Source organism: Falco rusticolus, chromosome 7 (genome assembly GCF_015220075.1).
Source record: "Falco rusticolus isolate bFalRus1 chromosome 7, bFalRus1.pri, whole genome shotgun sequence".
Classification (NCBI taxonomy): Eukaryota; Metazoa; Chordata; class Aves; order Falconiformes; family Falconidae; genus Falco; species Falco rusticolus.
Window position 1 is genome coordinate 68,990,375 of NC_051193.1, and position 144,179 is coordinate 69,134,553.

Genomic DNA, 144,179 nt, shown 5'->3' on the forward strand with positions numbered 1-144,179 from the left:
TAAAATGCCCCCTCGGACATGTGAAGACCAGGGTAATATTAATAGAGCTTAAGGAAAAGATTTTCACCAAAAAGTTACTTTCATCAAAAGCCGGGCTTTGGCTCTACAGAGTCCTTGGCTGAGTATTATTTGTTTCAAACTTTCCTTAAGAAACAGGCTACGGTGCGTGGAGACGTTCACGGATGTACCGTCTGGTCTGCAACCTGAAGGAACCTGCATCCAAGTATTTCTATAGAGACTGGTAAGTATGAAAATGCTGTCCTGATTTGAGACTTAAAAGCAGAGGTAGGATTCCTCCCACCCACATGTGATGTCTACAGGGTTAGCCATCTACTTCTGACATGGGATAGTGGATTTCCATTCCAGTAAATGGAAGCCAACACAGGCAGTGGAGTCTAAAGTATATAGCCACCTGCTTTAGGATAAGATGAACTCCTCTTTCAACTCCATTAACTGTATTGACCCGATCTCTTCTGGTTCAAATGTGAATTTAGATAGCTGCTCAAAGGTAACCAGTGCTCTCTAAAGACCAGTTCAGCACAGACTACTTTGGAGTGAGCTGAGGAGCGTTCTGAGCATCCCTGGCTGCACCGACTTGCGCCCCATGGACCATTGTGCAAGCTGCTGACCTGGTTCCATACAAACACCTAAATGTAAGTACCTTCACTTCAAAACGAATCCCTCTTTATGGATGTGATTAATTGCCACCACATTCATGCATAATAGTGTTTGATGTGCCCCAAAACATCCAAACCCCCAAACGCACACACAATTGGCGCAAGTGACAAAAGATCGAGGGGAGCCCTTTGTCACTGTGGAACAACAGCCGGGGGTCAGCAGCAGGTATTCCAAACGGCACTACACATCCACGTGTGGGCATCTCCATCGAATCCCACACGTCTCGCTTTGGAGATGAAGATTGTCTTTGGATGGAGACAAAAGTTTGTCTTTGAACTCAGACAAACTGAATCCCACAGTACATTTCATATTTCCTAGATTAGTATCCTTTAGTAATGAAACTACATGAACTGCCACCTCACAAGCTGCTTTTTTTTTTTTTTTACAAGTGAATGATAGGCATGACGTTTGTTTGAATGAAATATCAAAGCAATTTTTGAAACATCAAAAGTTGTCTTGAAATAGGTTTTTCTTTTTCTGCTGTGTTCTAGCTAGAAGGAGGATTCAGGCACAGCAAGCACAGAAGGTGGCTTTGTGCGAAGGAGAATAAAAACAAGGTCTTTGAGGCCAGCGTTGGGCTGCTGCTATGATTTATTTTAGTGCTGAAAGTTTCTAAACAATGGAGCTGCCAACTTTTTCTGCGAGCATTTATTTAACACTCTGACTATCAGAAATTTTGTCCTTGTTATTTACTCTATTGCAGGTGAAGAATTTGGATGTGGAAACCGTGGGCAAAAAATATATGAAAATGTTGGTGATTTGTGTTCCTTAAACTCTCCACTCAAGTAACTCTTTCAGTCTTTCCCAAAGTGGTATCTTTTCCAGAGTTCTGGTGACAGAAATTGTTCTTTTTTAAAAAATTATTTTATTTTTTATTTGGATTTTTAGACACTCTTGTGTTACAGTGATTTTTTTTCCACATTTGCTCAGAAGTTTAAAATTTGCAATCATACCATAGTGAATCAGAGTATTTGATTTTCTGCTGCTAAAAATAGGGAAATCAATACCAGACCCAAAATCCTATCAAGGATCTTCAGTTTATTTTTCAGTAACTGAATGATTTAAAATCCAATTATTTAATATCTCTATTTATCCTTTAGCTGCTTCTTAAAAGGCAAGCTTGGCTGGAAAAGAACCTGTTTTTGTTGAACAGCTACAATCGGGTTTTGTACTTTCAGGTTTCAGGTGGTATTGATTAGAAGCTTTGATATGTATTTTTGTTTGTTATTTCTGTTTCAAATATTGTGGCTGCTTTAGAAAAGTGTAGAATAAGAATATTTACGAACATAGATTTCGCTAGCATTTGCTGGGTTGGTAGTGACCAAACAAGGAAGAACTCTGGACTGTGGAGATTTGTTCTTTAATATTTTGTGTTTGGTTTTAGTTTGTGGGGTTTTTTGTTTGTTTGTTTTTTGTTTTTTTTCTTTTTTCTTTTATTTGATCTCCATCACAGGGGGGTAAAAAAAAGAAAAAACCTGTGAAAATTATTAACACCAGGCCTGATTTTGATCTAATTTAGAAAAATATTTACCCAAAAACAAGATGTCTTCAAGAATGTGAATGAAAACAGAGTATTCTACTCTATCTGAAGGTAGGTCAGAGCGTACAGATTTCCACCTGCGATGTTTGATTACTGCAGTATGAGTTAAAGTTCTTTGAAATCCTAACGCCACTGACCTTTGGAGAGTTATTGCTGGGGGTAAATATGAAAAAAAACTCATCCAAGTTTACCATCTATAAATGCAACAGTCTTAAAAACAACATCAGAATAACCAGTTCAGTTTGTATTTGAGGTGAAGGTCTGTGCTTGGACTGTAGGTTCAATTAGCTGTTAAAATACAAGGTACATCTTCCCGTGTCGCCACATTTCATATCTGTATATGCTAGACAGCAAAGCAAAGTCACACTTCACTTGCTGCTTTTGGTTTTGAATGGCAGAATTACTTAGCCAGGTTTGTCAGGCGATTTCCAGCAGAGTGATTTGGGACTGTTGTTTCATTCCCTAACCAGCCACACAGCCATTTATCATCTCCCTGCAGCCCCCTCTTCCCTTCAAGGGTTTGTCCTTTGCTTCATTTTCTTTCTTAGCAGGGATTTCTACACACCTTCACTCTCTCTGCTCTTGGCATAGGCCACAGTAGCCATCGCTGGCCATAGATATTGTGTTCTATCCCCATTTGCTGTCTAGACAGGCTCTTACTTGCAGGGGACTGTAAGTGTTCCACAGTCTCGAGGATGAATATGATACGGGGGGATTTTATATTCTTTGAGTATTTAGTGTTATGCTTTCACAACTTGAAAAAACACGGCAGTTTCCTCTCTGAAGGATATATATTTTCACTTTCGACTTGGAGAAGTTGCTATTTAATATATAATACTATTTAATACAGTAACCTGTTGAGAGAGCAACAGGTGCTACGTGAGAAAGGGATAAAAAAACCCATGATGAACCTGAATATGCCATTTCATATTGTTAGACAAATATCTTTTAGATCCCGGGTGGTCATCCACTTGGTTTTAGAAAGTTTAAAACTGATACCCCCCTGCTATTTTGTTATAGCAATGGCTACTGCCGCACATGAACTCAAAGCTGCCTCAACTTCTCCTGTAAAGAAACCTGTAATTAGTCTCAAATTAGATTCTGCAGCAATGAATATTGGGGGTCGCCAATGTTTAGATATAACCTTGAAATGTTATGACAAACAGAACTGAGCCCTAAGGAAAGCACAGAATACCACAGAAAATGAAAAAGTCAACTGTCCTGGCCAAGAATGCATCAGTGGTACCACTGGCCATTCTCAACACGGTACTAGCCTATCCTTAACAACTTCCAAAGCTGGATGTTCTATAGTCTCCATAGGTTAAATTTTCACAGTTGAAATTTTTATTTTAATAATTACTCTAGATTCCTACTGCTACAACTAAGGCTTTTTGTCGCATTCTTTAGGGAGACAGAAAACATATTACCTGTTTCTTCTTTGCAGTAGGCTTACACTTGCCTGAAGGGCATTCCAAAATAGCCCTCGGTCTTTTTGCTGCCTTTTATAGAAACCCTTAACCTGTTCCCATAAGTTCCTAAATTTTCAAGGGCAGGCTGGAAGAAGCTTTGAGCAACCTGGTCTAGTAGAAGGTGCCCCTGCCCGTGGCAGGGGGCTGGAACGAGATGACCTTTAAGGTCCCTTCCAACCCAAACTGTTCTGTGATTCTGACATATTATGCTTCCCTGATTTCTGACCAGTGTCTCTGCTTTCCTGCAGAATCTCTGCAAATGTCTGACAAAACTCTTGCAAAGCTCTTAATTCCCCATCCAGGATTTTTTCAGCCAATTATGCCTATTAGAAGGAAAAACCTTCCACATCTCTATGGCAGGGTGCTCTTTGTCGTGGTGTTTGTTTGGGGTTTTATTTTGGTTTGTTTTTTTTAATCAATTTGTCAGGGTCATTTACATTGGAGTCCTTCCCTCTAGTGTGCTTGAACACATACATGTTGATCTTCAGACAGTGAATGTCCCCCAGGAACCTCTTTGGATGACTTATCCCCCATCAGTTATCAAAGTAATGAAGCTGGGATAGAAGGTGGCGCTGACTCCATACGTTCCCCCTCATTAATAGCTGTGTTGGACTGGTGGAGCAGCCTCAGTAGCGATGGTGGACTGTGGCATGAAACATTAGCTCCCTTCCAAACTACACATTTCTCCCTTTTCAGATTTGGTAAATGCTTTGGGGAGATTTTCAATAGAATGTTATCTTTACTGTACAATCTAAGTATTATATGGGAACAATTTCAATTTTGCTGCGTAACTTTTCTACTAAAAGAAGAAATGGAAAAAAATTCAAATTAGCTTCTAAAGGATCAAACCATGTCATTTTCCTAATTAATCCAATAAGGTTGGGGATTTTTATGTCTATTTGCTTTGCATTTTATTTTTTATGGTACACTCATCTGTGACTATAAATACTGGTTTTGTTAAATCTCTTGTTCTGAAGCAGGATATACCAGTTATTAAAAACAAAATGTGCTTAATGTACCTGATGCAGTCTAAGGTATATTTGTCTCCTAAAGAGTGACTCCTGTCACCTGTGTGGGTGTTCAGAAACTGTGTTGCAGATGCATTTCATTGTCTTTTTATCCCTTCTTTTTCTGTGTAAACAGGTTGTTCAGCTGGGTTCATTTGGGAGATACTGAACTCTCCAAGTAAATATTTGTAGGTATTCGGGCAAGCCAGAGCGTTACAATTCCAGGCTTCAGAACCGTGAACTATACAGTCACAAATAATCACCTGCCTGCCAAAATAACATAAAGGTGCTTTTTTGTCTTAAATGCCTCTTCACTATACTGTTCAATAAAAGCAATTTGTGCTGTCCACGGTGACCTTTATGTGGTATTACATGGTTTGCAGAGGAAGTGTGTCTGATCAATAGGTAGTTCTTAGGGATGAGAGCGCCTTAACTCTTGGATTCTTCTTGCTGGAATATAATTATAAGAATACCAGGCGTGTTAAGACTGTGTCTGTGCTGTGGGAATGGTTTACTCCAAATTAATTGGTGATTTGTTTAGAAATCTGTCCTTATCACTCTGAATACATTGTTAATCAGAACAATTTCTAAATAAACCAATTTTAGCCTATGTGTTTGTTGTTTATTAACTAACGGTATTGATGATTAATTACCAAAACCATATCACCACTTTGAGAGAATTATTGACTCCGAGAAAAACAAATGAAAGATGCAGGTGTGTGTTCACAAATATTTCTTCACTCTCCCATGCATTTCTGTCAAGTTTCAAGATTTTATATTGTAGAAATATGGCTGCTTGTAATAAATCAGTTCATTTTCATCTACTGGTTCTGATGAAGTAAGGACTCAGACGGAATACTGGAATGTCAGTGATATAAAGCCTATCTTCAAGTCAACCCTTTAACCTCACAGACCTTTTATAAAAGATCTCCCAATTTCCCTAAAATTACCACATAGAACTTTTTCACATAATGAGTTTACTAATGTCAGATCCTAAAAATGGGACCTGAACACTGACACTGAGAAAAGTTCTCGTTCTTCTATATCGTAATCATAATCCCAACCTCTATGCCGTTCACTGAAGAACAAATCCACAGTCATCTAAAGCCATGTTAACTCTCCTTTACTAAGTTATTTGGCTTTATTCACTGGAATGATGTAAGAGGTAAAACAGAAATTTAATTTCATATAATAAGAAATATTTCAGAGTTAGAACAAATGTTAAAACATTGTTGTCAGTAGTATTCATGTAGTAATCTCTCCAATTCCACTATGTGACAACTGGATTTCCTCACATGTGAGGGTATGGATCAACTTATATATGCATACACTGTTGCCCTACTGAATATTTTATGTTTTCACTTTCTGGGCTAAGAAGAAAATGTTCCCATATCAACCCTCCTGGCATGTTGCAATTTTCCGTGCCTTCCTGTTTGCTTCCAATACCAGTGAGACTCGAGCCATGCTTTCATTTCACCATGCATTAGAAATCTAGTCATTATATATCATCGAATCAGTCTCCAGCTATGTTCTTATGTTTTTTTGCAATAAAAGTAACTCCCTGATCTGATGCAGCTAACAAAAACTAAGAGAAAATGCACAACAGCAGGTAATAAATGGTTGGAGTGTGGTCAATACAGCTGTGGAATTATTAGAAATTATAGTTATTAAAATTAAATCAATTTTACTCTTACAATACTTGGAGAAATTTTTGTTTTAATACTGTATAAACTGTTAATTTACATCTGGCTATAGAAGAAATCCTAGGGAGCACCTTTGTGAAAAAATCCCTTTAGAGAAACAAAAAGAAGGCAGACCTTTTCATAAAAAAACCTCACAACACCACCACCACAAAACAAAATAAAACCAAGCATGCAAAACCCCAACACCACCAACAAAAACCAACCACCACTACTACCACTAAACTCCAACATAAAGAATGAAAGTATTAAACTAAAAAAATAAACTTTGTGTGTAATTGTACTGTAAGCTTTATGGTGGTATTGCTAGCAGGGTGGAGAGGGGAAAAGGATAGAAAAAAAGAACTATCAAAAGAATTATCAAATAAATACTTGATCATTTCAGGGAGAACAAAGGTTACTACTATCATGGCTAACAGCAAAGATTTGATCTCAGAAACTTCAAAAATCCTATTTTACTAGAAGTATGTGGGGTTTTATACTGTATTATGCCTTTGGGCAAACTTTCAGTGAGGATAGAAAAGAATGCACAGGAACAAAAGAAAGGTAAAATATATGTTCATATTGTTTTCAGCCTTTTTACTTTCTCCCTCGTTTAAGCATTAAAGGAAGAGCATATATCAAAATGCACTTACCTGTAGCAGCCAAGTGGGTAGCAGTGCGTGCATTGGCCATGGCATCCTTCCCACGCCCTGCTTCTGGTGGCTAAGCTGATCAGGATGAGCCATTAAAAGCATAGCTGCAGATTTTATGCACAGAATTTTTCAGGCATTTAAAGCCATTTCAACTAACTTTCTACAAGCATTTAAGATACCTGTTGTATTTCAGAAGTCCTCACTGAAGCAAAGCAGAACGGATGATCCTGTTTGGTGATATGGTAACAAGACAATTATTCTGACAAGACGGGAACTCCAGGCTCTGAGTCAGAATTACTCAGCCTTCACCTACCAGCTTTCTCATCAATTTTTATCCACTTCGTGTTTTCAGCTGCATGTCTAATAGCAGATCAATTCATTCCTATATTTTGGTTTTTTCCTTTCAAACATTATTCAGATAAGAGCAAAAGTCTGAGAGTAAGCAGGAAGGTTAAACTACTGTTTACCACAAGAACTTCATATAACATTCACCTGTGTTTTAAATCCAGAAGGAAGTGGAGGTTGGGTCTGAAGTGGCACATATATCTTCACTGGTTAATAAATATATAAAATGTTGAGATGAAGTCTTGACTTTTCATATTCAGCAAAGTATTTGACCTTCCATGTCTCCACTTTCTCATCTGAAAAATAAGAAAATGACCCTTTTTTTTTTTTTTTTTGGTGCACTACTTTGAAATCTACTGGAGAAAACTATCATTCTAAATGCTGCAGAGCATCTCATGTTATATTACAAAATACACAGTAAAAAGCAGAAGGTTGGCTGAGGTGTTTTCTCGCTGATACTTAAGATATGTATCTGTGCTAAACAATTTCAAGCACTTGAGCACAGCTCTATGCCTTAGGGAACCCTGCTGCTTCACTTCTTATGGTTACTGATCCTGTTACAGAAAAGATGATGCCAAATATATCCAGATTCTCCAAAATCTCTTATCTTTTTTATATGGCCTGATCTTCAGTTAAGCTATCTTTTGTCACGACTGGCTCTTTGTTTCTTTCACAGATTATCTGCTGTATGTTAAGAATGTACACCAAAGACTGAAAATGATGTATGGCTGCTTCACTTCAGAAGTAAGAGATATAGTTATTTCAAATGGCTGAAATTTTTAAATACTTCAGCTAACGAGATATCTTGGTTGCTACATTATTTATATTATCACTAAGTGACCTTTCACTTCCTTGGCTTTTCAGAACTTTACATTTCCCAGGTTTTGAGCTGTCCTAGAACCTATAACAGGTTTGCAATGGGGAAGGCTCTTGAATGATGAGCAGAATCTCAGCCCCTCCAAAACTCAGCAATATTGAATTTCACTGCTGTCTTTGGAAACAGTGCTGATTTCCAGACATAAACATTTGATATACACAGATGGTAATGTACTTGCTTTTCAATGAATAACAAAACACAGAACTCCTGGTAGGGACATTCCCTTTGTCTTTTAGTAATTGTTAAAAAATATGGTTTAGTTTGTTTGCTGGTTCTTTAAGGGCAGGTTGACATTTTTGACTCAGCCATGTGCAGGGGGCAATGCCAAGAGGTTCCCAAGGGCTATGAATTTACTGTTAGCTGCAGAAAGGACAGAGTTTATTTCTTTTCTGCAGACTCTTGGTGAGAACTCAAGCACATTAATGGAACATAGCCAAAAAATTGTCTCCTTTACGTCCTTCCTCTCATTCCCATACCCAACTGCTTTGCTTTGGAAAGGGAGGAAGAGGAGGAACAGAAGGGGAGGCACTGCTGTCTCCCTTCATGCTTCTGAACTCAAAAGCAAACAGCTTTTCAGGCACTGATATAGGTATAGAGATGTATTTCAACACTGTCGTCAGATAAGGAACATTCCAGGGTTGGTTTGGGGGTTTTTTTAAGCAGAAATGGAGGTTTTTGTGAACCGGTAATTTGCTAGCAGTATGTCCTCTGCACCAGGCTATGCTAATGGGGACAGATGCACTTCATTACTCTCCGATTACTCATGCCCAGAGGCTTAAGAAGAAAACCCCAGTGGTGGAGGTTCTCACAAAATCTCCTTCACGGATACATAATTCAAATATTCCCACACGACTTCAGAGTATCATGTCTTTATCAGAAATACTGTACTTAAAGGTCTGTTAGCAGAGGCCACAGCAGTGGGGATGGACAGAGCTGAGTTAAATTATTGAAAGCTGAAGCTTGGATGATAGTTTTCCAAGCCAGTTGCAATTTATTTTACATTCTTTTAACTGTATATACATATTATTTAAACACATTTATTTCCGCTGGAGGTACCTGACATTGCTGGTGATGGAAATGCCCACAGTTAGGAAGAGACACAGCCTGCACTGGTGGCTCACTTTGCTGTGCTTCTGCCAATGTGACTCAGCAACTCCTGAGCTGGGGAGATGTTCTGATGTCTATATCAGTCTGCTCACATCCTCATCAACAAGAAAAGAGGGTAAGAGCGTCTACTGAATGCTTGCCTGAGCTCAGCAACAGATTCCACATGTGGTTCAGAATTAATTATTTTGAGAAGAACGTTCATCCCTGTCTAGAGTCATCAGAAATATCAGACTTTCCTGTTATAGCCCATCACCAGCCACTCATTGAAGTGTCTGTATCACAGTGTTGGGCTCCCAGATAAAGCTGAAAGCCATGGTAGAGAAACATAGTAAGATACCAATTTTCCAGTAATATCATCCATTTTAAGAAAAAAAATACGCAAATGATAGGATTAAGGAAAAAAAAACAAACCACCAAACAAAACCCACAATGTTGTATATTACAGATGTGGAACTGAGGCAAAGCAATGGCAGCTAAGGACTGACCCCACAATTACTTGACTCTTGCTATGATGCTCTCTCAGAAAACTAAGATTTCAGCTGTCTAGTTTGAGCTTTGAAAATACAGAAATACAGGTCCAAAAGACAGAGAAACTTCAAGCATCCCTATTAATCAAAGTAAACAGGCGAACAGAAGTTAGCCCAGTGGACTCAGGCTGAATTTGAATATCTGAATATTTGAATCGGCTTTCCAGATGGGAAAAAAAATCCCCAAACAAAAAGAGATGCACAGAACTATATATGAAATTAACAGGAACTTCCCACCTCTATGTAAAAGTGAAGGTAGAATGTTATGGAAAAAAGGGATTTATTCAGACTGGATTTTAGTCAAATCTCTGAAATGAAATGATACCAGATTTCAGTTTGGATACAGAACTATTTATAAAACATCAATGTAGTCTTTAGTATTTCTTGTTGTCCTTTATTTTATTTTAACCTAAAAAAAAAAAAAAGACCCTGATGTTTTATGGTCCGATATAAAAATTTCTAAAGGTTTTTGGGGAGAATATAGTTATGCTGGAGTAACCGTTACGTGTATACTTGATTATTCAAGCTTATTACTTTCAAAGTTAACATCAGGGAACTGAAAGCTGGGATTACTCTTTATATTATCCTTTTATTGGCAGTGTGGAATTTCAAGAGGATCCTTTAATTATTTGCCTGGATTAGAACATCTTTTTTGTTTGGGTGCATTGTTTGTACTTCTGTGACAGCTCTTTTACCGGCTTCATTTACACTTCTGCATCACAATTCTGGCCTTACCTGGGAAGCAGCCATACATCATTTTCAGTCTTTGGTGTACATTCTTAACATACAGCAGATAATCTGTGAAAGAAACAAAGAGCCAGTCGTGACAAAAGATAAATTTCTACCAGTCCTAGTAAACTCAGTGTTAGCCGTTATTCTTCTTAATAGGCTCCAATGTGCCTATAATGCCCCAACAAGGCGAGGAGTTTGCCACTGCAGAGGCTTTACATACCCTGTGGTGTAATTCCCTGATCTCTCCAAGCCACTTTACATTCTCAGGGTGAAATGAAATGTGTCTTACATAGTATTCTAAGCAGAGATATTATAAATCTGTTAATTTTTACACCAATTGTGGAAGTAAGAGAGGTTTCTTCTACTGGGGCAGACACTGTGGAAGAATCACAGATTCCACATATTCACACTTCTTTAGGTTTTCAGTTTTTTGGAGGAAGCTGTCATCAGCACAGATGAAGTATCAGCAAGGTACAGCTCTACCCACGAGAAGGCAGTGGCATTAAGCAACCTCCTGAATATTAAATAGCAGCTTCTGGAAACAGAACTCTGAGGCATTTCTCCAAAATTTGTTACACCTACCCAGAACAGAATAAAAATAAATAAACTAGTCCTAAATGTAAATGAGATTGCAGTATAGCATTTGACGTTTTTTTACCCTCTCTTCTCTGCAATAACAAAGCCTGTATCCATGCTTAAAATTGATCTTATTAGTACCAGCCAGGACATGCTACCCAGCAGAACTTGTAACGTGACTGTGATTCCCATGCAGAGGGAACCTCACATACTTGGACTTCATAAAAAAAATGCCAGCAGTTCCCTACACCCACAATTGGAAGTGTATTTATTCTGTTTGGATTGCAGCAACCATTGGATGCAGCCCTTCAAAACTCATCCTCCCAGTGTGTCACATCACACAGACTTCACACAGTCAGTCATGGAACCAAAGGTGACGCTCTCAACCAGCCCAGTTTGAGAGAAAAGTCAGACTTATTCCAGCTTAAGGCACTTAATACTACAAGTATTCTAATCATATTAATAGAGATCAGGTGATAAATGAGATTTGCTTCAGAAGTTAATGAAAGCAGGATAACTCTTCATGAGAAATAACCTTCTTTTTTTATTGAAATTATATTTTTCAGGTTTTGTTCCGCTTTTTACCCAAATTAAGTTTTACCTTAGAAATTAACTTAATTCTCATATTTCTCTAAAACAGTGTCATTAAATAAAGTAGTTCTATAATCATTTTGCTATGACTGTGATAAAAGATTTAATTTGAAAAGCCAATAAAAAATCCAACATATTTATATTAAACATACTAATTGAAAATAACTTTTTTTTCTCACAAAACTATTTTCAATATGTACAGAAAGTACATCTATTCCTTAATTACACAGGGGAACTTAAATGCTATTCAAGATTTTACAAAAGCTTCTGAAAAATTTAAGGTTGGAATATTTTTTCCATGGAAATCACTGATGAAATGCTGCTTTAATATTCGGCCATCCAGTCAGTGGGTTTTGATTCAAAGTGCCAGCCAGCAACAGGCAGTGGCTGGGTAAGTCTCAGTGAACAACTTCCTAATGTGTGGAGGCAGCAAAAAGAAGAAATACGAGTGATGTACAAATTTTTAAAAAAATATTTTTCTGTTTCAATACATGCATAGTATTCTTCACTGCTGCTATTTTATTTTTGCTCTGGTTTGGTTTTATTTCCTTTCTATTTGTAAACCATATCCCTTATGATGAGTTAGAAAACATCCACTAGATTTTTTTAACGATGTTTGCTACGGGTCTGGGTTGGGAATAAACCAGCAGCTGGAGCAGAATGGTCCTGTGTTTTACTGCTAAATGCTCAAGGATGTAACTCATCCATTTTGCATATATAATTCAGTTAATTTCATAATACTCCTGCTATTGACAGAATTTTTAGTCAAACTAAACATTTAAATCAAAAGCAGGTTGGGATTTGTTTTGGTGGTTGTTTTTTTGGTGAACAATGGACGGGATGTTTTGATCTCCCAGCCTAGCCTCAGGTTTGTTAAAGAAATGCAAACAGAAAGAATGAAGAAAGAAAACTTAATTGGTAGAAACAGATCTTGTAAACTTGCAAGCATAAACCCACAAGTCAATGAACAGTAAAAACATAGTTCCTCAGACTTCAAAACACCAATTGCTTTGGCCTGGGAAAACAGGCATAAAAACCTGAGAAATTTGACTTCAGCAATTGAACGGAACGACTGCTGGAGCTCACCACGAAAGGGTACCAGGAGCTATAAGGAACTAGCAACAGGACAGTTAGAGCTCAAAGTTCAAATACACACCTATATATATTGATTTATTGTAATACTAGAGTGGGAAAAGTTATTTAGAAAAAAATGGAATATTAGATCCACATAGCTCATCCTTCTGACTTCAGTAAAGCAGCTTCTTGAATAAGGTTTACTTTGTTTGCTTTATGGAAAGAATAAGGAAAAAAAAAAAAAAGAAAATCTGTCACAAATGTTCAGAAATTAAGATACAGTCTATCCAAATGGCAGTTGCAGGGCTGTGATGTTACTTGAGCCGCCGAGGTTAATGCAGCAGGATTGCATTAATGTGAGATCAGGCTGTACGTGGAACAGCCTGGAAACTCACGTGAAACTGCGTCATGCCAGACTGTTGGCTGGAGCTCCAAAAGACTCAATGAACATTCTTCAAGGACAAATTATTCCACAGATGTTTCTGAACTGATTAAAGCTTCAGAAAAGCTGAAAAGGAGGATTTTTTTTTTAACAGCAATTAGCTACGTTTTCTCTTTCCCACTACAAACAGAGCGCAAAAAAGCCTGAAATTTAGACATCAACAACTTCCTGTGAAGTAAAAGCTTGTCTCCAATGATGAAGGTTGATAAGCAGTAGATAGTAAGAGATGGATAGGAAGATGTAAGATAAAAGATAGGAACAAAAACCGAGATGGAACATAAGGAAACAAGTGTTGAAGAAACAGGATCAAGTCCATAAATGTATTCTGCAAATATAATATCAATATATTTTAGTAATAGAATGTTGAATGAGAGTACAAAATACAAATTTTGCTTTGTTACAGCATGGATGAATCTGATCTTCTCCTACCTTTATGTTCACTCACCCCGTAGAGAATGTATTGCTTTTCTGGAGAGAATAGTAAATTTTTCCCACTGGAGTAAAACATTGTTCTCTGGCTGTTAAAGTTACCCAAGAAGAGCTGTTTGCTTTTCAGAAGACAAACCTATGAGATTCAAAACATTATCCTCTGTGAGAGGAGTTATACACCCCCAAAGCATCCTTCTGCCAAGGACAGTGTAGTTCCTTTATAGATACAGCTTTGGTAGGCAGTGCTGCGTTTGCCACTGTAACCGACTGAACAATCCATCCAGGTTCCAACCACACACGGAAGAATCAGCAACCTGTACTGGAAGAACAGGAAAGAAATATTATTTGTTTTCCAATCCTTCTATCTGTCTTAACTGTCTGATAAGAATAAGACAACAGATATTGAAATAAAATTGCAACAGTTGTGGATTTAACTTCCCCCCCCCTCACCAAACTGTAATTTTCCACTTACCTATGAAAATCCTCATTGAAGTCTGTCTCTAACTTCACTTGTCTTTAAGTTTAGTACTGAGCAGAAATTAGACCTTTCTAGAACATTATAACAGACATTAAGTGTCAGCACTGTTGAGCTATTTAAAAGCATTCCAGCACCGCACTTTTTCTTACACACTTAGATGCCTTGTTACCCAGTAAGAGGATCACTTCCTGGAAAGAAAAAAATAAAGAGGTTACTTAGACACATTATATTTCTTACAGGTCCACAGGCTTTGTAGTGCATCATTATACTTGGGATTGTGATCATCCTAGGAGGTGCAAAGCAAATGGGAACCGGAATTTCATTTAACAGTGAATTTTCTAAATATGCCTCTGCTGCAGAAGCAGCTGCAGCTAAATAACCTCAGTGACAACCTGCTGTGCAAACACTCTTCAGGAGGCCTGATTCTCATTTACACTAAGGCCCTTTTCTCTGGCAGCAATACTGATTAGGAGCCTTTAAGACATAGTAAACGTAATTTTAAAGCCACTTTACACAGCCAGAGCAAATCAAGGGGACTGAGGATAAGTGAAAATTAAGGTCCAAGTGTTCTATGACTCTCTTCATTTCTCACAGCATCACTGATAGAGTAAGCAATTGCTTCTTAAATAAAAATACATCAAAAATGTGTCGCTTATAGAGCTTACTGCAGCAATGAAAAGCTAAAAAGGAAAATGAAAGCAATGTAGGAAAGTTACACCAGTTTTCTTTAGGCCAGCTGCCCCAACTATAAAACAAGCAGAGGCTTTTTGGCACAGGAACTTCATCACACCTCTCTCTGGTCCAATGAGTAGGCTTCTAAGGTCAATTTATACCCATTAACACCTAATACAAAACACCTTCCTTCACCTTGATAAAAAGCATGCAAAAAAGGCATTCAGGAGGATAAAAAAAAAAAAATAGTAGTTCAAACCAGCCCTTTCTCAGCCTCTGTTTCTTTCTTTCTTTTTCTCATCCTGTTCTTTTAGTCACACATCTTCTTTCATACAAACAGAATTTACTTTATCTGTGAGCAAGTCATGTGCTTTCTTCTCTGCTGGAATTTTTAGATTTCCTACTTTTTTTTTTTTTTTTTTTTTTTGTGGGGTTTGTTAGTTTGTTTATTGGCTTTGTTTGTGGGCTTTGAGGGTTTTTTTTTGGTTGGGAGTTATTAATCTCCATTGAAGAATGTTAACTAGTTCTTTTAAGTAAGCTTGGACAACCGATTAGATGACAACCAGAAAGTTCACATCTATTTCATTTGCTATGGAATTACGAGTAAGTAGTAATAACTCTATTACTCATAATCTCCTGTTACTTTTTCATGATGAAATAAGAATGTTTGCATTCAAACTGGAAAAAAAATAATTTATTCAATTCTGTCATGAGGGTACAAGTACATGTTTCAAGATTTTAGAGGAAAACTTTCCTAAGAAAACTGAGAAAATGAACACTTTGATGGAATTAATGGTCTCTAAGTTAATAATGAATTTTAACAAAACAAAGCAGAACAGAAAAGACCAGAGATGTGGAAAGCAGAATGAGCTAGAAGATAAGATTGCATTGGTTCAAGAATGAAATAATTTTCCTTTGCCTCTTTCCAGCAGGAAGCTCACAGGATGAGTAATCAGTATAACCCCACTGCCAGCTGCTTAACTGCGCGAGGAGCACTAAGGCCGTTACAGTACAGGCGTTTATTCATACCATAAACGTTTTGTTCAGGTCAGTTTGCATGAAACTGTATTGTTGTCTAGTATGGTCTTTTCTGAGAGACAAATATTCCCATGCCAAGACCCCCTTGCATATGTCCAAAGCTATTTATAAGTTAAAACGAGGAGAAAAGGGGGGAAAGCTAGGATTGACTAAGGCACATCTGAACAGAAAGTGTTGAACTAAATGTGTTAATATTTTGCAAATACCACAGCTTAGACCTCTATGTGCAACTGAGCAGCCTAAATATATGAAGTTTAAATAAATTTAGACCAAAAAAAAAATCTTTGAACTATAGACTGTCATAATGAGAGAAATAAAATAGATTTAGTAGTAATATGAAGAGACAACAAAGAATGCTTGTCAGAAAAACTATTATTTATGCCTTTTCTTAATGCAACTCATGAAAATGTTATGATGTTAATACATGTTTAAAAATAAGAGCCAAATTCACATCATTGACTTCTTGTGTATTTTTAACAAGAAATACATTACAGACAATATCCTATAATAATAGAATATCTATATCATATACAATAACATGTGTAGCATATGTACATTATACACAATATGGAGACATGACTAGTTTTTATAATAAACAGGTCAGGAATAATTTTGAATAAAAGAAATGTGTTTGAGTGTGAGAAAAACTGTAGATTGTGAAAAAAAATTACTTAAAATGAAGATAAAGGGTCACCCTAGGGAAAAAAATTTTAGGAAAATAATTAATTTGCTTGGCAGTGACCACAGCCCAAGCCACCTCTCTCTGAGCCATTCCATCTTGGCTTTCTTGACCAGTAATTTACCATACAAGTGGTCTGGATCATCTCGTTGTTAACTATCCCAACTTCACAAGTCTTTATAACCAACATGAGGTGGCACAAGGAATTGTAAGGAACACACAATTTCTACTAACATTCTCAAAATGTTTTCAGACCTATTTAGCTTTTTAAATTATTTTTCCCCTTTATTTATTGTCAAGTCATTTAAAATGAATTTTACGCAAATGTCATGGTTTTTGTTCAATAACTGTCACCTCACAGAGGAGCATAATGAAAAATATTAATCAACTTAACTCCTGATGTATTTTTTCATCCATTTTGACAGGGCATGTTTTCTCCTTTCAATATTTAAACCTAAGAGTCAACGTGTATATCCCAGCAGTTTTTCAGTTCACGGTTAGGACAATTAAAATTCAAAAGTTTGGAAACTTATCTGAACTGGGCTCGGCATTTTTCGCCTGCAGCTTTCAGCTAACGAACCTTGTCGCAGCCCCAGGCTGAAGGTGCTGTGCAAATTGGAGCAGCTCTGGGCACGGGGATGCTGAAAACCAGCTGTTTTATCCTGGTTCCTTCTTGGTCCCAGGAGACAGCCACTTACTGTCGGTCTGTGAGAGAAACTGGAAGTTGCTAGTAGCTACTTATGTACACTGTATGTTTTGCAAGTTGTTGGGACGCTTGGATCACTACATATTGGTTTATTTCAAATGGAAGCTGTATGATTAAGGACCTCAGGAGGGAAGGAATAACCCAGAAGAAGCAGCTGCTCTGGTAATGCAGTTAAACCAAAGAACAGCTTGTTAAAGCTCTAAAATAATTGAACCCAACCTGAGGAAAACAGATAGGTTTGTTAACATATGACTTAAAAAGTTCAGGCTGCTCACATTACCATGAGACTGAGATGCTTGTAGACTTACCCAGTTTTTTTTCTCTGCATTTTCCTAGCTATTTCAAATAAATATTATTTTTGCTTAAAAAAAAGTCTCATTTCTACTTTGTGATCTCACATTCTGTAAGAGGAAGACAACAGATGCCTGTGGTCACTCAGTATTTAATGCACAAGATGCAGTAACTGATGGCTAAGACAACTGTGGAATTCTACCCTGGATTATTTAAAGACAAAAGACACAGGGCCATAAAAGCGATGTAAAGGGAAAAGGGGAGGACAGGGGTGCAGGGAAGTGCAGCAAGTCCTATAAACATGGCAATCTGAAATACAGAGAATTACCTTTCTTTTTTGCCTTCTTGTGTAAAGCAGCTCTTGTGATGAGTGAATTTTCAATCCAGCAGAGGCTTGTGAGATACTTAGGTGGTAATTGATGAAAAGCATCTATGGAAACATATAAAGAAGCTACCTAGTGCCTTCTGCAAAGCAGTGTTGTTAAGTAGTTCCTGTTTATCCTTTCTAATCAAGCAGGAGATCATAGCTAAAATCCCAGTGTTGGAATTATTTGGGGTGATTGTGGAAATGCAGGATGGGGTTGCTAGTATCAGATGTTAGCTAAAACAAAAATATTCTGAAAACAAACTCTGAAAGGAGCTCTGTACTTATCCCAATTTTTCTGAGCTCGTATTTTTAAGGAAAAGCAAGGCAATTCTGGATCATGTTGACCATTGCAAAACCCAAAAAAACCGAAACAAAACTCCAAAAGAGTCTTCTGAAATAAAGTTTTAAACTCTTGAGCACAGAATCAAAGAAAAATTTAGCTTGGAAGAGACCACTGGAAGTCATCTGCTCCAAACTTTTCTCAGAGCAAGACTAGCTTAGCCCAGACACCATAAAGCCTTGCCCAGCTGAACGTTCAAAGTCTTCAGGAATGGTTTTCTTGCAGCTGCTCTAGGCAACCTGTCCCAACATTTAACCACTGACAAAGGGAAGAACTTTTTCCTTCTGCCCAGCTGTATTTCTTGCGATCACTGTACTTTGCCCTCTCATTACACACGCAGAATGAGCCTGGTTTCGTGCATTCTGTAACTCCTCTTTCATGTAGCTGATGACTGCTATTAGCATTATAGAATTATAACTATTACCTGTACTCTTTAGCCTTTTCTCATCCAACCCAAACAAATTTGGTCAAATATTTCTCTTCTCAGGTTGTGTGCTGCAGCTCCTCAACCATCTTGGAGGCCTGTCACTAAGCTCTCTCCAGTTTGTTGACCTTTTTTGGTGCAGAGGTCTCACAACTAGACAAACTTCAGAATGCAAGATGAGAAGTGGGGAGGAGGAAGCTGAGGAGAGGAAACACAACCCACAGCTTGCAGGCTATGCTCCAGCTGATGCAACCCAGGGGGTATGATTGGTCTTTATTCCCTGCAAGAATGCACTAGTGAGCCACCCCAACGTGTCCACCTAGGCTCCTAGGACTGTGCCTGCAGGATGGCTGTCTGCCTGTGCAGACATGTGGGGTTCTTCTCTGCATGTCTCCTTGCTGAACTTCATGGGCATCATCTTGGCCTGTTCCTCCAATGTCTAACACTGTTCATGTCACACAGTTTATCCCATAATGGCTGGGGCAGCGTGCTAATTGCTTCTTATTAGTCATAGATATATCCTTTAAAAATAAATAAATAAATAAATCTGCACTTCAAAGTCAGCTGTGCTGACTGAAAGAGGCAGCATTTTTCATTTAACGTTCAAATGTTAACTACATGACTAAAAGTACCTTTTTTTTTTTTTCCTCTCTCTAATGACCTCTGCTCATGTAGAGGTTTGTGGAAAATGAAGTGTTACCTGGCTTAATAGATCTCAATCTCCTGCATCGCCTGCTTGAGTGATATTTTGGAGTCTATTAAAAGGGATTTGAGATTGCACAGCAGGAAGACAGAAGAGCAGAGCACTACAGGTTTCCTTTCAGCTCTGTTTTCTGGATTACACAATGAGATGTGTTATTGTTATTTCCTTGATTGTGATGATGTGTTGATACAGTGTGTCCCATCCCTGACATGCAGATTCCACAGCTTAGTGTGTATTTTCACTTAAACAGTAAAAGCAAACAAATAAGGAAAACAAAAAAGACAGAAATGTGAAACAAAGCATGAAAACAAAGTGCCAAAGACAACTACTGTGCAGTCTGCGACAGGTGCCTCATTCTGCCAGGTGCTGCCTTCACTGACAGGTACATCTCTTTTTCCTCAAAGACCTCCTGCTATCTAGACAGTGAAAGAATGTTCCATTATTATTATTATTAATAATAATAATAATAATAATATTGGTATTTAAATGCTTTAAAATAAATTTTTAAAAAGTCAGTGAGTCCTTTAAAAAATTAACATAATTTTAGGTGTTAATAGATACTAAGTAGGACATGAAAGGTTGTGTTTCACTTACTCTTTTTCCGTAGGTGGAATGTACATGTACCTGCTTCATTACAGCTGGTATTAATGTTTTATGACACAATACACGATTTATACAGTCTCTTCTTTATTAAAACATGAATGATCTATTAGGAGAAGCAGGCTTTTTTTTGTTGTTGTTGTTGGTTTGTCAGAAATACAATTTAAAATATGACAGACTGGCTACCAACACAGAAAGTAAATATTTTTGCATTTTCACAAATGTTGTTTAGAATGTTGATAAGCTTTATGCCTCTCTAACAGCATTGCCACTGACGCAAAAACACCAATTAAAGAAATCTGTTACTAAGACCTCTGTTCTTCTTCCATAGCACAGTGGGCATACAGGTATTCCCAGGTCGAGCCTGTTGCTCTGTCCTGGGAGATACATCACACAGAGTCAGTACCCTGCCATGCATGCCGCCTTCGACATTTGAGGGAGGATGTGAAAACATTTCCATTTATGTGGTGAAGTAAAAAAGATTTCCAGCAGAGAAAAGGAAACTTACTTAAGTTACAGATATTCTGCACTTGGATGTAAACAAATTAATATGGAAGATAACGATGTGTATTAAAGTATAGTTGGCAGCTTGATGTTATTATTTCTGCAAGCTACTATCTAACAGCAAAAGCATTTTCTTCTTATTTATTCCCATTCTGATAACATTTGTGAACATTAATTAGAACATCACAAAAAAAAAAGAAGTAGTATATCACTGGGAGAAGAAAAAAAAAAAAAAAGACTTGGGAACAGTCATCTAATTCATCTAATGAACAACAGAGTCACTAAAGCTCGGATTTCAAAGCCAGTGCTCCCCAGATACTCTGGGGGTGTATGCACTGAACAGTTTTGATCTTGAACACTGGTCTCCAGATTGTCTACCTCCTGGGCTGGGGCTTGGGACTGAGAAAACAGCTTCTGCTAAATCAGCATCTGGGGGAGGTGCCGAGGCTATTCCCTGTAAGTAATGAGGACTGACAAATTGCCGAGTTTGGCTTCTCCTGCCTTAAAATACCTTTCAAAACTGTTCCAACAGTCCTGGTGCCTTCAGACACCAGGTACAGTCCAAGCATCACGCTGCAAGAGCTCCGCTGCGGTCAGGGGTGGCCAGCCCTGCCTGCGGGCACTTGAGGGACCTAGACCTGGAGCCCTCATGTGTACACATACACACATATATACATATTGGCTTTATGGGTACATATGTACACATACACATATATGGATATATATGCACATACATATGTACACTTATAGACAATTTGTGTGTATACATACTGTATATACCCATAATATATATATATACACATATTGCCTCTATTTGTACGTATGTACACATACACATATATATGGATATGTGAGCACATACATATGTACACATATAGACAATAAGTGTGCATATATACCCATAATATATATACACGTTGGCTCTATTTGTACATATGTACACATACATATATATGGATATATGTGCACATACATATGTACATGTAGAGACAATTTGTGTGTATACATACTGTATATACCCATAATATATGTACACATGTTGGCTCTAGCTGTACATATGTATGCATACACATATATATAGTTATGTGTACCTACATATATTCAAGTATAGACAATTTGTGTATATATATTATGAGTATATGCAGTATGTATGTGTGTTTATATATATACATACCTTTATATTTATATATATATTTCTATACTCATACTAAATTATCATTGCCATAGGAAGATTACTTGGGTTTCAGAGGACACTGAGCACAAGAGATCTACATTAAACAAACAACCCTCATGGAATGTCTTGTTTCTGTCTGAACATCAGGAAACGCTTTTTCCATTGTGAGGGTGACTGGCACCGCTTAACCCAGAGAAGTTGTGGCATCTCCATCCTTGGAGACAGTCCCAAGCTGTCTGGACACCACCCGGGGCATTCTGCTCTAGGTGACCCTGCCTGGACAGGCGTTGGGACAAGCCATTCTCCAGAGGTTCCTTCCAGCCTCAGCCAGTCTGTGATTCTGCAAATGACTGGAAATGACGTTACCAGCCTGGTGCCGACAGATATCCGTCTGACAGTGCAGGCAGGAGCTCTGTGTCAGCCCACGGGGGGGAACTTCAGTGTTTTTTTCCCTAGTGGGGTCCCCATCATGGCATTGTGACACAGACAAATCTTATCAAACGCCTGGTACCTGTGATAGCTCAGTTTCATTTGTCCTTTTAGCTCATGTCGGCTATTGGATTTACAAGTCTCCCTGTGAGACAAGCCCCACCGGCACACAGACAGCACCGAACCACCAGTCGTACTGCTCGTGAAAGCACACTGACTGCAACAAGGGGTAACTTACTGCCAGTCCCATGGCAGCACGACGATGGAGGGACAAATCCCTCCCTGCCCAGCCTTGAGGTACATCCCTCCTGTTCTCAGAAACTGGGTTTCTCTCTTCCTTCATGGGTTCTTCTTTTATCACGCTGAAGTCATCTGAACATTTTACAGTGGACTAATCTTACACAGTCTACACAGTTTTATATTAGCGTGAGTTACACACCTAAAGGTTGCTATACTTTTGACTGCAGAATTACACTGCTGCAGTCTTCACCGAACAGCCAGGCCAGTGCAAATGGTTTAATACAGGTGTAGGCAGAGATCATACTTACACTTGCTGAGCTGCTTCTATGGAAAAGGTTTGATTTAATTGGAATGGGGAAAGATACATTCTGTTTTAATGAAGAGGAGTTCCCAGTTGTTCAAAGAAAAGTAACAGAACAGAACCATCAAAAGCATCGATGAAAAAGATGCTACTTACACAGACCAGGGAAGGTATGTAAAGAATCTTGGAGGGGGGGGTTGGTTTTGTTTTTCTTTTCCTTAGGAATAAAATGTTAGAGGTGGGAATTAAACCAAATGTTTCAAATTATTTTTTCCAAGGTAAGTAAGATATGCAATATCACAACAAGCAAAACCAACCAAACAAACAAAACAAAAAGAAACAAACAAAAACACATCTGCAATGCATGCTTCTCAAGTGAGAAGCATAAACAATATTTCTAGCACCTGTCAAGTTCACATGCAGAAATCTCCATTCAAGAAGGAACAGGGCAAAACAATTTATACAAAGAACAATTGCTTTTCAATCAGAAACAAAGGCAATATCGAAAAATCTTCAGTGGTGTACCTGTAAGCAAGATTTTAAAAAGCTAAGAAAAAGGACAGAGTATTTATTTTCTGCTATAGAAACATTTTTAGAGTTGACAGGCTTGTCTAAAATGGTCTATAATTGATTTAGCCATCTTGTATATAGAGAAAATAAAATGTATAAATCTAAATTTCATCAGCGTTACTTACCAGTTTGTTACCAGTTTGTCATGTTAGAACAAACATCACTTAGGTCTCAAATCCAGAATATTTATCCAATGCATAACATCACAGAAGTATTTATTCAGTATTTGACATAGGTTGTGGAGTTATTTTACACAATCATGATGACATAAGAGATGTCTGTGAAAACTTGGTTTCCCAAAATATTTTCAAATTCTCTAGACATCTGAAACTTTGGATGGTGCAACAGTTTTTGAACATATGGGCCTTGGCTGCTTAAGCCAGTATTTCACCTACCTCTACACATCTCAGTGTTGGTCATCTTATCCCTGCTACATTGTAGGCTCTCTTTAGAGTCAATATCACCAAAAATTTCCCCAGAAATCAGTTCTTCCCTCTTTTCTTAGGATGTGTTCCTCTTTCTGTACCAGCCATAAAAGTAACTTATATTGCAAACCTTAACTATTTAATCTCACTTTTTTCCAGTTAAGAGGGCTTCATGGAGACTGCTAACACAACAAAATGGTATCTAATGGAAGACTCATAAAACCTGATTCTATGTACCATGGAGCTAAAGTATAATTTGGTCAAGTTGACGTTAGTTTTCCCCATCTTCCAATTGAGGTTCTCTTCTGAATGACACCAGTCCCTATTCCGCCACCACAGGTTGGCTGCACTCTGTCCCTTCCGTTCCATCTTATCACCTGTATCAGGTGGTAAATTAGAATGATTCCTGTAGATACCGGAATGAAGTATCAAGTAGGTACAGATGGATCTCTTACTTTCTTTCGTTTTCAGTATTAATGGGTCCTTTGAGTGAGAGTTCCAATTATAATTTCTACCACATTTGACAAACAAAGCTTACATACCTCGTTAGATCTGTTAAATGGGAAGGGGTGCTGGAAGCCAGTCGATCAGCTGTCTGAAGAACGCATTTCTGCAGTGTCCATTATGAACAGTAATCCAGTTCTCGAAAGGGTAAAGGATAAAATAACATGGAAAGCCTTTTCTCCCACCACGCATCTATGAAAACTTTGCAAGTTGGCACAAGTAGATGAGGAACCACAATACCTGCTATTGTAGAGCAAGAAATGCAGTTTCCTGGAAATGGAAGTGAAAGCCTGAATCAGAAGAACCATAATGATTATGTGACTAAACTGAGCTCAAATTAAATTCTGGAAGCCTTTTTAATTCTTTTTTATTCTACGTTAATGGAGGACTAAACATTGGCTCTGGCGTTTGTCCTATAAATTACAAAGTTTTCTCTACGAACAAGCGCTAGATTTTTCTTTATTGCGCTTGCTCAACATTTATGAGAGGAGAGAATGGCACTAACTCACTGGCAACTTCAGAGAGCTATCACAGAGGGATATGACATCATTGCTCAAGGTGGGTGACATGGTTTAAATTAAACCTCAGCATGCAGGAAAGAAACCCAAACTTGAAATTTCCAAATGACAACTTAGATACACAGGGCCAAATACTTCTTGCTTTCATGCTGTGCCTAACAGAGCCAAGAAAAACTAAAATACAACAAAGACACTTTTCATGCTATCTTTAGCGACTTTGTTTAAGCAAGATTCAGGCTAAGAGACATTCAGAAATACTGTAGGTAGCATACTAAAAGTGTACAATAAATGTAATGGAAGTGGAAATAGACTATTACTACATTCACAGATGAGGTGACCTAATTTTTCCTAAACACTTATTTGTGCTTTTGTTATGTTTTTATAGGCCGGGTTAATTCATTAAATTTATTAGGTTCATAAAATTCAAAGCATGTTTATGTTGAAGTATAAGGCATACATGAAAAACATCTGAAATATATTGAGCCGTACAGTACAAGGCCAGATGTGACAGCTGTGATGGATCACTGCTGATTACCTCTGCAGTGGGACCCGGTAGAGCTCCACTAACTGGGAAGTACCCCGATGAGGTTTTGCACAAGAAAAGAAACAAACAAAAAACCTCATCCCTCTGATGTCAGATGGTCTGTCAGGTTGGCCATGAGGAAGAGGGATGTAGAAGCCGGAACACGACATAATGTCTCAGCCTCTCCTTTAGTGTTACCACTTCCCTAAATTAATGGCATTCCTGATGAAAATGAATTTTTTGTTCGAATACGATAGCATGCAGCTGACTGAAAATTTTTAACACTTTGAGTAATAGCTGTTTGAGGTTTGACTGCACTGTGTAACCAACCGCTGGCTCCTCCTCACCCCCTTCTTTCATTTGCTATTCCTCCTGCTGCGCTGTTCGCTGATGTAGAGTGGCTGACAAAGTGGCAACATACTTTTGCACTTTAAAGTTTTAAATGTTCCCACTGACTTAAAGATCTATTTTAAGTACACTCAACTGTTACAATATGTATTTTAAACATACTTGAATGTATTGTACTTCATGCAGTATTATTTAAATCTTTTAGGTACACTAAATGAGTCACTTTTTCATAATAGATCAATTAAGTGTGCAGCCAGTATTTAAATAGAAAATGGTTGTCCATTCTTCAAACCCATTCTCTTTATAACTTACATATATGTATTTGTTCAAGATGAAGTTTTTCAGCATGAAGTAGACTATTACATTAATGCATGAACAGGGAGGAAGGACATTAAACCCCTTTGCCTTTCAAATGGTAGCAAAAAAACATTGATATCACAGTATAACACTGCATTGCAGAAGGTGTTTTATCAAAACTCCACTTTCTGTTATATTCCTCCTTACATATGTTATAACTCTAATTCCAGATACATCTCTTTTTTTACTTCCCTCTTTGCTACTCAATTTAATTAGCTACTATGGTACTTACGGGCTAGTATCTTCAATTCAAAACTAGTAATCGCATCATCCATAAAATAATATGGCATGTTTTCAGAATAATCAATTGATGTAACATGAATGTATTGGTATATAAATATGTAGGAGTAAACCTATGAAACCATAAGGTGGCTTTCCCCCTTGGGTTTTGTTCCTCTTTGTTCCTCTTCTTTTCCCCCACCACAATATTTCTTAACAATTGGGCTTATTTTCCTTATGGAAAGCGGCACCTCTGCAAAATAACTCATGCTTCTACTAGGAGACTTAATTTACTTTCTAGGTAGATCATAGCTAGGCACAAACAAAACCAATGTAAACACAATTTTTATGAAAGCAAATCATATGAAGTCAAATGAGCATATTCAAGATATAATCAATCTACTTGGCGACATTTTCTAAATTATTGTTTTCTTAGCATAACATTTCATTGCTTTTTACAAATTTTAGACAGGTAAAAGACATTATTACTGATTGCAATTTCTCTCCAGCTTGGACAATTACTCTAATTTTCAGAGTGGATTTATATCCAGACAGCCTACATTTCCGTAGGTATCATGAGAAGCAAGGTATCAATGACTCTTTAAATATTTGTCTTTACAAAAACTTCTTAATAGGCATGTATTAATATTATTATAAAAAATGAAGGATAACTGCTGTTAATGAGCAAGCTCTTAAGGTAGGGTAAATCAACAGAGTTCTGTGGGAAAGAATGGAACCATGCCAACTTATATTAACTACGCACACATTAAAGTTAAAAAGGATGTACAAAATTGCATATTTTAAATACAGTCAAACTTTCAGTAATTCAGTTTAAATTGATTTATGTATGCTAGTGATAACAAGAGCTACAGTGTCATCTTTTAGAGTAATACTCTTCCCATGGAAGATTGTTTAGCCTTTGCCTCCACTGCTAATGACCCATCATTTAATAAATCAATGTCTCTTTGAACCTTATTAATGTATGTGAACAAACAATTATTTATTTCCATGGGGCTCTGCTCCGAGGGTAACCTATTCCTGAATGTTTTCTCTGTTGTTCCAAAGGTTACAGAAATACATTAGAGCTTTCGCTTTCTACCCTCCCAATTAAAAACTCTTTTTTCCCTCCTGAAACTGAATTAACAGTTCTGATAAGACATAAACCACACTTCACACTAAGCATTCATTTCACTGTCAGTTGCCAAATAATAGAAGATATTTTCTACCTGAGAATGAAAGCAATGATGATCCAATTGCCTCTCTCTGGCAGTTCACATTTGTTTTCCAGACTTTAATATAGGTGTGAATATTACTTTATGTGCAGGTCATGAGTCCATTACCTGAAGTCTTGACAGATTTGCAAGCAGAAGGAATGTGGTCTGATGAAAACACAAAAACTTGAGCCGGGCTGTTGGTCGCTCATTTTTGAGCCCCGGGTGAAGAAGATGATGACTAAGAAGTGGGCGCTTCATCATGTTAAGGACAATGCGGTCAAAGATACACTGAGAGAAAAAGTAATCACTGGAAAACACTTATATGAAAACAAATGGGGGGAAAAATATCAGGTCAGGTTTAGTAAGCAGCTAAATAAGTCAAGTAATATGAAAAACAGTTTTTAAAGAAATGGACATTTTGATTTTTTTTCCCTTTTCCCACAACTGATGAAAAGAGGACATGATTAATTGAAAGATGGCAAAACCCCAAAAGAACATAGTTTTTCTCTGTGTAATGCATAAATGGTAGACTTCACTATGTCACCAAATAGTCTGAGCTTCAAATTTAGAAAAATTTAATAAATGTGTACCTATTTTCCACATAAAACAATAGCCTGAATTAACAAAAAGAGATAAGATCAAATTTTAAATGTGTGAGAGGGAGAAAAAGAGGAAGATGATGATGAGAGAAGATTTACATCAGCTTGATTCCACTGACAAAAATTTCCCTGCAGGATGACTCAAATTGTGTAGGCTGGGCTGTTTCTCCAGCCATCGTGAGGCACCACTGAAGTTCATCTCAGGATTCTTAATCAGCACAGACTTGCTGATAATGTGAAAAAAGCATAAACTAGTTCTTCCTGTTTGATTTTTATTTTAATGCCAGAAGAAAGAACCTGCCAGTGAAATTAAGCAAGACATTAGTGTATATTTGACATAGTATATAAATCACCCAAGGAACTCAGTGCTATGGTACTCAGTAATGGCAATATTCACTAGAGGAGGTGCAGAGTTCATGGGCAAAGAAGCTGAGACAAATCTTGCATTTGGAGTGACGTCATGTAGTAAGCAACGTTATTTTTTTCTGTTATTGTTGAGAATATATACGTGCCTGTAATTTCAATCAAGAGTTTCTACTTTTTGTTTGCACATTTGTTTCTCACCGGGATCCTTGTTTCTTAATCGAACAGAAACAGCAGTGGGAGACAGAGAGTCTGGAGGTTTCTGCCAGGCGTGATCCACCTTCATCAAAAGGTGAGTAAAATGTTAAAGGTGAGGTATATTTTTAAAATGCCACACTCATGCCCTGGTATGTAGAGTAATCACTAAGAGACAACTTCAGGGAGGAGCTTCTGATAGATAATTCATGATTCCTGTCTAGGGAAGCAGTTCCCAAAATGGTTATGTATGGGCAGGGGACATACCAAGTCTTTGCATAGTACTAGCCCCTCCTAGGAAATGAAAAGAAGGCTTGGACTCCTGAAGTGCAGCTATTTTTTGTGTGCAGTTCAAATGCTACAAAACACTTGAGAACCATTTAATAAGATGAGTTTTTTTCACCTTTCTCTGACAGATATAATAATGTCCATGGCTGCAGACAGGATTTGGAACTAGGTAGCTAGGTACTTATTCATGAAGGAATTTCTGAAGTGCATCTCTCCCTGGGGCAGAGGGCAGGAATTTTCTAACACAGATTAACTGTGAAAAACAAGAGGTAGGAAATATCACATAGGAAATACGTGTTGTGTCACTGAAACCACAAGTGCTGCTTAGATAGTTACTCTGTACTTGACATGTTCCATGGCTGGAATAGTTGTCTGCACTACAATGAAACTGAGACGATAGAGTGAATATTTCTGCATAATAGACATAATATCTTACATTTCCTATACCAAATCTGCTAATGCAATTGCCTGGTCCCTCTTCCTCTGATGTCCCCATTTCCTCAGCAGTATATTTTTTAACATTCCACAGCGAGCAAGATGTGCCCATGTTTCTTAAATGAAACATGCCTGATATGGAAGGGCTGTCATCTACATATCAGGAGCTTGTTCCCTATAAAACTTGTATTATTTCTACAATTCTCAGTCACAATTACCCATACAGGGCAAAATTAATGTAAATTTAGTAGACCAGCCCAAGTTAATGTCAGCCTTCTCTAGTTGCAACTTCATTTCTGGAGACAAAGCTGACTCCTTCTAGGATCACATTTCTGCAGATGAGCACAAATGCTTGATTTTCTTTTGTGCCTGTGATCTCAGAAGTAAATTCCTGTGAGCCACCTTGAAATTTGATTCTTGGCACTTCTATTGCAAGCGCTACCTATTTCTCACTTGAATACTATTTGCAGGAGTAAGAAACATACTTGTCCAGAGCTGACCTTCAATGAAAGAATAAATTTCATCCCTCCCTACTCAACCTGTCCAAACAACCTTTCTTTAGTTAACATACTTTATAAATTAAGTTCAAAAATTGGATGTAATCCCAAATGCCACCTTTTAGCAATTTCTTAACAGGCGCCCAGTATTCAAGGTAATTTTTGCTTATATGTTACAAATCTGCTCATATGGGTCAGACTCTCACTTTACCAGAGTTAACTCTTTAAAATGAAGCTAGACTTCTTTAAACAAGTGTGCCCTCACCCAGTGAAACTCTGAAGACTTAATTTTCCAGCTTTCTATTATTATACAGTTTCTATTTTGTTGAAAAGGAGCAGGATTTATTTTGGGGCATTATTAAGAACAACTGTGCTCAGAGAAGGCTAACAACAATTACCCTATTTTATCCTACTGCTCACTGGGCAAGCCATCAGGGACATAGGCACCTTGACATTTGCATGAAACATTTTAATCTTCTGCCAGACCTTTCAGCAATGGATCAAGGACAGTACATGGTCTGTATTAGGCTGCACAGCATTAATGACTAAAGGAGATTCTTTTATTACACTCAGTAAAGGACATATATGCAGTAAATCAGAAAGCTAACTTTTTTACATGACTCTCTGCAATGCATTGGAATCCTGAATGTTGGCAAGAGATATTTTTGTCTCCTTCTGATTATATATTCTGAAGGTTTATAGTCCATTTCTATATACTTCTGTTAATTGTATTTTTCACGCTTTGTTCACTTTTAGCTATCCTAAACAATCAGAAAAAAATCAGAGGGAGTCAGGAATAGAGCAACAAGAATAAGTAAGATGATGGAAAATCAGGCTTATGAAAAAAAAAAAAAAAACCAACCAAAAAACCAAAAGAACAAAAAGAACTAGAAGAGAACCAAAGTTGGGCTTGTGTAATCTAAACAAACAGCCATGGGTATGTGATTACCTTGTGTAAGCATATGAAGGGTAGAAACACAAAAGGAAAAGAACAATTGGTTATTCTGTTAAGCCTGATCTGATGAAAAATACTCAATTTTATCAGAAAAAGTCACCAGAGTTCTTGGAATTTATATTTTAAATACCATATGGATTCTATTTACTCAAAAACACACTGGATTTAGTGTATTCATTCATAACGTCGGACAATCATGAATGGACTTTTATAAGACAGGATATCAATATTTATTTGGATAAAACAAACTACCGTGTTAAATGGCATACTCCTTTTATAGATTCACCCTACCACCTCTAGTTTATGCAAAGACAACAAAACCTTGCAGAGAAAACTTCGTTAGCAAAAGGATGTAGAAAAAAAGAAATGTTAACGCTGTGTGAAATGTGTTTGATACATAATTCAAAGATTAATTTTGCAGCCATATGGGTAAAGAACTTCCATGTTTTGAAATGACAATGCAGGTTCTGGAGTGTGAAGGTTTTGTGCAGCATGTAGCATAAACGTGTATTTGGTTAAACCCAGGAAATTCAAATGTGTAACAGAAAAAACTTGTTTAACAGTGATGTCATTTAGACTGGCAACAGTCAACTATGAGGACATTTCTTAACAACAGCCAAAATTCTTACTCAAAAGCAACCATCCAAGATTTCAACCCTTGAAGAGGTGCCTATAAACAGTCTTCTGCATTCATATTACACAGTCTGATGGGGTGTGACATGACGGTTGTCCAAGCAAGACAAAAATTCTGCAGAAACTAGAGACTACTGTGGAAATCACAGCAGAGGCACCTAGAATAACAGATGAATACTCGCCCACAAAATTGAATATGCAGAAAAGGATTGCCAGTCTTGCTGTATAGAATTATTATGGGAATCAGCAAGTTAAAAATGCAGATTTTTTAGGTCCAAAGCCCTCAGGTTTTACTGGTATGTTATAAATACAAATAATAACCTATTGTATTTGCAGCTGTTCAGACTAATGTTGGTGCTGTAGGTCTCAGCTGTGATGAAGGCCCACTTGTGAAATGTGTACCCTGGGAGTCCTCTCAAGGAGAATTTACAACCTGAAATCTCTGTCCTTTTCATATTTACATTCTGTCAAGTCTTGACTTTTCAGAAGGCAGAAGACCCTAGAGTCAGAAAAAATAGGATTGGATCCCCACATTTTGAGTTGAAGTCTTCTGTTTTCCAGGAAAGCAGGGAAGGAAAGGAAAAAAACATTTATATTCTACTTCTTTTCAACACCTTGACTTATCATCCTTAGCCAAGTTTCACTGTCAGGAGAAAATATAATATGTAGCCAACTCCCAAATGTGTCTAATAGAATCAGAATGTGCTGTAAGTACACTCTGTTGTAAATACATACCTCAACAAATGTGTTATTTTGCATGGGGTGTTGCTGCAGGAGCTGACTCAGAAACATGGTTTGTTTCACAGTTGATGACAAGAAAATCAATGTAATCAATCAATAATTAAAACTACAATACCACTAGATAAATTGTTCTTTGTTTTCCAGTCTCAAACACTTTTTGATCTATTCTGTGTATGCATTTCCATGAATGAAATCTCTGGATGTGAGATCATGTGAGACCTCAGCCTATTTCTCTGCTTCTAAAAAAATTGTCTCAAGCATTCTTCAAGATCTGCTCAGAATCAAAATCTGATTGAAAACTTGTGAGACACCAAAGGGTCACACTGTAAGTAACCTCTGAAAAAGTTTTCCTTCCCACGTAAAAACAAGAAATTAGTTCTAAGACTATATGCAGTTCCTACTGCTTCTTTTCAGTGAGCTGAATAACAGATATTTCCATGCCACTTGTACATACCTTTCTTCCAAAGCTCTCTAGAAAGAAAACCAGAAAATAAGAGAGAAAAATGAATCACTGACACTTATACTAAAAAGGAAATCCAGTTCTTGAAAATATAGCTGTAAATATTCAAAAAAATTTCCACCATTGCACTCTCTCCCTGGCTTAGCTTCTGATGTTTCATAATCTCTTTTGTAGAAACGAAATTACTAAAAAATATTTCATAAATGTGATGATGAATTGAAAGATTTTAATAACAACAAACACTAAGGATCCATCTTTCCATTTCAATTAAGGTAAGTACTTTATCCAATACTAATGATGGAAAAGAATAAGCGTAGAGTCTGCTCACCTGAGCTACTCTACTTAAGCTAAAATATAATTAAAGGGAAAATCTTGCTCCTATTTTGCTGTGTTTTCCCCTTTTCTGAGACCATACTCCCACTGAAGTAAAAGACATGTGCAGTAGAGGAATTTGTACTATTAAACTCAATAAACATTGTCCCTTCAAAGTAAGAAAGAATCAGTCTAGTAGCAGAATAGTTGTTTAGATGACTTATTTCTCTCTATTCTTACCAATATGTAACTTGCAGCGGGGGCCTCTCAATGGCAGAAGGAGCCAAATGCAATGAATTTTTTTCTTTTTTCTTTAATGATCCATAATCTCTCCATATTTAATCAAACCCAGACTGAAGTATGATATCCATTCTAAACTCAGGCGTCAGTGAGCATTAAACATCCATACCATGTGGAAGGAACAGAGTCACATATGGATAAACATGTGGACTTCGATGATACAGAGACTAACCAAAGTCCTGTAGCTTCTGCAGAGGGTTCAGAGAAGCGGTTGCCGGGTAGTATCACATAGGATCCTTAGTCCACTTGCCTGGACGGGCTGGAGCTCTGAGCTGCTGAACACCTGGAGGGAGGTTTGCCCATTTCCAGAGCCAGCCAGAGTCCTCTAGGATTGGAATCTGCATGACAACCCTATTCGTTACCACTGTAACAAAAACTACACAAAGCAGCCCTAAATCAGTCCTCTACTAGTCCTTCTTTGCCACACAGTGCGACAAAACCAGGATACTGGGAAGCGATGGAAATTTGGCCAGTAGATTTAGCTGAAGTTCAAACTGCTCTACAAGGCTCTTCCAGCTTTTCTTCTGTCACCTTTGATTACCGACATGCTTTTGCTTTCAGCTTGTCCTAATATCACTGCAGCTTCAGTACTGCCCATTACACAAGCATCTCGGTATACTTTACCACCAGGTTTTGAAAACCACGATGTTCTGCAGCTTGCAGTTAAGAAATCTCACCGTCTTTGGAGTGCTGATATATTTAAAGATATACAAGATTTTGCAGAATAACTTTGCAATACTTGAAAATGCTGAAGAAGCTACAAAGCACTGTATATTTTTAAACTGGAAAGGCATAATTTAGTCTGTTTTGCAGACAGAGGGAAGAGTTCAAAATTACCTCATGACATTAAATGTTCAGCGGGGTCTTTATTTCGTTTCCAGTAGGAAGCAGTGTATAAACATTCTCCTGGAGCCTTCTTATATTAGTTTACTATATTTGTGTTGCCAGGAAGAAAACATAATTATGTTCAGAAGTAATCAAATGAATCTGATCCCTTTCATATCTTCAGAATAGAGAAAAAAGCCACCATTTCAAACAAGTAAATATCTAAACAAGCACATCAAATTTACCCTATTCTAGCCAGAGCTCAGCTTTGCAAGAAAGTCTGATATCCTAAGATGAACTATTTCATTTTTTATTAAATTAAGTATTGATAGGATAACAGTTACCAAAACAACAACAAACAGAACAACAAAAAGCAAAAAAAAAAACCCAAACCCCACCAACATTTAGAGAACTTTTTAGATACATTAAAACTATATAAGAATTATAGTAAATTATTTTCATTCTGTTTCACCTGCTGGCCTCAACACTGAGTGTGATGTATACCTTCCAAAACCAATGGCATGACATGCTATGAGGGTCCACAAAAGTAAAGTGTAAAGAAGATGCCTGACAAATAAAAATGAAATAAATGCGCAATAAAAAAGCAAATATCAAAAAAAGAAGGAAAAAATGTTTCACCTTATTTTTATTAAAGCTGACAATAAGAAAAGGTCTAACCAATCTGCTCAAGCAGCTCTCTTCTAAGCTTTCAGGAATTTCATCTTTTTTGGTCTGGTGATCTGGTTTGGTTTGGTGATTTTTAGAAGGCTACCTTAGATTCCCAGCTTTTTAGGGGAGATGTTTGTTTGCTACAAATAAGTCATCAAAATGGACAAGACAAATTAATCATGAAGATTATAAGATGATAGATGAGAAGAAGATGACAAAGCGAGAAGGGCACATGCTTAACTGAACAGACCAACTGCAAGAACAGTTCTAACAACTGAAAAATTTTGTGAACATTTGTTTAAAAGCAGGGGGTAGAGAATTAGTCTTAGAAGCAAGCAAACACAGGAAATTCTAGATGAACCTTTTACAGAAGGAATACTTTTCTTCTAAATATGTCCACTATTTCTTTTAAAAGGGATTATTTTGCAATGTGGTTAACATGGGACATCATAAACAGTTCCTCTTTTCTATATTACCGTGACAGCCTGCTGTTAAACACAGTAAGTGGGACAATCCGCCAAGGTTTTTAAAAGGTATGATCTATAACTGAGGTGAATCCAATATTTTTCTAGATCTATATTTCTAATCCTGTCTTCATCAGAGTGTCTTTGTTTGGAATCAAACGGCACTCATAACAGGGGATGTTTATAATTAAATTTGATATTTTCAGGAGATCACCTAAGAAGTCTGCAAGTAGGATAATAAGAAAGTATAGTGTAATTCTCTTCAAGATCAATACATTAAACCTATCTTCTTTCTGAGGAAGTTTTTCATAATATTCTGTATAGCTCTTGCTTCTGACAAGCTTGAGAATCTCAGCCTCTTCTGCGTTAATACATTTATCCTTCTTCATCCACCTTCCTCCTTGAAGAAAATTTCCTTATTTTCATCTACTCTATTAAGAAGAAAGGATCTCCTACCCTAATTAATACCACTGGACATGCCTACGCTGGTGTACTGACATGATCTCAGTCCACTCTCCATCTCCAAACTCCTCTTGTACTAGAAGTCATGCAATTACTGTAGTTACTATGGTGCTGAAGTGAGGTAGCAGTGCTGGAGATGAGCTGACACAAATATTATCCTGGTCTTGAGATGAGCTACCCCTGCTTATCTGACCTCCCGCTGACTGCGGGCAGGGGCAGACTGGACTCCCATCAGCTGGCAAAATATCAGGTAGATACACTGTAAATGCCATCTTAACACAATGGAATCCTGCCCCAGGTATCATCAGCAAAGACTACTTAAAAATACAGCAAAGTCTGGCTTGTGAATAAAAGGCTACTCCATTTCAGATTGGCAAAACAAATTTGAAATTTAAAATATTCTTGCTAGTCTTACTGTACCTTAGTGAGTACATGATCCAAATCCAGCCCTTCTAATTTACAGCCACACTCCGTAGTTCATTTCCAGTCTTGCTGCAGCCCAAATCCTGATGATTTTTAGAAGAAATTTTGACTTAGCAAAGTCGGTAATGTTTAGATCTCAGAGGACAGACTTGTATCTGTTGTGACAGCCTGGAACTGTGTGTCTCTCTCATAAGAAAGAGGGCAGCATCCAAACCAAATTAATATTAATTAATAAAATCATCTCAAATAAATTGAGAATCACTGATATTATGTTTTACCATGCAATATACCCCCTTGCCTGCACAGTCAAAAGGGCAAAACCAGAGAAGAGAAAGACACATTAAGTGTCATTTAATTCCTATCCCCTTCTCAACACAGATCCTTATGGTGTGCTTTTTTCTCTCCCCTTTCTTTGCTAAAATTTGCTATTGCCTGTCTATAGGAAGCACAACACAGAACTTGCAGTGCAAAACCAGGGCAGGCAGCCACGTCTGTATGTCACTGTTCCCTGATACTGGTTTACTCTCCCCAGTTCACATTTCACTGGTAAATCTTACATATGTTAACGCCCCGGCTGTGAATGACAGGATACAACACTGTGTGAAAGCTCATTATTATCCATATAACACAGTGCTAGAGAAAAAAATTTTAAGCCTTCTTCTGTGGTTTGCCCATAACTTACCTGAAGACACCAACCTCACAGAAGCGCAATAAGTAGATCCTACACAGACACTATTGATAAAGGAATTACGAGAAGAAGGCATGTATTCCTCCTGTATGAAAACCATGGAAGAAGGTCTGATTCTGATTCTGCTTCTAAATTCTCTACTTCTAACTCTTCTAACTAATGCTTCCAGTCATGGCAAAGCACTTAAGAATAGCTTGGAAAAGAGCTGCAAAACATCAGATCAAGTCACTGGAATCCTTACAAAGAACATGCCGAGATTCGGCAGCTATTACTCCAGCCTATAAGGTTAAATGAAAGCCACAACCCCCTGAAGTTTGGCCACATCACATCACGGCCTTGTATTGAGGCTGGATTTCATCTTTCCCAATCCTCTCGTAAGTGCAGCTGCATAAAGTGTGAATAAGCAGGCTTTATGTGTTGCTCATTAATTTCACCCCCAAGGAACATATTTTATAAAGTTGAACACAGTATCAGAAATGATTGCAGTACAAAATTTGCTTTTATTGCTATGCTAGCCAGTTCTAAGAAGCAATTTCAATCAGTGAGAGCCAGGAAATCATGAGTTCATCTCAGTTCTGACAATGACTCCTTGTGTGAATTCTAGGATGTCATTCAAAAGCTGGTTTTCCAAAGGGGCCTCTTAGTTTGGGCACTTTTCATCTTGGGTACCAACTTTCTGAGATTTAGCATGAAATCCTGGTTTCACTAACGCCCCTTGAGGTTTTATGTTCACAGGGGTCAAAATTTTGCCCCTATGATTTTTGTTCGAGACCGCTGAATTCCCAGTCCCATTGATTTCATCTGATCTGCAGTTCAGCATTTCTACAACCGGGCCCTTTCTCCAGGTCAGCGTTTTATTAACATTTCCACCATGGGATAAGCAGTTAAAAATAAAAACAACTTTTGTTTTCAGTTGCAGTACTGAAGACTAACATTAAGCCCAGTAGCTGGGGAAACACAACAAAGTTGTGAGCCAAAATTACACTCAAGGCAGGGTTTTGATTCTTTCTTCAGGAGGATTCCATCCTTCTAAACAAATTATCTTGGGTGCTTCATAAACAGTTTTCGCAATTAGCAACAATAGCTGAGCTATCGTCACGGATCACAGCAGAACTGTGGAATATTATTTTTAGATTCTACCCACAGCTAAGACCCAAGTTGACAAATCCAGGATTTTTTTAACCCATCCACCTACGCCTTTAACTGCCAGGCACTAACTATGATTGTATCATACTACGGCACATTTTAATGCAATGGCCCAGGAAAAGGGATGCGTAACACGGTTTCTTTTTCTTATGCTTGGATAGAGAGCTGCAGCTTCAGATCTCTGTCTGTGTGCTTCTGACTTCATAGCTCATCCAGAAAATTCACAGAGACCCCACTACAAATGACAATACAGCCTGTCCCAAGTGATTTGCTAAATAATTAAGACCTCTGCACAAAAAAAAAAAAAAAAACAAAACCAAAAAAACCCAAACCCTACTCAGTTCAAATTTTTAGCCGGTCTTTTTCAAACCAAATGCTGAATGTTCAATTTTGAACCCAAAGCATATTTGTTCTGGTATATGCTTGTAAACTTTTCACCTGTTCTAACTTAAGAAAGGGCATTAAATATGCACTGACCGAATGTACTGACTTTTCAGTTTCTCAGTGTGGGATACAGGACAGAGATGAAAATTCATTTGGCGCTTCCAGGCAATAATGACCATGCCTGTCTGCCAGCTGCCAATCATTCTGACATAATTCAGAGGGGTTTTTTGCTGTCTGCTTAAAGAACACAGCCTTGGAATCGGTGCAAGGTAGATTAAGGGGTATTGGTGGTGATGTGTGGTCTTGCACAACACTCTCCTGCACTGTGTCTGCTTTCACTGCTGACACCAGACCCTTATTAGGCAAGGAAATGTTAGATTTAAGAAAGAAATCAGGCACCAAAATTCCATAGGTGAGGTTCTTGCACCCTCTATTCTAAGCACCTTGAATGTCTATTTACCCCCTTAAAGCTCCCAGGCTATCAAGTTCTTGAATAAGAATCACTCAAGATGAACATAAGTGTTTAAGTATTTTTTTCAATAAAACTGTCCCAACTGCCTCAAGATTCAACCCATAAAGATGTAACACAAATAAAGTGGTGCCACTAAGTTACTTATATGGTGTCTTTGCATTGAGCATAAATATCAGGGGAATTATTTGATTATTCTGGTTCTGTTGATGTCCTGATATAGTAATTAGAACACGCCAGCAATCATCATGTCTTGAAATGGCTTTATTCAAATTCACTAGCTTCATTCTTATCTGATCTTTTCATGCTTAATTTTGCATTCTGCATTTTCTTCAGATTCCAGTATGTACAAGCAACTTTGCATTTCTCATCTCTCCTTTAGCAAATTGTGCTTTGGATCCAAATTAAGCAATCAAGCAAAGAAAACAACAAGTCAGCCTCACATAATATTGGTTTGATTTATGTTGGTCATAAAATATCAATCATAATTTTAAAGCAATTTCTTAAAAATACCATTATAATCACCTCTTAGCAAAGATTACTTCACAATGATAGAATAATGCATGAAAAGAAAATAAAACTGTTCTGTATTTGCTTGAAAAAAATGATAGAAAATTGTGAGGCACGCTCTGTAATTTTTATTATTATTTTATTTTGTATAAAGAACAGCAGAGTAAAAAAAATGCATAAATACAAAGACGATAATGGGAACTTAAAAAAACCAAGGGACCTATAGGACAAGATCATTCCCTCCCCTCCCTGAATTACTTCCCACACAAATGAAACAGCCTGGAAGACACGTCTAATGGGTGTCCAGCAGGACCAGATTTGCTACCCAAAATTCCCATGTTGCTTTAGCCTTGCCCCATTAAAATCTATGGCGAATCCTTCTCCTGAATGTTTTTTGGTTTTGTTTTGTTTTTTCTTTTTTTTGATCAAGTTTTGAAGAATCACTTAACACGCTAGAAATCAGCTTCTTTTGCTTTATGTATAAGATACAAAGTCCATGAAAAAGACATGCAGTGAGCACCACCTGCACCACCTTACCCAAAATAAGTTTCAAAATGAGTCTTTAAAAACCTGCCTTATGTCTGCATTTCTCAGTGCTTGTGCTCTCCGTTCTGATCCATTTTTAAGAAAAAAGATTCAGAGATGATGATCTCACTTCTGAGCTACGGTCCAGTTAAAGGATAAAGAATTAAAAAGCTGCTTCTTGTCCCCTTATACCTCTTTTCTATATCCATATTTTTTATGTTCTTTTTAAGTACTGCATGATATTTGTTAGAATAATAATGTCACTATCTGTAGCAAGAAAAAGTGGGTTGAAAAAAAAAAATTCCGAAAACTATTAGGCATTGTATTTCTTCACTGTTTAGCCTAGTCTCCTGTGTGGCAATAATTAGGTACTAAAAAGTAGCCAGATTATTGCTGAGAACTTTTTTTTATATATATACCATTTAACACCTAACTAGGTGTTAAATCCATAAATTAGGTAATACTCAATAGGTTTCAGAACCCAATATATTTTAACACTTCAAAATTTTTCATTTGATTCATAATCATTCTATCCTATTTAGCTGCATCCCAGACTCAAATCTGCTGAAAGAATCACCCAGGACAGATTCAAAATTCATAGGACACAAATGATCCCCTAATGATGAGCTGAGTGTACAAGAAAATCTGCCAAAATGTGTATGCTTAGGAGACTTTTTGGTTTAGAAGTGTAATAACTAATGCATGAATGTCTGTTGCCTTTGGCTCTAGTGGAAGTAGCAATAATAAGTACAGTGTGAAAGAAAAATAAGAAAAAAAAGGCCACAGCAGAATAAAGAGAAGCTATAACAAAAAAGAAAGACCCAAAGCATATTTATTCATCCTATATATTCACCAAGTGAAACAGTAAATGTGTTTCAAGCTAGATTTTCTGAATAATCTATTTTTATCAGAAGAGAGACAAGTACCTGTCTGAAGTTACTCTATTTATTCTCTTTCAGGCTCTGCCAGTTCAATTAAGCTAACCTATTTTCTCTTTTTTTTTTTTTTTAGTGTCACAGTCTCAGACTTCGACTAAAATATTTCTTGATTCCTTCTGTGTCTCAGGTCACAGTCAAACCTAAATGTTCTGCAGCTGGCATTTACTCTTAATTTGAATTTTTTAGAAATTGGAATAAATAGTGTTTTATTTTGTCAAAACAATGTATATAGATTATCTAATTATTATTATATGGAGCAGATTAGAACCTGGCTGATATTACCAGGCATATACTGTGGCTGCCAGAATAAAAGCAAAAAGCTTGCTTTGTGTTAGTGCATTGAGCATGAATACACAAATGTATGATGGTAACAAAACCATGATGGTAACATTTTGGCTTGAACATGAGGCTAGAACATAAAAACTCTTATAAGCAAGAAAGCAAGCAACATATGTGCAGTACTGTTTTTATAGCCATTATCTTTAGACATCAACAAAATATTGACTTTGCATTAATGATAGTATTCATATTACTGCTATTTTTCTGCAAAAGAACTGTTCCACAGATGCCTTGGGAAGAAAAATAACAGAACACAAACAAGGTTTTCCAGTTTTGCCTGCAGTGCCATGAATTAAAATAGGATTGCTTGTGGAAAATATCCAGAATGAATCAAAGAAATAATGCCTGAACCCCATTATTTTTTTTCCCAATAAGTAGGAAGAAGTATTCTTTATCCTGCAAGATACAGGAAAGATGCAGATTGCATATGTATAATGATCTCCGTTATGACATTTGGGGGTTTACCCACCTCCTTGTATGCTTCTAGAGAGACCAGTGGCAAATGTTTGGTTCTTGTTTGAGACCCGTTGGGGCCCCTAACTGGCTGTTGCGGGCAAACAGCAGACAGTATAGGTTTAAATTCTGTCCCTTCATTCTCTTGAGTTCAAAGAAAGTGCTGTTCTATTTTAAAGTGGAGAAGAATAAGAAGTCATAGCAACATCTACATTTAAAACAACCAGCATAACAGACCTAACATGATCACAGAACAGTATTTTGGAAAGAACAAGACTTACTAAATCATGCATGTTTTCCAGATATGTTGGTTTATGCCCAATTTATTTAGGTCCTAGACAGCTGGCAATGACAGCTGGGGATACTGGTGGCAATAATCATTCCCAGTCCTGGTTTATGTGATAGCTTAACTGGAGGTGAAGCAGGAAATGTGCTGTTCATCCTCTTTTCTCCCCTATTTGGGTTGTGCTACCGCACTATCAACACAGTACCTAATGTCATCTCCCCCACCAACCTCCCTTATTCCTATAAGTCAGAAGTCCAGTCTGTCTGCATTTTTATTGTGTCCTACTCCCTTCAGATGGCTGGTAGAAATGATTCGTGAAGCTGCTTACTTATGGCTTAAGAGACTCCGCAAAGAAAAGCAGGAGATCATAGCAAGCACCAAGCTCAAAGTGGTGCACATGCTGGCAACAGTTTGTATGCTAGTTCGACATCTTCTCCCACATGGAAGAGCAGAAGGAATTGCAGGCATTTTGCAGTGCAAGTTCACAATGACTTGTCAAGTGTAGTCAAGGCTGTGCCTCAAAGATCTGGACATACTCTGCAGTTCCAGGTTTGAACGTTGCCCAAAGAATATGTAACAATCTTCTATTCCCTTATCACTGCAAAAGATAGCGTAGCCACTGTAGTGATATCTGTCTTCATATCTATGTTCAGCAGACTTGTGCGTAAGGTTTAATTATAGCTTTCAAGCAAAAATATCGTGAGATACCAAACCCAGCATGTTGCACTTCTTCAGTTTTTATACTGTCTGTAGAAAGGACACATGTAACTACACACAGAGAATCATTTTTTCAAGACAAGCAAGCTCAGTAGCAACATCTCTCCTGTATGTAGTTATGATTAATATTTCTATGAAAGGTTGGATTATTTTCCAATTATATATTGAGAAGATTTTTTAGATTTTGCAGAATAAGAGAACTGGAGTAGTTGAGGTGCAAGGGACCTCTGGAAATTGTCTTTTCCAGCCCCTCCTGCTCAAAGTAATGTCAGCTTCAGCAGGTTGCTCAGGACCATGCCCAGTTGGGTTTTCAATAACTCCAAGGATGGAGACTTCATAATGCCACCAGGTAATCTGCTCAATCACCCTTAATTATTTTTTTTTCATATGCTTAAATGGAATTTCCTATATTTCATGCTGTGACTATCACCTCTTAGCCTGCCACTGGACACCACTGAAAAGAGCCTGACTCAATCTTACGTTCCTCCCTCTCTCCAAGTATTATTGACATTGGTAAGATCATCCCCTGAGGTTCATTTCTCCAGGCTGAACAATCTCAACTCTCTCAACCTGTCCTTGTATGACAGATATTTCCATTCCTTACTGACCCTTGAAGCCCTTTGATGTACAAGCTCTGGTATATCCATGTCTCTCCTGTACTGGGGAACAGCACTCCAGATGGGAGTTCACCACTGCTGAGTGAAGGGGAAGGAACACCTCCCTCGACCTGCTGGGAATGCTTTTCTTAAAGCACCCCAAGATGCTGTTGACCTTCTTTGCCTCAAGGGCATATCACTGGCTCATGGCCAGCTTCTTGTCCACCAGGAGCCCTGGATCACTCTCTGTCAAGCTGCTTCCCAGTCGGTTGGCCCCAGTCTATCCCGGGGCATGGGATTAATCCTCCCCAAGTGCAGGTCTTTGCATTTTCTTCTGTTGAATTTCATGAAGTTCAACTCCAGATGAGCTTTGACTTTCCTGATGTCATTCCTGCACAATCAGACAGCCTCTCAACAATCCTCCTCAGCCACTGCTTCTCTGTCTTGTGTATATATATATATATTTTTCTTTTTTTTGATGTATGAGTTTAGTTAGGAGCTCCTTGATCATCCATGTATTTGTCCTGCCACCTTTGCTTGACTTCTGGCATGTTGGAATGCACAGTTCTTGAGCTTAGAGGAGGCAATCCTTGAAAGTCAGCAAAGATTTATGATTTTCCTTCAGGAATTCAGTAAAACATCAATCTGGGCTACACTGCTTCTTCAAGAGAGAGGAAGACAGACTGCTCTGTTAGTGACACCTCATAAGATGGTTCATAAGATACATGTTCTTTCCCTCCCATCTGTTCACAGGGTGACAACAGACCTTACCACTTTCATAACTATAAAACAGTTCAGCATCTATGCTTTAGATACCAAACCCAAAGAAAATTACCAGTTAGAAATTATCAACAAGACTTCCAGTGTGATGGACTAGATGTGTTCCTGTAGTTTATAGGTCAAATTATCTGTCTGTAGTGGTTTCAGTAGAAAAAAGCTTGGCTGAAATGAGAAAAGAGGTCCAGGTTGATTATGAGGTAGGCAAGGGGTGCATTGAAAAAGTGGCTGTGTGGCCAAGCCCAAAGTGATGGTGGAGTTGTTAAATCCAGCTGGATTAGCAGTGACCCCAGGGCTCCGTGCTGGGGCCAGTTCTGTCATCTCTATCGATGATCTGGGCGAGGGGCTCAAGTGCACCCTCAGCCAGTTTGCAGATGACACCAAGCTGGGTGAGAACATTGATCTGCTTGAGGTAGAAGGGTTCTTCAGAGGTCAAATTACCCCATAAGATGGGTCATAAGATACATGTGGTTGAGTCCCCGTCCCTGGAGATATTTAAAAGACACAGTTTAGCGGTGGGACTAGCAGTGTTAGGGAAATGTTTGGACTTGATTGTCTTTAAGGTCTTTTCCAGCCCAAATGATTCTATGATTAGTAAAGGTGTCTTGCCAAACAGGTTTGAGAATGAGCTTCCAATATAGTGATATTCTGCTGATATGCTTTGTCTGAGACTTACGTACCAATGTCTCCTTAGTAAGGTCACCTTCAGCCAGCATAGAGAATTAAATGATCTTGTTACCGTTTTGAAGTGCCAATCAGTATATTTCATGTGTGAAAGAAAACCTAAAGCCATTTACCTATAGTTACTAAATAACGGTTGCTAAAGCCTTGGATAAACTTTGGATGGCAGGAGCTCAGTGGTACCTATGATCTACATTTTTCCAGCTAAATTTTTGCTCCCTCTATACAGCATAGTAGCAGTAGGTACCAATGAACACCGACCCTGCAAAAGTCTATAAAAGTTTTATATGTCTTTATGAAGTTTTCCAAGATCTAAAACTTATTAAATATGTTTGACAATTTTCTTCTAAAAATACTTCTATTATAAATACAGCTACCTTCAGGCAGGGCAAAAGTCTGACAGCAATCTTCCCTGATGTGTTAACACTTTTCCTACAGTAAAGAACAATTTCTGGGATTTATTTCACTTCATTCTCTGCAAGAGCAGGAAACTGGATTCAGTAATTCAAGAGATCTTTTCCAATCCAATGTTTCTTGCAATCAGAACTTGGAGGTACAGGTTTTTCTTTAAAAAAAAAAACAAACAAGTTATCAAATGACAGGGAAGCTTAAAAAGATGCAATAGGTCACCTGCTCCATTTGCCTATTCGCGTAGCATTGCTCATTTCAATATCTTCCTTTGCATTTTGTTCAGTACAGTTTTAAATATCTCAAGTGTCAGAGGTTCCATCACAGCTCTTAGAAGATGGGCTTGCAGGAAAATAGCTCTTATGATAGGCAGTCTGGCTACATTCATGCCTTTTATCAGTGTAGCAGTCACTGGTAACCCCTGTCTAGGTTGGGGAAACTACTCAGAATAAAAGCAACCCTTTGCTGAACATTAGTGGCAGAGAGACACAAAAAACTAGTCACACAGCCATGAGGGTCTCAAGTGAGGTGTCTGAGCTTCAGGAATTCAAAGTTCTCTAGACTTACCCAAACTAAACATTTTTACTGATTGTGGGAGACCGAGCTCCGTGACCTCACTGGTTTCTTCTAGTCCTAACATCTTTGTGTGATGTCAGAACACCTAACTTCAGCACTGACGGTGCCTTGTCTTCTTGATTGATGCCGATACATAACACCTCAGTGCCTGACAAATCCCACGTTCCTGAGCAGTCCGGGATTGCCACCTCTCCCGCTGGTTGATCAGTCTCAGTCACACCCCAGTCTGAAGCCACGTGAGTATTCACTCACAGGTGTCACTTCATGTGCTCTGTTCCCTGCACTCCTGTGTGGTTTTCCAGTCTGCTTTGGCTTTTTGCACAGTGAACATTAACAAGGCCCCAAAGACATCACTCGGTTGTAAGTTGCAAGTGGGTCTTCTCGCCTTCTGCGACAAAGCTCTCCTGAAATGTCACGTCACTGGTGCTCTTTCCGTCCTCTTTCAGAGCTCACCAAGCCACCCTCTTCCCATAAGTGTGGAGTCACTTCCCCACAGGAATGCTGAGACTTCCATGCAGAAGATGCTGAATCATGATACATTGTAATTACCACAAATATCCAAACTACCATGAAAATAGAGATAGTAAATCAAAACAGGAGGAGACATCCAAATGGATTAAATATTACCTTGAACATTACAACTGCCATTTGTAATTCAGGTAGAAGTGAGAGCTCCCCAACTATCAAAACATGGATGCTCTCAAATTATTTATTGAAAAAGTTATCATAATAATATTAAAGCAATTTCCTTATTTATGCCCATCTTTGTTTCTCTCACTTTTCTTACAATTGTTAATCTATTTTCCTTGGAATTACTAGGTAATTATATAGCAGTCTCAGCTACACTTCTTAAGGTGTTTTACAGTTCAGTGATTTAGGTCCCCCAATCACTTTTGAGTCATATATAAATATCACTATCACAATTTAAACAGATGGAGAAACTGAGATGTTAAAAAAAAAAAATAATAAAAAATCACTTAAACATCTTATCCAGACTCAGTTCACAATCTGACTAAATCATATAGAGGTGTCCTGGGATACCTCTATCTCTCAAGTAAGTGAGGTCTGCAAATGGAAATAATATATTTGTGTCTATTATGCTTCTGGGATTTGAGCTGTGATCTCTGTGTGGCTTTGCACTGTGTTATGGCCACATCTTCATCAGGCGCCTGTAATGCTGCTCTGCACTGCACCAGCGTAGCTGGGCCCTTAGGTTGGCTCTTAAGCATATTTATTTTTTTTCTAAGTTCTTCTGAGGGCATGAAGGACTGAATGTCATTGTGAAAGGACGTTCTTATCCAAGTACCTACAACTTCTTTTTCACAATAAGCCAATGAAATAATTTTTTCCAGTTATCTTCTATTCTGATGTATTTGGATATAACGCCTTGTATTGATATCTTTATCATACTGAATTTTAAAGTTTTTTTTTTCTTCTTTTGTTTCCTTCTGTCATTTCTTACACAAAATGAGATTGGCAACCCCTTTGCTATAAAATAATTTTATTAAGAACTAACTGAGGGCCTCCTAAAGGCACCTCTCTGAAAGCAAAATTAATTTGCAGCAATATAGACACAAAGTCTGTCAGTAAAGGGATAAACATGCTTCATACTGCACATCTTCCTGAGCACAGTCTTCATAACATCATACATATATGGCTGTGGAGGTATTGCAGTGGTTTTACTCAAGTCAGCATAGAATTTTTAAGTGCTGCTGCCCTTGTTTTATAATATTATATTCTTCATTTCATAGCAAGAGAATGATAAGTTTCAGAAATGTTTTTGTGTGAACTTGAAAAATCAATATAATAAAGATGAAAGCATACACATACACAAAGTAATAAAGTTACTAAGAGACTTTATAGAAAATATATAGCTCAAATAATACTTTAATTAGAAGGCTGAAGGTTATCACAAACAAAGGGTGAGATTCAGCTCCAGGTTAAGACACGTATATAATCCAAAATTTCTCTTTGGAACTTACATGTAAAGTAGATTTCTAAGCTTATTCTACGCTCCTTGGAAATTTAGGACTTAATTCATAGCTTCCTGGTGCCGTCTCAGATACCTGGGCTTCCAGAAACTCTTAAAAAGTGGGTGACAGGAGGTTCAGCTGGTGCAGAAAATCAGTGTATTTTACAATATATATGTTTGCGTGGAACCATCACAATATCTTCCTATGCTACAACAGAGTCTTAAGTAAGTGATTTGGTTTTTTACAATAGGAAGGAAAAGTATTTCCAACTTTGGAAGACTTATTCCTTTGTGGAATTATGAGATAAAAAGAAAAAAAGAATTGAAATCTCCCACAGTCAAGCTGGATAGTTCCCCCAATTCATATCCATTTAGAAAAAAGTGAATTAGTTAATAATTATACCACACATTTCAACCAGAAGATAAAAGTCAAGGTGCTACCTATTAACATCAAGCAAACAAGCATCCATAACACATAAACAGGAGGCAGTAAGAAAGGATTCCTATTTATGCCCTTAGCTGATGTTTCTTTTATTGAAGGGGACTTCACATTGCTGTACCTTCCTTAATGAGATTAAAGAACACTTTAACAAGTTTATATTCTGATTATATTTTTTTTTATGAAACACATATGAAAAGAATTGTGTAGTGATATTGTTCTCCTTATCACTTGAGAAATAATTGTTTAATATTTTTCTTTAAATGAGAGGGTCTCACATAGGATCTTGTCTCAGTCATGTTTACTTCCTCCCTTTATTTAAGTCTCTCCTTCATTTTTCTTTTAATCAGACTTGCCACTCCCAGTCAAAACTATTATTTCTGTAGTATGCTTGGTCAGTCCTCCACAGCTGAAAATGCTAAATGCTTCATAAGAAAGTGTGAAGGCCTTGCAAAAGACAGATCATCTTCCGCAGTGATATCTTCGTCCGATCTGAGTTAAGAGATTTTTATTTCCCTTGCAAATTTTGCTCTCCAGCACTTTCTAATTATAACCCTTTTTATCTGTATATATGCATATTGACTTGCTGGATATAGCACAGATCCTGGCTTCAACATTAAACAGTAATGCATGCCATAGCCTAATTTGGTAGCATGTGGAAAATATACTTTATTATGGCAGGTTGGGACAGTCTTGAGGTACTACATTCCTTCCTTTAATATAGGAACACTAGAAATTAGTAATCTACCAAATACTATTTTGTGGTTTTCTTGTATCAAAGAAGTAAGCAGAGCTTTCCCTGCAGCCTTTCTGTACATTGAGTTGCCGACTGAAGTGGGGAACTAGCACCTATGATTGTAAGCACCTCAACACAGCTGATACACTAGACTTCAGGAGCTATCGGCCCCTATAACAAATTTTTCAAAAATTACTTGTAGAAGTCATCTAGTTTCTAGTATTGAGTGACAAGAGCCACAGACTTCCCAAATCCTGAACTTCATCAACCAGTATCAACCACCAGAGACAAAACTGGAATGACAGTAGTGGGAGCTGTCACAGGGAGAAATTGCTCAAAAATCAAATCAGGATCAAAAGGCTTTGTTAACGTATCGGCGATGCAGAACAAACCGGCAATCAGCAAGCCAGACATTTTGGATATGTGTCAGTAACACTGCAGATAAATGACAATACTGAACACTCACGAAATGTTAATAAACTACTAAAAATACCCAAACAGCCTTCTGTTACTAATCCCAAAGCTCTACTCACACACACAAGGATGCATGCACACAGTCACACATGCACTCTTCCTCCCCAGGACACACAGGGCACAAGCATATACAACTTTTCCTGGTAGCATCGGTTCCCCTATTTGCTCACACTGTTCACACTCACATTCCTACCTTAACAAATGATTTTATCAAAGTATGTGACCAAAGGTAGGGCCATGCCATCACTCCCACAGAAATGATTCCTAGTTTATATCAGGATGTGTACCTACCCAAAAGGATAAAGAAAGAAGTAAAATGAAAAAAGAAAACCAACCAACCAAAAGAAAAAACTGAATCCAGGCATGTCATGTGCCTCCAATAATGTATAGTTTGGTGGTAATGCCTTTTTCTCTGGCTCGTCTTGATACAGATGAAAAAAAAATTGACTCAATAAGGATTGTCCTATAAAACCTCCAGTGCTCGCAGAGGATAACATACAGCTCAGGAATACCAAGCTTATAAAAGGACGTACAAAAACAAGAGTAGGTGGTAAAGGGGTGAGTTATTTCAGCTGAAATGTCCACCCCCATAAAGATTGCTATCCAGATGTCATCAGCTATTCAAAGAGAGGGAAGGAGGGAGAGACAAGGACGAGACAGAGAGAACAAATGGTAGGTAGCTGTAGGTGATGAGCTCTCACGCTGCTCAGGGATTCAGCCAGGCAGAGATCAGTCACGATGACACAAACCACCACACGGAAATATGAGTTCCAGACCTCCCTTAAGTGAAATCGGATCAGAAGATCTTGTGTTTTACTGTGAGTAAACACAACTGTTGAGTGGGATACTGTTTTCTCAAGGTTTACATTGATTCTACTTCCAAGCCTGCCTCACAGTTGCTCTATCTGCTGATCCAAGATAGGAAACACCTGACAGTATATCTGGCTTTAAAAGTCTCTGAGACTTTTTAATGGCTGAAGAAGAGAAGACTCTGGGGCAGCAGGACCATGCACATGCATTTTTTGTGCATTTCTTTAATATTTGGTGTTAGCAACTGTCAGAAACAGCATGCCAGCACAGAGGGACCTTTAATCTAACTGTGTACCCTTGGGTTTATTCTTTTTATGTTCCTGTCTGATGGGTTGGGTTTTTTTTGCCCCCTCCTCTTCTCATAGCCATTTCATTATAATCACAGCAGCTTACACTTTTCTGCCCAGGAACTTTTAACTCTGACGTGATTTTGGTGACTTTTTCCTCATTAGAGCAGCAACTTTTATTCCTTATCCTTCCAACTCCTGCTTTTATTCTTAAACCTGAATGCTTAATCTTCCTTTCCACAAGATGGACTTTTCCAGAGGTGAGGAATGTGACAGGGCCACATACCACTGTCACAGAAGTCGAGTAAGTAGCACAAGAGATTAACAACTGATGAGTCAATGAAGAATTAACCTTACATCACCAAGATCTGCCTAAGGCATTAAGGTGCAGACCTGGGTGAAAATGAAGGTGTTCTGAACTTTCACGTGCCAAGATTTGCAGTTGAGATTCATCTCCAGAAAGCGAAGTGGTTCGACAGATTCGGGGCAGCAGATTCCAGCATCTGAACTGGAATCCGGTCCGTGAAGAGCTGCAGGCTTGGGGCAGGCAGCACCCACACGCCTGGGCGGGAGGACAGGTTTACCTTGGCTGTGTAGGACAAATTTTTGCTAAGTGGCCTGGAGCACCATCTACTGGCATTTTCTGTATTAAATCCTTACAAGCATCCCTACTGAAAGTTTAGCCCTCCTTACTTTATGTCTTACGAACTGACTAAGCAATTCATTTCATTTCATCCCCAGCTGGCAAAGCATCAGAGAGGCAGATTAGCTTCTATCTAGCCAAAACAGTAGACGTGGCACTGGAGACACAAAAAATATCTCTGGAAATCTTTATGTATGCTAGGATTCTGCATCACCTTGCTCAGCACTGTAGCTAGAAGTCCACCACGCTGTTCTGGGGAACCTGAAAGGAATTTACACCATCCCCTCAAGAGCTTTGTCTGGTGCCTCAGACATGTCATCACCACTAACATATGAGCCTGGGAAAAAAAAATAAATATATATATATACACATAGGTCAACTTCCACAGAATATAGGAACACTTCTGAGGAGCAGAATTTGAAAGTAAAGACTGTTGGGAGATGAGGACTATAAGAAACATGAGAATCCTGCTCAAAGATATATTATTGGCTTTCAGAAAAAACAGAGCAGAAAAGTATAATTGCACATGGATCGGGACTGAGAGTATGCTAAGGTCTCAGTTTTAAATGATATGTTATAGGAAAAAAGTATTTGGCAATTGGAAGTTTACATATATAATTTTAAACATCTACACAGATTAAAGTAATGACAAATGTACAAAGATTTATGTAATAAATCTTTCTTGGCCTGGGTGTTTTGGTTTTTGGGGGGAGTTTTGTTGGGTTATTTTGTTGTTTTTAAAGTTCTAGTTATAGAAAGAAAGATAAACATTTTTTCTGGAAATGGGAAACTTTTAGGACCATCGAGTTGTCGATGTTCACAGTGCATTAGAGTTGTGTTATTTAGAATAAAACTTCCTGCAGTTGCCATATATTAAGAAAATAATGTAAGGTTTAATGGTGTACTAACAATTGAATTTATTGCAAAGCATTAGTGGATTTCTCTCAGATTACTGGGAATTAAATTTAGGTAAGATACAATAGCAAGCAGGGAAAGTGCAGCCCTTCTGACTGCAGCTGTGTTTGAAGTCCGTCTTAAGACAAACTACATTGCCAAAGCATCCGTCCCGATGGTCTTGTCTTTATTTTGAATGGACCATTCCTTTTAGCGGGAAAGGAAGATGGAGGGTATAAGATATTGTGGGGGCTTTGTCGTACCAAAAAGCTGAGGACATGGGATTTATATTTCTTTTTGCTAGCAGTACTGTCACAAAAGAAGCTGAACTGCGTGTGAGAAACCAGACACGTATGAAAAACAGATGGCTGAGCTTCCACAAATTTAAGGCTGTCAGAAAGTTAGACTGAGCAAGCTGGTCCCATTCTTCCCTAAAAGCTCTTTCCTGTATTTGTCAAGGTGGTGCACAGTTGTATGTCTCATTGGACTTCTCCCTGGTGGATACATGAGTAACAGTGATTAATATTTATGGTACGTTTGTACTCGTTTCTCTGTGTGTGTCTGTTTCCTTTTTTTCCTGTCAGGAAGACCCAGACTCAGTTGCCACTGTATTAGGTCACTGTAATACAATCTACAGAGACCATGGTAGTTGTTTTGAAATTTCAGTAACTTCATCAAAAGAACAGTTTTATTAGGTGGATAAATAGACATGCCATAGACTCTGATCCTCCTCTTCTTGATTGTACTGATTTAATGCAAATTCTTTATTAAATGCGGCTGTAATCCAGTATGTATCACCAATCTCCTTAGTTAATCAAGGCAAACACAAACTTTTTGAACCGTATTTTATGGGGATTTCAGACTTTCAGTCTTGCTGTCTGTACTTATCCTTTAAGAGAAGATGACTAATATGATTTTCTAATCAGATTTGTAACACAAAGAATGTAAATTGCATGTCATATTGCCAGAGCAGTGAACATCAAGAGGAGTTACTGAGAAAGGAGAGAAATAAAACATTAAAAAAAAAAAAAAAGAGACACACGCCATCCAGTACACTAAAATGTTTGATTAATTAGTGTGACCTATTTTGTATTTCATTTGTCAAAGAAGAAAAATGAATGTGTACACTGGAGCCATTTACTGTGCTCTTGTTCACCAATCAAAGTATCTTAAATTTAAAAAATCATACATTAGGGTATTCAGGCAAGGAATTTGCCATGTAACAGATGACAAGTCATTGGGCTCATGCTCTGTGTTTCACAACTTTGAGAAACTTCGGAAACTTAAATTTCTTCATGATAAAGTTGCTAATAATTGGACTAGCTTACAACTCATCCAATACAAAGTTGTTAATAATACTATCTAGTCCACAAGTCACCAACTGCTTTATTGAAAATGTGATAGGATTTAGATCTGAATGCAGCCTACTGAAAGGTTATGTCCAAAGGCTAATGAGTTAGGAAGATCCTCCTGCATTTCTTAAGGTATGCTATTCCGTGTAAGGTTTGGGTTTATACAGAACCAGTGCGAGCAGGAGACCCCTGCCACCCACATAACATAACATATTTAAAGAAGGAAACTAATATAAGTAAAACATTTCACAGTTGGGAAAGGAACCTGTTTGTAGGTGTATGATGTTATTCATACCATATTTACAAATAACCACAACTAAAAGTAGCCCTTTTCTTCAGATAGCCTACTATGATACTGACAGCAAAGAAAAACAATTATCTTTTTGTGATTAAGCACTGGATTCCAAAGTAAAATGTCATTTTTTAACACCACTGAGATAGGTGCATATTGACAGTCATCTTGGAAATGAAAGCATGCAAGTATGCAAAAGCGAGTCTCTTAAGCAAATTACTTCTTTACTGAAACAAAACCTAGTCAAAGTAGTTTTCAATGTTTGCACCTCTGTCGGACTGCTGTGTCCCATATTCTGACAGAAACTGTAACTGAAGGAACAAAATGAACTGGGGGTTTCCAGACAGAACCCGGCGTTTGTCAGAGGTTATAATCCCAACATCCATCGATATATTTAGACATTAGGACCAATAGAGTCTTTCCATACCTGACTAAATGTAAGGTATTAAGTAGTAAAACACTTAGATCAATGAATGAAGGTGACTGTTCTGCTGGCTGGACATACAAGAGATGAAAACCCCCAAATTCTGAATGGAGATGTTAAGTAAAGAATGTTGAGTGAGGGCATTCACGGGGGAAGGGTTAGCTCCAGGGAGATGGGGCACGTTGTGCCTGGGTCTTCCACTTATCCCACATGGAGGACTCTTTTCACTGTTTTTTTCTACTCTAGATGAATTTATCAAGTGCATCTGTAGCGACACAACTAAGAAGGAAAGTGTTTTTTTATTTTAGGGCAGTTACATAAAGGGGGAAAAATAAGATCATTTGGGAAATTATTAAAAAGCATCTTTATGTAATAAAAATGACATTGTTTTCAGTTCATTTCTAATTCACTGCAACTGGCTGTACACACTACAACAGACTGGAAGGGGTATGTTGTGCTGCTCACTACTAAATTGAAGATCAAGTCCCTTATGTTAGAGAAATAGAAGAATGTCTCTCTGATGGATGCCAGCAGTTAGGCAATTCCCATCATCTTTCCAAGAACCAGATTATTAGGCTACTGGGAATTTACAGACCTCCCAGTTCCAGAATGGATGTGAGCAGCTGTTCTGTAATCTCAAACTGCCCTTAATCCTCTTTTAAATTTTACTTCTATTACCTTAATTTTATTGTGGATCTTTTGCTCTAGATAACAAGCATGAAACAAAAAACATTTTTGGTTAACCACCTCTAACAAGAACAAGAAAGTATCAAATGCCTCATTTATTAGCAAAATAAATCCGTGGGGGAATCCCCGAATACATTTTAGAAAGTTGAACAAGAAGATCTCTTTAAAAAGCTATGTTTAGAGCATGTTAGAGGCTTGTATGAACATACCTAATACAATCCCTAACACAGAAGAAATTCACTGAACCATTCTTAACAGCTGTGAAACCTACTGCAGTTTCCTAAATCTGAGAATTAGTTTAACAACTACAATGCAAGAGAAGATAATGAGTCACAAAATACATTTTCTTAATTTACTCTCACAAATGAAGCCTAGTTTTAACAATCCATGATAACTTACAATGAGCTAGTAAACAATGTGAAACGTATTATAATAATAATATAGTAGTTGTCATTCTGCAGCTGCCCCTTAGCCCTGGCACAGTTTGCTTCATAACATAAAGGAGTCTATAAACAATATTTGATATGATATCTTCTAATAATTTTCCCAACAATTTTTACTAATCCTTTAAATGTCATAGAAGATGAAACTTTGTGTTCATTGATGGGATTTTTTTTTTCTTATCTTAAATAGTTAAGCACTGAGGTCTAAAGCTGATCAAAAATAAACTTTTTTTTTCCCTCCTTTGGATTCAATTTTTTTTACTGTTCCTGTGGTAGAAATTTTTAGACATTTTAATGATGCCATTTTTAGAGATATGAGAAGCTGTGTTTTTCTTGCTGTAAGGTAAAGGCACCACTCAGATGAAGTTATACACGAGCTGTGGTAGATTAGGGAACTAAATTATGGTTTTATTTTCTCCTTGCAGCCTGGAATTTGTTCAATAAGATTTTCCATAACAACATTTACTGTGTGCATAATGATAAAAACTTTAAAATCCTTACAGTGTTGTTTTATTTTGCATATAAAAATAGGACATAAAGAGATGTAGCTTTGTTCCAAGTAACGTTGTTAGATGCTTTCTTATTCAGCTCATCTGCGCCATTATGCCAACGAGCATTATGTCTACAGTGCTCTGCCCTGGAATAATCATAATTAGTGAGATTAAATTGGAAACAAATTTTTGATACTGTTAATTTTAGAACTTGTAAAAGGTCAGGAGAAATACTGGAAGAATTTTACTCTCCATCAGTGTGCAAAATATGCTGGATCATTACAGAGGGGTGGAAATTAAAAAGACTGTCAAAAGAGATATGTTTGCATGTTAAATCTGTAGAAAGGCTGTAGTTAATTTATGTGCCATTAAGGAACACAGGTTTTTATTAAACTGTCTATTACATTCTTCAATAATACTCTAATACCATCTGCCACTTACAGTACCTGTGAAAGACAAAGGTTCTCTTAATTGCCTTATGCTTTCTCATGCTTTCTGTTTTTTTAGTACTACCTGGAAAAATGCTGTAATGATAGAATGACGTTTTGCATAATTTAATCCTATACTTTGTTAAAACCAGAAATTTTTCCTTCCAATTTCCTTTTTTTTTTTTTTTTTAAAAAAAAAAACAGATTATTCTTAATTCAGAGCTAACCCAAATGTAGAGATTCAGCAGATGCTTACAGGGAAGATAAATTTTGGGGGTTTTGGTTGGTTGGTTTTTTTGTTTTATTGTTTGGGGTTGTTGGGTTTTGGTGTTTTTTGTTGGTTTGTTTTTTTTTTTCCCCAAAAAATTATTAGTATAAAATCCTCTGGTCAGTTATACACTTACTTTGTTGGAGCAGTGATCATGATTGCCTACACAAATTGCACAGTTCCACATTCAGCTGATAAGTGCCATTTGAAAATCAGTTACAGGAGTGTGCTGTAACTCTCCCTTACTGATTTGCTCGTTAATACTATTTGTTGGCACTTTTGCAGCCACCGACCTAAAAAAAAAAAAATAATAATACAGGGCTTGTATTCTGCACTTCACAGATCACAAATGGTTCATCTGAGCTCCCAGAGCAGACCCAGGCTTTCACCTGAGCTGCCTTCAGTACAAAAACATCTTAAAATTGTAACCTGTTGGTGGCTAGCATCCCTAAGAACAAAATTTGTGACAAGATTACAGTTCAATGAACACTCAGCACTGGGCAATAGCCTCTTTGTATTTTAAAGAAAGCAGATATCTATGTTCACAGCTCTGATCAAAGTGCATGTGAGGCTGTTCAGAAATCAAAGATTAGGATAAATGAATCTCATACTGAAAAGAAAGTCCATCTTCAGGAAAAAGTCATAGAAACATGGAATGGGTTGGGTTGGAAGGGGCCTTAAAAACCATCTACTTCCACCCCCCGCCACGGGCAGGGACACCTCCCACCAGCCCAGGTTCCTCCCAGCCCCGTCCAGCCTGGCCTGGGACACTGCCAGGGATGGGGCACATACAGCTGCTCTGGGCAGCCTCTGCCAGTGCCTTGCTGCCCTCACAGTAAAACCTTAGCCTAAAGTGAAAAAAAAAACGCAACCAAACAAAACCAACCAAACAAACTAACAACAACCACCCAAAACAAAAGTGATTCCCTGAGTGTGATTTACCTGGATCAAAATACATAAATTATAGCAGATTTTTTTTTTCTACAACTGAACAGGAACCAATTGAGGGAAAAAAGTCAGAATCCTATCTAAAATAAACATCAGTTTTCACTCAACCTCCCAACAAACTGGTATCTGGACCACCAATCCATGTTAGCTGGTGCACTCCTTTCAGATGGAACACAGGTCCATCATCTGTGCATGAATCCATCATGGGGATGGGATGACATCCGTAGTCCCAATCTCAACAATAACATGCCATAAATAGGGATTTTCAGTGGGAGTTGATCTCAATAAGTTTCCCTATGACACTTTAAAATGCTGCTTACATTTATACCAGTCCCTACTGCTCCAAAGCCAGCGCTAAGAGTAATAGTTTCTCAGATAAGGACTAAAGAAAAAAAATCTGATTACTACAAGCAATAGGGCACTATCAAACTTCTGACTAAACCACAAATTTAAAAAACAACAAAAAAACCCAACCAAACAAAACCACAACACAACTCTGATTTTTTAAATGCTGTCATATAACAAGCTGTGAATTCATGCAAACATTCCCTTAGAAAGCTATCAAATACAAGTCCCTCTGATCAGCTCGCTACAGGAAGGAGAAAAGCAGAAACCTTTACAAACTTGACCCATTTTATAACTGAGTTCACAGTAAATGTCAGCTAGAGAGGAAATGAGTTGTTACACGATTCCAGCTTTATGTGAAAAGGTAGATAAGTTGCTGATTGCATCGGTAGTTGTATTTGTCATTTAATCAAATGAGAAATTAGAAACCAAACTTAATAATTCAGCTGATACTGAATAAATTCTCTCTCCTTGATATAATCACAAGGAAATTCACTTCAAATTAACTCTTGCAAGCCAGTTAATGCCTTTTATAAATCTGAACAAACATTTTCTTCTAAGCGAAGATAGGCACGGTTCTCTCCCATTTTTCATTTGGGCAATCTTTGCATGAAAAGAGATGCCTCGTGTTTTAGAGGTCACCTGCTCCCGCTGTTCGTTCTGCCCCTGAAGTTAAATCTTCTGCCTGTGACATCACAATTAGTTTCTGCAGAGCTGATTATAGCCACAAACAAAGGATTATGACTTCAGGTGAGGGATAAGCAGCAGGAACAGATGAGCTCCTGAGGAAAATGATCCCTGTTCATGACGGTATCTTAGAAACAAAGTGCCGAAAGTAAGAGTTGTGCTCGATTCAGAACAAAACACTTTTATATGAGCCGGTATATCTGTTAGCAACTGCCTATTGGATACATCATAAAATTATTTTCCAGAAAGTGCTTTTTTTTATTATTGATAAAAGCAATACATGGAAAAAATTCATTATATAATATCAAGGCTCCCAGATCCCACTGTTTCCAATTTAGATTTGCAAGAGCCAGGTTGTCTCATTACATACATATACCCCATAGCACAGCTACGCAGCGCGCTTCACGGTATCACTAAACATACATTCCCTGCACCAACATATTTACAATCCAGGTTAAGTGAGAATAAGCAGAATTGTAGACAGGACTAAAGTACAAGATGTCAGGGCAGAAAAGAACAAATTAAACGATAATATAATTCTGTGGGAGGCTAATTTATATATCTTGAAACTAACAAATGTAGATTCTAGCATGAATTATTATCTGCTTAATTTTTTTTTTTTTATTGCCTGTCAACTTTAACCCATTGAGAGAAGTAATGTCTTCTGTCTAATGGTGACAGCACGGGCCTTTGGGATTCCACCATTTGCTTGCTGAATTACTTTAAATAGGTCACTTAATGCACCCAGATCTCATTAACTGCTCTGAGTAGCTACTACAATAACAGGGATTTTTTAGTCCTTCAGATGGGCATACGTTCCAGATGTCAGAAATATGTATCTCTCTCTTTCTAAATACATATATATATACACACATTCTTTCTCTCTACATAAATATATTCATGAAGGCTTTGGGCCAGATTCTCACCTACTGTAAGTTATAGCCCTGAGAACCAGTGCTCCTACTAGAGTCAAGGATAGAATGAATTTCCCAAACTTCACACATAAAGAAATGACAGTTACATTGTAATAAAAGTACAGACTGAAAAATATTTTCTCTTCTGGTTTTAGGCCAAGAATTAAATTTCAAAACTATAAGAAGTGATACTTCTTAGTAATAAATTAATTATTTTTTTCTAAAATATTGTGGTTCAGGAAAAGAGAAAAAGACATCCCTTTTAGTGAAATTGCAAATAAAAAGCTTTTTAAAGTTGAAAAAGTTCAGCATGTTGATACTGTACTTTGAAACCCAAAGAAGCCTTCAGTTTGCCTCACAAGCTTTCCAGGTATTAATATTTCATACAGTATAATTAATCTTTTTAAATCTTACCTTGATGAAAGAAGCCAAGCAGCTAAGATTAAGTCCTTAGTCTCTAAAATTTCCACTTGCCCAGAGGCTATTCCACTGGGCTCAGTATTCAGCCCCCTATTGATTTTAATTTATATAAATGATCTGTTGCCTCTCTCACACTAATGCAGGGGTGCCATGCGCACAGGCAAATTAGAGACAGGCTGGTGGTAATGAATTACGAGGCAGACGCTTTCCACATGGGCTGCTGCTAACACTGATTTAATTAGCTCTTCTAGAAGTTAAAACTCAGGTTTAACTTCCAGTATTGTCCAGGCTGTGGCCAGATGGCTAAGGGAACTAATACCCATTAGGGCTTGATCTGACTATGAATCAGATATTTAAAGTCAGCAGGGAGAAGAAAATAAGAAGAATATTAAAATTAATAATGATGAAGTAACTAACTGAAATGTTACTAGCTCAGAAGACATAAAAAAGGTCAGTGGCAAGGTGCAATAGGCTGGAGCAAGTAGAAACTAAATGAATTTTTTTGGATGCTTCTCGCACTCAGAAACATGACATCTTCATTTCTCCATGACTTCTGGGCAGAAGGCCTATGCATTTGATTACTTCCTGATTCCTTAAAAACACAGGTGGTATGCAATTTTTTATGCAAGTTTTCATCACAAAGAATGAAATTTAACTTGGGGAAGTTATTTTCCTTGTCTGGATCTGGCAGCCAGCTCTTCAAGAGCTCTGTGTGAGGCTGAGTGAGGACTCGTTTCCAGTCAGGACTGACCACTCTTCTGAGGGTTTGAAAATGTGGTTTTAAACTCTCCCACTCTGCTATTGCACGTAACAGTGGTAGTTCTATCTTTTGGTGCTCTGAAATCTGTTATGGAGTGATTTGCAATGCACAAAAACCTATGGGTTTTGGTGGTGCACAAAGGAGATAAGAGAAAACTTCTGAAATGAACTATTGCATGCTGGCCTGTGATCCCCTCCAGCTGTGTGCCCATGGACCACCAAAAGGACATATATTTAATTCTGCAGGGATCTATTGTACCTTTTGAACTGCTGTTTGGGGCTTGAGTAGAGGCCAGCATACCTGGGATTAAACAACATGCTTCAATCAAGTGGCTCAGCTGAGAATCCATCAAGTGATTGGAAGCCTGTGAGAAGTTACAGAGGAGGAGCTGGTAAGAAACTCTTCTTATGATGCATGGGGAAAGCCTCTTTGCAAACTCCACTGACCACCTTGGCGGGTCTGAGGAGACTGTTCAGAAGGCTGGAAGTTGGTTAACGATTGCTAAATGAAAACCTCTACAGAAAAAAAGAGTAGGGAGCCTTTCCAAGGGATGATGAGCTAGGAAGCCCTGGGTAAGATACTTAATAAACATGCTCAGGCTCCAGGTCAGGAAAGTTCTAACACTTTTGGAAGGTGTCTAATACATGTGGAAGGTGCTGGAAGGCAAAGCACAGAGAGTACCTTGAAGGCAAGGTCCTGGGGTGTCTGCCTGCTTGTATTAGTGTGTCTTGCATACAAATACTTATTAACAGACACAAATGGCAAATATTACCGGGGAAAACTGATCAGTTCAGTCCAGGAAAAAAAACAGGGGTGTTCCCTTATATGTAGACCTCTTGTTGGAGATGCAGGTGCTTCAACTTTACGTGTAACTGTGCCAATCCCTACTACCTGATAATTCCAACAGCTTTTGAGAGTATTTTGGTTGCTGTTTAATCAGGCTGGTGGTCATCTAAAACAAACATCGCTGTTGATGATCTCCTTGTAGCATTATCAGTTTTGGCTAAAACCCTCTCACTCAGAGGCGGGTAAGGTAGTTTGTTCATACCAACAGTTTTGCACTCATGCTCTTCCCTGTTTATCTGTTGTTATCCAGACGATGACACCGTTTGGAATCCCCCACAGTAGTAACCTCCTCGAATATTGCCAGGCCTTCTCTTCTGATCTTGCAGCACAGCTCCCATTGTATCCCACTGGAAGTGGTATTTATGCCTTACACCATCAAACCTTACAATTTATGTTATAGGTTTATTCGATACCATATGCCCAGAAAACTTATCCTCCATAGAGAGTACTGGGGTTTTCCTCCTGGCTTGAGCTAAAACATCATCAGTGTTGGCCCCATGTTATTATTTTTCATTTGTTTTGAGAAACCAGAAATCTGAAAGTTTAGTACTTCAAAATAATCAGTAAAACTGTGCAGTGAAATAAAGCACCGCCCTTCCTGAATCAGAAATTAATGAAAATCAGGAATGGTATTATATCCTGTACCACTGCCAAGGGATTTATGTTCCAAAGATTTCTTTTCACTAATGTCATGTAGGTCTTGAACTGACATTGCACACCACTCATCACTCGTAGAGACACAGACGCCGCAATACATCAGCGTCTCTAATGACAGCACTGACATATCTTGGATTAAGAGTCTTCCATGTTTATCCTTAAGGCTGTCAGTTTTATTTCTCCATTTCTAAGTACTCAGGCTTGTTTGTGGGTTACAAGAGCAATATCTTTGACTGTGTGAAAACGCCTTCAAACCCAGCGACATGGGATTACAAGAGGGATCCTGGGTCATCAAGTCCTGTCTCCCAGCGTTGGGGATACGCACATGGTTTAGCTGATTTCATACATCAGCCAGACTCTGTCTTAAAGTTAAGGTCTTGCCTCACAATATTAACTAAGAGGTCATTTTGCTTTCTAGATTCTTATTTCCCTCATTGTAATTATTATTTTAGTTTACAGCCTGAATATTTTGTACCCATCCTCAGTTTATATCCATCTCTTCCTATGCCAGCATTATCTTTCAGTTAGAGGAATCATTTTTTCTTTTTTCTTTCTGTCACATACCCAACAGATGTATTTGCAAAGTGCAAACACTTTTTCCACATAATCTTCAATTTTCTATCTTTCAGTTTTCACTAATAAGACATATTTTCCAGCCTTTTGGTTACCAATGTAGGCCTTATAAATCTGTCTATTAAATGAAAGTACTAGCTCTGTTTTCATTTAGTTCTTCAGTGTAGCAGACTCATTATAAATGAGGTTCTGTGTGAAGTCTCTTCGGTGCACTGTGCCAGTGTCTCCTGGAAATACATTCTCTGGTGTGAGGGTCATATTGGATTTTTCCACAGCCACAGCATTTCAGTGTCTCATACTTATATTGTGATTAACTAAATATTGTCTTTTCATCAGATGTGATTTCTGGCTGATGAATTGCTAGGTTTAATAGAAATTTATCTTTCCTTGAATCAGTCATGCCTTCATTTTGATTTGCCATTAACTGTTCTTCATCTGTCACTAAAGGCAGAGACCTGTCCTCCAAGCAGTCCTGTAGATCAGCATTACCCAGACTTCCAGCTGTGTGAACAACACATATTGTCATAACCACATAAATTGGGAAGAAGTTGTTCAAAAACAAGCATATACATCAAAAAGCCTGAAATTTGATTCTAACATCTCATGCTCTATGAGGTCTTTCTCATGCTTTTGAAGGGCAGTCTCTAGATTTGATTCAACAAGTATTGTTTTCACTTGGCAAGCTGCTGTTATAGAAGTAAAATGATTTATAATAAATCATAATTAAAGCAGATATTCCCATCTGAGATGATTAGCAGAGAACTGAAAAGAGTTGCAGAAGACTTATTTCACATTTTATAACTATAGATCCAGCTCACTGGCATTTTTAAACATGCTTCTAAGCACTCTCAGATTATTCCTTACTAAACTGGATTATTAAATACAGTATTGACTGCAGCCTTTCTTTCATATTCCAGGAGTTATGTGTAACGTGTCTGTACTTGCTCTGAATAAAATGCCTCCCAGGTACTAGATACTTTGAAATGTTAAAAGTTCAGTTAATTTGGATAGCATCTCTTCCAGAGATGGGGTAAGACATTCTTCAAGTTTCACTTCTCTTGTTCTTCATCTCAAACTGAACTCGGCAAGTGAGGCTGGTGTCAGAAACCTAAAACTATTCTGTGTAGAGCAAGGAAGCCTAGTGACAAAGAAAATTTACATAGAGCTTTTAAACACTTTACTAGTTAGATTTTGCCAGAGGTTTATTGTAAGTTCAGAAAATAAGTAGTTTTCTCTGTAGAGATGAGATTTGAATCCATATTTTGCATTCCTTAGAGCACAGCCTATGTAGCAAATCCCTGTCTAGGTTCGTTTGCATACATTGTGCTTTATGTTTATGAAAAAGTTTCAGAACCACCTGTCAAACACCCAGCAAGTTTAAGATAAAGAACCCAAACCTGAAACAAAAAACCACCTTCAGCTTAATTTCATCTTAGCATGAAAAAATAAATAACTGTGGCCAAAGTTAATATATCAGGAACACAATTACAAACTTCATGAACAGGTATATTGATTTTATAAAACGATGCGTCCTGCCAGATCCTCCACTGCTAAAGGGGTCATAAAATGAGCGGCTGGTTTGCGGTGTGTCCTCCCAGTGCCCCACTCCTGCAATGTTTCTTATCTTTGAGGTCTTCTGCATCTCATCTTGAGCTCTTTGGTTTCTCAGTGGTAATGGGGCTGGGGCAGGGGCTGAGGCACAAGGCTGGGGGGAGGGGCTCAAGGGGGAGCTGGAGGGGCTCAGCCTGGAGAGGAGGGGGCTCAGGGGGGGCTGGTCGCTCCCTACAACTGCCTGACAGGGCCTGTGGACAGGGGGGGTCGGTCTTCGCTCCCAGGGAACAAGCGGCAGCACAAGGGGACACAGCCTCCAGCTGTGCCAGGGCACGTTTAGATTGGGTAGGGGGGAAATTTCTTCACCAAAAGGGTGGTCAGGCACTGACAGGCTGCCCGGGGAGGTGGTGGAGTCACCATCCCTGGAGGTGTTTAAAAGACACGCAGCTGCGGTGCTCAGGGACGCGGTTCAGGGGTGGGCTTGGCAGTACTGGGTTTACAGTTGGACTTGATCTTAAAAGTCTTTTCTAACGCAAATGATTCTACGATTCTATGGTCTTTCTCATACTTGTGTGCCCCTACCAGTCCTGCCAAATACTGCCGGGGTGCCCCCACTGCCACATCATGATCCTTGTCTGGCCGAAGCATTGCAGGGTAAGAGCCGTAGCAGGATGCAATGTAAAAAGATGCAGAAGGAGGTGAGACAGACAAGGCACAGGATTCTCAAGCAAACGGTCAGTTTTCTCTTAATTTTATCAATAGCTGAGAAGAAGAAAGAAAAAAATAATTTTGTCTTTCGATGGATTAAACCCCATGATTTACAAAACTAATTTAAATTTATCTTATAAAAATATTTCTCAGCATAGCTTTAGAATGAATGCATAGCACTATCTGTATTTGCTGTACTCACTGATCATTCATTTATGTGTCATTCATTTGTTCCAGTGATTGAAATGTCAGATTACCCATATATCCCCTGTGCATGATAAAACAACTACTTTAATCTTGTTGGGTTTTTTTTTTCCTTAAGAAATCAGTGGTGTCCTACTTTTGAGCACATCTCTCTCCTGAAATCTCAGTAAGAGATCACCCAGCCCTTCTTAGGTTTAATCAAACATCACCCTTTGGCTTTTAGACTTTCACATACAATACCTATTTTTAGATTACATACACTATTCAAAGTGAGGAAAACATTAGATAAATCACATTCAGTACTTCCAAATTTCCAGTGTATTAAACATATTCTCTTCTTCCAATATGTATTTAAAGACATTTACAAGTTCTGAGGTGCTTAGTTACTACCAGGAAAAGAATTAGATGTTTAGCCAAGTATAGGAAGACAGAAGGCACACAACAGAGAAGAAAAACATGAGACAAAAAGGATAGTCTGATGTAATGATATACTAAGTCACATATGTTTTCATGAAACTATCCATTACCAAACAAAAATAGTTGTAACAGAAAATTTAGAAATATTGTTTCATGTGTTTGAACAACTCTTAAATTTCTGTTAATAAATATTCATTAAAATATATTATCATTTGAATATGTGACCAAAGCAAAATTTATCCTTTTTTAAGATTTAAAATATTTTTGTGGCTAAGCAATTGTGCCTTCAAAATAAAATTAACCCATCCAATATCAGACAAACCCCCCCCACCCTTATGTGTCAGTTAGTTGACCAAATCTCTCAAAAGGCTAACTTACTGTCAAAGATAGAAGTATACAAGCAAGAAGTATTAACTCTAAAATTCAAGACCATTCATTGGAAAAAAAATTACCCCTGAAGAGATCTTTTTAAATTCACATCAGCTTTCATGAATATGAAAGATGGTCTGATTTCAGCCAATAGATCATTCTTTGTGAATTATCTGTCCCACTTTCATTGTGAGGGATACATCTACTAGCAGATGAAGAATGATTCCAACTCAGTTTCTCTATCTGGACTAGAAAGAGGTTTAGACAGAGAGCTATAGTGGATCTTCATGATTCTTACACGTACTGGAGGAATCATAAATCACGCAGCAGGGAAAGGAAACTATCCATTCTGACAACTGAAGCAGGCATTGTAAAGCTGGAGTTTCTAAAGTTAAGGATGGTTATCCCAGCACCCATACCACGGAGCCACAATCCTTGCATTGGTCATGATTTTAACAACATATAATTTGACACATTGCATTATTTCTAATTAATATTCCTGAGCTTTGTGCCACCGCCCTCTCCTTAACACGTGACTAGTTTCTATCCGTGTGTCTCACTGCCTTGGCAGCACTGGTGTAAATGCCCTACCTAGAGCCTTTGTAAGTGTATTTTTTTCAAGTGGGCCACGCTGAAGAAAATGATATATTTTCCCAGTTGGTCAGGGAAGTAATCAGAGGAATCAGAGCAAGGTTAACTTTTCCATTTCCTCTTTCTTGTTTTCTGTGCATTTTGTCCCAGTTGACAAGGTTAAGAGTGAATATACCCGTAGCCTCGCTGCCCCATCAGTAGTCGCATGGTATTTAGTCACAAGAAAGCCAAGCGGAGGGCACGGTAGGCAGCATAGCAGTGCTTACAGGATATTCTTTTAGCAACACAGAGGAATTTAGTCATCACAGCTGACAGAAAGCTTCTTTCATCATAATGCTTGTCATTCCAAAGGACATAACTACAGAAACAGACCAATGAATCGCTCATATTCCATGCAGGTTTTTTATCTTGCTTAGCAACACTCGGTAAAGATGTCTGTCATTACTGTCGTATGTTGCGCAGTTAAGTCTCAAAATCTTTCTGTTCTAATGGGTTACTCTGCCTGATCCTGCTGCCTCACGCGTTACACTGGCACCCACGAAAGAATATGATGTTCTCAATTAGAACTGAGCTGACTCCTGACTAACAAGTTCGGATGCAAATGAAAAAAAACTTGTAGTAAAGAAATTGAGACATGTGGCAAACCCAGGAACTGAAAAATTGCACAAAGTGCTCACTGTAGTGAAATTCTGTTCAGCTCCAGAATTAACTAACCTACTGTAGCTGAAATGCAGAAGATGAAGTGTCTGTATTATTCCAGAGGAGATAGTCTGCAATTGATTCGATTTCCAGATTTTTAATGAAATTCAGAACTTTAATAAGAATCATCATGCTGCCCCACCTTTTGACTTAAAATTAATAGGCATAATTTGAGATAAAAGAGCTACAATTAAACAGAGTATCTAAAATACTAGTGATTACAGTCTATAACTGCATAATAACTTACAGATATTAATTGAAAATCACAGTACAGCAGTAAAATTAATTCTATTTTTTCCCCTCAGACTTTGAGATATAGTGAAATGACCTGTATACACATACAGGCTGTTTGGGGAGTTTTATCTTTTTTTATTTCAAAATTTACCGGCCTGGTGAGTTACCTATCAAATAGAGAAAAAACCCCAAAAATTACTTTCAGTATTTTGACAGTTTCATCCTAACTGGCATGAAGATATGTAAATATGTATATATATACTTGTATATAAATATATTTTATATATATATTTCAGTATGTACAGATTTCTTGTTTTACTGGAGTAGCAGGGAGAAGCCTCCGTAACAGACACTGGTAGATGTTAGACACTATATAAAGTTTCTTGCCACAGCAGACTACAATCTAAATAAAAAAGAAAAGTTAATCCAATTGGAAATTCCAATTTACGTTAGGAAAAAGTGAAATGTTTTGTTCAAATTCATTTTTGTATTGATGAATGCATTTCTCCTTTTGTTTACAATGGTTCAGTAAGTGAAATCCAAAACTAATGAACTGTCTTAGTTATTCATACTCAGACAAAAAGAATGAGTCTCAGACCTCTTGTTGATTTAAAGATTTCTTTTCAGAGGAGTAGCAGAATTATTGCAGACCTTTCTCTTACAGTAGCAGTCACATTAAACTACCAGTACCCCAGTGAATGCCCATTTTCCTGTCATATTATAAATAGAATCTATACTGAATGTAAAGAACCCAAACTGCTTGACAAAGAAACGCTGAGGAGAAATGCTGAGCAAAACGACTGCTATCTTAATTGCCTCCTCTTAAATACTAAGCTTCCCCAGTTTGAGTTATACCGCGGGTATTTAGAATAAGTCAGGTCTAATTATGCTCCATTTTCTCAGCAGCCATTTTATCCTGACAGCATTTACATGCAAGGGGATCAGAAGGACAAATGTTTTCACTTAGTTTTACAACGTGATGGAACATTCCACATCTCACATCATGTTTCATAGCATTTCTTAAGCAAGGGAAGATAAAACCTTGAAATATGCTTTTCATATTTTCACCAGTCAAGGTTTCCACAAACTCAAGGTTTTGCAGATCAAAATGCAAGTACATCTGCACACCAAATGGAACAGCTGTGATCAAATGGAGATGTTTAATTACCTTATAAAAATATACATATTTATATATCCATATATACAATTGCAGTACTTTAAAACTTTGTTATACTGTTCTTAAAGCTCTTGATTTGATCACAGGTGTCCCATGAAAGATAGCATGTTCCTTGGGTGAAACATCTCGATATGGTACCCCATAGACACGGCAGTTATACTCACAAATGCACGCATCACATGTCTTATTACTTAGCAGGAGGTTAGAACAATGATCCACAGCACCAGTAGCATACAGGTGAACCAGTAACGGTGTGTGATGCCAGCGTAAAACAGTGAAGACACCAGTTCCATTCATAGCACATTGGAAACTGTTTTATTTTATGTCCAGTGGCTCTGTCCATGACAACACTACGTTATTGCTCTGATATTTCAGTACAGATAACAATCCTACTGTCCCCTCCTAAGTCTGCTAAAGTAGAAACCCATGGGAATGTTTCAACAGCATTCTGGGGGGAAAACAAGAATCCAAATGTCATTGTTCTGCAGCATTTACCGTTAGACAATTTTCAAGTCCTTATATTAGAAAAGAATATAGAAAGACCAAGCTTTATCAGGAATTTATTTTTTTTTGCAAAGGTTTTGAGAAACTCAGCAAAAGCGGGAGTCATGTCGTCTCATTTTAGCTACCAAAAGATAGGCTTGATTAAGTTAGGTCTGTAATGTGCTTTCATAGTCAGTGAGGAACAAATGACTTCCAGTCAGGATGCCTTTATTATGGATAATGAATTATGCTTTCATGGAAAGTACTATGACAAAGTCTGTGCAGGCTTACAATCAAGATCACAGGACAGTTTATGTTCCCTGAGAATGGCAATGACCTAAAGATCCTCACCTACCAGGAGATCCCCTTTGGATTTATCATTTGGAGACGCTGGCAACAACATTATTTTCAAGATTTTCAAAAATCATAGTAGATTATTTTAAGGCTTTGAATAATTCTTTTCTTCTATGCTGACCTGGGTTACCATCAGTATTATAACAGCACATCTACATAATCTTTTGCAAGCAGATGTAAGCTCACTTCATGTTTGACTGAAGCCAGATAGACATGAATCATTGCTAAGTAGGTGTCACGGTTAAAGCACTGCTAGGGCTTATAAACTGTTCTCTCAGTGCCTGAGCACCAGCATGAATATAAAAGAGAAACCTTCTGGAGAAGATGCTAGTTAATGCAATACTGGTCAAGTAGGAAATCACAGTGGGTTCTGACCCCCTAAGGAAGAAAAAGAGAATAAAAGATAGTTAAGAACAAATGATGACTAAAGCACAGTCTTTTTCAAACTGTGACTATTGCCACATCCCTTTAGCAGGCAGAATATTTCATAATAACAGCTATTTCACATTTTTTTATTTCATAGAATCATAGAATAGTTTGTGTTGGAAGGAACCTTTAAAGGCCATCTAGTTCAATCCCCTGTGATAACAGGGACATCTTCAACTGGATCAGGTCACTGAGAGCCCCGTCCAGCCTGACCTTGAATGTTTCCAGGGATGGGGCATATGCCACCTCTCTGGGTAACCTGTGCCAGTGTTTCACCACCCTCACTGTAAAACATTTCTTCCTTGTAACCAGTTTGATTCCACCCTCTTGTAGTATAAAACCATTACCCTTTGTCCTATGACTACAGGTTCTGCTAAAAAGACTGTCCCCATCTTTCTTTTAAGCTCCCTTTAAATATTGAAAGGCTGCAATAAGGTGTCCCTGGAGCCTTTCCTTCTCCAGGCTGGACAACCACAACTTTTTCAGCTTGTCCTTACAGGAGAGGTGCTCCAGCTCTGTCATCATTTTGGTGGCCTCCCCTGGACCCACTCCAACAGGTCCATGTCCTTTCTGTGCTGAGGACACCAGAGCAGAAGCAGCGCTCCAGGTGGGTCTCACCAGAGTGGAGCAGAGGGGCAGAATCCCCTCCCTCACCTGCTGGCCACCCGTCTTCAGATGCAGCCCAGGGTACAGTTGGCTTTCCAGGCTGTGAGCACACACTGCTGGCTCATGTCCAGCTTTTCATTCACCAGTACCCCCAAGTCCTTCTCCACAGGGCTGCCCTCAATTTCCTCACAGGAGATCAAACTTCATTTCAGTACAAACTCTAGTACTCTCTTTAGAATTGAGAACACAATTAGAATCATCCTGTGTGTTGTGGTTTGAGCCCAGTCAGAAACTAAGTACCATGCAGCTGTTTGCTCACTCCACTAGCCCCCTGCCCCAAGGGATAGGGAGGAAAATTGGACAGGAATGTAAAACTCGAGAGTTGAGATGAGAACCACTCAATAATTAAAATAAATTAAAGTCAGAGGGGAAAACCAATAATAATAAGAATAATAATTAATAATAATAATAATAATAGGAATTTTAATGAAAAGGAGGGAGAAGGGGAGAGCAATAAATCCAAAAGCAAGGGACAAACCCAGGTGATGCTCAATGCAGTTGCTCACCCCTCACTGATGATGCCCAGCTGGTCCCCCAGCAGCGATCGGTCAGTCCCGGCCAGCTGCCCCCAGCTGATATACTGGGTATGAAGTTCTATGGTATGGAATGTCCCTCTGGCCAGTTTGGGTCAGCTGTCCCAGCTGTGCCCTCTCCCTGCTCCTTGTGCCCCCCCCCCCCCCCCCAGCCCTCTCCTGGGCAGGGCCTGAGAAGCTGGAAAGTCCTTCACTTGGCAGAGCCATTTCTTAGCAACAACTGAAACCATCAGTGTGTTAGCAACGTTGCTCTCACACTAAATCCAAAACACAGCGCTGCACCAGGTACTGAAAAGAAAATTAACTCCATCCCAGCCCAAACCAGGACACTATGGGATGTCATATGCTGTCAACACTAACTGGAACAGGAATTGTAATATATTGCTGGAAGTTTTGAGCTTTTAATAAGATATTTTTCTGCTTGTTCTCTTTAGTTCTTATATTTCCCCTTCACTGATGTTCTATTATTTCATATATAGACTAGTAGGAAATACTGATAATATCATCCATATATTAACAAAGATTTTGAGGGCATCTTCTAACATTTGCTATTTTTCTATGTGCAATCTCCATTGGGTTGGGTATAGACTAATTCTGGTTACTTGGATATATTACAGTTAGGTTAGAATTATGTGCAAGATATCCCAAGACAAAATCAGCTGACATGTTTTGGTTACCTGTAGGTGTTGTGACAAATTATGATGGAAAATATGCTTTTAATAACACAATAGTAGATGCTAGCCGACTCAAATAGTTTGCTGAACATGTTTTGTACGGGGATGCAGTAAAGACATCTGCTAATGGAAAAAAGGCAGAGAGGCATGAATGGATCTAGCATATGATGCTACAGCCAGAATAAACGTCATGAGAGACATTAGAGATCTATCAACAGAAGATTTAGTATTGTGTTAAATTTGGGGTGTACTAAACATGTGTACAGGACATTGCAATCTGGGACCCTTTCGCTGAAAGTGCTTCCTTAGCATTAGACATTTCCTACTTTCAGAATCTATTACTTTCTAGTACTGAGGGTAGGTCCACACCTACAGTAGTCTTTGTAACAATTGTATTTCATCCAGTAAAAAGAATTTGGACATCAGCTTACTAGTTGTTGTCATTGGGCTAATGTACTTCAGCAACTGGAACGATGCAGACAGAAAGATACGGGTTCATGTGTTGTGGACCAGTATGATTCTAGCACCATTACTAGCAATGAAGCTTGCAGCAGTGGCTTATCCTACAGAGGCAATGTTTGTCTGTGCTTCGTAGATGATGTGAAACAAGTTTCTGTATCTCAGATTGTCTTGCCATTAAAACAGAAGATTCTGTATATACAAAGAACAAATTGGACCTGAGAGAAAATGTGCTTTCCTCCCAAGGATGGCACCTTCTGCCCATAATGCACGTGGGGTGCTCTGTGCTCTCAGTAGCATCCCAGAGGAACTCCACCTTGGTAAATGGTAAATACCCTAGGAACATGTTTAACGTAAAAATTTGCAAATTGGCATCTTTTAGATGTATCTGATGCAGTCAGTTGGCAAAGCAGAGGTACCCAATGTTACAGCAATACTAGGCATTAAATTAGTTTTCTCAAACTAAAATATTATTTAATCCTAATAGTAGGAAGAAAGAATGACTTTAGATAAAAATAATCACCTACACTCAGATAAGCTTTATTGCTTTATTACTTTATATCTCAAGCAGAGGAGAGCAGAGCTGTTTGCATCTATTTTAAACAGCTAGAAGATTTTGCTGTGGTATAAGTCCTTTATGTTTTTAGCCTATTCTTTCCAAATGTTGTTCTTCCAGTTTCTAGCCATAGAATTATCATCTACCTAATTAAAACAGCTTGAAACACGTTTTCAATAATGTCAGAAGTTATACCCAAATGCTTGTCTGCAGTCATGTCTTCCTGCCTGTTTATCAAACAATCTGGTATTAAACAATATTAAGAAACATTCCAATTGTCTGTTGATAAACTACAGAGAATTGTTGCACGTCATTCATGGAGTGTTCCAGTGGTGTGAGCAGACGTGAAATCTAACTTGAATTTCACGTGAATCTCTACAAATAAAAAATGACACTTTTCAGAATGATCAATATACACTCTGTACAGCACGCCAAAGTGCCACACAGCTCTGGTAACAGCTTTTCACAAACCCAACATCGAGTTCCAAAGTTTTTGGTTTCATTTTTTCCCCACATAATAATGTCTGATAATGTAGTAGTACAGCACTTCTGAATTTTATCATGGTTTTCCCAGGTGATAAATCACTTGAAAGCCCAGTAAAATTATTATTACTGTAAAATCCCCCCGGATTCTAGCAAATGGGCCCAATCTCAATTTTCCAATCTTCCTACTTAGCCAATCATGATGATTATCATTCCTTTTATTTACTTCACCACATCATATGGCAGTATAAAATTCATTTAAATGAACTCGGATGACATGCAGTGTACAAAAGAGGTGAGGCATATGCTAAGTCTATAGAGAGGCACAGTAACAAAATTTCATTCTGTTTTGGCTTTTAGGTGGTTAACAACATTTCATTTGATATTAATAAAGTATCTCCTTCCTAATGTAGATTTTTCCAGGAAAGAGCATAATTGCACAGAAATGCTCCAGAAAATCATTTCCACTTGCTATGCAAAAATGAAGGCCATGAGTGAGTGACTTGTTTAATAAAAATGAAGATTTGTTCCAGCATTTAAGTAGATGCACATGGTAGATAAATGCTTTTCTCTTTGGCCATTATCCAGAGAATATCAGGGCTGATAAAATACACAGTGGATTTATTATTAGCTGCCAGAATAAAGTACTCGGAGACACTGGTCTGCCTACAAGCATCCCTTGCACTGCTGCCAGCACTTGAAGGGGCCCCAAGACTAGGTGAATCGCTCTGTGGTCCAAAGGACCTCTGTTGCCACCCTCATCATATTACTATCCCCTTGGATTCTCACTGAATTTGACATTTGGCTTACAACTGCAAAATTCCTCTAGATAATTTCATCCAGAATCACAGCTGGACTCCTCCTTGAGTTTGCATTTGTAATGAGCATATTATACTTGAGCCCGCAAGCGTGAATAACACAGATTCCTTTAGGAGAAATATCTTAATATATATGATTAACTGACTAGGGAGCCTGCTTCTGTCCTTCCTCCTCTGTCAAATGACACGCTAATATAGCAAAGCAATACGAGGAACTGGCTATGAGGAGGGTATGTTCCAGAGCTGGAAGCCTGAGTATTGCCCTCCAGCTTTTCAGAAATATATATTCTGCCATGATTAGAAATTATGATGATAATAGTAGTCAATAACAAAATCAAACAAAATGATTCAAAATACTGATTTTAAAATGCTATTCTTTAAGACCCAGTTTTACAAATAAATCTATAAGCACTTAAATGTGCTTCTGAATGAATATTTACAAGTTCAAGAACCAAATGTCTAGCATGTCAGACATAAGCACTGGAAGGCTTCGGAAAGCATATCCCACAAAATGCTACCTATTCTCTGAATAATAGTCAGAAATAAAAGAATAGCAGGGATGAGTTGCCCTACACATCAATTTAAATCTCAGGGTGAGACACTGTCCCCAGTGAAATCCGCATATCTCGCGTAGTAGAAATACTGTGCAAAAAAATAACAGACATATAAATACAAATTATTATGGAGGAAATAGTATTATTTTGCTTCAAAAATCATGGCAGGCATTATAAAAAGTTCAGATTCAACGGTCATAATGGTCCCCTCTGACTATAAAATAAATTCATCTAAAGGCAGGGAAAGGCTTTTTAGCGTACCAAAAATGTAAGTAGAAAAAGACATCGGAAATAAACCTTAGGTTGTGAAATTTTAATAGCACATTAGAACTTGACTCTTACTATAATAAAGCTCAGGGTTAATTCAATGAACATATCTCACTTGTACTCAAGCCTTATCAGCTGACCAATGTAATCTTTCTAATTGTCCTTTTTTCCTCTTTCTGTTTTATCTCTAATTTATGCTGAGAGTAGCCCTTTTGGCCTCATTCAAGTAGAAATCACACTCATACCAAAACTCTTGCAGGAAAGCCTATATTTTTGAACTTCTTACTCAATTTCAAGATGAAAGATTTTTAAATTAGCTTTAAGGTAAACATTCCAGTACACATTTGGAGTTGGAGCAAGTCTGTATAGCCCTACTGATTTCAGTAATGTCCCTTTCAGTCTACTAAAGATCTGGAATGCAGGTTTCTGTAAATTTGAGTGATATTCATCCCTGAGTCTTTGAACTTTATCTCAGACTATTAGCTGTATAAACTGCATACAGCATCTCTTAATGAAAGGAATATTTTACTGCGGATTTAGAGGAAATGATGATGCATCTTCAACAAGATCTTATTTAAAGTAACTGATAGAAAATATGTTGTAAACTATACCAATGCCTTGTACAATGCTAAAAACCATGGTGCTCTGCCCTTGCTCTGAGCAAACTTCAACCAAATTCATGGTTTTTAAGAAATAAGTTAAAGATGGAATTTTCTTACTTCACAGGTGATTCCGACACACAAGACTATGGGAAGTATTGAGATGAAAGGCACAGGAGTAAACTTTCCGTGTTACAGAAAGGTGTCATAACCTGGTGATTGTCACCACACAGAGCATCAGCGCAGACATCACCAGCATTTGCTCATGTTCCCATTCAGTATAAAAGAGTATGGTATTTCCATAAATAAGATGATTCACAAAAGTTTTTTATCATAGATGGAAATCTGCACCATTTTGGAAGTTCAGTGGGTTTACAGTACAAAAAAAGCGCCTTTTTTCCTCCCTAAGTTCCCTGTGGTTGTAAGCGTATTGTGCTACATCCCATCCCTCGCTAATGAAGTGTCTCAAAAATACTTTCTTCTGTGTCAGTTTGTCATTTCCCACCTTGATCTGGTATAAAGGTACCAATATGCTCATAAAAGCCCAAACACAAGCCCCTAACAACAAATACCTGTCCGCCAAACACTGAACAAATACTTTCAAATGTTAAATATATATGTATATAAAAAAAAAAAAATATATATATATATATTGCTTTTAGGCACAGGTTTTAAGCAGAACACTTGGTTAGGGGTTTTGCCTACATCTGCCAATTAGAGGCTCAGAAGCATTGCAAGCTTTTTCAGGAGGAGGAATATTGGAAGCAGCGGTGTGGCATTTTTTACGATCCAAGGTGCTAGCAGTCTGCAGGGGGTGCGTGATTAGCAAAAGTTTACGGCTATATTCTGCCCTCGATCTGCATGAAGAACCAGCATTCACATCAAGAGCACACGCAGACCTCAGGCAGTTTATGGCCCGTAGTTAGGAATGACATGCTAAACCTTTCCTGAATGTAATGTCAAACACACTGCAGTGGTATTGATTAACCTAATTTTTCTGTGCTTTTTTGCTCTTGCTGTGGTGATAAACTGCACTATTACAAGCTGACACAAAGCCTGAAACTGCATTTAGAGTAATGAATGCCTTTCATGGCACAAAAGGGGCGAACCGGAGAAGTATTTAGCCTGAATTAGTAGCAAGTACAGGAAATAGGCAGGTAATGTGTTTCTCCTAAACTGTTATTCTTGTGTTGAAGAATGGTTTGGGTTTTTTTTTTTTTTCCTTCTTTTCCCAGTTCTATTTTGCTCACCTTTACTGAAAGGAAACCCTACCAGAATCACCAAAAGAGGTCACAGGGGCTGGACAGAGGTTCAAATACCAGAGGGTGGCCACTGTCAGCTGCTGCCCAGAAATGTCCAGCACAAGTTACTCCCCTCTGCCTCTCTCCTTCTGTCATCAGATAAGATTAGGGAAAATAAATAATCTTTCAATGTATGTTCAACACAATAAACCCAAACACATTGTAAAATAAAATCAGCATGTGAAAAGAAACTCAACCACTGCAGAGGGGAATGGTGCTAATCCTTCTCAGGACGAAGTTATTCCACTCTGAGAACCAGAACCTACAAAGATCTTTCTCCTTGCATCTTTTTCCTTCCTTTCATTGGCAAAGTATATTTCCAGTTTACTAATCCAAAAGAGTTAATAAGAATCCTCAGAAATGTTGCATTGTGTGACCTGGACTATGATGAGGTTAATACTGCTTACTGATTTATTATTTAATGATACTTAGGATGCTGGTCAGCTGCTCCAACTGAGACACTACAGGAATACAGGACCAGAAAAGACAGGAAAAGGCATTCATAAACAACTGACTTCTTAGGCAATGCTTAAACTGGACATTGTAAAAATATTTTTTTTTTCAGGATTTCCAAGAGAACATAATTTTCATAAATTTAAAAATTGTTACATTTTTAAGAAAATCTGATTTTGAATCAATTTTTCCATTCAATTACATGCATTTCAGAGGTTTTCTATCAGTTTATGCTAAGAACAGGGGCTGAAATGTTGAAAAGAAATATTGAAAATACATAATGAAAACCTGCTCCCTTAAAAAACAAAAAGCCTAGCAAGGTATCTTTCTACCAAAGTGCAAACCAATCATCAGTAAGGCAAGCAGATGTCTCCTCATTCAATAATTCTGACTAATGATGGTGATGATGTAATGCTGCAAGTATGTAGTGGCAAATGGAATGATCAGTCTAATAGGATGATCAAGACACAGAATACATGATTTTAAGTTTATATAAGGCCTTTTCTTGGCTTTAAGGGAATAAGAGAGCCATATTTTGTCCAGCTCAGTAATCAAATATTTACACAAACTTTGCCCAGGCTGCTTCTGTAATGGTAATGGAAAACCACATGAAATGTCAGTATTTTGTTAATTTTGTCATAGACTTATGTTACTGCCTCCATTCCCTGCCCAAACTGCTTATAGAAGATGGAAAACTTACCCAAAGGATACAAGGAGATTCCCCAAAGATTTTAACCTAGAAAAGTTAGTCTGTTTCTCAGTCTGGAGGAGGAAATGCACCAACAGCAATTTGATATAAATTAGTTCAATCTAAAGCTGTCTTGGGCTAAAACTGTGGCCCGTGGGAGTTACCAAACTTGTCCCCAAGCTTAGGAGGGTGCAGCTTGCAAAGCTCAGCACCTGCAGCTGCCCCGTTCCCTTGGGAGAAGGTCAGCACACAGAGTACGATGAGGAGTAGATGTTTCCAGTCATCATCTTTTGGTGCATTAACCAGCTCTGAGCAAATGAGACCTACTCAGTGTATATTAATTAAAACGACCAAATTTCTTAGTAGGAAAGATTAGGATTAAAAAGGATTAGCATATGTCATTCAATAATTTCAAAAGCCATCATTAGACTTCATTTCTCCATTTTGTGTTTTTAATGGAGTATGGTGTGTATTAGAGAATAACATCTGCTGAATTTATTTAATCTCCAGTTGGTACTTGAATTTATTAAGTCCCTGTTAAGTTTATTTTATAATTTGTCACCTAAATTATAATTTATATCTTTCCTTTATGCCTCTTTAATTGGAAATAATGAGCATTAAATAAGCAGCCTGTTATAGAGAAAGGCCACAGAATTTTCTGGTTAACCTTGCCACATGAGCAGCTGAACACCATTCACGGGCTTGTAGGACCATATTCCAGCTTTGTTTAACCTTTCTAACTTGCTCTCACCAAATCCAAAGAAACAAGAGACCCAAAGCCTATTTTTTGCCATTCAATTCCCAAAACCCTGGAATAGTGAACCTGTTTCCTTCAGGATATTTCCTCTGTGGTTTTGACAACTGAGTTTCATTTACAGCCCCTGCGACTTCAGAAGATACTTGACGATATGGAAAAGGTTCTGCACTTCATATAAAAGACATAATATAATCAAACTACCTTTAAAGTTTCCTGTAAATCTGAGGGCATGTTAGCAAACCTACACTTATTTTTTTAAGTGAACCAGTGTTTTGCTGGAATGTCCCCTAAACCAAACGTTAAAGACCAGAAATGAAACCGAGTGTAACTAATTTTGGAACATCTTCTTCATGGCTTTACTGTCCGAACCAAACCAAGCCACCATGCCTTCTTAGGATTCCTTTACATCTAATTTACAACTTGTTAACTTGTCCTTTATGTAAGTAGTCATAGCGTATTCTTACTCCTTCAATACTGTCACCACTGCACACCCCTTGTTTTGAGGAGGATCTTCTTTAATGCCTAAAGAGTGATTATGAATTCACTCCCCCCACCCAAAAAAGCCTGCTGTTCTTTGGAATTTATCTTCCTAATAGAAATTGACAATCTTTTTTTTTTAAAAAAAAAGTTTTAAACACAAAAATAATTTTGGAAAAGACTTTCTTAATCGATCTAAGGTCTTCTGCTGGGGAGGTGATCGCTTAAGCCTCTGAGCTGAGCATTCATGCCCAGTGGGACTGGAGTTCCTGGTCTCAGCTGTTTCTTATAAGGCTTTTGTATTTCTGAAGCAAACCAAACCAAGCTCTACCAGAGAACCACAGAGCAAAAGCAAGTTAAGTCAAACACCTTCAAACCTTAGGAAAGATTCTTATTCAAATGTGAATCTCAAGGTTCGGCCCCTTTTCCATGTCCTTGCAGTGTTTTGTCTGGGAATCCCTGAGCTGCAGCTGCAAAAGCTGGGCTCCAGTTGGCGGTGCCTGCCTGCTAGAACGTTATGCTATTGAAATAAGATTATGTTTGCCTTGTGCATTCAGCCAAAATGTTCCCTTTAAATCAACCGAAAGTATACCTTTCTCAGTCCTTCTGAACATGAGGAATTTATCCAATGTTGTCTGTGTGTATGTCGGGGTGCAGGAGTGATGTGTGAAAACCAAGTGTAAGCCAACGGGCCGTATTCTGTCCTAGAGATTTGAACCAGGATGAAAAACTGTGTCTTTCAAAAGCATTCAGATAGAAAACTTCAAGACAAGGTCGGACCTGCAGATTTCGATAGTATTACTTTTAGAAAAGTAATTATTTTACTGATTTAGGAAAGTACATTTTTTACTTATTTCTAAAACAAACTTTAATCTGAGTAGGGAGCAAAGTATCACTTCCACAGGCTGCCATTATCTTGCTACAGTGAAATGATATGATTTTATTTATTAGTCAGGTTAATGCAAAATGTTTAATATTAGTTTCAAACACCTGACTTCAGATTCCTCGTTATGTATCAATGTGATGATGAGGCCTGCACACTTGTGTCAAGGACTACTAACACAAATGAGGAACATGTGAATGTGATGAACAAATGAAGATGCTTACAAAGAACATAAGATCTGCAATACCTGGCTAGATGGGCCAACCTCTGCAATAACTGGTAGCCAGCCTGTGTTTCCAGATGCAGAAAAAAAATTCTCTGCAATAAAAGAAAGAGCAAAATAAACACACAACCAAAAAGAGATTTTGTTCTCAAATAGGAGAACAAAACAATTCAGTTTTACTGAGTTATGCAAACACGACTTTCTTCTATGAGACCTCTAGCCCACCTTCAGCCAGTGCTCATTTTGCTTATGCTTTATTCCAGACCACCCCAAGTATATTGCTTCAGTGGAGCAGAAGAATGGATATAGCCATTAGTAGTCCTATGTTCCAAGTACACTGGTGGAATAAATCTAACCTATTAAAAAAGGGGAAGAATTGCCCTCATGAGGTTTGTGATTAGAATTTGTCCATTTTTAAGTGGAGCCTAAATAGAAAATTTCTGAATTATGGTGGCAATTACAGATATGAGGTACAGTTCTGAATACTCCTGTCACTGGGGGTTTGGTCAATTTCTTCAGAGAGAACAAATTTAAAATTCAAACCCTCTTATAATGGTCATGTATGTTAAGCTTAAATTGATTATGTTTACAAGACTAAAAATAGTAAATGCAACATTTCCTCTTCTTAGCAATTGCATTCCTACATTGCTATTGCATCTTTAAATTATTATATTTTAAAATTACCATCATTTATTCATTTGGATGGCATGTCTTTTCCAGTATAGTACTAAAGTGTCCTATGCAGTGAATAAATTATTAAAAAAAAAAGGACAGGTATGAGTCATTACATATGATGTGCTACTGACAGATCAAAAGCAAGAGAAACAAAAAATATGTGCAGTAGGAGCAATAGCAGTAATGGAAGACAGGCAAATCAGTTTAGCTAGGATAAAAAATGACTTGCAATTACTCTGAAAGTCATAGTGAACAGGATCTGAACAGTTTTGCGCTTTAAGGGTTTCTGTACTAACTTCATTCCTTTCAGCCACTGTCTTCAATTTTCACCCACCATGAATTCTTTATTCTGGCCCGGATCTGAAATTAAATGATAAAAGACTGTGTTCCTATATAGCACTTTGAATTCAAAGGCTCAAAAAGCACTTCAGCAAGACAGCCACTGTCATTATCCCTTCCATACCAGTTAGAAAATGGAGACTTTTAGCTTTAGAAAACATCCATATGTCCTGAGGATTCCATCAGACCATTATTTGCTGAGGGACATGCAGGTTGAATAAAGTTTTGTATGTTCTAGTTCCTGTGCAAAAAAACTTTTGTTAACTCCAAGGTTCCCCTATAACGGATAAGAAGTCCTATGGAAGAAAATGTTGATAATGTACTTTTAGAAAGATCAGCTCACAGAACAAGTTGCTCAGACCATTTTTAAAATTTATTGTGAGTCCAGAGGTTCAGAAAGCAAACTAATTTTTTCATTTTCTCTCAAATAAAACAACATTGTCAAGTGCTCCTTGAAATTGCATTGATGTCAACTAATAACGGATAAGCTTTTTGGTATACAACATGATTAAATGAAAGTAATTGTACATGCATAAGTTTATCTTTATGCATGTAAATGCATAACCTATCACTTTACTTGGGATTTATGTGTTTTGTTTCCTTTGAATTTTTCCGTCACAGCCTTAAACTAATCATAATTCTGTCTGGAGTGGAAGAGGCCGTTCTTTTTAAGAAATAAAATTACTAGTAAGGAAGCTTCCTCTTCTTGTCATTCTTATAGTTAAAATTCAGAGCAGAGCCCAGATAGTTTCTCATAACTTGCCAGATCACGTAAATTTCATTACCACTTTTAGTAGCTTAACAACCTTCCTTTACTTTAAACTACAATGTAGCAGAAGGCCCAAGCAATTCTGCAAATATATAAAAATAGCAGGTATGCTCATGACTATTAAGCTGTATATAAGACAAACATTGTCACATAATGTCTCTATGACAAAAAAATTACCAAGGTCATCCTGTATGTACTTTCAATATCATACAGTAACATTTGCCATCTTCTTTAGGTCGATACCATGCTATGGATATTTCTCTTTCTGCTAAATATAAAAGCCTTAACACATATACACATACCAATATGAGAAAAGTGACTGTAATGCATTGTAAAATACTGTGGTGCAGGTGTGCAATATATTTGCTACCTTCAAAGCTAAAAAACCCAACTTTTAACTTCAACAGACGTGAATTATCTTTCCGTGTTATATTTTGCAAACTAAAAATCTTAGCTCTATCAGCAAAGCACGTTGGTTGTTTTTGACTTAACTAGCATTACAAACTGTATGAAAGGTTCACTTTGTGACAGAGCAGCGTTTTGAGTCTATGCTCTTAAAACACTTTGCCATTGCATTTACACAGTATTAACACATTTACAGCATCAAATCATCATTTGATGATGTACTAAATTACAGAGCAACTTGCTTTCAGGTGTTAAGAACCTGGACACAATGAAGGCTTTAAATCAGCAGGCTGATCATTCACGTTTAAGCATGTTTTTCTTCAGATGGATGGTGCCAGTTTAGGACCTTTGTAATTTAAGTGAATTTCTGTAGTTTTCCATGAGTTATAGACCTTTTTCAAACTGCTTTCCTTTTTTCCCTGAAATAATGTTTACCTTTAGAGCCAATGTATGCCATTAGCTATGGACCTTGCAAAGAACTGTGCCTGTGAGCTTGTCTCAGCAACAGCTGTGCAATTCTGCCCCAGCTACTCCTCTCCTCCGTCCACCTTGACAACCTTGATGGTGGGTGTCAGAGAAAGATCCAAAAATTGACACCTTTCAGAAAAAAACTATTACTATTGCATTGTTCACCAGGGAAGCAAGTGCTGAGAAACAATGGTGAAAACTTAGAAGACCAGAAGTAGCTTATTTCCATACAAGTACTTATTAAAAGCATTTATTTTTTTCTGTGTGAAGGTTTAGCAATACTAATCAAGCCAGTTCCAGATACTTTATCCTTATACATCCACAGACTTCATATTTTTCAGATAATTTGTTCATTGACCTGCTTCCAACCTGTTCAAACCTGTTTCCAACAACGGACACACAAAAAATCATTATATGTAATACCCAGGACTGAACTCTGACTATGCAGGCATCCACCTCTGTCTGCCTTAAGTATAGCAAGATTTTATTTTCTAACTATGTTCCTCTATGCCATGCTCAAGTTAGATTCCTAAAACTACTCTGATTAATGCCTCTGTGGGAATATCTCCTGACAGTCAAAAAGGAGTTTTCATTAGTTTACAGGTTTGAAATACAACTTCTTACAGCTGAATTCAAATAGCAGAACTCTTAAGATTCCAAGTAACTCAGGCAATTCAGCAGTAATTGTGGAAGCTTGTCCTGGACTAAAGACCATCATCCTTATCACTAATCCTTTCTAGGAAGAACAGTATACCGATCAAAGATCAGTCGAAGAGTAATATCACAAACAGTACCCATCTCCTATCTTTTTCAGATCTGAGATCTGGTAAATCACAAAAGTGAATTAATTCAAAATTTCACACACAGTTAAAAAGTGTTGTCTCCTTTGCAGATGTACATCTGTTATCATAGAGGTGTGAAGAGCTAATCATTCAGACCAGTTTTGTTTCAGAAACTAAATGCTGGAATCTGTTTCTCAAAATAAGCACATGTATATGGAATTTCCTCAGCGTATTTCATATTTCAGCTGTGTTTTTCAGTACCATAAAACTCTGTAGGACAGGTCCTTTGGATTCTCCCACAAGCAAAAGAACCCTTCTTTCTTCCATTCAAATATAACTGATATACTTTATTAAAAGTAAAACATAAAAATTTGGAATGATGAAATTGGAAAGAGGAAGAATGCAGCCTGTGCCACCCAGCTCATCGGCTATGTAGCTATGACATCACAAAGCCACCAGAAGTTTCAAAAGAAAAAAAAAAAAAAAAAAGGAAAAAAAGCAAAAAGCTCTATCTTCAGGAGGCCAGGGCTAAACAATTGCCTTGCTGTTGACTTGGGGATGTAGGGAGAGAGGGCAAGACACAACTTAAAAATTCTACTGTTGAAAATATCATCTAAGAAATAAATCTGAGCTGTGTGAGATTTATTTCAAGTACACACATGGCAGACTTTTGCAGAATCAATTCTCCTGTGGACACAACCAAGAGGAAGCCCCGCCAGGCACACTGCCCAAGCAACAGGAATGCTTTTCATTGATGAAAACCTGAAGACCGTGCCCAGACCCCTTGCTGTAAATTCCCAATGTTCTTGCTGGTTTGGGCACCACTGCAGAGGATTTACCTGCTGATGCTGCCAAGGAGACTCAGCGTCTGTGACACCCATAAAATTGTCCAGTGAATCCATTGGGTTTCTTCTGCTTCTTAAGTGCTGTTTTTAAGATCACAAAGGCTGCAGTTGGAAACCTTGTTCTTTCACATTGATTTAAACTTTTTCTATTGGTGTTTAGGACTGCCTGCTGGTTTACAGCCATGTTACACTCAAAGTATTAAAGCAAGAGAAATAAAACCTCTCCTTGTCTCACAGTTGTGCTCTCAGCACCTGGTTTACCTATATTTGCTTTTATTGTTACTGGAGAAGGTTATTTATATGTTCATTCACTCATTTATTTGTGTTTCAGATAATTTTTAAGGGTTTTTTTGGGGGGGTGCGTTCACATCAGATGAACTTGAATTGGAATTAGCTTTTAAAATGTAAGTTCCAGTTTGTCTGCTTTTCTGTAATATTGAAAATAAGAGGCTGTGGTTTCCTATAGTATTCCTTGCATGGTTTCTCCCATTCATTCCAAATAGGAACCAGGAAAGTAAGAAAGCTTCAGAACCTTCAGAGGAGGTGTGCTTTGTGCATGGAAGAAATGAGTTGTGTTGTTAGAAAAAATAAAAACCTTGGGGCTTTTCCCATTTCATAGTTGCTATCGAACTGGGTTCCTGATGTCCAAGCAAATACATCCATTTCGCCTGACCACAGATGACGATTTCAGATAGCTTCTGCTGTCTCTGTATTGGAACAACATCATCTCACTTCTGTGCCTTTTAAAACCAATGGTGGGATCACTAGATGGACATTTTGCTCTATTTCTCCTTTTAATTATCTGTGAAATGGAACTTTGGAATGGAATTAATTAGGGCATGTTAGAGTGCTTTCAGATATGCAGATGAAAAATGCTTCTGTATCCATGAAAATGTTATTATGTTCTCACTTAATTAGATAAAAAACATCAGTAAGAGATTTTTGTGAACTGTGTATGTATGCCTTCAGTTTGTTTTTAAAAGCACTCTTTCATGTAATCCACTGGGAATGATCAAAGGGATCACTCTGTGCGAAACAACTTTTCCAGTCTCTTTGGTCAAAAATTGTAAAGAAGCTTCAGAAGACAAAATAGTATCTTGGGGCTCCATATTCTTCCAGTAGTCAAGTCTGTTGTCACTTGAAAGCACTCTCTGAGTTTGAAGAAACATAGACTTTGCTGTCCTTACAGAGGGATTTGAAATGTTTACATGCTTTCCCTAAAAATATTTGGTTTCTATTGATTGTTGCTGTGAAACACGTAAGGATTTAACAAAGGCATTCATTTGAAATTTAATCCAATTCCCTGTTTTTTTCTCAAAACTCTCAAAAATTTAGTTAACGTTTTCACCTTCTGGGGATTTGTTTTAGGCGTAAACAGTACAGTACAGCCTATGTGGCTGTCCAAGAACTGGAACAGGGTGCCTTATGCACCTTCTAAATACAAAACATATTCTCCAGGAGATCTGCAATTCAAAGTATTGTTGATTCTAAAAATGTGATGATACAGGTAGGAAGTGGGACACGAAATCTGAACATTTTCAGCTTTGCCCATCATTAATGTATAATAGAAACTTCAATCAGGTGGTGATGACAAAATATCACAGCTATGGATAAACGGTAAGCTATTCATCACCACTGGGCTCATTTGTATTATTTAAATAGACTCCTGGGCATGCGGTGATGAGAAGATGTTTTGCCCTGGAGCATGAATGAAATGGCGCTTCCAGCAATCGAAGGTGATGTATTCGGATTTCTGAAGCTTGATTGCACCGTAATCACTGATGCAGCTGAGGTGAAGTTGTTTTCTCTCAGCTTCCCCCTTAACTGTACAGAACGCCAGACACCCACTACAAGCTCGTGTAGATGACGTGTACAGCGATAGCATGATGGGCAACAGGCATGATTTCCAACAAGACAATTCTATGTTAGTAGAAAATGTTTCACCTTGTGTGGTAAGAGGTTGCAACAGGTTGACTGCACAGGCTGTGAATCCTCCACCCCCAGAGATACTCAAAACTAGAGAAGCCCTAAATAATATCATCTGCTTGGTCCTGCTCTAAGGTAATTTGACCAGGTGACCTTCAGACATCCTTTTCCAAACTAAATTATTCTATAATTATACAGCTATTACAGTTCATTCCCGATAATTATGGAGTCAAAACTGATATACAAAAACTTTCTCATATCTACATCCTTCTCTGGCATTATCTCCACCCTTTTGCTTGGGTCCTAAAATCAGGGTACCAATCTTCCTTGAAGAGAAGCATAAGCATGGGATTATGATAAACTGGTAGCACCGCAAGTTCTTCTGTGGGAGAAGCACTGAAGTTGATGCTTCCTCCTCACTCTGGGTCTGCACAGGGTTTTTTTTTACATTCGCTAACACTGTGCTTATTTGCTCTTTTCTCACTAGTTCCCAGTTTGATGGTGTATTCAAATTTACTATGCAATGTAAGCTTCACATGTGTGTAATACTTGCTCTTTGTTCTCTTTTTTATGTCTGAAACAAGTTCCACTCAGTCCTCCAGGTTGCATTTCATTAATGACCAGGAAATGACCATTGGTGATCTGTGTTAATAGACCTGGCACCTCTAGTATTGTTCCCTGTTTGTGCTTTGCAGCCCTCTGCAATTATCCTATACTTGAACTTTTGGGGAGTCTCTGTTACAATCCTCTGTTTTTCTTCAGCAGCCTTCAAGCTGTGGTTTCCTTCTAGCATAACTAACGTTTTATTAGCACAACTTCATCACACACACATCTTTCTTCCAGGGTCACTGAATCATTCACTTTACAAAAATAATGAACTGTTCAAAGCCATATGTACCCACAGACACTGGTATACATAATGCTTTGGTAACTTCTTGCAATAAATATCCACTAGTTGCTGCAGTATGTGCATTAACAAAATTATTTTATAACAAAGGATAGAGTCATGGTAACTCAGTGCACTTTTTCCCCCCAGGAAAGAACAAAGATTCAATTTCTCTTTTTTGCAGGAAATGCAGCTTTCGCCACAATTCCATGTGCTGTGCACCTGCACCCACACAAACTGACAATTCACAACATTAGTCCCACCATCAATTTTTTGTGTCCTAGCAGTCTTTTCCCGTAACACCCATTCTCAGGTTGCTACCTCCTAGCATCCATTTCGCTGCTGTCAAGTCACAAATTTATGAAGTGTTTATAATTACAGAAGTTTTACATATTACAAAAACAATCAATCTGTGAATGTTTGTTTAAATTTTTAATGAATTTTCATGAACTGTGCTGACTCCTTCTTGGGTTCACTGTCTGTGGATTATTGGCAGGAAGACTCACTTCTGAATCCAAGAATATTAAGCAGAGTACTCCTGAAAACTGCAGACATATCCAGTTATTCACAATATTTACCTAATTATAATTATGGCTGAGAAGAACTTCAAGCACTGTCTAAGATTGCAAATCTCATGAAAGTCAAGCAAATATGGCAGACTGACGCTATTCAAGATATTTGTATCCACAATTACTACGTCAAAATAATTTTAAGTCAAGATAAACAGTCAGAAGGTACTTGCAGAAATTAAAAAATGCACAAATTTCATGAAATTATTTACCCTTAGTTATTTGCTCAGCTATATATTGCCCATATTTTCCCAGAACCAGGTACATAAATAGGAAATCGGCTGTATGGGAAGATATATAGAAGACAGTGCCAGACAGACCTCAGCCTGCCCCAGGCAGTTCAGTGTGGGCACGCTAAATGCTTCCCGCTCCTCTGCCCGTATATGTGGTAGTCTAATATCTTGGGGTGAAAACACAGCAATGGGAAAGCCTAGAAGATGTTAGCACAGGAAGAATGACAGATTTTTAAACTTATGTTTGGAACAAACCCCCAGTAGTATTGAGAGCGACCAATAACATTGCATTTGAGAGGCAGCCCGCTTAGTTATCAGTGACATTACATGATACGATTACAGGGACTGTCAGGTGACTATTGATTGATCAATTAAGCAGGAACACACAATTAGATATGAATTACTGCATTGGGCTGGGATATACACTGTAGGATCAGCCCAATACAACACTGGCATTTTTCACAGAGGAGAAAAGAGATCTGAATAGATTTCAGGACTCCTGAATCTTCATGTCACTGCTTCTAAATGTTTGTACTGATTTTTACCTTAGGGTCTAACTGAATTATTTACAGTAATTCTTACGATACAGGCATCTGAAAGCTTTGATTTTTAGTCAAAGCATAAACTACTGTTATTAAAAAATGTGCATCTTATTTAGCATTGGGGGAAGACAGCATAATCAGCAGTATATTTTTTTTCCTGGTGTAGAGTCCATGAATGCAAAATTTTTTGACTCCCGGACTCATTTTCTGATTAAGATGTATTATGAGTTATTCTTACAGCTTCTCCATAATTCAAACACTTCAAAAAGCTTCAGATTTTCCTTTAAATTTAAATACCATGTTTCACAGATGTCCAGAGTCAACACAGCTAAAGAAAAATCAAAGTATACTAGTGTGTAACTAGCTGTCTTTTTGCCAGGCAACCCAAGTCTAGGGTCATCTGACCCATCTCTGTTTCTGTACTTTTCAAAATCTCAGAGCATTTCCAGAATTCTGTCTTACTGTTCATGTATAATACAGTTTACTGAAGGAAAGAATTTTAATAACCTTCAAAGCTACCAATATCTGATGTACAATATTCTGAAAGCTTAACATAAAATGACTGGACAACTTTTCTTGTGACCCTAGCTTCTGATTCTTGGTTTTGCAGGGACCCCACCTATGTTAGAATATTTTAAGTGTCATGTTTATGGCAGAGATTATAATAATGTTGCATTTGGGGAAAATTACTTATGTTACTTAAAAAAATAAAGACACAGATAGATGTACTCATTAGATTTATGACCTGAACATCTTCCTAAAAGTCATTGCAAGACCTCTGATAAAATGCACAAATCAAAAAGTGCTTCTCAAACATTCCCCCCACAAAAGTGAGATGGGATCTTTAGCAGCAGAGACAAAGGATTCACTCATTTAATTATTTTCTACAATCAAAAGCTAACTACGTGTTTAACTATAAGCATATGCTAGAAGCTTTAGATGTTTACCTGTACAAATAGGTAGCCAAAGTCCCTTGTCTAGACACAATCAGAAGTCTTCTGATATGGGTGACAGCTGAAGCCAACCTGGAGCAGAAGGCAAGCTGCCTGTGGCTTTCCTTGTCTGTGGAGAATGTTGAGTACAACATCAGGATAACAGATCCTAGGAAATAAAGGCAAGATCCTGCAATGCCTTCAATATTCCACTTAATGAAACACAAATTAGCTGTGTGTATATATTAAATTCAATAAATGTGAGCAAAATTAGAATTTGTACTTTTCTGAAATATAGTTTTGTTTTCTTTTATGTCCTTTGTGACCCTATGCCAATTCAGCCACTGGAAACTCTCCCTCATCTTGACACCTGACTAGAATAAGAAAGTAGAAAATTTCTGGGAGGACAAAAAATAACTATTGTGTTCTCAGCTGCTTCATTAGCTAGCCAGTTATCAGTGTGAGCTCTGGTGCACAGGAAACCTCCTGATGCTTTTTGGACCTGCTGCTGATAGCACTCTAACTTTGTCTTCTTGAGATACCTCCCTAGGGCTTTCCAGCCTACAGGAGACACAAATGCTGGTACTATCTGCTCAACTCTGCAAGTGTTTTTGCAAGTACAAAAGGGACACTTCCTTTTCTCATCTTCCATATAGGAAGAAGCTCACCTTCACAATTTTCTAGCAGTGAACAAAAGGATTTGAGGGACCAAGGCATTCGTAAAAAAGAAGGAAAGTGGATTTGCTGAAAGCTTCTGAAGGATCTTTTACCCTGATTCTTCCAGTTAAAGCAAAGCAATTTTTTTTAATGTTTATATCGCCCCTATGAATAAAGTGAGAAAGCAGTAACCAACCCTGTTCTTGTTGATCTGTGATTAGATCATTCAAAAATAGTGTGATAATTTCGTCAATTATTATTTGTATTTCACTTAACTTCAGTTATGGGACCAGACTCCTATTGTTATAAAAACACAGAATAAAACAAGTCTTTTTAAAGGATATCATCCATCTAAAGTGTGCATAGGAAAGGAAAACAGACAGAAGGGTAGTGAAATGTGTTTCCCAAGACTGCAGAGATATTATAGTAGCCCAAATGTAAGTTCATACAAATTCTAAAAAATAGGGTGAGGAAACAGAAGTCTTGGCAAGGATCTGGAATTTCTCTCTGAGTGGAAGAAAGTGAGGAAAGAAGTATAAGAAAAACTTCAACCAGCCTTTGTTTCTCCATTTCCCTCCTGAGCAACCACACGAAGAATGGGACATTTATTATGAGCCAAATAAAAAGAGTGGGGGCACAGGAGGTGGACGGGACCAAGGTTTGTCTGCGGTTCATAGTCCACATATTGTGGCTGTCAGCTCTGTAAGGTTCTCCTCCTTCTGACTACTCCTTCTCCATACACAGTAATAAGCCAACTTAATTTATGCAGAATAAGTTGCTGTGGATGCACTTGAAGAAGCTCAGGTTTGCTGACCTGACCTCAGTGTCCTCAGTTGACGTATGTGAAGATGTTCAGACAGTGAGGTAAAGGCACAGAGACTGTAGGGTGTCACTGGCTACAGATATGGGGACCCGACTGAGAAAATGACCAGGAGACAATGAGGGTACAGTGCCTATCAGCAGCTACAGCTAGAGTGTAGGGATCTTGGGGCATAAGGATTTGAGGTGCAGGTGTGGGAAGAGAAGGGGACAAGTCAGCCAAGAATATTGTTATACTCAGGGTAGCTGGAATCTGGATTACAGGGATTTGGGAATGAAAGAGAGTTGTGATGTTTTTGTGCTTGGGGTAGAGGGAGAGCAGTGAAGGAGCATGTACCTATGGGGAAACCAAATTTCCACAGTTGTCAGTTGTGTCCACAGAGGGTCTTACAAAACTTGGATCTCTCACTTTCTCTCAGTATCACCAGGACTGACAACACCCTCACCAGCTAGTTTAACATAAACTTAAGGGGCTATTAAATCAGGCCAGGCTGACCGAGAAGAAACTCTGTAATTACCTATCTCCCAAAACGGAATTTCAAATTTTAATCTGCATAGTTAAACCCCTATTAATTCTGAGAGATTATGATGATGATGATGAGTATGACGTATGTTGTCATGTAAATGTTTGCATCACCTGAATTTAAAAAGAAAAGTTTTAATAGTTGCTTCCTGATACAGCACATCACACCCTAAATGTATGGATACTTCCATTATTTAGTCTGAAAACCAAGGGAGTACCCAGAAGCAAATCATTCAAATGGTGTGTGACTGAATGAAGAGCTAAACACACCCTCACACACAACCAGGTCAGTCCCTCTGGAATATTTAGCTAAATGCTGTTAACACACAGAAGGAATCCATGACAGAATATCAAAGTATTTTCTGTGACAGTCACACATTTTCATGACAACCAGAAATGCTGCTTGGCTTCATTTCTCATAGATCCTATGAAATTTTTCGTCTTCCCCTAAAATGACGCTTAGGATAATTGCAATAAGGCCATTGTTATACACAGAACTGACTGATCAATCCATTGGCACGTTAGGAGAGACACCAAACAAGCAGCAGCAGGTATGCTCTTTGCATGCATTTATACAGCCTTATAAACACATTGACGATAGGTTTATACATCTCATTGACATATGGATCAATCAATTCAAACTCAAAACAAGTGTTACTAATAACCAGGTTCTGTTTTGACATACTGCGATAAACTGAGAGGCACGTAACCTATATTTTGTGCTCCTTTGACCTTGCATCATCTCTCCATGGCTTATATATCTTTTAAACCAACAGTAAAAGTTTTAGTCCATAGCCTATGAAGCTGTCAAGCACACAATATATAAAAACTGAGGTTTGGTTTTTGCCTTTACTTGATCAGCTGTAAAAAAACCCTCAAGCTCATGTTAGCTAGCATAGTGGTATATGTTATTCTCTGATAAAATAAAAATATTCCATGCAAGTGTGAATGTCCTTTAAGCACAACATAATGTAGTGACATTCATTTTCTTTGGTTGTACCCACAAGTGTAATCATACTGTGATATGCTTGTTCTTTATTTATATTAGATATTTGCTATGAATTTTTGTGCTTACAAGTCCCATGTTCATAAGCGAGCAATATCCTCTTTCTTCTTTAACATGGATTCCTAATTTAAAAGGTGAAATTGCAAATGTCCCCTAGTGAATATAACAACATTAATGAAGTATGTAGGGAACCACGTACAAATGACAGTGACTCCAGAGCTACATGCACACAGACAGCATGGCTCAGATTCATTCCACTCAGCTGCTTTAATATACATGACTGAATTAAGAGCACGATTGCTGTAGGCTGTCTGCACTGTTAATGGACAGAAATGAGCAGTTTCAGATGGCAGTTTACTGAGTATGAGATCTGAATCATGCTCTGAATGTGCCTTCCTCTCCCCATCAAACAGAACCTGGGGCAACGAGGTGTCCAATTTAGGACTAGGTATTTAATGTTGAGATATTAGATATGTATTTTATGGTGGGAAGACCTTGGGCCAAGGTTGCTACATGTTACTCAGATAGGACGTAGGAATCAGCCTTTTGATAGAAGCACGCAGTCACACCTCTGGAATTTGACAGCAAGAGTCTAAGACACCTGGAAGAGAAAATAACCCAGGTGGGAATGAAGAGCCATATATATTTTAAAAATATATGGTTGATGTCCCCTGGAGGAAATATAAAACTCTATTATATCATATCTTCTATGTGTTAGGGAAAAGGCAGAGACATGGTAAGTAACATAATTTGGAATTTCAGATTTCAACATAACTTTGTGTATCCTGCTCTGAGGATAAGGAGATTTTGCTGGCTAGCTTCAGTGTGATACACATCTTACTACATGAGTCATCCCCTGATGCTCTGCTTTTATGTTATTGCAAGGATCCGAAAGCAGACATTTGAACTTTATAGGAATCTGAAGAATTAGCTTTGTACCTATGGCACATAGCACAGCATTTTTTCTTTACCAGTTGTTGGGTGTTCTTCATCTGGTCACCTACATGTGAACTGCCCGTCTTCAGTGACCTCATTCAGCACATAACTGGAAATAAGGAAATTTAAAGCATATATGCCAGGGAAGAAGATACAGTGCATGAAAATAAAGCATGACCCGTTGCTACAAAGTGGCCATCAAGCTGCACGTGATGGTAAACTTGGACCCAGACGAGTTTCCCATTTGACAGAATGGTGCCAAAATAATATTTTTGACTGGAAGTGATACTGAGATAATTCTTTAAAGACATGGACAATTAGATTCACCTATGTGATTACACTGTTATTTGTACAAAAGAATTTCTGCTTCATTCCATACTACAGCAGGAGGCCTCCTATCCATTGTTTTCCCTTAATGGCTGTATGATATAAAATATGTCTGGAATTTTTTCCAACAAATTCTGTTAATTTACTTCATCTGAATGTCATTGGTATTTATATGAATCTTGAGCTCACCTTCAGATGTTTGTTAACTTGCCAATGGCTTTATTGGCAGCTACATGAGCAAAAGGAATGCTATGATTCAGTCGGTGCCAACTTTTTACGATTTCCTGGATACTTAGTGGGAGATGGGTCCTGTTTCTCTGGGAAAAATGCCAAAATGTTAAAACTTAAGTTTTATGCATGTGGGAGAAGGTGAACGGGAGTAGCCCATGCACAAACAAACATATGCACATAAATATACATGTTCTTTGGCAGAATAGACACACAAAGAGAATTTTTCCACAGCAGCCCTCTTCATGCATTGTGTTTCATAGTAGTAAAAAACTCTGTTCATGAATGCATATACACACTCACTGATAGAAGCTGCCTATAAAGCAGCCTGAGATGCATATAGATTTTTCATCTGCTCCAAAGGCTTCCTTGCAATTAGGACCTCTCTTAAATACTTTTTTCTTTGTAAAAAATTTGAGGAATATCCTGTGTCATGCTTCCAATAGCCTTGATTTAGCACCTGTCTCTGAAGGGCTAATGTCATAACATAACAATCTTCTGTCTGGAAAGGACTAATCTCTTCACGTCTCTCAAGAATGTCTTGTCCTTTGGCCAGAAGGTGGCAACAATATAGTTTCTTTGAGGAAGAAGACAGGTAAAGGGGAAGGGTTTTTTTCTTGACTGTCAATGTTAGACAGAGGCAGAAGTAGAAGGTATACCGTCAATGTTAGACAGAGGCAGAAGTAGAAGGTATACCTTCTGGTTCTGCCCATATCACAAACTCTTAGATCAGTAACCCTAGCCTGTGCTTATTGTTCCAGTAAATATTCATGGATGTTACCTCAATTGGTAACTTAAATGTCTACGCTGAATGATACCCTATGTATAGAACTCGACTCTACATTTACAGTATTCCCCAAAGTCCCAATAGACCCCCAAGAAGTACTGAATTCTATTCAAAACAAGCAGTGCTATAGACATCATCCTGCAGAGTTTTTGGAATCCCTTTATTCTGTTTGAGTGGGTTCCTCACAACTTCTGCATCCAGCTGAATCTCACCAAGAACCAATTCATTAATCTGATTTTACCTGTCACCCGTTCATAGTTCACACTGCTGAATTGTCCTGTGGCTTTTTCTCACCAAAGATCAAGCAAGGTGTAAAAGGTTTTTGGAAAAAGCAGAAGAAACTATGGCCCTTGCTTCCTTAAAACTGAGGAGTGTCTTAGAGATGGTTAGAAAGGTCCTAAAACTTCCAGGGACAGCTGTGGAACTGGTCTTTATTGCCCCAGGCTGCCAGAGCTGCAAATGCAGCCATGGGATCTGGGCTGGACTGGCAGTAAGATACTTATGATGGAAATCACCTGCTCACACGTGAAGATCAAGAGAATCCTCTGAAGACTTCATTTTTTGCAAATGCAAGAAGATGTATAATCCTTACGGGCCCCTAACCACAACCATGTATTCTTTGGCAAAAATACTTAGGAGGCTTCAACAGGCCCAGGCTAGTTTTTAAATTCTCATTCATATATATGTATGTATGTGTATATATATATATATGTATGCATGTATGTGTATATATGTATGTATGTATGTATGTATACGTAACACATATATAAACATATGTAGCACTTTTGTAACTATAGTACTTGGAATAGTAATGATAGAAAACATTTCATTTCTCTCCTCATCCTAAGGAGCCATGCATATTGGCTGTATGTTAACTCCTACGGAGACAAATGGAGTAGGTTTGGGTTTTTTTATTGTAAAAGAAACAACCCTCACTGAAAAATGACATATTTTTGAAAAGCACCAGAAAGCATTTTAAAGCCTCTCTCTGACAGATGATACCTCTCATCATTTTTTCTAGGGCAGAAGAATTTGCTATCAAAAGGTTTCCATGCAGCTTGATTATTTTTTTTAAGACAAATAAGCATGATATGGAGCAAAATGACAAAATGTAAATTACACCTGACAGTTTAGTATCTGTTCTGCAAAATATCTGAGTGCTACCCACAGCAAAGTATCTGAACTCAAGATACTTTCAGTGTGGTTTTGTCAGGTACTGAATTATGAGCTATTCACGGGTAAATTGTAGTGCAGCAGGCTTTGGGTAAATCTTGACGTTCTTAATCAATAGTCCTTAAAGTCCTTAGTGCCAGTCACAAAAAACCCCAACATTGATGTCCACAGTGTTGATGCTAACAAAACATTTCACTTTCTTAAATTAAATGTGTACTTTGGGCATAAGTATAATGCAAATAGTATAGTTAATAGAAGGAAAGTTAAACTTTAGAGGTTGCCTTGAGAAAATAAACAACCCATGTTAAAATTTTAATTGAGCCAAGTACTTCTAGGCTTTGGTGCAGCTGTTCTCCATCATGAGACTTGAAATACCACCCTGCTGAAAGACAGTCATTTCCTTCTGGCTTGTATATCCAGGTTCTATACTACGGAAAAGGGAGGGAGAGATGAGGTTATGCCCATGTCTTGTCTTCAGGTTTTATAACAATGGTGCCAGGGCACTATCCAGCCTTAGAGGCTAGAAAATATTCCCTGCCCCTACAAGACACATAAAATTCTTGAAAAGCAGGTAGTATACAGTAGTACAACAGGACTGTAAGAATGGTGAGGGGCCTGAAGCCCATGACATACAAGGGAAAGCCAAGGGAATGGCCTTTGTCCAAACTTAAGAGGAGCAGGCTCAGGGGAGACTTTGCTGCTGGCTACAACTATACAACTAAAGACTGTGGAGAGGGTAAAGCCAAACTTTTCTCAGAGGTAAACCATGATAACATGAGAAGCAACAGACAGAAATTGCAAGAAGGGAAATTCTGAGTAGATATTAGGATTTGTCCCCTCTCTCCCAAAAGGCAGTCAACCTTCAGAAGCAGTCAAATCTCCACCTTTGGAGATATTCAGAACTCAACTGGACAAGACCATCAGCAACCTCTTTTAACTGACCCTTGCTTTGAATAGGAGGTTGGACTGGATGGTCTCTGGAGGTTCCTTCCATAGTGCATGATTCTGTAAATCCTGGAGTGAATCGTGCACACTAAGTGCACAGACTTTACATTAGATAATTATGTAAACGGATCATCATAACGATACTCTACTATTTTTTGTCCCCTTACTGAATATTCCTGTACCTTTCATCAGATTTTCTGCAGAAGTCTGGTTTTTAATACAGGCAACCTAGACCCTGAAGCTAGCAGCTATACATCACACCAAATCTGTAATGTCAAATTAATTTATTCAGATAACACAGTAAGCAGAAAGTACTAAGTACACAGTTGTTCAGACATCAGTATAGGGAAGCCTTGTTGCCCAGCAGCTTTAATTTAAACCAAACTGTTAGCTATAATTCTCTCCTGAGCAATATATACTCCAGTACATTTTATTACACGTTTGGTAATCCATTACGTAGTTCCATTTCCTTTTCCCATGCTAAATATTAATTTTTTTTCTATAAATGTATGCATGCATGCATATATACATTTATACACATGTATATGAATTTCTATCTCCAGCTGCAAGCTATTCTTCAGAATAGGTAGAATATCTGGCTAATATCTATGATACTGCTAGTTTTGGTTAAAGCACAAACATTCTAGATTTTATAATTCATAACCATACCCATTCAAGAATGTCATTAGCATTAATAAAATTTAGTTAATGTACAGGGCTTCTACTGCCAGCTGCACAACTTTTCAAGTTAAGAGATGTCACTAGCTGACACAAGCATTTAACTTGCAGTTAATGAGTTCTGAGCTTATATTGCAAATATATATGATTTTCCTCCAGCATGATCAGGGGAATGATTGTCTGATGAAGCCAGATCTATTTCTGCCAAGGTTTATGCCAGAATAAAATTTCTGTACCACCAGCCTAATTCTGAAAGAGTTTTATGGCCAGAATATCATCAGAATGGTAGAGGAAGTCTAGGTTGGACTGGGTAGATTTAGCTGCAAAATTCAAAGATAAGCTGATACTTATTTCCCAGCGAGAACCAAACAAAACTTAGCCTCGCTTGTTTGGAGAATCAGCAATATGGATCACACTTTTTCTTGTACCCCTATGCAGTCCCTCCTTTGACTCAAATACATTCCTAGAGCAGGAATAGGAGATAAAATGAGCTCTAGACTGTTTTTTTTCATGGGTTTCTTAGAGTTCAGATTTCTATCCTTTGCTCTTAGATCACTTAGCTGCTGCTCAAAACTCCGAAGTAAAAAAACAAACCAAAAACACAAAACACCCAAACCAAAAAACTTGAACCCCCAAGCTGGTTTCTATAACATTAAAGTAGAAGATTCTGCCAAAAATCACATTCTTTTATTAGGGATTTCTCATTATTTGGACCATAACAACAATTTCAGAAAGACTTTCTTCAAATATGGGAAAAGTTAAAATACCTTTTGAAATAAGACAGTGTTGAAGGCACAAAGGGAGAGTTCATATTCATCTCTTGTCTGTCTGGCTATCTTTACTTCTTTTTTTGGCTGGACAGAATCTTCCAAAGCAGTAAATCATTACAGGGGTTTTCATGTCATATTAACCACATCAAATGCTGAGATAATGCAACACAAACTGCAAGGCTTTCATGAGATCCTAATGCAGAGGTAGCATGGCCCAAAGGGCCATAAATAAATTTACTCAGTGCCAAAAATGGATACAGGTCTAGGGGGAAAAAAAGTCTTTCTCCTGGAATTTCATGTCTCCTTCCTGCTTGAAACATTATTATTTTTGGCTGAGTATTTATGACTATTCTGCTATACATGGATGGATATATTGATGTACATGCAACTGTACTTGTCCCCAGAGGATAACATGCAGGCAAATACACAGACACTTTTCCTTTTGGCTTTACTTTTCCCATGTGATTAATTACCTTCGTTATGCTATGAGGCAATATTATTGCAAATAGACGGAACAAATGCAGTCATATCTGGAAAATCCTCACATTTCTGCAAACCAGAAAGCCACAAAAAACTCACTAACATTGCTGTACATGAATTTAAAAGGTTTTCCATGAAGTCCTGTGCCAATTTAAATTTTATTTTTGAGAAAATACATATTCATTGCATGTGGAAATATAGAATTTTGATGGGATATTAGAATCACTGTTCCCTGATCTTTCTCTTCCTCCGTAATAAAGCATTTTAGATTGCAGAAGGGGCAAAGCTCTCTGATTTAAATGACTTCAGTCCAGCTGTGGGAATAGACGTATGACAATTACAAATGTCCATGGTTAGATAGGTGCCATGACAAATAGCCTAGTTACCGTAATAAGGTTCTTCAAAACACATGGCTTGATTTCAATAAATACAGTCTTTTAGCACCAGAGCAAACTATTCCAATTCCAAAAATCAGATACCTACATTAATTCATTATTCTAAGGATTTCCTGTGAAATATTGCATTTTCAGGTATATATTGTATTGCCTATGCAAAACAGATGAGTGCTAAGGTCCTCTACAAAGTTACGTGCACTCTTTGCGGAGATTATCTTGAAAAGATTTACTTTAGAATAAGGCTCCTTTTTTATCTAATTGAATGAGACTTATCTTTTATTTCTGCTATGGAATGTATTGTGAATTAATACTGCTTAAATGAAGCCTGTTAAAAAAAAAAAATAAAGTATTGTGATTATCTTTAGGCTAAAAACACTTCATAAACTTCAGAGGTCTTCAGCACAGACACATGCAGGCAACCAAAGCTGCTTATCGCTAACCTACACATAAGTATTCCCCAGTAAGCTACAGTAGACTATATACACTGAAAGGACAACTATCACTGTAGACCTGCCTTCCTCCGAAGTTATTTCTCCTCTAGATCTGTAAGAGAAACCTAGGATAACTGTAGTACTATCAGAGAAATACTGTGCCGCTTAAAGTCTGATTTTCATATTAATATGTCTGAATGTCAGTGAGATTAATAACAAGAAGGAAACAAAACCCTTCAGTACTGTAGATGAAGTAAGATGCTGGAATTTCTGGATGTAGTTGTGATACAGATGTGGAAACTTCACAGGAGAGCAGATATTTCTTTCTCTCTTGATCTTCTGCACAGCTGGAAACTAGAGCTTTCTCAGAGTGTCCATATATCTACATCAACAACAGCCCATGGCACATCCACTCATATTTTTCTAGAGACAGATCATCTATGCATGATGCTAACAAATATTTTCACTCTAAGCATGTGATGATATAGCATAATATAAATGGAAGATACGATAAAAGGATAGCTATTCCAGGCCAGAACAAAAAAGTCCACCTAGCCAGTTCTCCTGTTTCCAACTGAAGAAGGGGTGATAATAGACACCTGGAGAAGTGTAGACAGGCTGTAGCAGTATTTTCTTCAGTGCCCCTCCCAATAGTTGGTAAGTTGGGAATTCCACACAAGAGGCGAGTTGTCATAGCCCTCACAATTAATCATCACTGTGTTTAATAACCCTAGATGTTTTGGTGTTGTGTTGTTGTTTTGTTTTTTGTTTGTTTGTTTGTTTTTTCTTTTCTTTTCTCAGAAATACGTCCAGGTGATTTTGAAATTGTTATCTGTGATCATCCACAAATACTGGTGTCAAAGACTAACTACACGCATCACACAGCCTCATTTCCCACTTCCAGCTTGTCAATTTTTACTTTCTTTACCCCCTAGTTCTTTTATTCAGAGAGTCAGTAAAGTGTTCATCTGTACTTGTTATACTATCCATGATTTTATAGACATCTATCCCCTGCTTAACTGTCCTTTTCCAGGCTGAACAGTTCTTTTATAAAGTAGGGAGGACCAGAAATTCAGCCAGTGTTCAATATAAGGGCACACATGCAGATGTGTAATCTTCCTAGGAGATAGAGAAAACTACCTTTTTTTTCTGTTTGTCTAGACAAGAATGCAATGAGGTTTTATTCCACTACCAGCGTATAAGCAGTATTATAAAATAAAAATAATAATAAACTTTACATTGTGTACGGTCTTACCATAAAATTGGGTAGATTCAGGCAGGAATTTAGTGGCAGGAATTTAGGCAGGAGTTGGGCAAGAAGTTACTGAATTTGTTCAAGCCTTTAACTTCAAAAAAAGCAACATTTCTGCCACAGCTAGTTGAAAACAACATCCTGAACCAATCCTACTTTGTTTACAATGCTTCAGCTATTAACATTCAATAAATGAAAACTTGCTGAAAGCAGGAAATTGAGTTTGCTAGGTTGAAAATTAATCACTAAAAATCATCAAACCAACTTCCTGCCTTATCAGGAAAATGTCAGCTTTACGCATGTCTAGGAAGTCTAGGACTTCCTTCAAGCAAACAAACAAAATTGCTTATAGGAAAAACCTGTTTTCAGAGCAAGGGGGGGAAAAAACCCCCATGTTAGTCCTAACTAGCACTGAAGACAAGAGCATATGTTGACATTTACTTTAAACAAAGAATCAGATGAGAAACAGCACAACTGAAATATGTTCACTTATGATCTTATACAGACAATATACAATGATTAAAAAAACTCTTTCCCGTATGAACTTTGGATCAAAATAATGTATTCACCAGTATATCACTGGTCTTTTCTTACAGAAACCTTTCAGGTTTTATTTTAATGTAAAAGGACCTGTGCTTTTTTACAGATTCTTACTCATGATGTTGCCATATATTGAGATTTAGCAAGCACAGTGGCCTGCAGTCTAATAGTTAGAGCTAGAATTATCTTTTAACAGTCTAGACAATTTGATAAAGAAGGATGTTTTTTTGCCAGCTATTGTCTGGCTATAATTAACAAAATAAAAGCAATGATAGTTCCCAGCTGCTGTCTGATAGCAATTCCTCTCTTCCCAGGAAAGGTAGTGGAAAGCAAACAGCAACTTTTCTCCATCTGCCGCGTAGGTTCTGTTCAGTCATTGAATTCTCAGGTTTTAGGAGACTGCTGGAAAATCTCCGTTTCTGATCTTATGGTCTCCCCAACAGCCAGACTCATTCTACTTGCGGAGTTTTAGCTGGTGTCGTCATGTTTTATATAGACTTAAGACTCTTTTCTCTCAACTAATTCATGAGTATCAATGCTGAAAACAGCATCATACTTTGCCCTCGTGTCAGGCCAAACAGTAATAGCCAAAGTTATTACTGAATTTTTAATGTGCTGTGGCTGCAACTAATGTCAACGGGTCTCACGGGAGACAGTTTTCAGTATCGGCATTATGGTTCTGCAGATGGAAGCTAAGTGGGAGGCAGCCTTCTTACAGGTCGTCTTTAAGGGTGGTATAAATATAGATTTCAGCAGGACATAAGCAGCTGCCTGTGATTAATTGGAGCTAGGTAAAAGAGCTCCCTAACTCATGGCATTTGGACTCTGGCTCCGATTTCAGGCTACAGAACAAACTTATGCCCACACATCTTTAAACCTTCCTTAGATTTGAGATATTTGTAAACAGAATGTTGGCAGAGGCTTGTTGTAAGCCATCCAAAACAGTCATACTTGATCCCATCAAAGTGAGATTACAAAGATATATTCAGGAGGATATATTGTCCTCACCGAGCTTCTCAGGACACAGGCATCCTAACTCTGAAGGAGATTGGAAGCCTTCTTGTCTCCCCTGTTCATGAATTGCCAGGCTGTCAATGCTTGCTTTTATTCAAATATATAAATTCAGTGTAAGATTGGTTTGAAGATAAACTTCTCCACCCATAAGGTCATAATCTGGGCATTTAAAGTTTTCTTTAAACTTTTTTTGTTTTTTTAATATCATTGCTTGGATTGCAGGTTAGTGGTCATATCTTCTAGCAGTCAGCTGGGATTTAACACAAATTTAATTTTCTTTTAAATACATTTTATTTTATTTTCAGCAACAGCTGACTGGGACATGAACTGTGTGATAAAGCCATGTGATACATTTTTCAACTCTCCAGAATCACCAGATGAACAAAAGATCCCCAACCCTTTTTAAAGAAACCTACTAGATGGAAATATTTCAAAAGTCAAAGAATTATGAACCAGGCTTGGAAGGGTATTTCTTCTGGATTCTTGAAGACTTCAGCTAGAAATTTCAAATGGTCCTTAGACCTTTGCCCTCCTTAATTTTAAAGAGTTAACTGCCCAGTTTCTTGTGGATATCTCACTGAATCTTGTGTGCACATACACGTACACACACACACATTCAAATTCTGGAATTTTACCTATTACTCATCACTTTGTGAACTTCTAGAGAAAGCTATGTAACTGTGCAGATCTCTCCAGTTGTTCCATAGTCAGTGGGAAAAAAAAGACATTATACCACCTAGCGACAACTTTGAGTGGTACTTCCTAAAGAAATCAATATGAGCCAGCAATGTGGTTTAGCTGTGTTTCCAATCAATGAAATGACAATTGCTTCAGCCTCTTTGTTTTATTTAAGGAAGGTGCTTGTAGTTCCTGGCTCCCATAGACTGAAACTAGATCTTAATTTTTTTGCTCCTCATTCTTTTAAAAACAACCTCTGTTTTTAACATTCTGTCATCCCAGGCTGGAGCGTATGCAGCCCATTTTTTCACGTTTTCCCCAGGTGCTGAAAGAATACGTATGGATAAGAAATGACCCATGCAATCCTATGTAGCAGAGCATACAGTTTCTGCATAACTGCATCTTACCTTCGCCTTCAACAAGACAGTGCCAGTTATACTCAATGAGCTGAGCAGATTTTTAACAGCATGTGAGAAGAACTACAGCATCTGGGAGAAAACTAATTGAATCATGAAGGGTTCTTTTTGTTTGTTTTGTTTCGGCTTAGCTTTGGCTCTGCTGATACTACTGAAACCACAACCTTTAACGCTAGGAACTTAAATACTAAATTAGGGGATGGCAGAGAACGTCAACAGCAATAATTAAATAACTGATACATGGGGAGATGATGTAAATGCAGCTGATGTAACTGACCCTGAAGGAAGCAGGATACTTACACAAGTGTATGGGTAATGCACTCATAAAAGAGAACTGCCGTTTCCTGCAGGACTCATGTCCTTTCCTGTGCTACCTGACAAGAGGCTTTAAAGCTATGACTTCAGAAATGTTAATACTGCAAATAGCTGTGTTACATTAGGAAAACTAAAAGAAACCAAAGGACACTTTGTCACACCTCAGAGCACTACAAATAACGGTTTGTCATATTGTTGTCAAATTTGAAATAATCCATTATTTAGCATATGTACGACACTATCTTTTTAAAGGTTGTTTGGATCACAGAACCTTTTTGTCCTAAGGCAACTCAAGTGGCCCCGGAAACTTGATATTACATTGCTAACAGGCTTTTCCTGATGTAGAGATGTAAGCCAGATTAACCTTGCTGAACACAAGCCTTTTCATTTATGATAAGAAAACAACTAAAAGGACGAAAGGATTTATTTTATTAAATGATAGAGAAAAATGTTCTTTTTTTTCCCAGACTTCTGCACCGATAGGATTTGAAATTACTCTTCCACCCCATGATGATCCTTACTGAGACACTTTCAAGTGGGAAAGAAAGGAAAAAGTCCATGATGAAGACAGTGGTTTTATTTAAAACAAAGCCTACTAACCAACAAAAAAAGAAAATACCTTTCCCAGGTCTTCAAGGCTGAAATGACACATGTTATTTGTCATGGAAACTTTGCTGAATACATTATGATGAATTGTTGGGAGGTTATAAGGAAAGAAGTAGGAGGAAAAATATATTTTTTTTTTAATTCTCTATCTTCTAAAAGCAGAAAGAATGTGGGAATAATCAGAAGCAGGACATCAAAGTCTTTGATTTTAGGTAAGCATCTGGCTAGGAAGAATATAATAAAATTTATAACCATTTACTAATAATTATTTTGTCTTCCATATTTTGACAAGATGGTAAAGTTTGATGCCTCTGGAAGTATGGTATCTCTTTGCTAAAGCTGCATTTCTTACACATCTCAGCCATTGCTCTTTCGCCCTGTGTGTCTGCCCTATGCCCTTAAACATTTCTGCTGCTCAGATCCCTTCTGATTTTACAACATACTTTTTTTTTTAATTCCTTTTGTCTTCCAGTCAAACCTTCTGTTCTAATTCTGCCTCCTTTAAGAGTGTCCTATGTTATTGCTGATCTAGGACTGTTCTGTATAAATTAAATTTTAAGTTATACTTAATCTATGAGAATTTGACTAGAGAAAAATGTTTGAAGAATATTAAGGTAAATAAAAATCAATGTATCATTCAGATTCTGTCTCATATATACTATTAGCATAGTTTTCCATGGCTGGAAATGCTAAATTGACAAGACCTGGTGCACTAATGGCATATTTGATGTTGAAAACCTCATAATTACAACCAGGTATTATATCTTCAGAAGATATTTCTATTACATTTCATAGCAGAAGGGAATAAAGTCATAGTCCATTCACCTATTCCTGACGTTTACTCAGCAATGTTTATAAAGGAATTTCTGTATGCAAAAACTAATTTACTGCACAGAATTTCTTTCCCTGAAGCTTCCTTTCTGAACTCAGCATACTCAAAAAGGAAACACATCTCTTACAAAAATGTTATTACAACAAGAATTCATATTGCTGCCTTAGTAAACAAGCTGAGAATGGAGATTGAATTTGCTTTTTCTTCTGCATTGTCTAAAGAATCTCAAAAATAACAAGAAAATATATGGCCTTTTTAGTTAGGCTAACTGCCACTAAACCAGTAGCATATACTGATTTCTATAGACCAGAGTTGTCTTTGTTAATATGGCCATGAAAAAAGCCTTTATAAACTCCTGTAGAAAGAATTTTGACTGCAGAAATATTAATAGATAAAAAAAGTAGGATTTATCACAAAAAGAAAAGAAGGTACTCAGAGATGGAAAATAAAACCAATACAAAATTTGATCTTTCTCATAATAGAGGAAAATAAATGTCAGGAATCACTGTTTACTGACAGATTTCTCACTTCACATTGTATCAAAGCATGCAAACTGGGTATGCAGCAAAAAGATAATGCATGTATGTAATTCCTGCATTCGAGATAAAGATCTCTGTGACCAAAGACAAAAAAAAAAATTCTAACTAGAAACTAGTTAAAATAAGCAGATATTAAATAATGTATGGACCCGAAAAACAGTGATAGCCCCTCTTTTACAATGAAAAAATAATATGCAAATTAAAAACATTGTACATTAAAAATGTATTGGAAATGCTCTAACCTTCAATCATTACAGCACTGAGAGGAGTGATGACAATGAAAGACAATAGGCTACTTCCAAAAAATTTACAAATTTCTGAACACTAAGACCAAAATCTGATTTAAATGGTGATGCACCTCCTACAGTAAGGTTAATTCCTGGCATCAAATCAGTGCCATGGCCCCACTGTTTTGCGAATGGCTAAGTTTGGACCTGGCTAAGCAAAATGTTCCTCAGCAAAATACTACAAATCATAATGAAAACTGAAACTCATTCATCTGAAAAGCAAAATGTTAAACTGAGAGCTCTTCAGGTAAAAAGGCTGTGTAACTTCAACAGCCTTGTCATATACTGTGGAATTTTAGACACAATCTTTTTATTCTATAAAGCATTATATTTCAAGTTATTGATTAATTGTATACTATTCCGATTAATTATGCAATACAATTGCTTAGAATCTGAAAATTAAGTTACTTAGGTCTCAGAGTAATTAATGGTTTCTTTTGTCAACTAAGCTGTGATGAACTGTATTACAATTCAGAAACTTTTATCTGGAAAATAAGTTTATCACCATCTTTTTAGTATTACCCAAGCATTATCATAAACAGAATATTTCAAACACTAGAAGAAAGTTATTTGCGATTTGAAACTGGCACCTTTAGCTAGATGAAATTTGATAGTGAGATAACCATAAACATGAAGCAGCATGCTGAATCTGAATAACATACTGGGTCATTTCTACAAACTAGCGACAAGTTTTGAGAGAAGCTTAGCATCAGAATTAAGCCTGTTATGCAAATGGCCTCAGGAAAAGCGAATTAATCTTAGCTAAGTAATATGAAGCCAGTATTGGCAGTAATTATGATATTAAACCAAACCACCTCCCAAAGCCTCATTCTCTCAGTCAATTCCTTTTTCTTTAATTAGATATAAACAGATGAAGCCCAAAGGATTTTAGCAAGAAGATAAATGTAAACTAATCAAGTCTGAAATAACATATGAGCTGTTCTTTGCCACTTGTTTATTTGAGCATCTGGTCTCAGCTACTGTTACACTGTTAGTGAACAGTGACAGAAGCAAATTCAAAGCACTGACATAAACCATAGTTAGTTTGGCAATTTTGTTTGCGTTTGACTATATTTAAAGAACAAAACAACCTTCGTTGGGTGAAATAACCAGACGGGAGGGAGACTGGGCAATAGTCAGTAGCATTTATAAAGCATTTGTAATGAAACTTCCAGTTCTGCACTTTTTTCCTGGGAACTCTGATACAATATCTTCCAAAGCCTAAGAGCAGGAATTGATTTTCAGAAAGTCCTTTCACTTTTTACTTTTCACTATTCACTTCTTTGGGTTTTGGTTTTAAACTTTATAAAGATAAGCAGAAAGCAAGATCTCCCTGGCAAAAAGGTGAAAGACCTTTCAGACAACAAAGTATAAGTAATCAATCCAGAAACTGTATAAAGGCCATTTGCTCCTAGATTTCATGATGTCTAAAATGCAAACAATCCTTTTAAATGAAGCATTTAGTCAAGTAATGGGGGCTATTAATATATATAGCAAAGATTTCTCTAGTGAGAAATCTGTAAGACTCAACTATAGAGGAAAGAAAACAGAAATACCTAAAAGTCAGTTGTTTAAAAATTATGATAAAATCCCAGAATAATGAAGTTCAAACTAAAAAATGGTAGCCCCTACCTGCAAGTCCATTTGGACTACCAAGCAGAATTTTTGTTGAAGTATAAGAAATTATACACAGGAAAGACCTAACACCTTTTACTTGGTTCAAAGAAAAGCAAACAATATCCTTCTTCACCCACCTCCCCCCCGCCTCCCCCCACCCCCCCACCCCTTATACAGGACATGGCTGTCTGGATTCAGACTCCTCTTCCTAATATTAGGATATGCAAGTTTATTGATGCAAACTCCTCTACCTTAATTTCAAGCTGATTAGACATGACAACAGTTTCAATCTCAAAGCCATATAGCAACGTTAATACACAGTGATGCCTAAGCTGATGAGTCCTTCTGAAAGGAGGTGATCTTTAGCCTCCTGCTGGTTAGCATACATTTATTGATCCAACAAATGAGAAAAAAGTCCTTTAACCTCAGAAGCTTAGATTCATTATTTCTGTTCTAAAGAAACGCGTGTTCTGCCTACCTCATTAAAAGAAAAAGTACGAGAGACCTTATCATTTCTCCATTTCAACCTGTGCAGCGTGGGAGAGACAGCAAGAAAATAAAGAGTAAGGAACCTTACTACATCCTACAGCTCAGTAATGCCTCTGAAAAGCAGGGAGTCACTGACTGATGCTCATCTTCCCATTCGTATACTTGCCATTACAATGTCACCGTAGAAAATACTTCCCTTTAGGAACATGACATGAGAGCCCTGCAAGCTTCTTTGATCACGGGTCTAACCTAGATCTGGTCAGCTGCTGTCAGAACAGGTCAGGTACAACATGATTTGGCACCTCTGAAGTCAGCGATAATAACTGCACTCAGAGACTCTCCAAACCTTATCCCTGCTACAATACCATTAGAAAATGTCAAATGATCACTTCTTGATATCCACATAAGTTTTTAGGTCTACGTGGGGTACATTTTGAACCTTCCTAATTCCACACAACTGTACAACCTCTTGTTTGGGGCCCAGGCAATATAATTAGGCTCTGGCAGCTACTGAGCAAGACCTGCCACTCCCCTGTGACACTATCCAGTCCAAGCGCTATCTGTCCATGAAATACAAAAGTTCTTCCCTTTGAGTTTTTTCACTGAGGCTGCAAGCAAGATATCATAAGTATGAGATAATCCCAAAGCTGTCTGAACCTCAAAATTATACTTTTGCTCTGATTACGCATTTTTATTTTAACTGGCATTGGGGTTTTGACCTTTGACCAAACCACCTTGCCAGGAATAGGCTCCAGATGATTAAAAGACAACATGACTGAACCAGTTAAGCCAAACAGAGTTTATTTTAAAATTAGACTGGATGGTCTATTTTAGGTTAGAAGAGAGGTGTTAAAATTAGTAAATTAGGAATAAATAGACATTAGAAGAACATATACCAGTATCTTTTATACATGAAATGGAATGGATTTGCCAGAGAGACAGTGGAATTGAGCTATTTCAGTAAAAACTGAGTTATTTCAGTAAAAATAAAACGACCACAGTACATTTCATTAGGTAACTTAAATATATACTAGTCAAGTTTTGGCTTGGGAACTGCTGTGTTGGCACCATGTAAAGATTTTTCTTTAGATTACTCCAAGACTAAGTAAGATTTTGTGGTTTCTTATATACCTTAAGGGCACTTTTTGCTCCATTTGGTATGGGGGAGGGAGGTGAGAAGTGTAAAAATAAAGCCTAAAAGTTGAAATAGAGAGCATAGCATCAAAGAGTGCAAGTTATTAAAAATGCATTACTTGCTTCTGGTCTTCTAAAATGGCGTACTCTGAAGCATTTAAAGCAGCTTATCATTTGAATTTAAATACATTATAAAGGGTATATTTTTAATACTCTTCGGTGGTGGGCTGCCCTGGCGGGGCGGCGGCTGCCCCCCCGGCCGCTGCCCCCTCAGCCGCGCGGGGAATGTCCCGTCAGGCCGGGGGCCAAGCCAGGGGCCGGGGGCGCTCAGCAGTGACCCCCGCCCGCAGCACGGGCCGCACCGGGGGAATCAGCCGCAGTTGGTGCCGCTGCCGTGGCGGCGGGGCCGGGGGAGCTACGGCCGGCTCGGAAACCGCCTTCCCCGCCCCGCGGGCCGCAGGGCCGGGCCGGGGCTGCGGGCAGTCCCCGCCGGGCCGCCCCCGCCGCCCCTTCCCGCGCAGGGCCGGGGCTCCTCACAGCGCCCGGCCCCGGGGCCCGCGGGCCGGGGCCCGCACAGCCGCCCCCCCTCGCTCCGCCCGCCGTGGCCGTCGCACGGGCACTTGTCCCCTCCTCAGAGCCGCCCCCCGCGGCTGCCGGGCTGGGCCGCGGCCAGCGCTGGCCCCGGCTGGGAGCCGCTGGCCTGGGCTCCTGGGGCACGGGGCAGCTCCGGGCAGCGCCGCGCACGGCACACCCTCACCCCACAATAGCACCGGGCCCCCAGACCCAATATAGCTGTGCACCTTTTTTTTTTTCACATTGAACAAAAAAAAAAATGTATTTTATTTCTTTTTAAAAAGCAGGTGGAATGCTCTCAATACAGTTTAAAACTTCCTTTTCTCCAAATGGCATTATTCACCAGGATTATTATGGTAAATTCAGACTAACAAATATGTATTTAAAGCAGTCTGAATACATCAATTTATTCTCAAGTAGATTTTTGAGTAAAAATCAGTATTTTTTTTAAAGTAGAAAACATCCCTTTTCACTGGAACAGTCACTCTGGAAGATTAAACCATTAATCTATTTATGAAATATCTGCAACTTAAACCTGAATATCTTATTTTTCATGGAAGTTCCATATTTCTTATTGAATAAACGATTAGAAGAAGTGATTTGAGCGACTAATTGTAAATTACTTCGAAATGTCTATCAATTGCCAGGTCAAACCCTCACTGTGAACATGATTTACTTTCCCGTATAATCTGTTTATAGATTGAGTATTGCTGATTTTACGTTAACCACCGGTAAAAGCTGGTCACTGTTGTTAAAGACATTGCATTTTTTTTCCCTAGAAATTGTAATCAAAACAAAGATTTAAGTCTCTTCTGATCTAGTTATACACCATGTGGTACCGAGATGCCCATTTTTACAACCATCACTACTTCAATGTTTTCATTTTCCAAAACAAGTTAGCAGGAGTTTGCCCCTTCCCCATTTTGTCACTCAGTGGTGGCATAGCCAGGCATTGTGTGTAAGGGTTTTACATCAACATGCGAGTGGGGTGACCAGAAAAGGCACAAAGGTGGGTGTAGTTGCATATACAAGTCATGAAAATGATAGAAAAACAAAGAACAAGATAAGCCCAAGGAACAGCAAATAGCTTGAAATCTGATAGTGCTGGCAGGGAAGGGAGAATTTTAAAATATGTTAAACCCTAAGGAAGTGGAGTGATGATAAGGATGTGATGGTATATAGAAGCTGATTTGTAGTCCAGCTTGTTCTTTCCTTTGAATGTGAGATGTGAGCTATATCAAATTCCTGGCCAAAGTGTTTAGCTACGCAGCAATGAATCAGCTAGAAAGAGGTGGAGGTTTAGACGATCTTATTTTGAGATTAGTGGACAAAGTGTGGTTTGCTTCTATTTCTTTCACCAATGTTTTTATAAACTTTTGTAATTGTTATTATGAAGTCTATTTCTGCAATTTACTGACCAATTTTGTAAGAATTTGATTGAAACTTGCATAGAGAATGCTTTGGCTGGGAAACATCAAGGTACACCATTCCAGAAATGATGACAAGCCCGAAAAAAGCACAAAAGCATGCTCTGAGAGTGCGCAGCACCCCATTACATGTTATGGGCTGTGACTAAAGAAGTTCATTAAACATAAGTAAATATAAATTGCAAGTGATTGCACACGTTTAAGACAGAAAACAGTGAGTGTCCTTAGTATCCCCACTGATGAAGAATTAAAAACACATCCATCACTTCCACATTAGAAAATCAATGAAGGATAATCTTTCCATCAAAGCCTGAAACAGCTGATGTTGGGGATAAGGAAAACTCTTCCTAAAAATATAATTAATTTTGGTTTCACTAAGTATTTGTAAATCATGATTCAACCTCCACAAGCTCTGTAAAATGGTATATTATTAATGCCTGTGGCTTGTCATATTTCCACAGTGCTCACCTGTTCATCACCAAGGAAGGCCAGTGCTAGAGCTAGCAGCACTAAAGTAAATGTTTTAAAAAATAACAGCATAGCAGCAACACACAAAGAATGGAAGTACTAATTATTATACATCAGATCTGGAAGAGGGGCCATTTAGAAAATGATCACAGAATACAGAAGCTAAAGTCTCTTTTGCTCTCTCTCAGTCTCTGTAGGGGAGATTGCCAGCCAGATAAACAAAACTCAGCTAAACCGTTGTAGCCATAAAGCAATCGTAACTACAGTTGGCTGAAAAGTGGGACTTAGAGTTCCTGAAAGATAAAGGGCAGAGTTTTGTTTATTGCTTTTCAATACCCCACATGAGTCCCCACAGGATGAAAACTCCAAAATTATAATTCTTCATGGATAGAATGACTAATAAAATCTAGCATAAACCCACCAGAAATGGAAATTTCCAGGAGGTAATGGTGTCCCCAGCCTCTACAGCTTTTTGGTGAAGCTGATTTTCTCTTCAGTCTCTTGGCTGATGCACTTTGAAAGTGGCAGACCAGTTTTGGCATGCATCAGTATTCCCTTTTTCCCTGCTCTTCTATCACCATGCATGAAGTGAAAAGGCTGCCACATGAACCTCTCAGACTTGCACTTTCGGCCCTTCTGTGCTCCCTAGATTTACTGCAGACCCGTATGTCAACTTGTTCTGTGTATCTGCTCTGTGGAGGACCCCTGGCTTCCTTCTCCCTCCACCTGTTGGCTCCATTCTGCATTCAGTGACCTTAGAAACACTGTGCTCACCACAGATATCAAACTGCTTGGCCTGGACTACCAGGATGGAAAATGGATGTATCCTTGGAAATCTACCTAGCAGTAAACTTGATGAACCCAAGACATCTGAGTGTATAACATTTCATTTAAACAACTCATTCTTTTTTGTGATGGAACTTCAATGTTAAACTTTTCTGTTAAACACAAAATATGCCACATATTTTAATTACAGTAATGATGCTAAGGTAACAGGCAACTTTCACAACCACCATAGCAACTTTCTTTTTCTTCGGAAAACATCTATGAATAGGTCAGTCAAGCAAAACCCAAGTAGAACTACGCAGCTGGTTAATTCTTTTTCTGTTGTTTATTATTTTCTTGCAATAATGTAGTTTATCGTGCAAAATCCCTCCTTTTCCTTTCTTTATTGCATTCCACATTCACCCTCACTAGCACCACCTCCTTTTTCATTCTTGGAAAAGATGCGGAGTTGAGTTGCAAAGGCTACTACAAAATACAATAACCCCAACTCCTGTTTTCTGGAGAAACACATTCCTTCTTAAGTATGTTTACTTGCTCTTTTGAGAAGCTTTGATGTGATATTTTGACATCTTTTAAATATCTCCAAACAGCAATTTGATTATCTTGAAAATTATTAAACCAAGTAATTAAGTACTCTTTTATTCAGAAATTATGGATGAATTTTGATCATTATAGTTTAAAGTGTTGCTTTACATTATAAGTCAAGAGAAATATCAGAGCAACTGTAACAGTAGATGCAACATAAAATTTCAGCTTACTTCACAAAGATGCTTACCATATGACTGCATATTTGAATGGCATATTTATACAAGGTTTGTTGTTATTTTGTGTGTTGGGTAGCTCAGACAATATGGTAATTTGAAGCTATAGCTAGCCAGGATATGTATGCGCTGACAATATAAGTACAGGCATGTGCAGGGAGAAAGAGAAAAAACAGAAAGGAGGAGGGCATGTATACTAGGCTGAAACAATCTGATTGGGAAAAGGCATTGGAAAAACAGTAATAAAAATATTCTATCATCCTCCCAGCAAGTTTTCTATTTTTGCTAATGTGTTACTTTCATAACAGTGCATTTAATGAGTTATTACTTACGTCAATGAAGTTACCTTGGCATGGCATCACCATTAAATGAGATGAGAATTAGATATTTCCAAAATGTTGTACGAAAGACCCTATTTCTCACAGGTATTTGAAAGCATAACATACTTACTGATTAATTAAGAACTAGACTGAAAGAATTGCCCCAAATCTCTAGTACTGGTTCTAAGAATTTTGATATATTCAGCAAAGTGCTCACTGCATGGATTCTTAAATGATAAAAATACGGAAATGTCACTAGAAGTCCAGATTTAATTTACTTATAAGTAGCCTCCATTCTCTGTTAAAAATCTTTAACTCTTCTGTCAGGGGAAAAAGGAGAAGCAAGGTTAACATGATAATGAAGGTCCCTGAATGCACACAGCTTAGTGGTCCATCAAACTTGCAGTATACCTCAACTCAAATTTGCCAATGGTGTGAAAACAAAATAATTAAATGCTCCATTCTCCAGCCAATTTACTTCTCTGTGTGATTGATAGCCATTTAAAGCAAGCAAATTGCAGCATTTGCAATGGGGGGGGGAAGAAGTTTTTCAAGCATATTTAGGTACAGGTTGAAGTATCTTCCAGGTTCTCTCTTAGCGGAGGTCATCTGGCTGTGGACTTGACAGGTCCATTTATGATCTGCTTCTGCTGCCTGAATGAAAGTAGAAAATGGAAGGTTGGTTGGGGTCATGTCTGAGCTTGATGGATCAGCTCCTCCCATTCTCACCTCCCCCTAAACTGACACAGTTGAATTCCTGATGAGGTGGCTCATTCTCTCTCCATGGTTGCTCAGGGAATCGGGTACTCAAGTTTTACTCATTGTGACAGGCTGTGTGCCATGTGCCCTTGTGATGTTTATATCTTCATAATTGTACTGCATAATGTTGAGCAGCCAAGAGTGAAAAGCAAGCTACTCAAAAAAGTTTCAAGGTTAAGAGTCTCCTGCATTATCAGCCGTTCCCCCCAACACTTTCATTCCAGACCTCTCTAACAAAAAGAAAATAACAGGACTGTATTGTAATTTGGCTGACAAAGAATATCATATTAGAACTCATTCCTAATACACACATAATGCCAGGACACTTATTTCTCTTCATCCTTTTTTAATGTATCCCATTATCCTGTGTAAGCAGAATGAAATCTATTAGAGCAGTTATTTTCCTTTCTTCTTTAATACAGGAACCCCGCTCACTCAGTGAGCTCTACCCAGACAGCTGTATTACGGTCTCCTAATTCTTTAACACAACATGTTTGTTTTATCTTTTGCTTTCTTCATGTTGGTTCTTCTAGAAGATATTTCATATCCCATTTCAAGACTAGTTTTCTTCTATCCAGTGACAGTTTAACAGAAAAAAATTGCATGAATCATCTAGGGAGCGCAGATACAGATTCCACACATACACACCATTCCCAGATAATGTCTTAATTCCTGGGGCAGAACCAAGTCTTCCTTTCTTCTGTGTAGTCTCATGACTCTTGAATTTCTGACTGTACAGTGGCTGCATTATTTTCTTTTTAAAGGGTTCATCAAATCAGCTTGATCTGATAATGGTTGACACACCAGCACTAAAAGTTTCTCTCACTGCTACGTCTAGATCCTGGGTCTAACTTCCTGGAGTTTCTAACTCCTAAACTTTATGCAAAAAATGTATGCCATCATCATGACGTCATCAGATGGTTTTCTGTAGGCCCAGCTTTTTATTTGATATGGAGTTTCTTCACTGAGTTTAAGAATTTGGGTGACTATTTAGCTAGACAAGATTATTGTCTAAGTAAAGAAAGACTTCCTCTCATCTGTTCAAAATTTTTGTACATGGATGAGTAGCTGAAGAAACCAAATGAAATAAAGGGGCACCAGCTGAATAGACACATCTATACAGAAAAGACAGCCCCTATGGATGGAGGCATTGTCCTGAACTAACTTCAAATCTCTAAGCCCCAGTTTAGATCATTATTTATTAGGATGTTTTAAATAATGAGACAATCAATGACATGGAAAGAAATGGGTAGTCAGTTCTACTTAGAAAAGCAGCCAGCTGCCAGAATTATGAAGGTGTGGGTGGCAGAAGAGGTGGGAGGGTGCAGACTGTTGTTAGTTGAGCAGGTGAAACTGTGAGAAGTTCTGTAGAGGAAAACTTTCTTAGCAAAGACAGTATAAAGCTTGACACCGAAAAGACAAAATACCGAGAACTCATCTCTCCAGATTAAGGCTTCTAATAAATGTGCTATGGCTGCTGAAGCTTCCTTTAGAGCACTAAGGTTTCTGTTGCTGGTTTCTATAATATCCTAATGATTAGAACAGCTTCTTCTGCTCTCTTCCATTTGCCAAGTGTAAAAGAGAGGATTCCTCTTACAAATTCCTCTTTCTTTGAAGATGTGACTAATTTCAGGGTGGCTGCTTTAACCACTACATTGGTAAATACCATAACTAGCCAGGGTGGATTATACCAACTGTTTATGCAGGGCTCAGATGGATCCATGTGAGAATGCTTACCACACTGAGTTATCTCTGAGACAATAGAAAAGCTCCTAATTTGTTGATACCAAGGGAAATAATTTTAAACAGTTGCATGCTGTGAAGCAGTGTAAAAATTCAAATGAGCATGACACAAGGAGACACTTGGTTTATCTACAGGAAAAACTTAGGTGTCTCCAGAGTTTGCATCAGATTAAAAGATTTTAGAAATCTTAAATTTGGACTTGGGTATTGAAAGCAGCAGTGATGCCGTACTTTGGCATCCACATACTTCATCATATTTAGCTTGAGACAGCTATTGTATTTACCAGAATTTGGATCTCTTTCACTGTCCAATGTACTAATCATTGGTCAGCCCACAACAAAAAAAACCCTACTAATCCTACTTTCAGAATTAGGAGCAGGGAGATAATTAAAAATTATACCCAGAAGGAGGGAGAAGAAGCTAGTTTTGTTTTTGTTGGAAAGAGGAAACTTTATTGTGACTGAAAAGAACATTTCTGAACTCTCCGAGAAGACTGAAGAGATTAACCTCAATAAAAGTAGGACTCAAATTTAGGAGATGGTAAAGAGCTCGTCTGAATACTATAAAAATGAGTAGCTGAAATAGAAATGTGAGCAAAAGAAAACATTGAAAGGGAGTCTTTTGTGCATTAATCTATATATTGATAGTGTAAGTTGAAACATCTGCTGTTAAGCAGTTTTGGACCATCACATCAAGCCTCCTCCAGCAGAACAAAGGAACTCTGTGGAATGTTTGCTGAGGAGAGGCTGGCCCTGACCACGTCTCAGACAGGAGAACTCAGAACTGCTCTATCAGGAGGGATATACAGCATGCCAGAGTTTTTAGTAAGATACATCATGTAGACAATGACATGCACTGGCTACTTGCCATTAGTATAGAGTTATACTTCTATCCAGTGCTAGTAAAATTCCATGTGTAAAGCTTATGTGTGTATGTATGTATTTTTGTACGTGTCTTTAAGTGTGAGAAAAACTGGGGGAGAATGTGTGTATGTGCATATGAACAGGCAGGTAAATTAAGCTGTAATCAGCATTAGGCTTGGCAGGGCTATGATTTTAAAGTGTTAGCTAAAATAATGTATTAACATCAGAAAAAAGTTATGAGCCTTGAGCCTGCAGCAAGTTTAGTACACCTTAAAGGCATTCTGATTTATCATCTGTAGGTTGCTGCCACCAATACTTTTGAAGTCCTTACTCAGATTTAGACAAAATGCCTAATAACATGTTATCATGCTAATGTCGCTTGACTTATATAGAACTGTACTACATGAATGAATATATTCACATTTTCAATAGTGTGCTAGTAGAGAAGTAAAAGAGCTGCATTAATCAAATAATCGAATACTATATCCTACTCTAAAGGGTCAGATTCATTTTCCCACACTGAGTTGTCTTACAGAAATGCTCACTGTGAGATAACAAAAGCATGAGAAGCTCATTTTTAATTATATTTTCTGGAATCTAAACATTCCTCCCATGGAAAAAGAGGTATAATTTATGAAAGAGCCCAGTGGAGTATGTCTTGCAAGGCCAAGAATTTCCTTATGGGTTAGTAAGACTTCAGTTTGCAAGAACAATTGCAAGAACAAATGCTCAGCACTACAATGACAAACATCTAGATTTCCCACTGGAGAGTGGAATTCCCAACCCCAGGTTAGGCACTTTGTATTTAGAAAGTCTCGTGTGGCTTTCAAACTCAAGAGCAGCTCAGAATGGCTGCAATCCAGAGGTGCTAAACTAGTGTTGGACACAGCGGAAAGACATAAATTGCACATAGTTATTGGTCTGACTGCATGGGCTGTGCTTTCTGTACATGCACAAACATGGTTACATATTGACTGACAACATGTTTAGCAGATAGAAGCATGTTTTGTGAGAAATGCCAAGGAAATTGTAGGAAGTACTGTAGGTTCATCCCCAAAGGGAGTGATCAACTAGCAGGGGGTAGAGAAATGTCTCACATTTAGAATTCACAGTGTGTGAATTCACGCAGTTAGCAACCCGTGTGAGATGATTTCTTTCTCAAAATATCAAAGGGTCCTGGCAGCTTTTTACCAAGCATTTCAGTGGCCAGTATAGTCATCTGGAACATGGGAAACTGGTCTCAGTTTCCCTTTTGCAGATCTGCAGTACAGATTTGTGCTCTCCCAGGAAAAACTTTTCACAGTAGGACTACAAAAATACTCACAGGCAGGTCTCTGTCATGTGGTCCCACTGAAGCTGCTTTGCTTTCTGTAACTGAGCGATCACCAGAGAAATGGTTTGAGCCTGACTCTCCCACATGAATGCCTTTACTGCCAAGCTATGCAGTTGGTCTTTCTTTTCTACCACTTCTTACTGAATACTTAAAAAAAAATTGCACAAAGCACAATTGGAAAGAAACTGGGATAGAAACAGAGAAAGACACCTATCCCAGGATTTCAGCTGCTCAATTATTCAAGAACTTTCTTGAAAAAATGGAAGAGCCCAGCTGAAATCCTTCCTTCATATCATATATGGAGAGCTAGAATTTTGATCTTGTATGAGCAAAACAACCTCGGCAAAGCAAATTGTCCTTCACCCACTGTCAGGTGTTCTCTCAGTATGTCTGCTAGCTCGGCTCTAGCAGGGAAATACCTGCTTTGCAAGTTCTGTTAGGACTTGAAGTAATGCAGCTCTTAGGCGTCACACATTTCAGCAGAATTGCAGGTGCTGAAAGAAGTAGCCCCTTTCAAGGCTGTGATGTACTGGGTATTTTGGCTTTTAAAAAGGTACTTTGGTGCCTAAGTTCCCTTTGACAGTCTACCCCAAGCATTGTGTTTTGCTGTATTTCAGCATAAGCTTTTCCCATGCTTTCAATGATTGCTGTGAAGTGTTTGCATTTTGTGTTTTCCTGAAGGGAAGCAGCTTTCTGTGAGGAATAAAGAGGATAAATTTCATGCGACCCTATTACCTGCAGTTGCCTGCCACTTCAGTTTCTGCTGAGCAGTCTGGCACATTTGCAGTCCATACTAGCCGGTGACACAATCTTCACTGACAGGCTACGCACATTAATGGATTTCTCTCTCCCTTACACAGTGAAATTAAATAGCATCTCGAACTCCATCAGGAAAGCTAACAATACCATCTACAAAAGAAAACAGGCTGGGCAACAACATTGAGGTGCCAAATGTTGGCAAAAGTTTGTCATACGTTAATGCTTTCTCTGCAGGGTGCCCAGGGGCTGCCAGGAGAATTCTCTGAGCAAGGCATAGCTGTCACCTTCACTTAATTAATACCCCATTGTGGAAAAGGAATAAAAGATCTAATAGAGAAAGTCCCCCAACTTTGCATGAGCAACATAAATTGGCTAAAAGACGACACGGCACACCACTGCACAGCTTGAGGTATCACAGCCCCTGTGTGAGCAACGTGCAGTGCGGCACTTAGTGCCACAGCTTAGAGCTATACAGGCAGACAGACCAATTAGGCATTCCTCTGGCTGTGTAGTGGCCTAGTAGTCTTCACCTTCACATCTGAGGAAGTGATTTTGTACATACATTGAATTCTGTTCAACAAGGCCAACAAGGAAAAATATTGATCTCCCAAATGCATTCTTTCTAGACTTTTTAGAATCATAAGCTTGCCAGAGACAGGCTCATCACACTGCTAGAATGGCAGGTACTGTGCAAAAAGAGTCATGGGTAGTTGTTAACAAGGAAAAGAGAGTAATTTAAAGCTCACAAGAAAAAAACGTTGGCAAAAGCAACAGGAACTTCTGGAAATAAATATGGAAAACTCCATTGTCATTTGATAATGTTTTTACCGCAGCCAGTGGCTATAGGAATAATCAGCTGACCTGAATTAAAAAAAAAACCTGCTACTGTCCGAACAGGGGAGAAAATAACTTGGGGGGGGGGGGGAGAAAGAAAGAATTATCCTTAAATCTATGCAAGTTTGGAAATTTCTCTCTCTGGTTTAGCGGGCTGCTTCTTAGGCTTGTCAGACAAGTGAGATATGACTTGTGTCATATCTCTAGAAAAAGGGCACACTTACAAATGCTCACATTATTCTGTAGGTAGCTACAGAATGTATTTGTCACATGTGTTCTGTATTGGAATGTCCAAATACAACTTAGGGAAGCAGAATGAAGCATCAGGCCTGATGGATAAATTCTGGTGGCCACATCAGTATAAAGGGCTGCATAAACCAATATGTGGGTGTTAGCAAGAAGTTTGCCAGCTGGTAGATGAAGGTAGTGCTACTTTAACCTCCAACATTTTAAAATTACTCTGCTCTTTCACAGATGACTAAAAATGTTACTTTTTGCTTGTTGTTGTTATTTTTTGATAAAGAAAACCCACGGAATTGAAAGGTTTACTGTTGCTCTTATGTACTGATATCTTATGCCTCCCTAATTTCATCTTGTCTATAAGTAATCCAATATGTATAGCTAAAATGCTTCTTTAACCTTTCTTACTTCTTGTCTATTTCTTTTAATGCTGCCTTGAGCACTCTCTGTACCCCAGCAACAGGTCTCTGGTTTGTGATACAGAGAGTGAAATGCTGAAGTTGATGAAAAACTCCCATTGAGCTCCACCGTGTGATGGTGAGAACATCACATAGATCCTTCCAACAATTGTTTTATGTAGAGTTTCCATTTGTTCCTCTTGAAAAACACTGATGACTTCATCCATAGTGCTTTGCTGCTGCTTTATGCTTGCTTTCTTCACTGAAGTTTCATGCTATCTGAAAGCCACCTTCCTGTATCTCTCTGCCTCACTGACTTACCATTCCATTGCAATTCTCAATTGAAAATAAGAGTTTCGCTGCTACCTAACCAGGGCCTGATTCTAATCTCTGAGCAATTCTGTATCAGTGTAAAGCTTGTGGATTTCAGTAGTGTTAGTTTCAATGTACACCACTGAAAGACAAATGTGACTGTGGATATAATTCCCCTCTTTCCATTATCATTATCATTATTGTTATTATGTTATCGTTGTCGTTCTTGTTGTTTTTGTTGTTGTTGTTGTTGTTGTTGTTATTATTATTATTATTATTATTATTATTATTATTATTATTATTACTATTATACTCTGGAAGAGTGTTATCTACCTCTGTAAAACCACCTTTGGGATGCAATTTTTATGAACAACAAACTATATAATAAAATTGAATTGTTATGTTTTGATTTGCTTTAAAGATAAAGCACTAGATTTCCATCCCAGCATTAACTAAATCTCTCCCTTTGTATTGATTTGTTTAGACAGCCAAGTGTGAAGAATGTGGGAGATGCCTGTAATAGTTTATTAATATTATATGGTCTATTTGTTTGCCTGATTATTATAGTCGTGGTTTTTCTAGAGATTACAAGGTGGTTAATTCAAGCAGGGAGTCCTTTCAGAGCATGGCTAATAGTTTATTTCCAAACTGTAAGGGCCATTGCAGGCACTACAAAGCATGAGATTTACCTGTAAGTATTCCACATTTAGTAATCTGGTTTATAAATTGAAGACCTGTTATAGACAGGAAACAGAAACTAGGAAATCTCACAAGAACAGCAGCTGAAGTATAGAAGATAGAAAAGCAGATTCTTAAGGAACAAACTGAACAGTAACCTGCGTGGTCCTTGGAGAAGTCAAGGCTTTGTACATATTCATGTAGACTTTATACTAAATTAGAAAGAACACCCCATCCTTTTTAGTTTTTAGTGTTTCGCTAACACTGAACTCAAACAATACCTTATTAAAAAAAATCAGTTTACCATATTTGCTGGCACTCTCCTGATGCTTTTGTCCTAACTCACACCAGACCCTTTCTTTCCTGGTCACCTCACTTCTGCTCAGGTTCTTCCTATGGGCATCTGTCATCTTCTCTGTTTCTGACTCAAACACATAATTAAGCAATGGCTACTCCTGTCCTTGTTCCTCCTCCCCTATATTCTTAGATTCATCCATTCCTTTCAAGGTACTAGAGAACGGTTTTGTTTTTGGGTTTTTTTCCCACAATGTTATTTTCTTCTTCTCCTCCCTCCCTTGTAATGAAGTCTAAGGGTTATTAGATCATAGTTCCTAGAAAAGAGTTCTAAAAAAAGTATGAATCCCATGGGATTTACTAAATTCTCCTGTGTGACACTGTAACCAGTAACACTGTAACAGGGACCAGCTGAAAGGAAGAGAATCACTCAGTCTTCCTTCAGAGTGGAAGAAGTGGAGTCCTACAGCGAGAGAGCAAGGGGGTGGCAGGCTGAAAGCAGCTTTGATTTGCAGGTCTGCAAAAGGTAATTAGGAATGTTTCAGCATTTATTATCACTACTATCCATTATTAATTTACGTTATTCCATTATTAGTGAATCATTCATGAGCTGATTTGGAGGGTTTCTTTCTATTATCTTTGACATTCAGAGGTACTCATTGAGAGATATGAAAGAATAATTTTCACTAGAGCTTATTTGTAAACTGCTGGCTTTGTGTATTCGCTGTTTGGTATTTGCTATTCACAGCACGCAACAGATCACCTAAGCCTAATGGTGTCGTTTCTGCACCCTGACTAGATGACTACAAATTTATAAGCAGAAGACTAACCAATGCTATATAATGAGATTTTCATACCAATCTAAATCAAGTTAAAACTCAAGAAACTTTCAATACATTATCTATGAATACAAGACAGATGTCTAGTGACTCATGAAGGACTGAAAAAGAGACCTACAGAGGTTCACAGTTAAAACTACAAATATAACCTCCCCAAATTGCATCACATTTTATTATCAAAATGGCTTTTAAGTAACTGAAATTATGTCAGTTAATTTCAGTCCCTAATTACCGATATTAAAGAGGTTTAAAAACTGGCAAAGGCACTGGGAAGAAAAGTTAGTATATAGGATTTGTCTAGTGTATGCTAGTCTATTGATCAACGTTTCGTATTTATTACAGCGGAGGTTTCTAAATAGCTATAAAAGACCAGGTTGATGTAATATTAATTTCGTTTCTCCAGTGTCTGTCCATCCATCTACCCATTGTCGTTTACTTACAATACAAGAATATCAGACTGAAATATTTTATTGGGTTCGCTGGGCCCGGTGCTGTTGTGGGGTGAGGGTGTGCCGTGCGCGGCGCTGCCCGGAGCTGACCCGTGCCCCAGGAGCCCAGGCCAGCGGCTCCCAGCCGGGGCCAGCGCTGGCCACGGCCCAGCCCGGCAGCCGCGGGGGCAGCCGCGGGGGGCGGCTCTGAGGAGGGGACAAGTGCCCGTGCGACGGCCATGGCGGGCGGAGCGAGGGGGGGCGGCTGTTCGGGCCCCGGCCCTGCGCGGGAAGGGGCGGCGGGGGCGGCCCGGCGGGGACTGCCCGCAGCCCCGGCCCGGCCCTGCGGCCCGCGGGGCGGGGAAGGTGGTTTCCGAGCCGGCCGTAGCTCCCCCGGCCCCGCCGCCACGGCAGCGGCACCAACTGCGGCTGATTCCCCCGGTGCGGCCCGTGCTGCGGGCGGGGGTCACTGCTGAGCGCCCCCGGCCCCGGGCTCGGCCCCCGGCCCCTGGCTCGGCCCCCGGCCTGGCGGGACATTCCCCGCGCGGCTGAGGGGGCAGCGGCCGAGGGGGCACCCGCCGCCCCGCCACGGCAGCCCACCACAGAAATAAAAGCAGAATATATAAAATGTAACATCAGGAAATGAAATTAAATATATAAATGCAGAAAAATTTTAAATGTGCTACCCACAAGGCTTTTAGAATTAGGAATTTTAAAACTTCTTCTCAAAGGGAGGTCAGTCTAATGAAGTCAGATTTCTAAATTCAAGAAGGTGGACATGTCCTGAAAGTAGGCAGAGTTAAAGCTGTAATGGTGATCTCCTTTCTACGTCTAAAAAATCCCCATGGATCTCCTTAAGTTTTAACTCCCTTATTCCAGACTTAACCAAATGAAGAACCTCTTAAATATTAATAGGCCTTTCTACATGTATTCTAATACGTGGCACGGAAGAGGAAGATATTTAACATGATAAAGACTTTCAGCCCTGAAGTAAATGGAAAATTTCCTGTCTCAAACAAATCAAAACAAATCCCAAATTCATGGTCTCTGAAATTAAGGCACTGGAACAGCCTTGAAAATGCATAAATTTAAGATTCTATATGCTAAACCTGTAGATGAAAGATCTATAGGAATGTTTTATTATTTATAGAGCAGATGGAAACAAATTCTGCTATTAATAATGCAGAGATAAGGAATGGCTGGAAGAAAGCTGGACTTCATATGATCTCTGGCATTTGTAATTTGAGTTACCAGTAGACACAACAAAGAAATAGTTAAGTTTGGGTTGAGTAGTGTGTTTTCAGTATTCTTTTTGGTGAAGGTAGAAAACCTTGACCTAAAGATATTGTTATTTCCTGTTAATAACACTCACATAGGGAAAAGCCCTACAGAATATAATATAGATTAAACTAACATAACATTGCAGATTTTAATAGAGTATTACAAGAAAACTTTATAAAATGCCTTTGCAGGAAAAAAATTAAATTGAATTTTTGAACCTTTTTTAAACAATTTTGGGACAAGGCTGTCACTTCTACCTTATTTTTTTAGGTTTGCCAGAACTTCTTTATTCACTATTATTCATGTTTAAATTCTACATAACTATTTAATGAAAAGACTTCACAGCAGAAAGTCTGTCATAAAACACTTGTTTGCTCCAAACTATTTTCAATAGATTGTAAGCATAGGTTATTTAGTAGTTAATAGGATATCTACTTTAAAGTCAAATAAGCAATGAGGTAGTGCTGCTTTTAGTCAGTTTTTGGTGACGTGTACAGTATTGTCAGGCACCCTGTGTCACCATTACCTGAGGCAGCATGGAGCAATGTCAGAGATTTATGCATTCCTTATTCTTTCTAGGGTGCATCCCTGCTGTCTACTTATACATGGTTTGATGAATTGATGGATACAGGTCAGGCAACCACTGCTGGTCAGTAATTTCATTTATCCATAGGTAGTTTCAACTGCAACTAATTTATTATTTTTCACATCTGTATAGATGCTATTGCCCTCTGTTCTCAGTCCCCTCACATAAATAACTCTAGGTAAAGTAGGCATTGTGAAAAATAAGCAAACAAACAAACAAACAAAAAGGTGAATTAAATGGACATATCAGGTGTGATTGCAATAATGAGCTTTATTGCTCAGTTCAGTCAAGGCTGTTCCTGCCTATGAAATAATTTACAATGTGCAAAGGGCTAATATCTCTCTTGGTTACAATATCCTTACAACTATAATTAGTGTTTTAATGTATCTAAAATCCCTGCCTCTGTGATCTGGAGAAGTATTGTTTCTTGCACCTTGCAGATGAGAAACTCCATTTATGCAGTATCAGGTATGAAATCTGCTGCATAAGGAGGAGCCAGAACTAGATGTCTCATGTCTCAGAACACCATTCGGATACATAGATGATTGTCCATCTCCGTTCAGGTATCTTCTTCCAAGATGTGTAATTGATTATTTTGTATTAACTCAAGCATGGTTTCTCTGGCGCAATGATTATGAACCACTTTTTCCAGAAATTCCACAGATCAATAAGGTTAATGCAATAGTTGCAAAAGAGATTCTACTAAGTACTAAGCAAAATGATGGAGAGCAATCTGAACTCATAACTGACATTCAGAAAGTCTAGTGATGGGGCAGATAGATAGGTTTGACACTTTGATTGTGGACAATTTAGCCCAGAATGAGCAATGGTGAGAGAAGTGTTTTCTCCCATGTGGTCCTTACAGCTACTGGGACAATTCCAACCATGTGCTTTTCTGAAAACTTATTCAGCATTGTGAGGTTTTTGAAGTACATGTGGAAAAAAATTAAAGAAACAGTTTGTACTTCTCAAGCATCACTGATTTTTAAGGTATAAGACATAAATGCTCTCCAAACACATAAGTCATTCCCAAGTAGTAATAAATCCAAAAATCAACACTAAAATTAGCTTTCATGATAACTAAATATGAAGTACACCTGGACTAGAAGTTATTTAATGGTATAACCCTGCGGTAGCATAATGGTATTTGCAAAGATTGTAAGTCTTCTGGTTTTCAGGCCTCTAAAGCTCTCTTCATTCCACCTCTGAATCTTTACTTTTTCATAGTGTCTCCCAGAAATTATTAAAGTGGCTAAGATTTCTTAAACGTGACTGAGTGAAGTGCAGGAACATTGCTACCTTTTTAATAATTCATGAACAAGCAGAATGGTGCTCTGGAGGACTAATATCTGATAAGGTGCTTTCTTATATAAGATAACATGATGAGATAACATTATCTAGACAAGGGAAATGAGGTAGATCTAATCTTTCTGGACTTCAGGAAGGCATTTGATATTCTTTCCTAATGTGGACCATAGACCTTTAGGTATAGGGGAACTGGACACGAAAACCATAGTAAAAAATCTCCTCAGACTTAAAAATCTTATCTCGTCTTTAGCCATACTGCCTATTTGTCTGACATGGAAGAAGAATTCTGTTTTTCACTGACTTACACCTGTTCCCTTTTAAACTATTGAGCTGCCATTAATTACTTACATGGCCATCACCTGACTAAATATCTTACAATAATAACAGTAATAGAGTCCCTATTTGTGAAACTAAAGGTACCTACAATGGAGGGTTTGTTTTCACTAAGTTCTAATGGAACTGTTCCCTCTTAATTAAATTGCTGGTTTACAGACATGAAGGAACATTTTGGTTGATAAACTGATAACGTGTGACCTTCAAAAATGCATTTAAATACACGTAGAAGCTCCTCATCCTAGTTCTTTGGAAGATAGGAAGTATAGCTCTGCTCTGCAAGGGAAGGTGCCGTGAGCTGAGCACAATAGTTCCAGTGGGAGCAGTGACCTCACTAACAAAGAGGCAGGATGTGTAACAGCAAGTCTGGGGTCAGGATCGAGTCCAGAGACTGATCAGCAAGTCTGCAGCAGTGAGGCAAGACCACGGCCAAGCCAGGAAGCCAAACCAGTGAGTCCAGCCCAAGTTTGCAGAGGTACAAGACCAGGCACAGACATAGCTTGCTGCACAGCTGCGATATAGCACAGGTTGGAGCAGTGCTAAATTCTCAGTTTACAAGCAGCTCTCAAGGGAAAGGAAGGGCAAGCCCTTGCTTCTAGGTTGCTTCACAAGAGCTCTTATCACCAAAGAAGCTGACCTTGGAGTCAGCCAGCTGAACTCTGTTACTTCTGCAGCTGAAATCCTAGAAGAGGGATGCACTCTGGGACCCTACAGTTGGAATGCAGGAAGGCTTTGAAACAACCACAAGACAAGTATGAGCCTATTCTACTTCTGGGAAAAAAGTAATTTCATCCAAAATTCTGAAGAATGTAGCACTTCCTCCACAGAGTATACAGAATTTCTAAATACAACCTGTGCCAATATCGTAATTGCTTCATCAAAGAAACATATTTATTCTATCACAGTGAAAGCTTTTTGTAAAGAAAGAGAATAAAAGTGACAGGGGACAGTGAAATATTAGTGGGTAAAGGGTTAAATCCCAAGGAAGGGTCATGGGTTTGCATTAGAAAGATGATGAAACAGGAATTGCAGGAATGCAGAAGTAGAACAGGATGCAGTGTGAGAGTAAGGACTGCAGGCTGGGGGTGTTTGGTTAGCAGTTGGCTGCCATGTACAAGGAAAGAATAAGGAACACGCACTTTTTCCTTTGGGCTATTGTGAAGTGGAATAGAATGGCTAATAGCGTACGTTTTGTTTAATAGGACATGAGAGAGCAGAAAAACCCTGGTTACTATTAAATTATGACAGGAAAAAATCAACTGATGTCACAGCTTAATTGCTTATCTTTAAACTACAATTTAGGTTGATTGCTTCTCCTGAAAAAATATATCCGTTCCTCTAATACAGGCTGATGTGATCATTTGCCAGCCCAAATTTAGCATTTTTGTACAATGGTATTTTTCTTCTGGCAGCTAGAAGCATACTATTTATTTGACAAGTGGGCTTGAATATCTGTTGCCTTCTGTCTAAATATGCCTTTGGCCATGCAAAGTGCGCTTTGTACTGGCGCCTGTGCAGCTCCCCAGCTATGCCCCCGTGAGTTCTTGGACAGGCAAAGGTGCGTCTTAGGGGTGTCTGCACATGCTCCTGACTCTCACCTCCAAACTGCTCTGTGTTAGAAGAAAGCAATCAGTGGAGTTCTTCTTTAGCCTTTGTTTTCTCTCCAGCCTCTCCTTCTCCTCCTTAGTGAGTCAGAGATGAGACAGGAAAGCCCCGCCGCTATAAAGTTATCATGAGAAATGAAAGAAAACTCTGAAAGGAATTTTCATCCCCTTCCAGTTTTTGTTTGCATGGTCTTCATTATGTTTTTGATAGACAGTTGGAAAACATAATTCTATCTCATACCTAACATGAAAGGAAGCTTTCAAATGGCTAATGAAACAGAGAAATTGCTTTAGATCAGTCTTCATGCAACAAGTAGGGCTACCTATAACAACGCTAGAGCCAGTGAAACTAGGGACCTGCTTCAGAAGTTAGCTAAAGCAGCTCAAAACCTCTTCATGGTCTGCTTTCTTAGCCTTTTGAAGCTAACATTAGGGGTGCTGTTCACAGCTTGTGTTTGGAATTAACAGGAAGAGCCACATTAAAATGCCACAGGCCAGACTGCTCTTCAGGACTGTACTGAAGAACTCTAGTGGTCTTGAAGTCCTTTTGTGCCTGGCCAGATATCTGTCTGCATCAGCCTCTCATCCAGATGGCAGATCCTTAGCACGGCCTCCTTATTGTGGTGTAGAAAATCCATGAAATAAAAAATATAAACTTTCTTCAAAATCAACATGCTTTGGAGCCTGAGGACGGAAGTTCCTTCCCATAGACATACTTTTTTCTCTAGCCTTCGGAAAAGAGATTGCTGTGTTCGTCACACTAATGAACAATGTATATACACAAAGGGGTCAGCACAGTGACTGGAGTAGCACAGACAAGGGAAGGTTTCCCAAAGTTGAAAGCATCCATGTCACCTTGCAGCGGCGTCTGTGCAATGGGAAGCCACAAAGCTGCTGCTCCATGTAGCCCCCGCGCAGACTTCTTAGCCCACCTGAGGGGAGGGTGCCCGGGCACCCTGCGGGCCTCCATCGGCACCCCATGAGCCTGGGCCTGGTCCACCGCCCAGCCAGGAGCAGGACCGCGGGGGGCACCGAGGGCAGCCCCAGCCCGGACAGGATGAGGCCAGGCCGGGCCGTGGGGCCATGGAGAGCAGCCCCACTGGGGCATGCTGGGGTGGACAGCCCTGGAGGGCTGCCAGGGCTGCCATGGGGTGCTGGGCCGGGGGCAGGGTGGGGAGAGCCAGAGCGGAGGAGGCTGGTGGGGCAGCCAGGCCCACCCACGGCCTCAGGGACATGGCGGGGGATGCCGGTTGTTCTCGGTTCTCTGCTGTGAGTCATCACTATATCCCCTCGTACTGCTTTATACAATCTCTGAATCCCATACTCCACTAATGTTTGGTTTTTATGACTGATTATTTTATGGCTGGCAAGCTTTTTTCCAGGCATACTTGTGGGGCACCAGCAGAAGTACTGTCAAATAAAACTTGTATGTAAAATTAAGTGTCTTGTAGAAAATGCTTTTCAGCATTCACACTGTCCTAATAAAAACATTTCTTTTCGCCAACATTAATTTACTGCAGAAACAGAATTGTACAGAGCCTACATAAAAGGGTAGAACAGTAAGTGGAGAAGAAAGATGATAAAGACAAGATATATACTTTAAGTTTTAAGGTAAAAAATGAACAGAAGTTCAGACAAATGTGATACTTTCAAATACACAATGTTCAAAAGACATTATATTGAGTTATCACACAGTTATGATACTTGGGATATTCAAATATATCTCAAACCAAATTTATGAATGTCATATGTATCTTTAGGGCTGACTGGAGACTATATTCCTGCTTTAATGGTTAAGTTTCACTTACAGAAACCAGGGTGAGTGAAAGGTAATTAAGAAATATCCCCAGCACAAGTAATATTTCTGTAAGCTATTCAGTAATACCGCTGTAAGTTATATACATAGGAATGCATGCATGCTTAACCACACATATATTTTGCCTTCTGAATAAAATAGCATTTTTGGGTTTGACCTGTTTCAAGGAGACCTGTATGTAAGGGAGTTCTTGGAACATAAACCAAATAAACTGATTTACAATGAAAAGTCAAAATAGAATGATGCAAAGACCCAAAGATAGAGCCATGTGCAAGGAATTTTATCTGCATCAGATCAGTGGTTGCTGGGTAAGCAACCAGAAATTCTTTCATATTTTAAGATAATAATATTTTTGACATTATTAGCTAGCTCATAGGAAAAAGAATAATGGGGGGAACTTGCTAGATATAGTAGATATCTATACACTAGCCCAAAGTGTATCCAAAGCAAACAATAACAACTAGATTTCTTAGTGCACAAACAAAACTTAATTGGCCTCTCAGAGACTTGATGGCCTAAATCAGAGATACAGGAAGACAGGTAGAGAGAAAAGAAATCTTTTTACTGTGTGATGAAAATATTTATGTTTTCTCTGAAGCTCAGAAGGAGATGAGAAGTAGACCTGCTAAAAGCTTTCAAATAAAGATAAAAAGGGAAATAGAACATAGTACCATAGTAAGAGAGAATAAGACTGATGCACCTTATTTCAGTTTTCTAATACCTGAAGGACACGGCCTTATGGTAAAAGGAAAATGCCTCCTGGATGAGCATTATAAACAGGCACAGCCTACCAATGAATTATTCAGAACAACACTGAAAGTATTTATTATTTTTTAATAAACACTAAGAGAACTTGGGCTGTGCTCTATGAAAGATGCACCTGAGTAACGGGAAGGAAACATTTGTAAGTAGGTATGTGGGTGACACTGTCAAGAAGTATCAAGTTAATAATTCTCTGCAAATTAATGTGAAAGCGGAGCAGAATAAGAGAAAAAAGATTAAAAATGCAAACTTCAGTCAGTAAGATGGGCTTCTGTAAAAAGGATTTCTAAAGAGACAAAGGAGAGAATAAGTACAAAATAAGACTGCAAATCAGAAGGACTTAGTCTACAATTGGGAAGTAGTTTTATAACAACAAGCAGATAAACTGGAAAAAGCACAGAGGAGAAAAACAAGAGTGATGAACGGCTTACAAGTTAGACTTACAAAAACTTTTCAATCTTTTCAACATTTAAGTTTGAGAACAAGTTTCCTCACTAGATTATGTAACCCTAATCACTTCAGGAATAGAGAATAAACTCGATAAATCCGTTTTATTGATCTAAATGAAGGATAACCTCCCATTTTTTTCCTGCATCTGGAAGACAGATCACTTTATATTGTGGGGGTTTTGAGGGGGGGGGGGGGGGGTGGTGTGTTGGTTGTTTTGGGCTTCTTTTGACAATATTTGCTACATTAAAGATGGGTAGTTCAAGACTAAAATTCTGATTTCTCTGCTGGAAGAGTAACATTGGTTTTGTAGCAAAATGAGACCTTTTAAGACATTCAGTTCTTGAATTCTGAAATGCAAATTTGTGATCTTAGAAGAAAACCAAATATGAATCATATCTGGAAAATGTAAAAGTAAAAGCCTTCAAAATTAGTACAGTCACTTGAATGGAGATATGAGAATGATAGTGTAGTTGATGATATTCTCATTTACTGTAAATCAGTGTATTGTCACAGAAGAAAATTTACTTTAGTCAAGAAGCTGGTTCAGACATACATCCTTGTGTTTTGTCAAATTAAAAAGATGATAATGATTTAGTAAAACAGGTATTTATCACTATTCACACTATTCAGATAGAATTTTTTCAGATTTTATTTGGATGTGATTCTATTAAGATATATATTTATGTATTATATGACATAAATAAGCCCACTGTGCCCCACTGCCTTGCATATCAAACTTCTCTTTTCCTTTTCTTTCTACATTCCGCTTTTTCTCTTCCCCTGCCTTTCACATGCACATACACACCTATGCACTCTCGCTCTGTCTGGCTCACTCTCACATGTATATATTTCTGGCATCAAGATTATTTTTGAGTGGAAGAGGAAACAACAAGGCAGCTGGAACCCTGAGGGCTGTACCTACACTTCAGCTACCTAGACAATTATAAATTCCTGAGTCATGACACTGGCAATGTTTGCTAGCACCAAATGCACTTGAAAATAGCAGTACAAACTGAAAATGTGCCACGGCTGTGTTTGGCACGGTCTTTGAGCAGGAGACTTACGCTAGTGCTAGCATTTTACAGGAAATCCTGTCTTTTAATCTGAAATGTCAGACACTGGATGAAGGCTTGAATGTTGTCACATCTGACTTTACCTTTGTAAAACCACTTAAGTGTGCAAGAGTTACGTTATTTCTACTTTGTTTCTACATGTATAAGCACCACCTCATTCTCAACACTTAGCTGTTCTCAAATAGCTTTTAAGATGAATTTTATCATTATAACTTTGATTGCTTCTTGATTTCCATAGAAGATTGTATTTTTATTCTTCATGATTCACAGATCAGAAAGTGATTCACAGATCAGAATATTACTTGTGATAAACCTTTCCCTTGATTCATAGTGGATTAAAATGAATAAAAAATTTTGGATCCCAGAAGACTCTTCTGAAAATGAAATGTTTCTAATTAGATTCATCTCAGGCTGCAGTCTGTATTTTAAATTGACAGTACTTTTGCATACTCATGTGAACAGTACATTTGAATACGATAGGGATTTGGTAAGCATTCTCGATTTTCTTTCCTATCTAAAATTCTCTCACTGTTTAATTTTTGCATTCCTACAGAATAATCAACACTAGCAGCCTCATTTAAGATGCAAAATATCTTGACTTGCATTATGCTGTAAAAAATAATGAAACTTGGAAACAGAAAAGACTGCTAGCTGCCCTTCTGGTCTAAACTTTAAAGCACAACTTGAATTCTGTTCTAACTGCAGACCTATAAGCAGTATGTGCCAGGCCTTTTGTTGTTCTTGTTGGTTGGTCTCCTTTCTGATAATAACGTAAATCATACTGGGAAATCACTGATCTGTAAGATTCTCACTTTATCTTCAAAGAGCTTTTGAAGAAATGAGATGTAGATAAGTAGATATTTCTAGTGATCCTACATTCCATTAATGTGAATAACTATCTCAGGCAGAAACTATGTTCCAAAACCTTCCACCAGGTATAAACTCAATGAGATATAAACACCTGGCTTTGTCTGGTATTTATGTAATTTTCCTAATGGCCATCAATCATATATCAAGACAACTTACAAGAGCATTCAGCATCATAAATCTTTCTTCTCAAAATTTACTGAGCTAGTCAAAAATAATAAGAGAAAATTAGTATTTTGTCAATGGTTCATCATCTCTTTGCTCAAATGAAGATATTGCTTAAACATCTGATAAAGTTGTTAATTGTCCAGTACAGTGTTTATCCAACCATTTTTTTCCTATCCATTTTAAATGGGCTTCAAGTCTTAGTTGAGTCCCCAGACTAACCATGATTAAATAAGTATTTTGACAATGTATCAGAGATTTTATCACATTCTAAAGAATCTTAGCCGAGGGAGAGAACTTATTTTTGTTTTGTAGTAAACAGCTAAACCCTATTTTCCCCAAAATTGCTTTCTATGTCATTGCAGAATTGTGTGCATATATGGAGACAGATGGAGAAACACAGATAATCTTTTCTGAAAGAGAAAATATTAAAAAAAAAATAGATTATGACCCTGATTTACACTAGAGTAAAAATAAATTTTGATTTGATAGAATACACTTAGCGGAGTAATCCTGAAATGAGACTGAATGAATAAGTAAAAGAAAAGTGTAGAAAAATGCTTCCTTCAAAAATATTCTGGAAAGGCAACTCACAAGTTTCGCGTTTTTCAGCTAGATTAATTTTTTTAAAAAATATCTGACTTTGAAAAAGCTTTTTCTTCTTTAGATTCAAACATGTTTTTGTTTGTAAAAATATCTAGTTTTCTTAATGCAAAGCTGGATCTAAGAGCAGAACACCAGTTATAGTGGTGGTGAGGTTATAGTTCAAACAGCAATCTCAGGTTCTCAAAGCTACCCACATAATCCAGACGGCAGTATAAATGCTAAATGCAAAGTCACAACCCTTACTGCTCATGACACTTGTATATATTTTCTTTCCAAATTGCTATGCAGGATGCGATTCCTTCAGGCAGACTTCCTGCTCTAGATACATTGGTTTGAGCTAGATTAATGCCCTCTCTTTCTGTTGCTGACATACTGTATCACTTATATTCAGTGTCGCTAATTCAGTTGACTACCTCCTTCAAGACTTGTCTGAAAGCCCTTTGCATTCCAGATTGAGGAAAACAAGACAAGGGGAAGGTTCAAATCAGCTTCCCTGAATTAGTTCTGAAGAGACAACTGCTTGAGAAACTACAAGAAGAGTCTTTATTTGTATCATAGTACTGGAATAATTATTCCATTTGTAGAATAAGTGGGTTTTTTTGAATGAGGTGGCACATGTCAAATAATTTTCTTAATTATGGAAAAAATCACAGCTCCTTTCAGTGCTTAAACTATAGCTATATAGTCTGACAAGAGAGTATATAGTAAAATTAAAATTAAGACAAAGGTATGAAGAACCAGATGTACTAGGAAAGAAAGACAGTGTTGGAAAAATCTTGCCCATTCTATCTATTGCTAAACTCGAAGCATTAGGAACTAGCCATTCAGCCTTGTTCAGGACTGATAGAACTAATATGATTTCATACCTATTTTCTGATTTTGTTGTGTAAAGTCTAAATTAGATCAAATTTAAGCCAAAAAAAAAATCTTCACTCTTATTCCTTTCCTTTAAATTACCCATAGGAGTTTGAAGGCAATAAATACTTTGACAGGTATTAAATTACTAGCCAATATCACAGTGCCAGAAATCCTGTAAAAGTGCTTTTCAAAGCAGACTTTCAGCCCAGTTTTGTTTGTCAGAGCAACTAGCATGATTTGGGTATTTCTTATTTCTAAAATTCAACTTCAAACTATGTCTGGTTATAGTATGACTAACGAGTCTCTGGTTGCCCCCTGCTGTTCATCATCCAGTGGTTAGGTTTTTAAAAGATTCTTAGTGCTTTTCCAATTTAACTCACCTTTTTTACCCATGTATAAAGATTCAGAGTTGAGAGAAAAGTCAGACATGCCTGTCTGACTGGCCGTAATAAAAATGTCCAGAAAAAAAAAACCTTGACTGCTGAATGAAACATTACTGTTTTACCAAATAATTGTATTTGATTGAATTCCAATGAGAAAGAGATGGGTCTCCTTCCAACTGGAGAAGAGACATGGGTCTCACGTGTTGAGAGAACAAGGACTTTAACTTCTAGTCAGTCAGAGCAGAATGTGAATTAGTTTTTCTGACATCACTGGTGGGCATCACAATTCCTTGGTAATCAGCTACCCTGGGCTATTTGGGGTTTTGTTTTGTTTCTGCTTCCTCAATCTCACTTATGCTAGTTTTCCACAGAAAATACTCCAGAGACTGAAAAAAATCATCAGAAAAGGTTTAGTGAAACTCATGCATTTTCATTATTTTTTTTTAATTAAAAATTTCTTATAAATTTAACTGATTTTCTTTGGTTAGTACTACCATAGGTTTTTAATCTATGAAAAGTTTAGTTATCATCTATGTACTGGCAAAGTTGTAAAGGTCTAGAGAAAAAAGAAAAAACACACCTCCAAATGGAATTGGTAGTGGATGTCTGAGAAAGGTATGGATCCACAACTTTGGGATGCAGTTATGAAGTGAGTGACTGGACACGGTCCTCCATATCTTTGGTAATACTCAGTTCAAATCCCTTTTCCTGGAAGTCTTGCTCTTGTTTTAAGCAAAAGAAACCCTCTAGTCCTTTTGAGAGTTGCTTTTCACTGATATTAGCTGATCAAGTGCAGGTTGATATATGTAAATGAAAATACTTGTATACAATGTATGCTGCTGCGTAGAGATTTATTACATATGTATGCAATGATTAATTTTGCTGTATCTATATGTTAAGAGAAAAAAAAAAAGAAAGAAAAGAGCTGTCACCTTTGGGGAGTATTATGTTCCACAAAGGTACCTTAAATTTGACAAGAATAGTGTTGATAAACTCAGAAATATTGGCTCCCAGACATGTAAAATAGAAAATAGTTAAGTACAGAAATTTATTTTGTATTTTTTTCTTAACCTAAAGCTCAGCATCACTGGAATAATTTTTGCAAACTCAGAGTAAGATTAGCAGCATTCCAGAGGGGTAACTTGCCTTTGGGTGAATTACTGTACAACTTCCACAGGTACTCTTCTGCAGTATCGCCGTCAAACTAGTCACAGCGCTCAGGAAGGACTGCAACTGTAGATGGATGGGAATGAGTATGAGGACTTTTCAGAAAGGGATTTAAAATTAAGTGCTCCTGAACTACTGCTAAGTGTCTATTCAGAGAGCTGATGTTTATTCCATTTGGTAATTTTATGGCCCAAAAGAGTGCACTAAGAGGACAAAGGAAAAAAAGAGCCTGCATTGTAATTTAGTGATGAATCAGGATAATTTATTGTTTGGATAGCCTCTTATGAAAGTATTACACATTTTATTCTCCATACAGGTCATGAGGAGGAAATAGCAGACAGATTTCATGTTCAGTAAACAAAATACATATTGCAGACAGAAAAGAAGGTGCTATTATGGAACCTACGCAGATCTTTTACTGAGACTCATGAACTGAAATTTTGCTGATGTTCAAAATACAAAAAAATATTTATCCATTCCTGCTTAGTTCAGTTCATTCACTTCTGCACCTGCTGCTTTCTGATAATTTCAGGGAAACAATTTGCTGAAACATCAAGAAGTATATCTTTCAGCCTTTTCCTAAGATTTCAGAGTACCAGGAACTCTGGACTGCTCTTACTTGATATTGCCTTGCCCTCTGAAATTTAAAGGAAGTTGTTTCAGACCTTCTTTTGCTTAAATTTCTTGATTAAAACTACCTATTATAATATAACAGGTATTCACCATTCCCTGCTCTGTTCATATATTCAGATGATTCATAATGGCTTTGTCCCCATGATCTTTACAAGGCTAGGAAAAGGGGGAAGCTGCTGTGGGTCTAATTCTGGGTGTAACTCCGGCACATTCCCGGCAGTTCCTCCCAAGCACCCATCGCTCAGGCTGCGGGTGCGCTTAGCCTGCCTTGGAGCTGGCTGGGTGTCAGCTGCCAGCACCTCCATCAAAGCACGATGCCAGAGGAGCTGGACTGAATGTCATCCTTGGCATACGCTGCTTTTTTAATAAAACTGACCAGCAACAGGGCTGGTGTTTTGGGGGAGGGTTTACCGAGGTCAGACTTCTATTTTGCAGAATGAAGAAAAATTGAGTTCAACTTTATTGTGTTGATTTTTTTTCTTAATTTGAAATGAGGGTGAGGAAAAGTGAAAATGTTTTCAGCTTTATACACTTCCATATGAAAAATATTTTAATATTATTTTCAGAGTTTTAATATAAATTCCATGTTGACTGACAAAACCAGACTTTAAAATAAAAAAAAAAATTTTTTTTCAAAATTACATAATTTATAATTAAAATCCACAATTTAAAAATGCATAAATGTTGAAGATATATGGGGAAAATAACTTTAGTTTCATATTATTTTAGCTTTAAAATTGAATTATTAGAGTTTTGTGAAGGGGGTTATTTATAATTTTCTCTCTGTAAAAAAAAAAAAAAAGTGGTCTGCATTAGTTAGTCCCAGTTTGTGGGAGTTTATTAAGTATTGCTGATAGTAATATGCCAATTAATTTTGCATTTTTAATAATACTTTTCTATTCAGTCTTATTTTATTGTTTATTCAGCTCTGGAAATTTTAGGCTGTCCGTTACACTCTGTTGCCTCGCATTTGTTAAAATCTAGCTACCTGTTACCCCAGAGAAGTTTTAAGTCATTATTTTCTTCTGAACTGATAGATATGATAATGTGCTTTATGACCAGGATCCTCCTCAAATGGCATCAGAACAAATAATTCTAAAAAAATAAATAGAACAAACAGCATTATTCATAGAAATTTCATTACTTATCAGTCCTGTTAATGCAACGGTGATTTTGCCTTTTCTCGAATCTTATTAAATAGTCATAATTATTATGTTTCATTAATATACTCATATACCTGTAGCTTAGTTTTGTTGGCGCGGACTGAGATTTTTTTTTGGTAGGTTAACTGTTCATTCTAACTCTTGAAGTCACTGATGAATATTTCTGGAAAATATCTGTTCCTGTTTTCTTTGAAGTACCAAAAGTATCACACAAGATAGCATTAAAAGTTATTTATTCATTCAAAGCGTGTCTATATTAAACTTGAAAAATAGTTTCCAAACTTCTCTTTTGCTTTAGCATTCTGTATTAGTTATTTTTATTCTATGTGTTAAAATGCGCATATAAACATTAGTTGTGCTGATTTTTTGTCTTTTAATGTCTTGTAGTAGTCCTTTACTGTAATTTGTAAAAGTACCAATTACACTCTATATATGTAACAACTATTTTACCAAAGGATAGATAAGCTACAAAAGAGTATTGTGCATATAAATAAATATATCTCTCTCCTTATACAAGACGAATCTGGCAGTCTTACCTTTGCCAAGCATTTACAATTCAGAAAGGATCTCCTCAATTAAAGGAGTATAAGAAAAGTGGTTTGAGGAAGTGATTTTGCAACTAGAAATTAAACTATATAAGGAATATGCCTTTAATGTCTTCCAAAAAAATAGTAAAAAAATAAGGGAAAAATTCTTTGGTAAAAGTTTACAGAAATATTTCTAAAAATAATCAAATGTCTTAATTCTTTAAAGACTGATTTTTCTATGGCTTGTATTTTATAAGGATAGTGAATATTTTGCTCTTTAAGTGATTTCTGCTCTTTGGATGTAAATACTTTCTGTGTGCTGAAGCACTGCAAAATTAAGAGTTTGAAAATTTTTTATCTGCAAATATAACAAGGTTATTTGATGCCTGGGACAGAGTGAACACATGCACCTAAGGAAATATAGGCAGGTGGTTCCAATTAATCCTCATTACTGGAAGAGGACTGTGGCATGAGTCACATCTAAGAACAGTGAAAACCAGATCCAGCTCTTCCTAGAGAGAGAAGGGGTGTTTTGCCAGATGGAACTATTTTTTCAGATATGTGGGAGATTAAATTAAAATCTTGAGAGTAAGGTAATGTGTTTGAGGGTAAAACGGGTAGAGACTGAGGCTTTTTTAGAACACCTTGGAGATGGTAGAGGAGTAAAAAGAATGTGAGTGTGTGGGTATAAACAAGTGTTTTGCATTGGGAAGAGCTTGTTATTTTGTTAGTTTTATGTGATGGCCTGTCTGAAGAAGATTTTGAAGATAGGGAGCTGTAAGCAGGTGGTGATTTTTTGCTTTATCTTCTTTTCCTATTGATGTCAATTCTTAAGGTAATTGACTTATTTCATTCTGGTGTTTTTTCCTAATTCCTGCGTGGGGATTGCCCATGTGATGTCTGACCACCTCTTACATGGAAATTGATGGCAGAATGTTTTGCTAAAGACACTCAGAACCTGTTTTACTCTTCCTTGGAAAAGGTGATCTTTGAGACAGAGGTGTCTTTTAGATCTGTAATTTGACAGCTGTATTGAAAAAGGAAGTAATATGATTTCCTGGATATGTTTGTTTGGTTGGTTTTTAATTGACATTCCATTTATGCCAAGGTAAGAAGTAAATAAACTAATAACAATAATAATAATAATAATAATTAAAAAACCCTTTAAACTTTTTTCCTTCTCTTGACTATGTACTGGCAAGTACTCCTGGAAAGGAGATGGGCCTCTTCCTTCAGAGAGGGGGGGGGAAAAGAAGACATAATCCATGTGTGAAATATTTTGATGTAAGGTAACTAGATTTATATCTGCAAGTATTTAAAGACTATGTTATTTCCCAGTTTGATCTCAGCAGTGGGTGTCTAGCAAGTGGAATTTGAAACAAAGGTTGAAGTGTCTGTTATTCCATCCAGAACTATAGTGTGGATATTTCTGGAGTGCGTAAGCTGACGTCTGTCAATAAAGTTTTGAGCTCTGAGGAGGCACGTATGCATGTTTTTGTCCTTTTTCTTCTCCTGTTAAATGTAGCAAACTTGTGATAAAGTGTAGGAAAGGCAGATGCTTGTGATAAGAAAGGTTTGGCCAAGATCAAATCCCTTAGTTAAAATGTCTTCATAACATGACTGATTTAAAAAAGAAAATCAAATCCAAAATCTATTAAAGAAGAAAGTAAGTAATTCCTATTCCTAATTGAATTTTAAACTTAGCTTGAGCTTTGTCATTGGACTTGTCCAAATCATTAAAATGAATACACCACTGAGGTCGGAGGGAAGTGTATTTACAGTGTCCAAAGCGGTCAGTCTTTTTCTTCTTAACTCATCAGATGTACCAAACATTAGACCAACTCTTGGAGGCTTCACACATTTAAAAAGGCATAGAATTATTTTTGTTGGTGCGGACAAAATGGTACCTAGATGTGTTGTATGTATACTGTTTAGTTTACGGGTGTCACTAAATATGAGCCTGGATATCTTTGCTACCTTTCAGGAAAAAGAATTGTTTTCCTTTTTGATGTGCTCTTGACTCCTCCAACAAAACTGGATCTTTCTGCTCTGCAAGCATGTTTGAAAGGCCAGAGTTCACAGTGGTAAGGCCATGAACATTTCTGGAACTGAACAGCAGAGCAGCATGCCAAAGCATATGATATGGAAGCAATGTTTTTTTCAAAGCAGGGAAGGCATTCCTGTCATGAAACCCTGATTTATCTCTGTGATACAGCTACACTACCTCCCTTGGGATTCTAGACAGCATTCCCGTTATCCACTCAACTTACACAGTCTTGTTAACGTGCTCCTGCTGTTGTTAGCTGTCACTGCATTGGTGATGTGTAAGTTGCAGAGATTTCACCAGAAATCCTAAACGTGAATGTTTAGGTAAACACTTCCCCCTTCCCTTTAACATAAACACAGGTTCTCCCCATCGGATAATTGCCACAGGCTCTGCTCAGGCTGCAGATTCTAATGGCACTAAAGGAATGATCGAGACCCCCAGACGTGCCTCTCAAGAAATTTTTGCCCCCTGCCCTGTGTGCCTATAGATAGAAAAAAATGCCATTGTGCAACTGCATTTAGAGCTTGAAATAGCATGTTCTTTCTGTGGTCACCAAGCTGTTCTCATGTCATCATCTAACTAATAAGGAAAAATTAGGAAGACAAGAAACAAGCTATCTGCAACTCAGACAGTGTTAAACCATATTCTCATGGGGTTTTTTGTTATTTTTACCTATGGTAGCTGTGTCGTGATTAAAGATATTGTCCTGAATATGTTTAAACCAACACAACTACCTGATAATCACATTTGCAGGTGTGTCCTATTCCTATTTCCCAGTTCAGTATGCTTCAAAAGAAATAACTGGCAGTAACAGAATCTGTCATTTTGATATTATGTGTGTCCTAAGAATCCACTGAAGAGGAACAATATTTAATTTGTTTTATTCCCTCCCTCCATTTTGTTTCTGGTTTTGTATGCCTTATTCAGAATTTTATTTCTTCAGGCTTACTCTCTAGAAAGAAAGCTAAATTAATTAAACACTAGATACCTTTAGACTTCTATCTGGATTAATAGAGCAGAATGGATTTTAAACTGAACAGGCATACTGTGTTTCCAGTTGGTCAATCACTGAGAATTTGTCTAGCAAGCTGTTAAAAAAAAAAACAAAAAAAAACCCCAAAAAACAAAAAACAAAAAACAACCACAAAAATAAACCAGAAAGAAAAAGCAGTCTCAGCACTCTCATTCTGTGCTGATGGCTCTTGTCCAGTGTCTTCCTTCTGCCTAAAAAGAAAGGTCTCTGTGGCTGTTTCTGGTGATTCTTCTCCTTGTTGCATCCTCAGATCTCAGAAGTTGACTGTACAGTTTTGCCCCTGGTCTCAGCAAACTCCCTGTCTCTCTGTTAAGAAATGCAACCTCCATAAGTACATGAAGCTGCTCATGTAAAAAAACCTACCGCCACCTCCACCAATAAATAATAATAATAAAAAAAACATATAGGAGCTAAAGCTGCTTTAGCTATTAGGGCATTTTATATCTAAGAAATATTGTCTTTGAATTTTACAGTATAAATAGCACCATTTATTTCATCCTATGTTATTCTTGTGGCACTTGGCAAGTCATAAGCACTTAATGAATAATCATCATTCTCCACCACTCATCAAGAGTAAGTCTGTAAAATTAAGTCTTCAATATTATTCTCCCGTCATTAACAGAGAGACATCACACGTCAAGCTTGGAAAACTGAACAATTTGATAGCCTGTGTAAAGATGTCTTAGCCGTACATTACATGTTTTAATTTAATGCTTGCTCCTGAAGAAGTGACCCTTCCAGTTTTGGACTGGGGCATTTCATCAGAAGTAGGAGGCAGCTCTGGTGACAGCAATTCAGAAAGTGATTTTGAGTGGCAGAGCTGTCAGTCTAACATGTCCTACAATCATGAAACTGCCTTTTAAAAGCTTTTCTGAAACGGTTCAACATTTTTGTAACCTTTGAGTACTTAATATTTCACCCTTACATGCTGTACGGGAAGAGGGGTGGAGAAAAGTACTGTCTGGGCAAACATTTGAAGCTCTTGCACTATAACTCTTTCCACATTATTTGAAATAGTTGATGGATAGTGATCCTCAAGGGGCCTCTTCACTACTAGCATCTTCAGCTTTGGTGGGCTGTCGTTCTCATGTGGCACCACAACCTCTTCTACAGCTGAAGGGAAAACCTGAGGGCAGGAAGGGGAGACAACTGACGAAATTTTTTTCCTGCCTGAACACCCACTGCAGTTCAGCTACAGGTTTTCCAAGGGTGATAAAATCAGATTTGGAAACAGATTTAACTGCTGATGAAAAGACTACACATGGGCCAGGGGATCAATTTTCTGTAATTAATATGAGGGAGAAACACTGGTTTAAGAGACAGATACACCTGAATGACACAGGAGCTGTTACTTTCCCTCATAAAAGGCGATTTATTGAAAGCTTGTGTCAGATCCTGTGTTTAAGTACAGGCTTGAACTTCATCTGGAGAATGAATTATTTGGGGAGGATTTATTAATGGGGTTTTGTTTTTTATTTCTTCCCGCTATACATAATATAATTAAGTACCTTTTGGCTGAGGATCACTCCTGCTGTGTTGTTCTGTATAGAGTTTGGAAATTAGAAGAAAAACGTAATCTTTCATGATGACTTTTTCTAAATATTTCCCTCATCAGTTTACTGAAGGTAATGTAAACAGACTTTGATGCCTTCATTTACAAGATACTTCTACCCTTTGCTTGTGCTTCCAGGAGTTGTCAGTACCCTGAGCGTTGATTGCAAAACTTGTCTTATAAAAACTAATAAATGTTTAGCGTAAGAATGGAAGGGGCGTCTACAAGAGTGGAGAAGGCAGTCAATACTGTTATGAGATATTAATAGTCCAGAGGGCCGACTTTGGCCTGTTTAGGGCCCTGGTGGACAGAGTGCCTTGGGAGGCAGTCCTGAAAGGCAGAGTCCAGGAAGGCTGGATGTTCTTCAGGAAGGAAATCTTAAAGGTGCAGGTGCAGGCCGTCTCATGTGCCAAAAGGCTGAACGGAGAGCTTTGGCTGAAACTTGGGGGGGACAAAGGAGAGTTTCTGACCTTTGGAAGAAGGGACAGGCAATTCAGGAGGACTACGAGGGTATCATGAGGTTATTTAGAGAGAAAATTAGAAGGGCCAAAGCCCATCTAGAACTTAATCTAACTACTGCTGTAAAAGGCAATAAAAGATGTTTCTATAAATGCATTAGCAACAAAAGGAGGGCTAAGGCAGATCTTCATCCTTTGCTGGATGTGGAAGGAAACACAGTGACAAAGGGTGAGGAAAAGGCTGAGGTACTTAGTGCCTTCTTTACCTCAGTCTTTAATAGTAAGACCAATTGTTCTTGTGAAAGACTGGGCAAGGAGCAGAATGAAGCCCCCGTAATCCAAGGGGAAACCATCACTGACCTGCCACACCACTGAGACACACACCAGTCTCTGGGGTGGGATGGGACCCACCCAAGGGTACCAAGGGAGCTGGCAGAAGTGCTAACCAAGCCACTTTCACTCATTTATTAGCAGTCCTGGCTAACTGGGGAGGGCCCAGTTGATTAGAGGTTAGCCAGTGTGACGCCTATCTAAAAGAGGGTCCTGAGTGTGGAGCTCCAGTTCCTCCTGTTTGTTCCCAAGGCT